General features: G+C 36.5%; 2 protein-coding genes across 4 annotated transcripts; both read right to left on the reverse strand.

Annotated features, from left to right (window-relative positions):
- Positions 1–27,061: 27,061 nt before the first annotated feature.
- LOC131151321 (phospholipase A1-Ialpha2, chloroplastic-like) lies at positions 27,062–28,435 on the reverse strand. The gene has a single exon (XM_058102571.1). The coding sequence runs from the start codon at positions 28,433–28,435 to the stop codon at positions 27,062–27,064; it is 1,374 nt and encodes a 457-aa protein (XP_057958554.1).
- Positions 28,436–41,702: 13,267 nt separating this feature from the next.
- Positions 41,703–112,748, reverse strand: LOC131152044 (fanconi-associated nuclease 1 homolog). Of its 3 annotated transcripts, none has more exons than XM_058103627.1 (15): positions 112,560–112,748; positions 112,251–112,467; positions 104,939–105,441; positions 104,734–104,838; positions 97,708–97,972; positions 97,562–97,624; positions 76,091–76,165; positions 75,885–76,003; positions 67,308–67,378; positions 67,119–67,206; positions 66,889–67,029; positions 66,586–66,812; positions 59,928–60,201; positions 59,551–59,784; positions 41,703–42,354 (listed from the first exon to the last, which is right to left on the reverse strand). In XM_058103627.1, exons 1-15 carry the CDS (start codon positions 112,650–112,652, stop codon positions 41,914–41,916), a joined length of 2,916 nt encoding a protein of 971 aa, XP_057959610.1. In that variant the 5' UTR covers positions 112,653–112,748; the 3' UTR covers positions 41,703–41,913. The 3 variants fall into 3 exon arrangements, with proteins under 3 accessions (XP_057959610.1, XP_057959612.1, XP_057959611.1); XM_058103629.1 differs by having other exon boundaries at positions 59,928–60,138; positions 112,560–112,742; XM_058103628.1 differs by having other exon boundaries at positions 59,928–60,141; positions 112,560–112,742.
- Between the last annotated feature and the right edge of the window lie 31,431 nt (positions 112,749–144,179).

A 144,179-nucleotide genomic window follows, 5' to 3' on the forward strand; every position in this document is an offset into this window, starting at 1 on the left:
TTTGGGTTAAGAAATGTTCTAATCCACTAAAATAATTTTCAGCATTACTTTTTATTCAAGAAAATATTTTTAACACGAAAATTGTGTGGCATGAGTTTATTTATACATTGCATGTTTCATGAAAATATGAGTAAAAATGAGATTTTCACGATATTATTTTAATTTCATAAATTATAATAAGATGTTTTTAAAACCCCTAATGACGAAGGAAGTTCAAAGTTACAGATGCTCGGTACTGTAGCTTAAAACTTAAACGGATAAGAGTGCACCCACACCGTTTACATAGTGATTTTATATGGTTGTGTATTTCTTCTGAGTGCACACCTGATTCCGAGTCAGGACTTAATAGGGAAAATCTCACTTAATGATGATGTACGTTGATTTAGTTTGGCTGGCTAGCCAGCTTAGTCCAATCTTCGGATCGCACGACCCTATCATAGGGGTAAACATGACTTACGGTTAACAGGCCTAAGAGAGGTTCTTACAGCATATGTATATATAATTACTTGAATCGAGCTATTGATGGTTTGAAGGAATATTTTATGTTTATGTGAATAGGGCAATTTTTGTGCCTAAATGATGATCTGAAGGAAACGTATAAGGAAAAGTATATATATATATATATATATGTATGTATGTATGTATGTATGTATTGTAACGACCTAAAATTTTTAACCATTTTTTTCCATTGTCATCGTATAAAACATAACTCTGATACCCTGTAAGTAAACTTCCATCATCATCACGGCCCGGAGTGGATACTGTGGTAACTTGTGCATTTCTTATATATCACCTACGTAGCGGGAAAACATAAATATCCAAAACATGACCTCAAAATACACAATACCAGAGTACTACAAACCCACCTATATTTATATATACAAACATATACATCAATTCCCAAAAATCCCAAAATACTGTGGGCTCTACTATCCAGCCTAAGACTCACCCTAAAACTACGACGACTCAACTGCCTTCTCTATCTCTAAGCCGGCCCTGCACGCCTCTCTGGGTTACCTGGAATATTTATAATGCTGGGGTGAGACACCTCTTAGTAAGGAGAAAAACATGTTATTACTAGTGTGTGGCATATGAGTTTGTACATAAATTATAACCTTTAATTAAAGCTGTAAATAGGATATCATGTAAAAACTACTGTAAAAATTACCCACGTCTATGTCATTTAAAATATGGAAATTTTTGAGTTATCTATTCAAACATACTTCTAGCTATAATAGGTTATCTCTATTTACTGTGTACACTGTATATGTATTATCTCTGAAAACTTCCCTAGATGGTCGTGTCATGATTTAACTCCTTATGACTGGGTTGTGCGGCCTTTAGGCGGGGCTAGACACTGGTTGGTCCTCCAATATCAGCTTAACTGTATGCATCTGTATATGCCTCTAGCACTAAAGGCCGCACTCCACCTGGTCCGGATGCCAGGGAGTCCTCTACTCTACCTATGGCACAATCGACTGTACCATACTCTATCTAAGATGTATGGTTGCACTGTCTATATTGTATAGTTACGATACCGTGCTCTGTAAACTGCTCTGTTCCATCAGGGTCTGAGACTATATAATATAATTTCTATATCAATCTAACTGTTTTACCGTGATTTTGTATTAACTGTATAACCATGATCTTGTATTTCTCTGTATTAACCATGACGTTGTAATTCTCTGTAATTTTGTATAATATGTATTTCTGTATAATCTATATTTGTGTATGTCATGTATCTATGCTCTCTACATCATGGTTCTATAAATATTGTATATTCATGGTACTGTAAAACTCTGTATAATCATGGTACTGTAAAACTCTATATAATCATGGTACTGTAAAACTTTGTATAATCATGGTTTTGTAAAATACTGTTTACTATAATACTGTATAACCACGTAAACTGTAATTCTGTAAAACTTTGTATAGTCGTAGCTCTGTATATAAGACTGTATAAGCTGTATTTCATAACTTTGTAAAAACTATATAATCATGTTTCGGTAAATCTATATAACATATTTCTGTAGAAACTATATAAACATATTTTTGTAACTCTGTATGAATATTCTATAATATCTCAGTATTTCTCATGCCACAATGAAATAAAATTCTATAAATGTACTCTGAAGAACTGTAACATTTTCTACTCTATTATATTAAAAATCACACTTTAAAAGCTCATGATCAAATACTTTACTTTACTAATAAAGTTTCTAATATAGCTGGCATAACATGTTTCCCCTCACCTAGCTATCCAGGTTCTATTTATTGTCTCCCTATCTCACGCTTGCGGCATTCGTAATTTAATACCCTGAAATTATACATACATATCCCCCAGTTAATCAACTAAATTTTACAGTATGATAATTATATTCACATTTTCTGCAAACCCATACGTTCATGTTTATCTCTAAAATATAAATCCAGACAAGCATTATTATCCATGCCCTCCAAAACTCTAACCCCTACTTGCAACATTCATATCATAACCCTGTATTTCACAAATTCCTAATTCTTCAGTTCAACCATAAAACTATATTTATATTCACATTTCTAGACCTATACATCCTGTAATTCAGATAATCAACCCATAAATACTAAAATAATACCCTTACCTCAATTTTGGGATGGTGCCCCAAAATCCCAAATCGAAATTCTGCTCCGCCTACGTTGTAGAGAATCTTCATAGGAACCCTATGGTGGTTCTTGATCGTTGAAATGAGGCTTAACAGAGCTGGAATCGAAGGTGGAAGGTTGAGGGGGTATAGGGTTTGAGAGGAGAGAGAGAGAGAGGTTTAATTTTATATTTAACAAATGACTCTTGGGCTCCTTTTATACTTTCAACACTGCAACCAAAACCGTCGACGATTTTCCTTGCTTCTCAGAAAACTGTTGCCTATTTTCTATTAACCGGCCCAAAATTCACCGTTTTACCTTTACCCAGTTGCAGTTAAAACCAAAACCGTAGCCGATTTTCTCCTTCTCTTGCCAAAATCCATTTTTTTTATTTTATTTTTATTATTTTATTTTCAGGGTCCCCACATTCTCCCTTCCTTATAAAATTTTATCCTCGAAATTTGTTGTCTATATTTTTCACCATCCTCTGAGGAAAATTCACTACTTATTTTATTAATTACTCTCACTTATGACGGAGGAATATCGTGGTTACATTCAGGGTTCTGGGAGATTACATGTAACGGTCTGCCTATTTTTACTATACACATGTATTCATATTTTTTTTTTCTACATAACAACATTCATAATAACTCTGATATCCTGTTAAACTGATATAGTCATGATCAACCCAGACCCATGGATATCACGGATGTACCTGTCATACATCTCTGATACCTAAGCAGCGAAAAACATAAATTACATACATGTCATACAACTTCGGGCACAATACTAGAGTTCTACTGAATCTATCATATATATATATATATACAAACATCCACAAAAGGACCAAAAAGTACCCTAGGGTCATAACCCAAAAACTAATCTGACTCTAACTCAACTACTTACCCTTCTGATAAGGTTGTTTGGTCAACCTCTACTGCTATGGAGCTTTATCCACCGTTCTATCTGGATTTCCCGAAATGTCTGTAATGCTGGGGTAAGACACCTCTCAGTAAGGGAGATAAACTAATATCAGTGTGTGGCAACATGGGTATTATCGTGCTTAAACATGAACTATACATAATATATATATATGATAAAACTAGCTGAATAAATTTTGAGTAAAACATGTTTCATCATATCATAATAAACAATGTACTAAATTCTGTAATCATGTAAACATCTTCTATAACAATACAATACTGAAATAATACCCAAGATGGATAGCTAGCTGATGTCATGTATTACCCCCACATGACTGGGTTGTGCGGCCTATAGGCAAGACCTAGCAATGGCTGGCTGACCACGCTAAGTCAAACATGAGTCTGTAAGTACGATGGACTTGCCCCACCTGGTCCGGACTGCCAGGGGGACACCTGCACTCGACTGTCATTTTCCACACTCTATCTGAGATGTGTGGTAGCACTAACATGAACTTGTACTTGAACTTGATTTGATAGCTATGGTACAGTGCTCTGAAATCTAAACTAAACCATCTGGGTTATGATAACATATAGTACATTTCATATTACTGATACATAGCTATTTCATATTTTAAAGTAATATTTGACATGGTAATATTTTCCTGATTTCTGATATAACATGCATAATTACGGCATCTACGCCGACTGTAAATCACGACATTTGTCCCTGCTATAAATCACAGCATCTGCGCTGGCTATATCATAACATACTGAACATGAAATTTTTGCATTGTTTAACATAATATTCTCAACCATAGTTCTTGTACTGTTTTTATGATTTTTATTAAAACTGTCATAACATGCTTGTTCTAGAAAAATCATATTATTCTGATATAGTATAATTTTCATGGAAATTTATACTTATGCCACACAACTGTGAGTAATACTCTAAACATAAAATCTGATCTGAAATCATACTTTCTTATAAAATGTATTAAATCTATTTTTCTATTAATCAGCAGTATTCTAAAACACTATACTATAACATATGTAATTTTTGAAAATAAATGTTGTACATTAATAATTAATATCATGAAAAATGCTGGCTTAATTTATCCCCTTACCTGGCTTACTCAGAAGCCCACAAATCTAACTAAACCTACTCCTGTGTGTTCCCAACTCAACATCCTGAAATTTACATTTCCTCAACAAATCAACAAACCCCAATATAACACCTTCCAACACATTCCCTTCATACTAGAAATACCTAATAATTTATACAACTTAAAATAAAAAACTTACCCAGATCTTGGGATGGTGCCCAAATGCTCCAATCAAAGTTCTGATCCAACAATGTTGTAGAGAATCTTACCAAGAGTAACGTAGCGGCTTCCGATCGTCAAACCGATGAGAATAGAAGCCGAAATTAAAGAAAGAAGGTGAGAGAAATGAATTTTAGAGAGAGAAAGGGTTTTGCATGCATTTTGCTCATTGGAAATGTGATTTGAGCATATTTATAGAGTGTTGGCCACTTGGCCTTTTCGACGAGCCACGTCACCTCGTCGACGAGTCCAAGAAGGGAGTTAGTCGACGAAGGTCACAGATTCATCAGTGAGCTTGAAAATTTTGAAATATTATTGGTATCTCTTTGTTGGCAAGACACGTGTCCTCGTTGACGTTCCTAAGAAGGCCATTCGTCAATGAATGTTCTGTGTTCGTCAACGAGATCCTTCTGTGCCCCGTAGGAAAATCCTTTTCCTTTCTTTTCCTTTATTATTTAATTGCTATAATTCTCTGGGTCTCTACGTTCTCCCCTCTTTATAAAAATTTCATCCTCAAAATTTGCTATCCATAATATACACCATCCTCTGAGGAAAAATTTTCTATTTATCTTATTAATTACCTTCACTTACGATGGTGGAATACCGTGGTTACATATATGGTTCTGGAAGATTACAATAATTGAACAAAATTCTCCCATAACCAACCAAAATAGAAACTAGTACATGTACTGATTAACCTACAAAAGAAACGTTACTTACCTGATTTTTCCTGATTACTTCTGGTCCCCACTAAAAAGGTGCGGGTATTTCTGTCGTATTTGCTCCTTGAGCTTCCATGAATTTTCTTCCACTGCGTGATTCGTCCACAGGACTTTTACTAATGCAAAGTTCTTACTGCGCAATTCTTGTTCTTTCCTATCCAAAATCTGCACTGATGTTTCCTCATATGCCAAAGTATTACTGAGTTCTATCCCTACATAGCTGATCACATGGGAGGGATCTGGGATGTATATCCTTAATATGGAAGCATGAAATACGTCGCGTATTCTGGATAAAGCCAGCGGTAAAGCTAGCCAGTAGGAAACTAACCCCACTCTCTCAAGTATCTCAAATAGGCCAATAAACCTAGGGCTTAGCTTACCTTTCCTCCCAAATCTCATAGCTCCTTTTAGTGGTGCTACTTTTAGAAACACATGATCTCCTGTATCAAACTACAATTTTCGACAGCAAGTATCAGCATAACTTTTCTATCGACTCTGAGCTGCACTGATTCTATCTTTGATAAGTCGGACTTTATCGTATGCTTGTGCACTAACTCTGGTCCCAAAACACGCCTCTCACCCATATCATCCCAGTATAGTGGATAATGGCACCTCCTACCATATAAAGCCTCATAAGGTGCCATGCCAATGCTGGTCCAATAGCTGTTATTATACGTAAACTCCACCAGCGGCATATACTGGGTCCAACTACCCCCGAAGTCCATCACGCACGCTCGTAGCATATCCTCAAGGACCTGGATCGTCCTCTCCTTCTACCCATCTATCTGAGGATGAAATGTTGTGTTGAATGATAACTGAGACCCCATAGCCTCCGGCAAACTCTTCCAAAACCGTAACGTGAACCGTGGGTTTCGATCCGATACTATAGACACTGACACACCATGTGATCGTACTATCTCTTGAATATATAATTCTGCCAGCCTGTCCATGGAGTAATTGACTTTGATAGGGATAAAGTGAGTAGTCTTCATCAGCCTATCTACAATTACCCAAATCACGTTCTGCCCATGCAACGTCGGCGGTAAACCTATAACAAAATCCATAGAGATATGGTTCCACTTCCACTTAAGGATATGAAGTGGTTGCAACTGTCCCACCATTCTTTGATGCTCAGCCTTCACCTATTGGCACGTCAAACAATGCTCCAAAAATTTGGCCATCTCCCTCTTCATGTCGCTCCACCAGAATGATTCCTAAAGATCCCGATACATTTTAGTGTTGCCAGGATGCACTGTGTATAGGGATCTGTGAGCCTCCTCTAGGATCGTCCTTCTAATATCCACATCTACAAGCATGCATAGCCTGGTACAGAACCTCAGAGTTCCGTCATCTAAAATACTAAATTACACTCCCTATCCATTCTGCACTTTCGCTATCAACTCCATTAATTCTACGTCACCCCTCTAAGCAACTTTAATTCCCTCTTATAAAGTAGGTTGTACCACCAAGTTGGTAATAAATGCCTCAGGATCACTCTCTACTAGCTCCACACCAAGCCTCTCCAAGTCCATCTGGATTGGGTGCTGAATTGCTGTTGCTGCTAATTGTGCTACTTCTCTTGATTTTCGGCTTAGAGCATCAGCCACCACATTCGCCTTCCCTGGGTGGTAACTAATGGTGTCGTCATAATCCTTAATAAGTTCTAACCATCTCCTCTGCCTCATGTTCAACTCCTTTTTTGTGAGGAAGTACTTTAAAATTTTATGGTCTGAAATATTTCATATCTCTTTCTGTACAGATAATGCCATAAAATTTTCAATGCATGAACCACTGCAGCCAATTCTAGATCATGGGTAGGATAATTCTTTTCATATTCTATCAATTTTTTGGAGGCATATGCTACAACTCTGCCCTGCTGCATCAACACACATCCGAGCCTTTTCAAAGACACGTCACTGTAGATCACAAAACCATCACCTCCATATGGAATGGTCAATACTGGTGTAGTGATGAGCCTCTGCTTCAATTCTTGGAAACTCTGCTCACAATTATCATTCCATTCAAACCTGACATTCTTCCTAGTTATTTGCGTCAAAGGCCATGACAATCCTGAGAATTCCTTTACAAAACGACAGTAATATCCCGCAAGCCCCAAGAAACTCCTAATTTCCTGAACGTTCCTTGGCCTGGCCCAATTCGCCACTGTCTCTATCTTGTTGGGATCAATTGAGATTCCATCTCTTGATATAACATGCCCCTAAAATGCAACATTCTCTAACCGGAATTCACATTTGCTAAACTTGGCATACAATTCATTTTCCCTGAGCATTTGAAGTACTAGCCATAAGTGCGTTTTATGCTCCTCAAAACTCCTCGAGTAGACTAGTATGTCATCAATGAAAACCACAACGAACTGATCTGAATACTGATGAAATACTCTATTCATCAAATTCATAAATACAGCAAGAACATTCTTCAGTCTGAATGGTATGACCAAAAATTCATAATGGCCATACCGAGTCCGGAATGCTGTCTTAGAGATGTCCTCTGCCCTAACTTTTACTTGATGGTACCTAAAGCGTAGATCAATCTTTGAATAAACCTGTGTACCCTGAAGCTGATCAAATAAATCATCTATATGGGGTAGAGGACACCAGTTCTTAATTGTTACTTTGTTTATTTTCCTGTAATCTATGCACATCCTCATAGACCCGTATTTTTTTTTTTCATAAATAAAACTGGAGCTCCTCACAACGATACACTAGGTCTGATAAACCCTTTATTCAATAAATCCTACAGCTGATCCTTTAATTCTCCCAATTCCGCTGGAGCTATTTGGTAGGGAGCTTTAGAGATTGGTGCCAATCCTGGAAGCAAATTGATAGCAAAATCTACCTCGCGGCTGGGAGGCAACCCGGGTAGCTCCTCTGGAAAAACATTTGGAAACTCCTTTACCACTGGTATACTGACAAACTTCAATTCATTTTCTTTCACCTCCTTTACATAGGTCATAAACCCCTGACATCCGTCTAGGAGTAGTCTTCTTACCTGTATGGCTGACACAAATTGAGGCGCGAAATACACCCGTGACCCCACAAATCTGAATTCTTGCTTTCCCGGAGGTCTGAAATATCACCTCTTTTAGATGACAATAGATACTAGCATAGTTAGCTGCCAACCAGTCCATACCCAGTATTACATCGAATCCATGCATGTCTAGCACAATTAGGTCAGCTGGTAATATTCTCCCCTGGATATCTACTGGATAGCCTTTGAGCACCCTACGACACCTCATCACTAACTCTATCAGTGTAGCTACTAACAATTCAACATCTAATAACTGTGTCTTATCTCCAAACATTTTAACGTATCCCGCAGACACAAAGGAATGAGTGGCACTCGAATCAAATAAAACAATAGCTTCATATGATAAAGCAATAAATGTACTGTTGACTCTATGAGTCCAATCATATTTTGATAATGAAAAATCACTTGGTATTCGATCTGTGCATTGAGATTGTGAACAAGAACAATATTTAGCATGCACGGAAGGTTAGAAAGTCATGGAAGCCATGAGGATTAAAGTATATACAACTTGACACAATCCATGGAACTGAAAGAGTAGAAGAATGAAGATGCAAGCGTCAAGTTCAAGATCGTTATGGGAATGAGAATTTAGAACTAAATGTATTTACATATTTCATATGTTTTAATCTGAAGCTCAAAATAGACCCTAAACTGACCTTAGGACTCATGCATCTCATGAAAATCTTTTAGGGGTTATTCATTGACTTAGAGACTCTATTTAAAACCTCAAAAAAATGTTTTATGAAAAAGTAAAGCAAGAAAGCAAAAATGGTTTTTGAAAAAAAATAAAATAAAAAATTGAAGTTGGACTGCCCAGACGACTAAGAATTACCTTTAGAAGTCGGAAGATGCAACTTCAGACGTCTGAAGAATTTCTTTAGAAGACTGAAGAATTAGTTCAGTCATTTGAACAATTAATTTTGAAACAAAGAATAGGTAGAACACCTTCAGACGTTGGAACCTTCAGTTTAGTCGTCTGACCCTATGTCTAGTTCAATTTTTTAAAGCTTTAAGGAACTTCAGTCATCTAAACCCGAGACCTCTGTCGTCTGAACTTGCAGAAACTTGAAAAATCTGATCTTTAACGAGAGAACATGCGAGTTATTTACTTAATCAAGTTGATCCAATGGTCAATACTTAACCTAGGGACGAGAACATTTATAAAATAAACCTCTAAACCCTAGTGCCTCACTTTTTGGATAATATTGAGACACTTGAACATATTGCAATACGATTGCTTGCACTCTAACTTATACTCATCAAGTTTAGGCAAATCATCTCAGCTTTTCGAAGGGATTTCATTCACACATCTTGATAGCAAGCTCTGGTGATTGAGATTTGGTAAATAAAGGATTGGTTTGTGTTTTCAATATATAGATATCTTGAAGATTTTTCATATCTCATACTCATACATCTATTACTCCTATTGAAAAATAAAAAACCTCGTGTTGTTACATAAAAATTTATTTGTGAAAAGATTTTCTAAACATTGAATATTTGGTGATATTAAAGTTCTTATTTTCATTCAAAGATTCAATATTTTGTTATTGCGAAATCTACTTGGTTGAAAAGTCTAAAGGATCTCAATATATATTTGTGAGAAATATTGTTGTGATAAGTAGTGTTTAAATCTTTACAATATTCAAAGTCTTTTATTTATTCAAAGATTCAACTTTACAAATTATTTGATAGCAAGAATTTAAATCTTCATAATATTCAAAACCTATTTTTTAATAAGATCACATTCAGTATTCTTGCATCTAGTAAGTTGAACTAAAACCCTAAGTTCTCCAAAGCATCTACTTATATAATTATTTTGGGAGATTTTTTCAAAGGGAAATTTTGTGAAGCATATCATTCATATAATGATTACATCGTTACATACATATTGAACTTCAAGTTTTATCATATGAATATGTGTTAGGAATTTTTATTGTACTCACTAGCTTGTGTAGACTTATTATTGAGATTTTGCAGAACAGATATATTGTAATCACAGTTCAGGTTGTGAACCGAGTGAGGAGGAAGTTGTGCCTTTTAAAAGCAGCGGATTGTAAGGGTAGCTCCATACCGATTAAAGGAGTAGGGATTTAGTGGAATCTTTAAGGTGGTTGCTTAAGGCGAGGACGTAGGTCGGGTTGGCTGAACCTCATAAAATCGTGTTTGCCTTCTCTCTTCCCTTATCTTTTTAATTTTCGCTTGCATTTCATTATCAGTGTTTGCATGTTTGTATGTTGATTTATATTATACGCACTTGATAATTAATTGGGTAAAATAAAATTTATTGAGATAATTATTTGGATTCTGCAATTAATTTGTTAAATATTGAAATATGGATTAAGTGGTAAAATAAACTTAAAGATTTTTAAAATACCCAATTCACCCCCCTCTTGGGATTACACCTGAATTAACATTTGGTATCAGAGCGGGTTTACATAGACTTAACCGTCATTTTTGTAAAAAGATCACATGACACACATCGGTGTAACTCCATTTAGTGAGGGACACTCGTCCACTAGATTACCTATTTTCTGCAGTGTAAATTACACCTACTAGAAAATAAGAATGAGTATATATCTTTTAAATGTGGATTGGAAAGTGTGGAAAATTGTTTCCAAGGGAAACCATATCCCTATGAAAGTAATTGATAAGGTAAATGTACCCAAAACTGAAGATGAGTATATTGAAGAAGATTAGAAATCTGTGCAAATAAATGCTACTACAATGAACTTGCTATTATGTGCACTTGATGTAAATGAGTTTAATAGGATGATGGCATGTAACACTGCTAAAAAGATTTGGTAAAAATTGGAAGTTACATATAAAGGTACTAAGGAAGTAAAAGATAGTAGGATATACATGCTTACTAGTGAGTAAGAGGCATTTAAAATGACTACTGATGAATCTATTCAATCCATGTACATTAGATTCACACACATCATGAATTCTTTAAATGCTCTTGGTAAATCTTACCCTACTTATGAGTTGATCAGAAAGATACTTAGGGGACTACCTCCAGTTTGGGAAGGTAAAGCTACTACAATAGTAGAAGGGAGAAATTTGAAGGAGATGTCTATTGATGAACTGATTGGATCGCTCATCACCTATGACCTTGTGAAAATGAGAGGAAGAATGAATCGGATGAAAACATGACATTTATCACTAAGAAATTTAGAGAGTTCATGAGAAAGAATAAGAAATACACCAGAAAATTCAAGGGCTCAAAAACAGAAAAGGGAGAGTCAAGCAGAAGGAAGCAAAATGATGATCCTCCCATGTGTTATAACTATAGAGAATTTGGACATGTAAAGCTAGATTGTCCCTAGCTGAAGAAAGTGTCTAAGAAGAAGAAGTAAAAGGCTCTAAAGGTGGGTTGGGACACTCATAGTACCAGTAGTTCAGAATCTGAATCTAGTGATGACGAGATTGAGAATCTATGTTTGATGACTCACGATGACCACGAGGTACAATCTTTTTGTTCAGCTTCATTTTACTATTCAAGTGATTAGAAAATGAAAATAACATGCTTTCTTATAATGAATTGCATCAAGAATATCTGTATACCCTTAAAATGCTTGAGAAAATGAATAAGAAAAATTTTGGCTTGAAATTAAAATTGAAAGAATTTTTGAAGTTAGTTGAAAGTCAAAATGAATCTCATGCATCTTTCAAGAAAGACAAGGATTTGAAAATTGTGGACTTAGAAAAGAATTTGAAAGATAAATCTAAGATTATTTGTAAATTTACAAAAGGTCAAAATATTTTTGAAAAACTCCTAGGAGCTCAAAGAAATTCCCAAGAGAATGAAGGTCTTGGTTTTAATGGGAAGGAGAATCTAAAATAGAGACATCTCTACATGGGATATTTTGTAAGAGAGTCAAAATCGTATGTTCAAACTAAAGACTATCATAGAAATATTACGTGTTTTAAATGTAAGGGGTTGGGTCACATAAAATTTGACTGTCCTTTCAAAAATAAAGATGTCAAATTTTAAAAAGTCTGAAAAGTCAAAGGAAAATCTAGTACTAACCCCCATGGACCCAAGAAAATCTGGGTACCAAAAGTAGTTATCTGATTGTGACCTGTAGATGTGCTTTGAGATTGTCCTCCTCGAAGGACAAATGGTATATGGATAGCGGATGCTTGCGACATATGACAGGAGATAAAGCTAAATTTGCGTCTATCATAGCCAAAGATGAAGGATTCGTTACATTTGGGGATAACTCTAAAGGTAAAATCATTGGAGTTCGTAAGATTGGTAAGGAACGTTTAATTGTCATTGATAACGTGTTATTAGTTGATGGATTGAAGCATAACTTATTGAGTATAAGTCAACTATGTGATAAAGGTTATAAAGTCTCAAAAATGCACTATAGAGAGCAAATCTGAAAACAAAATATTGTTTACTGCTGATCGTTATGAAAATGTCTACACCACTAGCCTTGATAATCTTGCTTCTCAACATGTTACTTGTTTTTCTGCTATAAATGAGATTAGTTGGATTTGGCATAGGAGACTAGGACACGCAAACATGGATTTAATATCTAAACGTGTTAAGGGAGAACTAGTTAAGGGATTGCCTACGACTAAATTCGTGAAAGATAAAATCTGTGATGCATGCTAACTAAGAAAACAAGCAATAACTAGTTTTAAGAAGAAGAAAGTAATCTCAACTACTAGGCCACTTCAAATGCTAAACTTAGATTTATTTGGTCCAAACCCAACTCAGAGTTTAGGAGGAAAATCATACGCATTCGTCATAATTGATGATTATTCAAGATATACATGGGTACTATGTTTAGGTCACAAAGATGAAGCATGTGAACAATTCATAAATTTGTATAAGAAAATGATATACATGGGTACTATGTTTAGGTCACAAAGATGAAGCATGTGAACAATTCATAAATTTGTATAAGAAAATTCAAAATGAAAAGGGTTATACTGTCACTAAAATCCAAAGTGATAGGGGTAGAGAATTTAAAAATCAAGGCATGGAAGACTACTGCAATTCATTAGGAATAACTCAAAATTTTTCGGCTCCTAGAACACCACATCAAAATGGTGTAGTTGAAAGAAAGAATAGGTCTATACAAGAAATGACTAAAACTATGCTTAATGAACATAAACTACCTAAGTACTTCTGGGCTGAGGCAGTAAATACCGTCTGCTATGTTCTAAATAGAGTTTTGATTAGATCATCTCTAAATAAGTCTCCTTACAAATTATGGAATGGTCATAGACCAAACATATCATATTTTTTATGTCTTTGGCTGTAAATGTTTTGTACTTAGAGACAATGAACATTTAGGAAAGTTTATTGTGAAATCAGATGAAGGTATCTTTCTAGGGTATGCCTTAGATAGTAAAGCCTACATAGTATATAATAAACGAACATTAACCGTTATAGAATCCATTCATGTAGTATGCGATGAGTCAAAACCCTTCTTTAAAAGGACCGATGAATATGAAATTGAGATAAATAAGGAATTTGAAGAATTGTCTATTGAAAATGATTCAGAAAAGAGAAATGAAATTAAGGAACCATCTGCTGAAACTAATCAAATTGAAAATGAGGTTAATAAACTACCTAGAGAATGGAAGTACATAATGAGTCATTCCATTGATCAAATAATGGGTGAACCATTACGTGGAATAGCCACACAATCCTCACTTAGGAATATGATTAGTCATTTTGCCTTTCTGTCACAAAAAGAACCTAGGAATGTGAGTGAAGAAATTGAGGATGAATCTTGGGTGATGTCCATGTAAGAAGAGTTAAACCAGTTTGAGAGAAATAAAGTAAGGACATTAGTTCCTAGACCTGAGGATAAGACAATTATTGGAACAAAATGGATATATAAGAACAAGAAAGATGAACATGGGATAGTTGTTAGAAATAAGGTAAGACTAGTAGCTCAGGGATATAACCAGGAAGAAGGAATAGATTTTGAAGAAACCTTTGCACCTGTAGCTAGAATGGAAGCCATTCGAATGCTTTTAGTCTATGCTGGTTTTAAGGATTTCAAGTTGTATCAAATGGACGTCAAAAGCGCATTTTAAATGGCTACATAAGTGAAAAAGTTTATGTAGAACAACCCCCAGGTTTTGAAAACCATAAGTATCCAAGTCATGTTTATTGACTAACTAAAGCCTTATATGGTTTAAAGTAGGCTCCTAGAGCTTGGTATGAAAGGTTAAGCGGTTTTATAATGGATAGTGGATTTATCAAAAGAAGGATAGACACAACACTTTTCATAAAGTCTAAGAAAGATGACATGCTCCTAGTTCAAGTATACGTAGATGATATCATATTTGGAGCAACAAATAAAGACTTGTGCAATGAGTTTGCAAGCACTATGAAAAATGAATTTGAGATGAACATGATGGGTGAACTAAATTTCTTTCTAGGACTTCAGATCAAACAAGCGAAACATGAAATTTTTATAAATCAATCAAAGTACATTAGAGATATGCTCAAAAAGTTTAATGTGGAAGTTGGGAAAATACTAGGGACACCTATGAGCTCTTCCTTGAAATTAAACAAAGATGAACAAGGTATACCAGTAGATATCAAGCTCCATCATGGAATGATCGGTAGCTTACTATATCTGACTGCCAGCAGACCTGACATAATGTTCAGCGTATGTTTGTGCGCAAGATTTCAAGCTGCAACAAAAGAGTCACATTTGTTAGCTGCAAATGAATACTTAGATACCTGACAGAAACTATTGAACTAGGGTTATGGTATCCTAAATATGCATCCTTTGAGATTATTAGCAATTCAAATGCTGATTTTGCCCGTTAGCAAAGTGGATAGGAAGAGCATGAGTAGCACATGTCATTTCTTAGGACATTCTTTAGTCTCTTGGTTTTCTAAGAAGCAGAATTCAGTTGCTCTTTCCACAGCTGAGGCAGAATACATAGTGGTAGGAAGTTATTGTGCTCAAACGCTATACATGAAGCAACAACTGACGGATTTTTGATTAAGCTATGACACAATTCCTATAAGATGCGACAATATGAGTGTAATAAACATCTCAAAGAATCCTATATTACATTGACGAACGAAACATATAGAAATTAGACATCATTTTCTTTGTGATTATGTGCAAAAAGGAGATGTGACACTTGAGTTTGTATGCACACATGAACAATGGGTAAGCATATTCACGAAACCACTTGCGGAGGATAGGTTTATCTAAATTAGACATGAATTAGGTCCGATGCATAGTCGAGAAGTTGCCTAGAATTATATTAGATGACATAATTCAGGGGGAGCAACATCACTTAATATTCACAATTGGTTAAAAAAAATTTTTCAAATTCGGCTCATTTGTTCCCATTTAGTATCACATTTGTTCACATTTGGTATCAAACTCATATCATGATGAGTGCATGTTAACTGACACATGTTAATCCTCAAATAACCTTTGAACTTTAGTGATTGTTTTTACTTATCCATGTCTATGAAATTTGATACACTGTGCATGTTCACATTGCAATTTAATTCAACAACACAACTTTTTGCATTAGCAAGGGGGAGAAGTAAATTGAATTAACATAGGGAGACATATTTCAAAGTACAATTTTTGAAATCTGAAGGTTGCATATTTAAAAAAAAAATTGAGATTTAATTATGTCCGGAAATTTTTGTTATTTACTTTTTTGTTGATGTCAAAAGGGGGAGAAGAATATAAGGTTATAGCAAAAATAGTTGGCAATAGTACATAAGTACATGAGTTATACATGCAAAACAATTGTCTATTTTCAATTGTGTATGAGCATATTTCATATTATTGAATACTTGATTGTGCATTATTTGAGGGGGAGTCTTGTTAGGCGTAACCTATTTTATATTTTTACTCGTGTATTTGTCATCATCAAAAAGGGGGAGATTGTTGACTCTATGAGTCAAATCCTGTTTTGATAACGACAAATCACTTGGTATTTGATTTGTGCATTGAGATTATGAACAAGAACAATATTTAGCATGCTCGAAAGGTTAGAAAGTCATGGAAGCCATGAGTATTAAAGTATATACAACGTGGCACAATCCATGGAACTAAAAGAGTAGAAGAATGAAGATGCAAGTGTCAAGTTCAAGATCGTCATAGGAATGAGTATTTAGAACTGAATGTATTTATATATTTCATTTGATTTAATTCATAGCTCAAAATTAACCCTAGACTGACCTTAGGACTTATGCATCTCATGAAAATCTTTTGAGGTTATTCATTGACTTAGAGACTCTATTTAAAACCCTGGAAAATGTTTTCCGAAGAAGCAAAGCAAGAAAGCAAAAATGGTTTTTGAAAACAAAATAAAAAAAAATTGAAGTTGGACCACCCAAACGACTGAAATTTACCCTCAGAAGTCTGAAGATGCAACTTCAGACGACTAAAGTTTTACTTCAAACGTCTGAATAATTTCCTCAGAAGACCGAAGAATTAGTTCAATTGTCTGAAGAATTAATTTTGAAACACAAAATAGGCAGAATACCTTCAGACGTTTGAACCTTCAGTTCAGTCATCTGATCTGACACTTCAAAAGACTGAACCCATAGTTCAGTCGTCTGACCCTGTATCCAGTTCAATTTTTCAAAGTTTTAAGGACTTTAGTCGTCTGAACCCGAGACCTCAGTCGTATGAACTTGCAGAAACTTGAAAAATCTTATCTTTAGCGAGAGAACACGCAAGTTATTTACTTAATCAAGTTGATCCAACAGTCAAGACTTAACCTAGGGCTGAGAACACTTATAAAATAAACCTCTAAACCATAGTGCCTCACTTTTTGGATAATATTGAGACACTTGAACATATTGCAATATGATTGCCTACACTCCAACTGATACTCATCAAGTTTAGCCAAATCATCTCAGCTTTTCAAAGGGATTTCATTTACACATCTTGATAGCAAGCTCTGGTGATTGGAGTTTTGTAAAAAAGGGATTGATTTGTGTTTTCAATATATAGATATCTTGAAAATTTTTCATATCTCATACTCATACATCGATTACTCTTATTGAAAAAGAAAAAACCTTGCGTTGTTACATAAAAATTTATTTGTGAAAGGATTTTCTAAACATTGAATATTTGGTGATCTTAAAGTTCTTATTTTCATTCAAAGATTCAATATTTTGTTATTGCAAAATCTACTTGATTGAAAAGTCTAAAGGTTCTCTATATATATTTGTGGGAAATATTGTTGTGACACGTAGTGTTTAAATCTTTTCTATATTCAAAGTCTTTTATTTATTCGAAGTTTCAACTTTACAAATTATTTGATAGCAAGAATTTAGATCTTAATAATATTCAAGACCATTTTTTAATAAGATCACATTCAGTATTCTTGCATCTAGTAAGTTGAACTAAAACCCTAAGTTCTCCAAAGCATCTACTTATATAATTATTTTGGGAGATTTGTTCAAAGGGAAATTTTGTCAAGCATATTATTCATATAACGATTACATCGTTACATACATACTGTGCTTCAAGTTTTATCATATGAATATGTGTTAGGAATTTCTATTGTACTCACCAGCTTGTGTAGAAGCATTATTGAGTTTTTATAGAACAGTTATATTGTAATCATATTTCGGGTTGTGAACCGGGTGTGGAGGAAGCTGTGCCTCTTATAAGTAGCGGATTGTAAGGGAAGTTCCATCCCGGTTAAAGGAGCAGGGATTTAGTGGAATCTTTGAGCGGGTTGCTCAAGGCGAGGATATAGGCTAGGTTGGCTGAACCTCATAAAATCGTATTTGCATTCTCTCTTCCCTTATCCTTTTAATTTATGCTTGCATTTCATTATCAGTATTTGCATCTTTGTATGTTGATTTATATTATACGCACTTGATAATTAATTGGGTAAAATAGAATTTATTGAGATAATTATTTGAATTAATTTTAAGCCCCTGCAATTAATTTGTTAAATATTGAAATAGGGATTAAGTGGTAAAATAAACTTAAAGATTTTTAAAATACCAAATTCACCCCCCCTTGGGATTACACCTGAATTAATGGGTACCTCTTATGATGTCGCCTAAAGTCTCAGCGTCTCTTGGCGTCAATGCATAAACCCTCGCTGGGGCTATATTCCTCTACTAGCCTCCACGGGGTGCCTGATAACCTCCTCGGTAAGGTCTGGGAGTAGGAGCAGTATGAGGTGGAGTAGGGCAATCTCGTTCTAAATGTCCCAGTCCTCCACAGTGAAAGCAGACGCCTCTCCCCACTCGACGATCCCCCAAGTGTCTCTTCCCACATGTCAAATAGACAGGGTAGGTCTACATACCTTGAACCTTATGGACCCTTGTCTCCTGCCTCTGACCCCTACCATAATTACCTCTTCTCCAGGGGCCCAACTAGATCCCTGCTGAAAGCCTGAAGGCGTGGACCTCTTCTTTTGTCCCTACTCCTCTGCACCCATCTGCTCACTAGCCTTTGCCACAGCTGCTCTGTCTACCAACTCACTAAAGTCCTGCACTTTCAACACCGCCACTTATTTATATATTTCTCACCTCAAACCTCTTTCAAACTGTCTCGCCTTTTTTGCCTCATCAGGAATGATATACGGGGTGAAGCGGGATAACTCTATGAACCTCGCCGCGTATTGCTGGATTGTTTATTGCCTCTGCTTCAAATTCAGGAATTCCTCTACTTTGGCCTCTCTAGTAGTGGTTGAGAAATATCTGTCGAAGAACAAATCTCTAAACATCTTCTATAACTATACAATACTGATATAATACCTAGGATGGATAGTTAGTTGATGTCATGTATTACACCCACATGACTGGGTTGTGCAGCCTGTAGGTGGGACCTAGCAATGACTAGCTGATCACGCTAAGTCAAATATGAGTATGTAAGTACGATGGGCTTGCCTCACCTAGTCCGGTCTGCCAGGGGGACAGCTGCACAACACTGCTCCAAATTAAAATTCTGATCCGACAATGTTATAGAGAATCTTCCCAAGAGTAACGTGGCGGCTTCTGATCATCAAACTGGCGAGAATCGAAGCCAGAATTGAAGAGAGAAGGTGAGAGAGACGAATTTTAGAGAGAGAAAGGGTTTTGCATGCAATTTGCTCGCTAGAAATGTGATTTGAGCGTATTTATAAAGTGTTGGCCATATGGCCTCATCGACGAGCCACGTCACCTCATCGACGAGTCCAAGAAGGGAGTTTGTTGACGAAGGACACAGATTCTTTGGCGAGCTTGAAAGTCCTGAAATCTGCTCTTGGTATCTCTTCGTCAACGAGACACGTGTTCTCGTCTACGTTCACAAGAAGGCCATTCGTCGATAAATGTTCTGCGTTCATCGACGAGATCCTGCTGAGCCCCTTTAGAAAATCCTTTTCCTCTTTTTCCTTTATTATTTAATTGCTATAATTCCCCGGGTCTCTACATTACAAGTATATAAATAAAAGAAAATTCTCACAAAACTGAAAGCACTACCTATCTTGTATTCTACTATACAACTTATACATCAATTACTCTATACAATATCAGAATAAAACTTACTCTATCTAAACTGTTGTTGTTTCTTCTTTGACTAATACTGATCCTCACTGAACAAATGTGGGTACTTTTGTCGTATTCCCTCCTTTAGCTCCCATGAGGCCTCCTCCACTGCATGATTTCTCCACAGGACTTTTACTAGTGAAATTCTCTTAGTACGCAACTCATGTTCTTTTCTATCTAAGATCTGTACTGGCGTCTCCTCATATGCTAGTGTATATTTAAGCTCTAACTCTTCATAGCTGATCACATGAGAGGGATGTGGGATGTATTTCCTCAGCATAGAAAGATGAAATATGTCGTGTATTCTGGATAGAGTTGGCGGTAAAACTAGCTTGTAGGCAATTGGATCCACTCTCTCTAGTATCTCGTATGAGCCAATAAACCTAGGGCTCAGCTTACCCTTTTTTCCAAATCTCATAGTTCCTCTCAGTGGTGCTACTTTCAAAACACCTGATCTCCCACATCGAACTCCAACTTCCAGCGGCGAGTATTTGCATCGATTTTTTGCTGACTTTGAGCTGCACTGATTCTGTCTTTAATAAATCAGACTTTATTGTACGCCTACTGTACTAATTCTAATCCCAAAACTCACCTCTCACCCATTTCATCCTAGTATAATGGAGAACGACACCTCCTATCATATAATGCCTCGTAAGGTGCCATGTCAATGCTGGCCTGATAGCTATTATTATACACAAACTCAACCAGCAGCATATATTGGGTCCAACTACCCCCAAAATCTAGCACGCACACTCATAGCATATCCTCAAGTATCTGGATCTTTCTCTCTGTCTGTCCATCAGTCTGAAGATGAAAAGTTGTGTTGAATGATAACTAAGACCCCAAAGCCTCCTGTAAGTTTCTCCAAAATCATGATGTGAAACGCGGGCCTCGGTTTGAAACTATAGATACTGGCACTCCATGTGGTCAAACTATCTCTCGAATGTATATCTTTTCCAGTCTATTCATAGGGTAGTTAACTTTAATAAGGAGAAAGTGGGCCGTCTTCGTCATCTGATCTATAATCGCCAAAATGGTGTTCTATTCGTGTAGCATTGACGGTAATCCTGTGACAAAATCTAAAGATATCATTTCCACTTTGGAATGTGGAGTGGCTCCAACTGTCCTATCAGCCTCTGGTGCTCAGCCTTTATCTGCTGGCACGTCAAACACTGCTCCAAAAACTCTACTATCTCCCTATTCATACCGCTCCACCAGAATGATTCTCGGAGATCCCGATACATCTTAGTACTGTCAGGATGAACTTTGTAAAGGGATCTGTGGGCCTCCTCTAATATAACTTCCTAATCTTACCATCTGCAAGAATGCACAGTCTGGTATGGAACCTCATGATTCCATCGTCTGAAATGGTAAACGTCTCTCCCTATCCGTTCTACACTTTATCCATCAACTCTATCAATTCTGGGTCATTCCTTTGAGCAGCTTTAATTCTTTCTAACAAAGTAGGCTATAGTACTAAATTGGAAATAAATGCCTGGTGATCATATTCTACTAACTCCACACTAAGCTTCTCTAAGTCCATCTGAATAGGATGTTGAATCTCCATTGCTGACATTGCTGCTCTTGCTGCTTTCCGGCTCAGTGCATCAACCACCACGTTTGCTTTTACTGAGTGGTAGCTAATGGTGCAATCATAATCCTTAATGAGCTCAAGCCATCTTCTTTGCCTCATATTCAATTCTTTCTAAGTGAAAAAATACTTTAAACTTTTATGGTCAGTGAAGATTTTGCATTTCCCACCATAAAGATAGTTCCTTTAGATTTTTAAAGCATACACCACTACACCTAACTCTAGATCATGCATAGGGTAGTTCTTTTCATACTTTTTAAGTTGCCGAGAAGTGTAGGTAATAACTTTCCCATGCTGCATCAACATGCACCCAAGTCCCTTCTGGGACGCATCACTGTATATAACAAACCCATCCTCTCTTGATGGTATAGATAACACTGGTGCCGTGACCAACTGTCACTTTAACTCCTAAAAACTCTACTCACAATCATCTGTCCATTCAAACTTTACATTTTTTCTTGTAAGTCGTGTCAGTGGACTTGACAATCTGGAAAAATCATCTACAAAGTGTCGGTAATACCCTGCTAGACCTAGAAAACTTTTGATCTCTTGAACATTTCCTGGTCGCACCCAATTCACCATTGCTTCTATTTTACCTAAATCAACTGATATACCATCCCCAGAAATCACATGCCTAAGGAAAGCGACTTGTCTCATCCAGAATTCACATTTCTTGAATTTGACATATAATTTCTTCTCCCTTAACACCTGCAATACTAGCCTCAGATAAACCTTGTGCTCCTAAAAATTCTTCTAGTAGACCAATATATCATCAATAAATACCACAACAAACTGGTCTAAGTACTGATGGAACGCCCGATTCATTAGGTCCATAAACACTGCCAGTGCATTAGTCAATCCGAAGGACATTACCAAAAACTCTTAGTGCCCGTACCTAGTTTGGAAAGCTATCTTCAAAATTTCCTCTACTCTAACTTTCACCTGATGGTATCCTGATCAAAGGTTAATCTTGAAGTAGACCTAGGTTCTCTAGAGCTGATAAAATAAATCGTCAATTCTGTGAAGAGGATATTTATTCTTGACCATCACTTTGTTTATTTCTCTATAATCAATACACATCCTCATAGTCCCATTTTTCTTTTTCACAAATAGGACTGGGGCTCCCTAAGGTGACACACTGGACCTGATAAACCCTTTATCCAATAATTCTTGCAACTGGTCTTTCAATTCCTTCAATTCAGCTGGGCCATTCTATAGGGTGCTTTAGATATTGGTGCTGACCTTGGTAGTAAATCTACTGCAAATTCTATCTCTTAATCTGGTGGTAATAATTCCTATGGAAAAATATCTAGAAATTCTTTGACTACTGGAATATCAGCCCGTTTCAGGACTTCCCTTGGCAACTCCTTTATATAAGCAACATACCCCTGGCAACGACCCTGAAGCAATCTCCTCACCTGAATAGCCGACACTAACTGCGGTGAGGCGCACACACGTGATCCCACAAATCTGAATTCCTACTCACCAGGGGGGCTCTGAAGATTACTTCTTTCTGATAACAATCAATGCTAGCGTAATTAGCCATCAGCCAATCCATACCCAATATCACATTAAACCCCTTCATGTCTAGTATCACGAGGTCGGCTGGTAATACTTTCTCTTGAATGCCCACTGGATAATTTTTAAGTATCTTCCTACACCTCATTACTGATTAAGTCAGCGTGGCTACTGATAGCTCAACATCTAACAGCTGTGCCTCGACCCTAAGTATTTTAGCATATCTCGACACACAAAAGAATAAGTGGCACCTGTGTCAAACAAAATAATGACTTATATGGTAAAGCAGGAAGTGTACCTGTAACAACGTCTCCGGCAGCCTCGGCATCTCCTGACATCAATATATAAACCCTTGCCAAAGCTATGTTCCTCTACTGGCCGCCACCTCTAGGTGCCTGATAATGTCTCTGGAACTATCTAGGGGCTGGTGCACTGTTTGATGGCCAATGACACTCTCGTGCTATGTGTCCGGGTCTACCACATCTGTAGTAAATATTGTTTCCCAACTAGCATGCACCCGCATGTCTCCTACCGCATATAGGGCAAATAGTGTATGCCTACTCACCTTGGTACCCATGATCTCCTCTCTCCTCTCTCTGTGCCTTGCCATATCTATCTCCTCTCCAAAGGCCTCGGCTGGACCCTGCCTGGAAACTGGGAGGCATGGGCCTCTTCCTATGGCTCGATGCTCCCATATTTTTTGCTCACTCTCTTCTACTACTGTGGCTTTATCAACAAGTTCAGAGAAATCCTGCAGTTTCAAAAGTGCTTCCTGTTTATGAATTTCTCGCCTCAAGCCCCTCTCAAACATACTCACTTTTTCACCTCATCTGGGACAATGTAGGGGACAAAGCGTGATAGCTTAACAAACTTCGCCGCATACTACTGAACTGTGAGATTTCCCTGTGTCAAATTTAGAAATTCTACTACCTTAGCCTTTCTGACGGTTGCAAGAAAATATCTGTCAAAGAACACCTCCCTGTATAGGCCTCTGCTCTTCCAATAACCTCGTAGTTGTCCACCATCTCTCAACCTCCCTGGCCAGTTTATAAGTAGAAAAAAAAACCCTTTGCTCATCCATACAGTGGAGTACTGTCATAATTTTCTCAATCTCCTACATCCAAGTTTCGGCCACTATAGGATCTCTCCTTCTAAGAACGCCGAAGGATTCATCTTAATAAACTTCTTAATAGAACAACCCTGTTTTGTCGATGGGCTTCCCTGCTCTCTAGAACTTCACGCAATCTCAGGCATAACCCGTTGAGGCACACTACGTAAGATTGCGTTTAAATCCCCACCACTTGCACCAAAGGGACTTACCCCATTATCCCCACTAGCATGAGCGCTACTAAAATCACACTTTAAAAGCTCATTATCAAATACTTTTCTTTACTAATAAAGTTTCTAATAAAACTGGCATAACATGTTTCCCCTTACCTGACTATCTAGGTTCTATTTATTGTCTCCCTATCTCACGCTTGCAGTGTTCGTAATTTCAATATCCTGAAATTATACATACATATCCCCCAGTCAATCAACTGAATTTTATAGTATGATAATTATATTCACATTTTCTACAAACCTATACATTCCTATTTATCTGTAAAATATTAATCTAGACAAGCATTATTATCCTTACCCTATTTTCTGGAAAATGCCTGCTGAAACTCTAACCCTTGCTTGCAGCATTCACACCATAACCTTGTATTTTATAAATTCCTAATTCTTCAGTTCAACCATAAAACTATATTTATATTCATATTTCTAGACCTATACATCCTGTAATTCAAATAATCAACCCATAAATACTAAAATAATACCCTTACCTCAATTTTGGGATGGTGCCCCAAAATCCCAAATTGAAATTCCGCTCTGCCTACGTTGTAGAGAATCTTCCTAGGAATCATGTGGTGGTTTCTGATCGTTGAAATGAGGCTTAATGGAGCTGGAATCGAAGATGGAAGGTTGAGGGAGTGTAGGGTTTGAGAGAGAGAGAGAGAGAGAGAGAGAGAGAGAGGTTTAATTTTATATTTAACAAATGACTCTTGGGTTTCTTTTATACTTTCAACCCTGCAACCAAAACTGTCAACGATTTTCCTGGCTTCTTAGAAAATTGTCATCGATTTTCTATTAACCGTCCCATAATTCACCGTTTTACCTTTACCCGGCCGCAGTTAAAACCAAAACCATTGCCGGTTTTCTCCTTCTCTAGCCAAAATCCATTTTTCTGATTTTATTTTTATTATTTTTTTTCCCAGGTCTCCACATGTATAGTTATAAAATTTTAGTGCTATAGTTGATGGTAAAAATTTTATGCAGTAATTTTTAAATTTACTGTTATTTTAAAAGTAATTTTGAAGTTATAGTATTAAATGTTATTTTACAAAAATATGAAAATGTGAAAACTTATTTTGGCCACACACTAATAATAATCTTATTTACTTACTGAGCGTCGTCTTACCCCAATCATATTTTACATTTTAGATAACTTTGAAGGGCATGTCGAAAATCAGACATAGAAAGTATGCAGGTGGGAATAGAAAAAGAAAATTAGACTAGAAATATTAGTATAATACCATATGATTATGTTTTTATAATTTCCTTATTTTTGAATGTTAATTTTAATATGATTGTAATACGGTTAATTATCATTTTGGTTTAATAATGATTGAATTTTATTTGCTTCCGTTATAAATAAATGGTAGAAAGTAAACATTTTAGACCCTTCTGGGTTTGGGTTATTACAAGCATGCCTTGTTTACCATGGGAACAATCATGTGAGATTGGTGGGGTTGGGCTTAATTGCTACCAAATTCAAAAACAGGCCCAAGATGGGCCCGCACTATCTTTTAGTTGCAAACAAAATGGGTCCAATTGGCATAAATGTGATCTAACATTGGAATTATTTCTCTTGTGTGTGCATGTAAATTGTGATGAAGAAAGCCCAACAACAATAGCCCAAGACATGAAGACCAAAATTTTCATTTTTGTATTTTATTAAAAATTATCCGTTACTACTTATGCATGACTAAACAAAATTTTGTACGAAAGGCCTAATTAATGAAACATTTCAGCGTAGTGAGGCCGAGGGAGAATCAAAACGAGAAAACCGCAAGTTGAAGACCTTAGCACTTAAAACCCATTGACTTAAAAGAACTAAATTAAAGAAAAAACCCAGAGTTTTGCTATGTAATGGTCAAGACAAAATGAGGCGTCTACAACAAGAACATATACACGTGAAAGGACAAGTCCATGAAATTGATCAATTTTTTTTAGATTACGAAACTATAATCAATAAATGAGTATGTAAAATCCATATGGGGCTATTGTTGATCGTGCCTTAAGAAAAGAGTGTATATTGTCACATGTAGCATTAGAATTTAGACAACAAAATATTTTGAATAATAGTTAATGTGATCTATGTTATGTAACATTATATTTTACTACTTCGATCTAGGTATATTTGTTAGAATGAAAATTACCTTCCAATGAAAGTAGAAAATTATTTTATGAGGAAAAATAAATTTTATTTGTTTGCTATGGAAGAAATTAATTTATTTCTCTCTTTGAAAAAAAAAAAAGACTTCTCTTCTCGGATTGAAAATGTTTTATCTTTATAACTATTCTCTTACGTGCAATAATTGAAAAGGAAAATAAAATATTATTTTCGAAAGAAAAAATTACCCCTCAACCCACCGGGAACGAAACGGGAGCAAAGGTTTATTTTTATTTTCCTTTTCCTCCAAACTGATACTGAAGTAAATATTCAATCAATGAAGATTTAGGGGAGATGATGCACTCTAATTTTTATTTTGTGCAAATGATGGTTGAATTGGTAGCACAATATGATTCTTAGTCCTCTGGTACTCAACTAAGTTCACCATGGCGTTTGTGAGGATCACCCGCATCGACGTGCTGAAACTTTGTGCACAGTTGAACGATTTCCTCGCCCAAGTCAAGAAATTAATGACCGTATCATCGTATACCTCTTGAACCTGCACTTGATCCTGACATCTCAGTAAACTTATATAAGCTTCAAGGTCATGAACAAACGCAGGGTTTTGCATCATGAAAAAGTTGATCGCCAGTTCAACACCCACGTGAGCGTAACACGAGCAACTCCATGGAAACTCATATCTCCCTCCTAAAATCCTAAAATTTTCGTTGAACACAACCCCAGGCATCTTGGTGATTGGGTCCCTGACATTGGCTATTCTTAGAACTTTCACACCCAGCTCCTCGCAACGTTCCTTGAGGCCGGCATTCCCGACTCTTGGGCTGGCGAATGCGAAAACTGTGATCGGGATTTTTCGGTACAATCCGCAGTTCCTATTCAATCCAAGCTCGGCAACATCGTAGGCAAACAGAACACCCAGTGAACTCCCCATGCTGTGCCCAGCCACAGTTATGCTCAATTCCTCACCTTTAAACTTGTTTATAAGCCGGGTCAATTCAGAAAGAAGCTGCTCGCGACAGCTTCCGAGCCCAAACTTGCCATTCCTTTCGTCCGAAGTATACAAGCTGAGAAACCCCGACTCAACCTTAACGTCGGACTGTGGGTTCTGAGGATCAAACCGCGGCGGAGTCAAGGAGCTCATTAGGTTGACGATCCACTCCGTAGTTGTCATTGTCCCTCGAAACGTTACCAAAATATCTCTTCTACCTATCCTCGTGATCACGTCGTCCTCGGATGACACGGCAATGAATCCGATCCAGTGGCCGCAAAATGCTGCATTTATTATTGGAGTGGTGATGTGGGGGGTGGCATAGATGTACTTGGTTACCTCATAACCAGAATTTCCCAATCCAAGTTCTCTTAACAAGCTTTTCCTCCCATGCTTGCAGTTTAAGTAGCGTTTCGAGCTCGGATCGATCTCGAATCCCTTGTAACATGCATTGACAAACTCACCATATCGGATGATCTCATCACGGAGGACAGAATGCAGGGGTTTTAGAAGATCTTTCCAATCGTTGGAACCTTGAACTTCTCTCCAAGCATGAGCTAAACTGGACGTAGTTTTAGCAATTGTTGTTGTTGCCGCTGGTGCACTTGAAATGGCAGAAACCACAAATGATCGCCCCGCAGAAGAGAGTTTATTCTTCTTGGGTGGAAAGACTTGCCTGTATAAGCAGGGCCCATGGCAAGCGTCCCATGAAAATGTAAGGAGGCTCATGGTAAACTATGGAAGCTATAGAGTTAGCACTTGGAGGTAGAGAGAAAATTTATACATGCATGTGTGCATGTCGGCGGGGATTGTTCTCAGTTGAATTTTTTACGAGCTCCAAGGTCCACTCTAGTCTTTATAGAATGAAAATTCTTCTTTTATATTCATCATTTTTCTTCCTTATAGGGGTTGAATCAACATTGGATGGATACCATTTTAAAAATAATTCAACTTTTTAAAACTTTTTTTTCATTGTACCACGTTTTCTATAAATTTAATTCTTTAAGTTAAAAATTGGGCATGCGTGTTAAAATAGATTGATATTGGTGCTATATGATCCATTATTAAATCTATTATCAAAGATCAATCATGAACCTAGCGGAGTATTCCTTTTTCCGGTATACGAAATAGGGGATTTTGTTAAGTCAATTTTTAGGAAATCTCGAGCTAAATCATTTGTCCTTATTTCAACAAATGAGCCCTTCAATAAATAAAAGTCTACATAGTAGTTCCAATGTTACACCTTGAACCACTCGGCCATCTCTCCTATATAATGATTATGCCCCTAGGGGTTTTGTAAATCACTAATTAACATCTACAAAAGGCTAGGTATTTTTTTTATGTCAATTAGCCTGGTAGAATGTCCAGGATATAATACATTCAATTTTTTGTTTTGATTTTTTCTCAAGGCAAGTCAAGTCAACATTTGATCAAAACGATTAACAAAGAATTCGATCCTAAAGTAAGCGCTTGTATTACCATATGTTTAATTTTTTATGATTAAAATTTTCTATATTAAAGTTGTCTATTTATTTATTAGCACGTACATGTTTTCTACATAGGACGGCTTGTGTAAATTAATAGACCAAAAGAAAAAGTGAGCTAATTTGCATTAACTAAGTTTCCCCTATTAAAATGTTCTAGAAGAAAATATTTCACTTTTAAAAGTTTTTTCTTTTTTTTTTTATTACATAGGAACTCCAGCCACCAACAAGCCCTTCGAATCCCCTGATGCGGCACCAAACCTACGGATCAGTGTCTTTCCCCTAGGTCTCACTAATCAGGTAAAGTCCGGAATGCAAACACGACTTCCGTGCATCAGTTGGACTTTCGACCAACCCGACCCTCGAGACACATCTCTATTATCATTCACAGTCCCCGCTGGCTCACAAAAAACTCTCACCATCCACGGTCCCCGTGGCTCACAGAGCAAACTCTTACCATCCACGATGCCCGCTGACTCACAGAGTAAATTCTCACCATCCATAGGTACCGCTAACTTCGTGAGTGTATCTACCTGAAATTGAACTCCCAATACTCTTTCTTACGTGCTGATGCCTTTCCATCGCGCTATGCCCGTGGTGGCCTTTTAAAAAGTTTTCTTTCAAGTGACTCAAGTGAACATAGGAACAATGAGAATAAAAAATAATTCAACCTTTACTTGTGCTATCACATGCCTAATTTTCTACAACTTTAACTTTTCATGGTAAACTTTTTCTATCTTTTTGCAACCAACCAAACAAATACTCTGTCACCACATTTTCTGTAAGTTTTTCTTTAACTTTTGTTGCGTCTTTCCGCTAGATATCTACTTGAATTCAACACGTTTTTTACCACCCATTCTTTCCACGGGTTAAAGTTCTTACAGGTAATTAAAAGAAAAAAAAAATAGATTTTGGGAAATACATTTTTTTGTGGTTGTTCACGGTTGAATGAAAGAAAAAAAAAAGGAAAAAGAAAAGAACAGTAGCATAAATGGTCCAAAAGTTTTCATTCTAACATTCTGAACATTAATGTCCAAGAAGGGGAATAATGCCAGTTGTGAAATAGAGGACAATTAAGGCCCTTTGAATTGTGAAAAATAGTTTTTGTTATTTAATTTTTAGGTTTTAAAGAATTATAAAATTTTTAACTTATTTTCTAATTTTTTAATATTCTTGCTGAAAAAGTTAAAAATAAAGATTTTGTTAAAATATTTTTTTTTTGGTCAAAATTTCAAAATAATCACAAAGAACACAACTCAATTTTCTAAAATTTATATAAGATACTATTTGAAATCATAGTTTTTGGGGGCTTAAATTTGAATTTATATAAATTTAGAAGAAATTATAAATATAATCCACACAAACTAAAGTCCAAGATCCTAATTCTATGCTCCCTTATACAAAATCAGAGTTACAAATCTTAAAAATTAAAAAAAAAATGAAAAGATGTTTTCTAACCTTTTTTTATAAATTTGAAAATTGAAAAATAGAGTGACATTTATTAAACTTATTTTAAAATTAGAAATAAAAATTAAACTATTTCTATAAGCAAATAATGCCAACAAATTTTATTGTTGTTCATTTATTTCATGCAAATATCGTAAAAATGAGAAATGAGTTCATTTTTTTTTTGTAATTTAAAAAAAAAAACTAAAGTGAAAAATAAGAACTATTTCAACAAAATGAACCCTAGTAGTTTGAGCAGAAATAACTTACAAGACTTAACTTTTGAAAATTTAGAAAAATAACTCCAGGTTTATGTCCAAGAGTCCAACAACCACGTGAATTTTTTCAATAATCATAGTCACAATATTCCCAAGAAGGGTTCGGAATGATAAGGGGTGATAATAGTATTAATGGTTCAATAGAGTTACCACTAACCTGTTATTTTACTAGGTGCAATTAGTTCACCTAATTACCACTCGTTGATTGATCTCTAAATTAATAGGGTCAAGAAACAAGTAGTCTCGATTTGCTTTTACCAAATCTAGGATCAAGAGTATAGTTATGTGAGGGAAGGTATTAGCACCTTCTACATATCCATTCTATGAACGATACTTAATTAACTATGAATAATTCCAAATTGAATTATGTGACCCTTAATTAACTCCTTAATAAACCAATAAACATTAAAATTTCAAAATAAAACGTAAAATCAAGCGCGATTTAGGAATGTCTAATATGAACTTCAAATGAGGGGATCTTATTAGATAAACCCCCTTTAGAACTAATATATGTGAGACTTGAAATGCCACTTTACCCTTTTTTTATCATTGAGACGCACACAAAATATGATATATATATATAGATGCGCACACACACACACACACACACACACACACACACACACAAGTACAAACCTATAAAATGATCATATAAATTGATCAAATTTAAGAAAAAAGTATCTTTAAAACATTCTCAGATTTCCATAAATATTCAAGATTTTTTGCAATTTCTGGTATTTTTAAATATTTTTCTCCATTTTTATTCTTTTTAGTATTTTTTTTTCTATTTAATTGGTTCCCCAATTCAAAAATGAATCAAAGAATTTTTATTTATTTATTTTTTTTATAATATTTCATAATTTTTTCTAATGTATTTACCATATTTCCAATTTTTTTAAAATTAAAGATGAATTAAAAAATAATTAATAAAAAAATGGGCTTTTCGAGAAGATCAGATTGGTTCAATCGGTTTGAACGGAGTCAATGGGTCAATCTGAGTTGACCTGGGTCAGTCCAAGGAAGGGGATAGAGGCAGGATGTAACGACTTGCTATTTAACTAGGGTTTTTTTTTTTTTTTTTTTTTTTTTTTTTTTTATACTATAAGATTTATAATGCTCTGATACCACACTGGATTAAACCCAATCATCAACCTAAATAGCGAGAAGCAGAATCCATATAACCATATTCAAAATATACAATACAGAGTGCTAAAATGTTCCCAAAATATACATGCACGACTGTTCTCTAAAATACCCTCAACTGGGCTAGGGTTATACATAAATATTCCATAAAATACCCACCCTATACTGACAGGGCAGTATTGAAGCCCCTCTACCTGCGAGCCTGATCCACTCGCCTACCTGGATCATCTGAAAAATGTTAAAGTAATGAGATGAGACGACACTCAGTAAGACGAAATATGCTATTGCTAGTGTGTGGCAAATGAGATACAATACTATGAAAATTTGTTACTATATAATCATGTATAACTGAATTTGTAAATACAATACAAGTAATATAAACCACCATCTTTTCCATGTTGCTTAACATATCTGTACTTTAGGTTTCTACTCAAAATACTTCTAATATATATATAAGTGTATTTTCTGTCTTTGTAAATCTGCATATATATAATAATACTGAAAACTTCCCTGTGGATAACTGTGTCTCATGATTTAACCCCTCATGAAAGGGTTGTGCGGCCTGAAGGCGAGATCTACCCTGGCTGGCCAACCAGGAATAAACCACTATACTCTATCAGTCTAATCAACCCTCCTCAACCCATATCTGATACGGAGTCTGTCTACTCGTGGGCTCTATACGATCGACTGTTATACCACGTATTATCTGAATAGGTGGTTGCAATTTATATTGTATGTAACTACGGTACCGTGCTCTGTAATCTGTAACGATCCAACAGGGTCTGATACTATATAATACATTTCTATATACAACTAGTTGTTTTACTATGATTCTGTAATAACTATATAAACCATGACGCTGTAATAAACTGTATCTGTATCAACTGTATTTTTTGAAATGAACTGTAAAACTATAAGTCATGGTAAAGTAACTATATAATCATGGTATTCTGTAATTGCTATAAAACATATCCACTATCTATATATTTGTAAAAACATATTTCTGAAAAATACTGTAAAACATGTTTCTGTACTATATTCATATTCTCAAGCCACATAATAATTTTAAAACATATTAATCATACTTGATAAACTGTATAAATCTCTGCAGTGAATAATACCCTAGTAGAATATATATATATATATATATATATATATATATATATATAATTTTATACTAGAATCATACTCAAATAACCTAGCATAACATATTTTCCTTACCTGTTTCCAACTAGGCTTTCAAGAGTATAAAGGAGCCGGTTGACTGGGCACCTTAAAAACTTGAGTTTAAGCCCTCATTTGACCTCAAAAATGCTTTAAACCATTGTGTTTGAGTATGGCATGTTATGAAAAGATTTTTCATGAAAAATCTTGGACCCTAAGGTCATTCTATGGTCTATGGTCATTTTTAGTATCTTATCACATCTTGCAAGATATACACATTACAAATTAAAACACTAGATGCATTACAAATAAAAAATTTGTCTTCACTTCTTTTGCTCTTCATTTTCCCATGGAATATGTCAGGTGTATGTGCTTTAAGTTCTTCATGACTTCCATTTTTCCTTTTCCATGTGTGTGTTCTAAATTATGAACATGTTCAAGTATTAGGCACACACATGAGATACTTGTGCTTTGTCATTGTCAAAACAGGGATCGAACTCAAAAAGTCAACAATCGGTATCATAGATTAAAGTCACACTATTTACAGAGTGGTTTTACAAAGCAGTGGATTTCTTCTGAATGCACACTTGGTTCCGAACCAAGACTTAAGAGGGAAAATCTCACTTACAGTTTATAGTTTGAATTAGTTTGGTCGGTTAGCCAGCTAAGTCCTGTCTTCGAACCACACAACCCTGTCATGGAGGTAAACATGACTTAAAGTTAATAGACCTAAGGGAGATTTTCATAGTATAAGTAAATACTATTATATATGTGTGTGTGTGTGTGTGTGTGTTTATGTGAACATGGCCATTTTTAGTAGGCCTAAACGACGACTTGAAGGAAAAGTGTGTGTATAATTTTAAAGTTAACAAGTTTAGTTAACGGTTATAGTGTATGATTATAAAATTTTACTACTACAGTTGACGGTAAAAATTTTATGTAGAAATTTAAAATTTACATTTATTTTAAATGTAGTTTTAAAGTTACAATATTAAATGTTATTTTACGAAATTATAATACTGTGAAAGTTCATCTTGGCCACACACACACTAATAATAATCTTTCTTACTTACTAAGCATTGTCTCACCCCCAATCATTGTTTTACATTACAGATAATTTTGAAGAGTTTACCAAAAATCTGGCGTAACAAGTGCATGAGCGGGAATAAAAAGAGCATATTAGAAAAAAAAATAGTATATTATCATTTGGTTTATGTTTGTGTATTTTAGAATTTTTAATAATATTAATTTTAAATATTTGAGATACATTTGTAATGAAGCTAATTAGTGTTCTGGTAATAAAAAATATTTGAGATTTATTTACTTCCGCTGAAAAATTATTTATAAGAACCTACCTGGGTTCGGGTTTTTAAACTCCCTAACCTCTGGCATCTAGAGCAAGAAATACAATATGTATGAGAATCTCTAAAGAGTGACGGCCAATACCAACCAACCGGAAGAACCTTGAGAGTAGTCTTTTTGGAACTAAAGTGCCCCCCACAAACATGATCAAAGCAAAATGAGAGAACACTTTTCTACTCTTCCTCTGGGATGCACCTCCTAATCAACTGATCAAGACAATATTTGAACAAATAGGGGTCATCCCAATAGAAATACTTTACTTAGGAAAGGAATTTGGACCTCTCTTGTTTCAACCAGTGTTGGGGCATTTGGTTTGTCACAAGGAAGTTCATAATATCAGCATACCAAGGAAACTGGGAGTCAATGAGCATGAGCTGCTCATCGGGAAATGACTCAAAGATAGGCGATGTTGATCCCGTATACTCAGTGATCATTCTAGACAAGTGGTCGGCTACTACATGTTCATCACCTTTCTTATCCCAAATCTCTATATCAAACTCTTGCAGCAAGAGAATCCATTGAATCAATCAGGGTTTAGCTTCTTTCTTAGATAGAAGGTACTTCAATGCAGCATGATAAGAATATATGATGATTTTAGATCTTAGGAGATAGGATCTAAACTTGTCTAGTGCAAAAATAACAGCCAACACTCTTTCTCTGTGGTCGAATAGTTGAGTTGGGCTTCATTCAAAGTTTTTCTTGCACAATAGATCACATGAGGTAATTTTTCTATACGCTATCATAAAACAGCTCCAATCGCATAATCAGACGTATCCTAGATATCACAAAGGGTAGCATCCAATTAGGTGGTTGGATGATAGGGGCAAAGGTCAACTCAGTTTTCAATGTATTAAAAGCATGGAGGCATTCATTATCAAACACAAATGGAGCATCCTTGGCAAGCAAATTGCACAAGGGACGAGAAATTTTACTAAAGTTTTTTTATGAATCTTCTATAGAAACCTGCATGGCCAAGAGAAGACCTAATCTCCTTCACTGTCCGTGGTGGAGTAAGATCTAAAATAACGTCTATGTTGGCTATGTCAACCTAAACCCCCTCTTGGGATACCACATGTCCCAACACAATGCCACTTTTTACCATGTGACATTTCTCCCAGTTTAGTACTAGGTTCTTCACTTTGCATCTTACGAATACCTAAGTAAGGTGGTGAAGGCATTCATCAAATGTGGAACCATAAACGGAGCAGTCATCCATAAACACCTCTAAGAACCTCTCAACCATGTCAAAAAATATGCTTACCATGGCCCTCTAGAAAGTAGCAGGGGTGTTGCACAATCCAAAGGGCATGTAGCGATAAGCGAAGGTCCCAAAAGGATAGGTGAAGATGGTTTTCTCCTGATCCTCTGGTGTTATGGGAATTTGGTTGTAAATGGAATACCCATCAAGAAAGCAATAGTAAGCATGTCCAGCTAACCTCTCTAGCATCCGATCAATGAATGGACATGCATTGCCAAAGCTAATGGAGTGGCATACCCAGTTATAGGGGCTGGAAGAGTAGCACTTTCACCCTCATTTTCACTATCAAATATTTTATTAGTTCCATCTCTTTCAAATAAATTATTATCTATAGGCCAAGCTATTGAGGAACTAAATTGTTGTGCACTAATGTATTCATGTTTCTATTTGTTCGAGCATATTATGACCAAGGAGATTATTGATCGTGGTTCTAAAAGAGGAGGTTTGTACTACATGGATTATTTCAGCTTCGGCCGAGAAAATATTGTGCGTCAAATTGGTGACAAAGAATGACATATTTGGTTATGACATTGTCGACTAGGGCATCCATAATTTTCTTAAAGTATTTCTTTCCAAGTTTTGTTTTCCAATTTACATGAGTTTGATTTTAGGTGTAAAACTTGCATTCTCGCCAAGAGTCATCGTGTATCTTATCCAATAAGTTTAAAAAATGTGAGACTCCATTTACGTTAATTCACTCTGATGTTTGGGCCTCGACTCCCATCTTAACTTCTTCAGGGGTTAGATGGTTTGTGATCTTTGTAGAAGATTGCACACGTATGACTTGGCTTTATATGATGAAAAATAAGAATGAGGTGTTTGGAATTTTTTTTTATCTTTCCATAATATGATCAAGAAACAATTTTATGCTAAACTCAAAATTCTTCGATCTGATAATGGCGGAGTGTATAACAGTAATAAGTCTTGAGAATATTTCCAAGCACATGTTCTTTATCATGAAACCACTTGTTCTCAAGCACCACAACAAAATGGTGTTGCGTAGTGAAAAAACAAGCATATCCTCGAAACAGCCCAAGCCCTTTTGACAACAGCACATGCACCTCGACGATATTAGGAAAATGCAGTTGGTACTGCAATTTACTTGTTGAATCGAATGCCATCTTGAGTCTTTGACTTTGAAACTCCACTACAAGCACTTGCTTATCATGTGTCATTGCCTTTTATCTTGATGCTTTCGCCACGCATATTTGGTTGTGTTGCTTATGTTCATCTTCATGAAACCCAACGAACAAAGCTTGATCCATGTGTTGTTCGTTGTGTTTTTTTGGTGTATGCAGCGCATAAAAAAGGCTATAGGTGCTATGAGCCCACTACCAGATGACTTTATACCACGATGGATGTCACTTTGCTCGAATTTGGAACTTTATTTCCAAAACAAGGTTTCCATTCTTCTCTTCAGGGGGAGCTGTTATGTGAAGAACAAAATGTCAATTAGGAGAACTGGCCAGGCTTTGAGGATATAAACTTGGAGGTAAATCAAATTGATAAAACTCAACTACCTCAACCAAGGTATGTTGACACTGATCTGGTTGGAACTCTCCCACTCCCAGAGGCTTCTATGGGACAAGGAGAAGAAAATGATGATGCCAACACTATAAGTTAGCAAGAGTAGCCCACTCCTCATACTTTAATACCAAACGATCACTCTCTTAAGAATACTCCTGAGGTACAATCTCTAAACTCTTCTCCCAGTAATACTATAGATGATTTTGTTGGCTACAAATTACCTTTCAGATGCAACCATGGTAAGCTACCAAATCGATACTCACCAGACCATGGAGAAAAGAAGACGGAGCATCTGATTTCCAATCATGTTTGAACCCAAAGATTATCACAAGCCCTTAAAGATTTTGTGCATAAGACATATTCTGAGCATGTTTCGAGTACAATACAAAAGGCCTTGAACGAACCCAATTGGATCCAAGCAATAACTGAAGAGATGATAGCTTTGCAGAAAAATGATACATGGAAGCTTATGCCGCTACCCAAAGGAAAGAAAATAGTAGGATGTATATGAGTGTTCTCCATTAAACACAGGGCAAATGTGTCAATAGAGAGATACAAGGCGAGACTTGTAGCGAAAGGATGTACTCAGACATATGGTATAGACTATCAGGAGACGTTTTCACTAGTAGCAAAGTTGAATATTGTCAGAGTATTGTTGTCTCTTGCTTCAAACTTAGATTGCCCACTACATCAGTTCGATGTAAAAAATGTGTTTCTTCATGGGAATCTAGTAGAAGAAGTGTACATGGACATTCCATCGGGCTTTACTACCTTATCACAAACTGGAGTGGCATGCAAACTGCAGAAGGCACTTTATGGACTAAAGCAATCACCTAGAGTGTGGTTTGGACGATTTGTCTTGGCTATGAGGAAGCATGGTTTCAAACAGAGCATACTTTGTTCTTGAAGCATCAACAAGGGATGGTAATAGCTCTAATAATTTATGTTGATGATATGATAATTACAGGAATAAGGAGGAAATCTCTAGTTTGCAGAAGCATCTGGCAACCGAGTTTGAAATGAAGAACCTTGGAGGATTAAAATACTTTTTGGGTATCGAAGTAGCTTGGTCAAATCAAGGCATATTTCTATCACAAAGGAAATACGTACTTGATTTGCTAGGTGAAATAGGAATGCTTGATTGTAAGCTGCAGACATGCCAATAGTTCAAAATCATGGATTGGTAGAACACTCGAACCAAATACCCACGAATAGAGAAAGGTACCAATGGCTTGTGGGAAAACTAATTTACTTGTACCATACACGACCAGATATTGCCTATGGTGTGAGTTTGATGAGTCAATTCATGCATAGTCCTAGTGAGGATCACATAAATGCCATGCTTTGGATTTTATGATACTTGAAGTCTACCCCAGGAAAAGGACTCGTGTTCAAGAAATATAATGATTTAAACATTGATGGTTATACAGATGTCGACTGGACTGGGAGTATTACTGACAGAAAATCTACATCAGGATATTTCACTTTTGTGGGTGGTAATCTAATTACTTGGAGAAGCAAGAAATAGAAGGTGGTTACATTGTCTAGTGCAGAAGCTGAGTTTAGAGGCATGGCTAAAGGACTTTGCGAGCTTCTTTGGCTAAATAGGCTATTGGAAGAAATTGGATATTCATTCGATTTTGCAATGAATATGTTTTGTTATAATAAAGCGGCTATAGAGATTGCAAAAGACCTAGTTCAACATGACTGAATAAAACATGTTGAAGTGAACCGAAATGTTATCAAGGAAAAGGTTGAAGTTAAGATAGTTCAATTCCCTTTTGTAAAATCAGAAGATCAGTTGGTAGATATCCTTACAAAGTTCGTCTCAAGCCAGGTGTTTTATAACTCACTAGACATGTTGGGGATTGGAGACATCCATGCACCAACTTAGGGGGGGTGTTGGTATGAGTTGTTAGCAGAGGATCTTGTGGAGAAATTATAGGGATTCTTTTTTTATTTGCTATTCGGTTTCCACTGATTATGGAATGCCAATAATTCTAGCCTAGATTTGTGTATGGTAGTAATTACCTTCTTAGAATATATTAGCATACTCTTATATTTTGGAACTAGAAAAAAATGAAGAGAATGTGACACCCTTTTTCATCAAAGCAAAGGATAGGGAAGGAATGTGGAGAAAAGGCAGGAGAAACGAGCAAGCAAACAAATGGGAACATGCACAGAGGGTGGTGTTATGTAGGACATTTCATGTTGTAATGGGAAGGGAGACAAGAAAAAAGAAGAAACAAATTAAGCTTTAAAAGAGTTTGTGGGCTTATAGATGCAATAAACCTGTTTTTTCTTAGTTGATAGGTGATTTATATTAGGCATGAGCTACGCAATTCTCATCTCCGATTCTATTTCATTTCCTACCTATTCCAAGATAATTATAGCCTAATATATTTTATTTTATTTTATAAATTGTATGTTTGGTTGCATTTTATTTTTCTTGTGTTGAATGAATTTATGTTAAGCATATTGTGAATTATTTAAGTGGAAACTAGTGTGGACTTTGTGAATTTATATATATAGTACATTCATTCAATTTAGTGGTTGGAGGAAGTAGGATGAGATAAAACTAGGAAATACATGCTAAAATTTGGATTAGATAGGAGCTCGTAGCAAATATATAAAACACACACTTGACGTCGTAGCCCACTAGTAGCAAGCAACTACTATCCTCTTTTACTATTTCCAGTAATAACTGCAATAACTATTTTAGAAACAACCTAGCAAATACTACTAGCATGGTAGAGAGAGAGAGAGAGAGAGAGAGAGTTCTTTTAAAAAAAATCATAAAAAATTAACAAAAGAGCTGGAAAAATTCATAGGAGTACCAAAATAATTTGGAAGACAGCTAATAATCAAAGTGGGTGTTGTCCTTGATATTTATTTATTCAATTATGGATTTTGGATTAAAAAAAAAAAAAAAAACTTCTAATGGAAAAATAGAAACTTGCATAAAATTGATTCCTCACAGTGAAGGATTTGTAAGTTTGTCTATTTTTCTAAATTAATGTATATGATAAAACATGTGTTCTCCTTATTTGTTTTGAATGTTTGTCTTGAAAAGGAAGATTATTATTTATTTTCTATTACACAACTTATTTGCTATTACATAACTTTGCCTATACATCTACTGAACTCCTATTGTATGAAATGGCTAGATTAGTAGTAGCATTTTGTGCCCGTGATGTGAAGTTTAAGTAGGGATTGTGATTCCCTTTGTAAAGCGCCTTAAACATCTAGAATATATTTTCAATTCGAAAATTAGAGCTTGTTTGATACTTTTGCTTTATGTGGCGATTAACCAAGATGAAAAAGTAGCGCTTACTTGACGTGACATTGTTACATTGAAATGACGTTGAATAATGCGCTACTTAAATCACGTTGAATAATGCGCTACTTAAATCGCATGTGACAACAACTCTAGATAAAGAGATTATTTAAAATAAAGAATATGTTTATGACAATAGTGTATGCACATGCATATGCAAATTACATCTTAAAGAAAAAACAAATCCTCCGATGAATAAACGCATATTAAAACCATCTACTGAGCTCGTGATTGCTCACTATATTTCTTTAAAAGTTTTAAGTTTAGCTGGATAGAGAGAAAACCAGACGAACTGAGTTTTTAAAAAGACTTTGCCACCTTTATACACATGTACATATATATGTATGTTTGTTTTCCTCCTCTTTCAAGTTTTTAGAGGAAAATGCGTTTCTTGTATGCTAGTGGATATAGCACAATGTAAATGAAAGTTTTGGAGATTCATTTTCATTGATTTAGGTAATGTGCGAATATAAATTATTAACAAGTGATAATATTTTATTTGTTGCAGTCAATGTATTATAATGTATAACCAAAAAATATATAATTGTGAAGTTATAGTCGCATTTTCAATTAGTATTTTGTAATTAATATTCATAATTAACATTATAATATTTTTCTAATGTTAATAGAGCTTTCCAGGATTGATGGATGGATGTTACCTTCCCAATGTTCCTAGCTGCTGCTTCACTTCTTGAATCCTACCGTGTCCATATGCTTTCCAGTTGGTTAATGGAAATTTGGGCTCAAACCATTGAAGAAGAGGAAATGGATTACAAACACCATCAAATTATTTATCAGGCGGGAAGAGAAGTTTGCATATGGTTCTACATTACTGGGAAGGTGAAACTCGGTTGGGTTCCTAACGTGGCCTTCTTGCAAGATCTCCTGAAAAGCATGCATATGGTTCCCTTCTTTTCAACACATAAATTTCACTGCAAATGGCTGGGATTAGCAAGAGTAATTGATCTCCATTCACAATCATCCATATATATATATATATCCATAAGTTCCTTTTATTTTTCCGTGTTCTTTGCTAGAAGATATATAATTTCATTACAATTGTCTAATTGTTAATCAAATTATTCCCAAGTCAACTCTAACCTTAGCTTACATCTGCCTCAGCCTCATTGGAAGCTATTATTCTGTGGAAATTTTCTTCCAAGCATATAAAAATAAAAATTCTCGAAGCAATGCAATATGACTTCATGTCAACACTCCAATGGGCTCACTTTGCAAACCTCTGTACTGAAACCAGAGTCCATTAGAAGCAGAAGCCATGCTTGCTGCTGTTCAGAGAGTCGATCCCGGGGGCCTTTAACTTCAACAAGCTTGGCTTCACCCCTGTAATCTCCATGGAAGCGCCAGAGCAATAAATCAGGCATTCCACTGGACCAGCTCCTGTAATCTTGAGCCAAAAGCCGGCATATTGATGACAGACAAGGGCCCCCAATGCATGTAACAGCTGCTCGGAGCTCAGACAAGGAATGGCGGTCCCAATTCACTCCCCTGCATGTGGTCCCCACATGTGATTCCCATGATATTATTAGGATCTCCTCTGCCATGCCATTCCGAATTTTTTGTAGCTGCAATTCTATGATGTCCTTTCTCACAACATAGAAGCAATCAGTCTCCAGATCCAAAGGAGCAGTCTGTGAAACAAAAGGTGATGAACCATAAACGAATTGTTAAAAAGACCTTTGCTCTAGTGACTAAAAATGAACAATGAAAGAATCGTCATCACTTGCGGTAAAGAACAGTAACTCTTTCAATTAGATTTAGTACATGCTTGGCTACATAGAGATTTACAAAGGAATTCCATGATAACATCTCTAGGATAACATCTCTGGATTTAAAACAACAATTGGCAAAGGAAAGCTATTGATAAAAGATTTCTGTGTAAATTGGAAGACCTAATTACAATGATAGGTCTCTCTATCTATTTATAATACATGCCAAGTACATAACAACAACCATAATACCCCTACTAACTCACATACTAACTCCACATCTCCACATCCTAACAAAAGAATAACACTTGGTAATAATGCTCAACTAACATAACATATAACAGTCTCCCTCAGGCTGGACCATAGATATATATATATTCCTAGCTCTTGTTACAACTAGATTTAACATGAGCATCCCAGAGTGAACAAATCAACAAGTTGGGATTAGACTTCCCATGAGTGGTTGTAATGAGCGTCTGCACAAGTTCCTCCTGAACAAAGTGACAATCAACTTCAATGTATTTTATCTGCTAATGGAAGAGTGGCTTGGAGGCAATATAAATATTAGCCTGATTATCACACTTAACTCCATTCCAACATGTTCTTTAGCCAAAAAGGCTCACATGTAGCATGGGCCATGACATGATACTTTGACTCAGCACTCAACTTGGCCACCGTACCTTCTTACTCTTCCATGATACCAAGTTACTTCCAACAAAAAACACAGTAATCAGTTGAAGATATTTCATCACAAAGTGATCCAGCCCCAATCTTCACCTATATATATATATATTCTTGAACATGAATGTGACCCCGATCTTGAAAAAAAAAAAAAGCCTCTCCCACATGCACCTCTTAAGGCATCTCAAGATTCAAGTGATTGCATCCGAAGGAGAATCAAGAAACAAGCTCATAACACTTGTTGTGAAAGACATATCTGGTTGAGTGACTGAGTTAGTTCAACTTTCGAACAAGTCTGTGGTATTGTCAAAGTTCAACCAACAAACCACCCACATTGGCGCTAATTTGCTATTAGGTTTCATGGATGTATTGACAAGTTCAAATCCCAATAGTCCAATCTCATCTAAAAGGTCTATACTTTCTTCATGACAAAACAATCCCCATATGAGATCTGGATACTTTATACCCAATAAGTATTTTAGTGGCCTAAATCTTTGGTTTGCAATTCAGTTTGTAAAAAATGCGTTAGGTTTTGAATACCTTGGTCATCACTATAATCATGATATCATCCATATAAACAGTGAGCAAAATGCTACAAGAAGCAATATGACAATAGAATACAGAGTAATCTGTTGTACATTGTTAAAGACCAAACTCAAGAACAATGGCATTGAATTGACCAAACCTTGCTCTGGAGACTACTTTAGACTACACAAGGATTTCTTGAGTTGACACGCTAATATTGACTCCTCCTGAGCAACAAATTCAAGTAATTTCTCTATATAGACCTCCTCATAGAGATCAGCATGTACAAAGCATGCAGCTAACTGATGCAGAGACCAATGGCAAGTGGTGACTAAGGAGACGAAGGCAAGTTGAGCAAATCAGAACAATGTGTCAGAAAATTCCAAACCATACACTCAACTATATCCTTTAGAAACCATCAAGTTTGACCTTCACAGACTTATGAGACTTAAGAGTAGGAAGAGGTTAAGGTTCCCAAGTCACATATCCAATGACACACACTTCTCTTCAACATTGCAATTCTCCATCTAGAATGGGGTAAGGCTTCAAAGATAAACTCAGGAAGAGCAACAATTAATAGAGTACTAACAAAACAATATATGAGGGTGAGAAAACCAGAGCCTAAAATTACAAGCTGGACAAGGCTCTCTTCCTTTTAGTTGTTGTCATGTGTGCACTTGCAAATTATGATGATCCATGAGATAGGGACTCAAATTTGGATGAAGATGCATGAAGATGAGGCAGGAATAACATGTTACGATCTGAAAAGGCTTGGTAGAGGTAGGGATTCATCAAAGTCCATAGGACTTTAGGAATTGGAACAGTACAGTGTAGTATCAAGAAGGTAACATCAGAAAAGACAGTTGATTTAAAGTAGAGCTATAACATCAAATCACTTTTGAGTACAATAGTACCTTGCAAAAATAAATTTGTTTGCATGAGGATTCAATTTATCCATTTTTCGAGTTAACTAATGGACAAAGTGACACAATCGAATATATAGGAAGGAAGTGAAAACAAAAGGAGCCTTTAGGAACATAATTAGGTATGGTATACCACTAAGGGCAGAGGATGGTATTCTATTGACGAGAGAGCAAGTAGTGAGCGTGACATCACTGTAAATAATTTCTAGTACATTCATTTAATACAATAGGGTAGGAGAACTTCAAGAATATGCATGTTTTTCCTCTTGCACTTCATTTTGTTGTGAAGTGTGGGCACAAGATGATTGATTGACTACAGAAGAGTTAGTCAATAGTGTACTGAAGGATTCCTTGCACTACCAGTCAAGTAGACTAGTACATCAAATCAAGTCCTTATTTGAGAACAAAAGGCACAAAAGAGATTACACTTAACAATTTTTCATTAAATAAAGCCAAGTCATCCTAGAGTAGTCATCAACAAATGTAACAAGATATCAAAACTCCAACTTTGATGTGATACGACTAGGACCTTGATCTTTTCAATGAACTAACATGAAAGAGATGAGCACCCGCTTATGGAATAAGGAAGCAAAGATAACACAATGGTTCTTTCCCAACTGACATGATTCACGCACAAAATTAGATACATAACTTAGAAGTAGGAACTAGTTGTTTTAACCTGCAGCAGTGCCAGCAATAGGAGGTGAGAGCGAACCAAAAAAGTCTACCAGACTCACATCCTTTGCCAATTGGCTTCCTCATCTTCAGAATCTAAATAACAATATAATGAAGAAAGAAGGTTAAAATCATCTTACTACCAAACATGAGATTGAAGAGGATTTAGGAATATACATGATGACAGAAAAAGAAGTTAAGGGAGTAGGATCTATTGTCCTATTCCTTTACATATAGGAATGGACCCATCAACAAAGTTAACTCAAGGTAAGTGTTCAAGTTATTAAATGGCAAAAAAAAAAAGTTGGTTACACCTTTCATATGCAATGGAAATTGAATCAATGACCCAAGGACAAGTGAGAGAGATACTGGATGACATGTAGGATTATCTTTCTAAGCAAAAGATGCAATGTGATGAGATGCTTCTTGGGATGCCTGATACTGTAGGAGCCTTGAATACTCCTCTTGAGATAGTTATAATGTGCTATTCACTGAACACTGATGATTGAACAAATGATTAATGAGGGACACATACTTTTGTGAATTATAGACTCCATCCCAACACATAAACTCGACCAATCACAAACACACAATAGGCAAGATACTTCTAGGATTCATGGACTCCATCTCAACACATACAACCACTGTTTCAGGCCCCAATCAACTCAGTAAACACTGAAATATAGCTTGTGGAGGCACTGCACAATCATTCCTGCAGTGCTGCCCATGAACAACTACAAGGAGAGATATTTGGACAAAAATTCATCACCCAAAACCCAATAATATCGTTTATAGAGGGATTCAAACAATATAGGATCATTTCAAGCAAAAACAATTGCTGTGTGAAGCCTTGTGTGCCGGTCCGTGGGATTGGCATTGTTCAACTTGCACATAAGGGTATGTGCAGGCAGCTCCAATAATGGGATTATAGGGGTTGGTAGATCACCAGTGTTGGTGGGTGACTGGCGTTGGCTTAGCAAGATCTAAAGGGGTTTCACTGTTCTTAAACTGGTAGTCTCGCCCAAGGAATTTTTGGCAGCTGGCTGCTAGCTGGTTTTCATGCTTAGGGTAGTGCTACCAATTGTCCTACGATGTAGAGATGCAAAGGAGTTAAGGTTTTAGGCTTGGGTTTATAGTGGTTGTGACACTTGGAGTTTAGGTTTCAGGGCCATGCCTTGATACCATCTTAAGAGTATTGACTATTGTGTAAAGTGGAAGACCTAATCATAATGATAGGTCTCCCCCTCTATTTATAATATATGCCAAGTACATGAATGACCATACTACCCTTACTAACGCGCACTGACTCATGCTTACTAAACACAGAAATAACACGTAGCAAAATACTAAATAACAAAGTAACCAGTAACAGCTATGTTCCCTTAATATCACATAAAGCAATCTACCAAAATTCCTAATTTCAAGTCTGAATGGAATTGGAATAAGGATTAGGTACATGCAAAGTTTCACGAGGCAAGCTTGTCCAAGACCTTGCATTGCCTTGCCCGTGGCCACTTGTCATGCACCCTTTTGCTTTTTATGCAAGTAGATACGAGTTCTGTTTGGAGCTATTATGTACAACTGCAATGATTTGGGGCTGTAGTTGTAGTAGGACTCATTGATATGTTTTCATGTTTACTTGTGTTTAGTTTGGTAATGGTTCAGACTTCAGAATGCTCATTAGGGCTGGGGAACTATCAACAAGTTGTAGGCCCACTATACTATGATAGTATGAATATTAGCCAACATTGCCATCCTGCTAAATATTTGTGGACTTTGAACTTTTCTTAATCAATGGGCATTGCCTTACTGTCTCATCATGTGATTAACTACTACTCTTGCTTAATCTGAGGGTGAGTATTCAAAAGTTTCAATAGCTCATTGTACCTAGGATAGTATGATTTTATTTAGCATACAAAGTAAGTTGTTTTTTTCTTATCACTTGATGCTTGTGCGTGTGTTCATGTGATAGTTGCATGAATCACTTTTGGCTAACTAGTCCAAGCTTACACACTATAACAAGTGTTACCAGGCTGCCCTTACACTAGTTCAAGTGATAGGCCCTTGAAACAAAGAAAAGTTGCTAAGTTAAGCATGCCAATTTATTAAGCATCAAGGTCAATAAATTTTGATACTGTGTTGAGTATTGATGAACACTTGGCCTCAGAGCTGTTATGAGGAGGACCAAAGAATAATGCTTAGTAAGTGTAGAAGAACAGATAATTGAATAGAACCCAGTCGTGAGTAATGTGATGAAAGTGGTACTTGCTTTGGAATTGATTCACATTCAAATCTGATTATATGCACAAGAATATGAGTTTGAATCCTAGAATATTATAGTTTTGATTTTAAATTTCAATTCAAGGAAACTATTATCTAATTATAATTTATCTACATCATTAATATTGTTTGAAGAGAATATGTTCTTTTAGTAATTAGGTTGTGTGAGTAGGGCTATTGTTGTCCTTCATGTCCTATAATCATTAATATACAAAGAGGGCAGACCGGGAGCCACACATAAGCTCCAGGGAACAGTGAGAGGGCCTTTTCTTTCTAATATCTTCTTCACTTCTTCTCTCTCCCCTCTCTAATCCTAAGTACTGTATTTTATTCATTGAAACTTCAATTTATTTCATATTTGCAGCATGGCATTGGAGCACTATACTTCACTAAACCTGATTAATCTTAGTTGCTGCCATTCTCTTCCTTTTTTTCTCTCCCTTGTCAACTTTACACTGATCTCTTTTCAGGTTTGACTGTCATTTAGGTTTCAAATCCGCCCACGATACACCTAATGTCGTAATTCTTTCCACACACAGCTGCTCTCAAGCCCAGCCAAAGGAGGGTTGCATTAGGTAGGTCATAGGTGACAGCCAATGTAAAATTTGTCACCTTTATGGAATCAATCATTATTTGCTGGGGTATCCCTATAAATCTGTTGAAATTTAACCACCAAGGTGTAGTGAAAAATGGAAATGGGTGGATAGGTTGTCGCCCTGAGATGACATGCTGTGTTGGTGTCTGATTATGGTATCAAAAATATGCAAGAGTTCCACATCATTATGGATGTGGGCATGTAAAGAAACTAGTTCAGGATTAAAAGAAAAATTAATATAATCTGCCTCCAAGAAACTAAGTAAGCAGGTGAAAAGGCTTGAGAAATTGAAAAATCAGGATCTAAATTTTGGTATAAAAACATAATAATGGAGCAGAAAATATTGTAGATAAAAGTCTAAAATATAGTGTCACAAAAGTTTAAAAAATTAGGAGACAGATATAAATCATGATTGTCTTACAAAAGAAAGGACAGAAAAGCATGGATAAGAGTAATATGAACCCTGGTGAAGAATGCTCCTTTCCACCCATTCAATCTCCTAGTGACTCTCAAAAATCGGCTCCTAGAAGGAGTCAGCACTAGAATTACCTCCTATGGGGACGCTTAAATAGGTAATAGGCCAACTCAAAAAAGCCAGAACCTACTAGTCAAGCAAAAGGATTTGTATTAATACTTAGATCTTATCATTAAACTCTGGAAAAGTCTTTCTTCAAGAACTCCCAACAATCCTGAAAATGCAATTGCACGCCCATCCATACCAGGAATTCTATCTCTATCCATCTCAAAAACCACACCTTTAATCTCCTCCCCAAAAAGTTTCTCTAAACAATATGCTTTATTTGCTTATGTAGGGCACCAGTCTAGCCCCTACTGCCCCAACCATATCCCTTCCCTCAATGTACCCTAGAAAAAGGTTCCTATAAAAACCTGCAATATAGTCTAGGTAGTAAACACACCCCTATCATCCTCCAAATCTTCAATTAAGCTCCTACACGACTCACCACCCTATGAAAAAGTCTTTAGTTACAATCCTCGTCCTTACCCAATTCATCCTAGACTTCTGCCTCCAGCTCATCTCTTCCCTAAATTTGTTCATTCATTAGACAACTGAGCTCGTCTACTAGCTATTTCTTTCAAAAGAGATCCCTTCTTAGCAAATCTATTAGTTACACCTAATATAATTCCTAAATTATACCATTTTTTTCCCTAGACCAAACATCATGAAAGACTTCTACATTCCAGTTTTTAACTTTATCCTTTAAAAACCTCAACTTTTCACAGAACAAGACCCCTCCAAACCTTCTATAATGCATTCACCCACCAAACCCTAGCAACGCTCCAAACATTAGAATATGTCAACCCCATGTTTTATCCTCCTCACCCTACAATATTGATTATGCTGCCTCCTCCAATATTACAGGTAGTCTTAATTTATTTCAGCCCTTGTGCTCTAAGGTTACTCTTGCTAATGGTTTCGTTTTTTGTGGCAATATTATTTCATTCCCTTCTATTCCTACTTCATTGATCTTATGTGTGCCGAGATTTCATTCGAGCCTATTATCTGTGTTTGTCAATTAACTAATTTCGTAATTGCTCCTTAACCTTCTTTCCTTCTTAGTGCTATTCAGGGTCTCCAAATGGAAAAGAGGATTGGTGGAGGGCTTGAAAAGGATGTACTGTATTATTTTGATGGTGGTGGTGTTGGTGGTAGTGGTAGATCCAGTTCAGGTCACACAACTAGTTCAAATTCTACTTATGGTGTTTCTCTGGGTTAGTGGCATGCTTGTTTGGGTCATCCATCCCTTCAAATTGCAACCATATTTTCCCATTTTTTCAAGTCTATCTCTCTGTTCGAGTGTTCAACATGTTAATTAGGAAATCACATTAGGACTTCTTTCCATCTAGAGTTGATTGTTGCAGTTTTCTCTTATTTATTCAGATATTTGGGGTCTATGTAGAGTTAAGAATTTGATTCACCATAAATATTTTGTGTGCTTTGTCAACAATTTTTTTGCTTATAACCTGGACCTATTTGTTAAAAGATAGCTCTGAATTTCTTGAAGTGTCCACTCAATTCTAACAAGAAACAAAAACTCAATTTGGCATTGACATTCAATTTGTTTAATCTGATAATAAACCCGAATTTGTCCAAATAAGCTTCGGCCTTTTTTTTCTTGGATGAAGGGATTATTCATCAAACATCATATGCACGTACCCCTTAGCAGAATGAAGTAGTTGAACGGAAAAATAGATATTTACTTGACATAGTATGGTCTATACTCTTTCATATGCATGTTCCTATAATCTTGTGGATTAATGCTCTCTTCATAGCCAATTTTCTGCTTGATAGGATGCCTTCAAGTGTTCTAAGGGGACAAAATTCCCTTCTTCATTGTGCACCTATAAACATCCATGACTGTTATGCTTTGTTTCTTTGAATGCACATGTTTTGTTCATGTTCTACAATCTGGTTAGGCAAAGTTCTCACCTTAACATGTCTTTATTGGGTACTCAGGAACCCATAAAGGATATAGATTTTATGATCCCTACACTTATAGGAACTATGTTAATGCAGATGTCACCTTTTTTAACAGGACAACTTATTTCTCTAGAGTCGGATCCTCCCTAGACGAATCCATTTTGAGTCCACCAATGATTTCTTGTTCCCACCCTTACCCCTCTATAGAAAACTTCCACTCCTTTTCGGATCATTGGTTATTGATCTAAAGAGAAACAATCAAGGAATGATGAGAAGTAGGTGCAAACGTCACACCAACCATGCAGCGGCCTCTTTTAATCTTCACTATCTCAACTTCTGCCTTTGGAGATTCATCCGAATGAACGTAATTAGGAGAACTTGTAGTCAAGAGTCCTTTGCAGCTTACCCTACTGCCTATTATGCTCCTATTTTTCACCATCCTATTACTATGTGTTCTTTTGCCTTGTCTATTTCGTCTATTTCGTCTATTTCTATCCCTTCCTCACATGTTGAAGTGCCCACTAACCCTGAGAGGAAGCACATAATGGATGTAGAAAGGATGCCTTGATTACTTGAGGGACATAGAACTTGGATCCTTCTCCCAGTAAGGAGCTGGTTATATGTTGTTGGGTCTACATTCTCGAATATATTCTTGGTGGCTCAAACAGTCTAAAGGTTCAATTGGTTGCCAAGGGGTACACCCAAACATATAGTATTAATTATTTTGAAGTTTTCTCTACTGCAGCTTGACTAAATTACGTTTCGTTATTTATCTCGTGTATGGGGATTTGTAGGAAGAGGTGTACATTAAGTAGCTTCTTGGGTGTGTTGCTTGCGGGGTGGGGGCAGGGGATTGCAAGGTAAGTAGGCGGCATAAGGCCATTTTATGGTCTTGAGTAGTCTTTTTGAGCCTGCTTTGACAAATTTAGTACTATGGTCTCTGGATTAGGTTTTATCTAGTGCTACTGTGATCATTTGTTCTTTGATAGCAAAAGGAGGATGTGTGTGGTATTCTAGTAGTTTATGCTGTTGATATCATAATGAAGCAAAATTGCAGATGATGAGCAGTGGCTTCAAGAAAAATTTCATTTCAAATACACTGTTACTTTCTTGGCATTGAGATTGTATAGTGTAACATAGGGTTAAACCTATGTTAATGAGCATATGCCTTGGACTTGCTAAGTGACACTGGTATGTTGGAAGCTAAACTAGTTGATACTCCTATGAATCCCAACATGAAGTTGTCTAGGGATGTCAGACTGCATTTTGAAGACAATTGTATAGATAGTTGATAGGCAAATAGATGATATACTTGACTGTTGTTAGACTTGACATATCATTTGTTGTGAAGGTGGTGAATTAATTTATGAAAAATCCCATGCTGCAACAGAATACCTCAGCATAGATTGGGCTGTCGCAGTTGGAGATTATAGGTCTTCTAGTGGATAATGTACATTTAAGGGTGCTAATCTTGTTATCTCATGTAGCAAGAAATAAACTAAGATTTGGTGTTGAAGCAGAAGACTGAGCTGGCTCATATAATTAGGGAGCTTGAGTGATTGAAGTCTCATATGTCAGAAATGGGATTCTTAGTAATGAAGCTCATAGATATGTTTGTGATAATCAAGCTGCCATTATATTACTAGTAATCCAGTGTTCCACGAGAGGAGAAAGCACATTGTGGTTGGCTGTCATTTTTCGAGGGATGTCGTACTGAAGAAGGTTGTGAGGACTTCATTTGTCAAAACTGTGGATCAGTTTGCGATGTCTTCATAAAGGCAATACTTAAATCTGCCTTGTCTAATTGTTGTAACAAGCAAGGTTTAGATGGATATTTAAACATCTCTAGCTTGAGGAGAAGTGTTAAAATCAAATATGTTATTGTAGTAATTAGGTGGTGTGAGTGAGAGCATCTTTGTCCTTCATGTCCTATTATTATTAATATAAAAAAGGGCAGACTTGGAGCTGTATGTAAGGTCCAAGGAACCACTGATGGGATCTTCTCTGGTTAGTCTCTTCTTCTCTTCTCCCTCTCAAAGCCTAAGTGCTGTATTTCTTCATTAAAACTTCAATTTATTTCAGATTCGAAACAACCATATTATAACATATATAGTGAAGAATTTATCGAAACAAAGGCATTTGAAATATGATATGCAAAGTTCAATCAGAATAACCATTAAGTTTAATTTGATTGAAATTAGATATCACAATTCGAGCTCAAACTCAAACTAGCAGATCTAAATCAGTTCCAAAGTCAGATTTTAATTGATCCAGATTTTAAAACTTGGGTTACAATCATACCTTTTGATGACCATTGTACTCACTATTCACCTCACTTATCTGAGTAAGTTTCAAGAACTAATAGGCTGTGTCAGGATCAAATGAAGTGGAAGCAATTAGCAAGTACATGTTTTTTACTAAACAAAACCATGATGCAATCTAGAGGGACCTGTGCTATCGAAAACCTGGCAACAACTTTGCTAGAGTACAGTTGTCCACTGTTGGCAATTTTTCCCCCATGGCGCTCCTTCTAGAGAAGTAACAAGCAATGAATCTAGCTTTCTATCAAGGTTGTTGGGTGGAAGTGAAGAATGACTTGATTAATGTTTTCAATGAATTCTATTGGAATGGGACTTCAAGTAAGAGAATTAACTCTACTTTTATCACTTTGTGCTGAAGAAAAGTAGGTCCATTAAAATTTTTTATTATAGACCTATTAGTCTAGTATCTAGTGTTTATAAAATAATCACTAAAGTACTAGCTAAAATGTCAAGTGCGGTGCATGATAAGACTACTTCTAAGGCCCAGTGTTCTTTTGTGTGTGTGTGTGTGTGTGGGGGGGGGGGTGGTAACAGATTGTAGGTGCCATTTTGATTGCAAATGAAATTGATAAGGACATTAGGAGGAGAAAGAAGAAGAGGCTAGTTTTTAAGTTGGATTTAAAAAGCTTACAATAGAGTGAATTGGAATTTATTGGATAATACTTTTGTAAGGGGTTTGGAGAGAAATGTCATAGGTGGATGAAAGTTTGTATGTCTAATGTGAATTATTTGGTGATAGTGAATGATGAGCCTAAATCTTGGTTTAGGGCCACGAGAGGGATTAAACAAGGGGATCCTCTTTCCTCATTTTTTATTTTTTTGTTTTAGTGGCTAATTTTTTAAGTTAAATGGTTGATAAGGCGGTGGATAGAGGATTAGTGAAAGATCTAAGAGTGCAGAGGGAGGAGATTTTGGTGTCACACCTTCATTTTGTGGATGATACTATCTTTTTCTTGGAGGATCATAGACCTTCTTTAGATATAGTAGGGCCTCTCCAAATTTTTGAACAGGTGTCAGGGCTTAGAATAATATAGGGAAGAGCATTTTGGGGCTACTAACATGCTTGCAAAGCGTGTTAGGGAATTAGCTTTGGAAGTGGGGTGCAATGAGTTGGAATGACACTATCTTATCTAGGGGCTCATTTGGAGGGTAATCCTATATCTAGTTTTTTTGGGATCAAATGATGGAGAGTGTCCAAGCGTTTAGATGGGTGGAAAGGAGCTCTTTTTCCTTTGGGAGGTAGCGTTACCTAATTCAGGCTTGTCTTCCTAGTATGTCGTTGTATTTTCTTCCCTTTCCCAAATTTTAGTGGGAGTCGCCAATAAGACTGAGAGAATTATGAGAGATTTTCTCTAGTCAAGGGTAGGGGGTTTTAGGGATCATTTAGTAAAAAGGGAGGTGGTTTATAACTAAAAGGGAGGTTGGTTTGGGTCTTGGAATGTGGTGTCTAGGAACACAATTCTTTTGGCTAAATGGCTTCGCAAGTTCCCACTACAGGATTCTTCCTTGTGGCATAAAGTTACCAAAAGCAAGTTCAGACTTGATGGGAATGGATGGGATACTAATTTGGGCTCAAGATGTTCTTCAAAAAGTCCGTGGAAAGCGCTTTCCCAGATTCACCCTCACTTTATTACCCACACTAAATTTATGTTGAGTAAGGGCTGTAATATCTGTTTTTGGAAAAACCTTTGCTTGGGAAATGTTGTTTCGTCCACCTCTTTTCTTCGCCTATTTCACTTGAGCACAGGGCACAATGATCCTATTTCTTCTTTTATTGTCAATCCAGGTGGTCCTTTACCTTCTTGGGATTTTCACTTTAGGAGATCCTTGAATGATAGAGAAACAATTGTGTTATCTTCTTTGTTGGTCATGTTGAATAATTGTCGGGTATTTTCAGAAGATGATAGTTTATCCTGGTTGTTGGATCCTTCGGGGGTTTATTCTTGCAAATCTTTATGTGAATTCTTGGTTGGCACCAATTTCTCCTTTCCACTCTACAAAATTATTTGGAAGGTTAAATCCCCCTTTAAATCAAAGCTTTTCTTTGGTGGTTGTGCTTAATAGGATAAATACTAAAGACTTGCAGCAGATTAGGAACTCCTTAAAGGCACTCTCTCTAGATATATGTGTGCTTTGTTTTGATGGCTCAGAATTTGCTCCACACATTTTCTTACATTGCAATTTTGCATGGAAGGTTTGGAACAAGCTATTCAATTATATGGAGAAAGTTGGGTTTGTCCAAGGGCAGTGGAGAAGTTTTTGGCAATATTTTTTGTTGGATTTGGCAGAAAGAAGGAAGGAATTGCATTATGGAATTGTGCTTTTTATTTGCGGTGTTTTGGGGTTTGTGGAAGGAACGTAACTTGCATATATTTTCGGGAAATTCTTATATTAGCTGTTGTTGGAAAAGGTTCATTTTCTGGCTTCTTTATGGTGTGTGGGTAATAGAAACTTCAAGGGGATGAGTTTTTCATATGTTCAGCGCCATTGCATTCTCTTCTTAGGGTGCTGATTTTCTCTTGCTGCTTTTTACACTTGGCTTTCTTTTTTTCTTTCTTTTTTCATAGGGTTCACTAATTTTGTTAAGATGTATTTTCTCCTGATTGTACACTCTCTATCTAATGAAATTCATTTTTTTTATCACAAAAAAAAAAAAAAAAAGCAATCGATTGTGATATATATATATATATATATATATATATATATATATATATATACCTATATACACATATGTATATATATCAGAAAATCAAATCCTGGTTGACCCAAAACTATCATTTTCCAGCCCAACTTTTGGGCATATTGAACAATTCTTGCAATTCCTTGTTGCTTATATATTTTTCAATTGATTCTCATTACCAATATCCATTTTCCTGCATCAAAGTATATTTTTCAAGCAGTTGTCTTCACCTTTTTAGTTTCAGCCAATGGTAAGATCTTCTCCTCTCTTGTTATTTCTTTTCTTATTACTGTTATTAAATATTTTTTTATCAATTTTTTTTTTACGTTTTTGTGTTTTCATTTGCAAGTCTTAGAATATAACAAAATTTAATTTTTAATTTTCAAAAAGTACTATTGTGTGGATTTTAGTCTAGCTTGGATGCACATTCTAAATTGTATGCTTCAAAATTTTATTCAATGCATTTTATTGTGTGAGTAGTTTCTACTAGTTGTAGGGTTTAACTTAGAAAACGATCTTCATGAAATAAGTTTGCTAAAAAAAAATGCAAATGTGTACTTCGCCTGTGTAACAAAAATTCTTTGTTCACACAGCTGGTCCCAAGCCCGGATAAAGGAGCAGCCGAGCAGGGTTGTGTTAGGTAGTTGACAGTCAACGTAAACTTTGTCATATTTTTATCATGAATTCTTACCAAAATCGCCTAGATCAAGGGAATAGACCAGGTCAATATAAAAGGGAGAGGGTTACTAAATTAGTACAAGAAACTAAGATAAGATTAGCAACTTGGAATATAGGGGCTCTTACGGGAAAAAGTATGGAAATAGTGGAATTAATGTTTAGAAAGAAAATTAATTTAGTCTACCTTAAAGAGATGAAATGGGTAGGAGCGAAAGCTAGGGAAATCAAAAGATCGGGATTTAAACTTTGGTACACTGGCAAAGAGAAACATTAAAATGGGGTGGGTATTATTGTAGATAGAGACCTAAAAGATAATGTAGTAGAAGTTAAAAGAATAGGGGATAGGATCATTACAATCAAGTTATTTTTAGGCCTAAAGATAGTGAACCTCATTAGTGCATATGCTCCTTAAATAGGCTTAGCAGAAAATATGAAAAGACAATCTTAGGAAGATATGGATAGTATTTTACAAGGGATCCCGATGTCAGAAAAGACATTCATAGGAGCTTATTTGAATGGTCACATTAGGAAGGATAATATAGGGTATGAGAAAATAGATGGAGGCCATGGATATGGATATAAAAATGAGTCTGGTGATACAATCTTAGATTTTGCCATGTCTTGTGATTTGGTTATATTTAATACTTGCTTTATAAAAAGAGAAGAACACTTAATAACTTTCAAGAGTGGGTATAATAAAATCTAAATAGATTTCTATTTAACTAAGAACACGGACCATCTATCTTGTAAGGATTGTAAAGTTATCCCAGGTGAAAGTTTGGCTACACAACATAGAGTCTTAGTATTAGATATACATATTAAAGAATAGAAGAGAAGGAATAGCATAAATCAACACAAGAGGACTAGATGGTGAGACTTAAAGGGAGATAATATAGTAAAATTCAAAGATAAAATGAACAAAGAGTGTGATTGGGCAATACGAGATCGGGTTGATGCAAATACTGTTTGGAATGAAATGGCAAATTCTATCGTGAGGATAGCAAAAGAGGTTTTAGGTGAGTCCAAAGGAAGATACTTTAGTAAATAAAGTTGGTGGTGGGATCAAGAAGTCCAAAGGCCGTTAAGACAAAAACAAATTAGTATAAGAAATGGCAAAACTGTAGAAATATATAAAATCTTGAAAAATATAAATCAAGAAAAAATGCAAAAAAAAAAAAATATCAATGAAAGTAAACATAGAGCTTATGATACTTTATATACTAAGCTAGATACAAAATAAGGAGAAAAAGACATTTATATACTTGCTAGAGCTAGAGAAAGAAAATACAAAGATTTAGGTTTTGTAATATGTATAAAGGATGAGAATGATAATGTCTTAATTAGAGAAGAAGACATAAAAAAAAGGTGGCAAAGATACTTTGACAAATTGTTTAATGAAAACCAAAATGAAAGATTGAACTTGGAAGTGACAAATGAAGAAAAGAAAAAAAAAAAAGGAAATTTAGTCTTAAATTAGAGTCCTTGAAGCTAAGATGGCATTAAAAAAAGATAAAAGTGGGAAATCTATAGAACCAGATAAAATACCAATTTAAGTTTGGAAATGTTTAGGGGATAAAGGAATTATTTGGTTAACTAATCTATTCAATAATATTATAAAAACCAAGAAAATGCTAGAGGAATGGAGGAAAAGTGTGTTAGTACCTTTGTATACAAACAAAGGCAACATTCAAAACTATAATAACTATCGTGGAATTAAGACTATGAGTCATACGATGAAATTATGGAAAAGGGTTATTGAACATAGAATAAGATTAGAAACAAAGATCTCAAAAAATTAATTTGGTTTTATGCCTAGGAGATCAACAATAGAAGTTATTCATCTTTAAGAAGTTAAATGGAAAAGTTCAGGGAAAAGAAGGACTTGCATATGGTTTTTATTGATCTAAAGAAAGCTTATGATAGAGTACCTAGTGAAGTGCTTTGGTGGGTATTAGTAAAGATTTGCAGCAGATATACGGAGGTCATTAAGGATATGCATGATAGAGTAGTGACTAGCATTAGGACCATAGGATGAGAGTCTAAAGAGTTCCCAACCTCAATAGGTGTTCATCAAGGTTCTACTTTGAGTTATTATCTCTTTACTTTAATAATTGATGAAATTACTAGAAATATCCAAGATGAGATCCCTAGGTGTATTTTGTTTGTAGTTGATATCGTATTGATTGATGATAGTAGGAGTACAGTGAAATCTAAGCTAGAACATTGGAGAGTCACATTAGCGTCTAAAGGGTTTAGGATAAGTAAGAATAAGATTGAATATATGACATGTAATTTCAGTAATATAAGGAATAGCAACAAAGAGAAGATTAAATTGGATAATCAAGAAATTAATAGCACTGATAGATTTAGATATTTTGGATCTATTGTGCAAGGTGAAGGGGAAATTGAAAAAGATGTACTTAGAATTAAGACAGGTTGGGTAAAATGGAGGAGTGCATCAGGTGTGTTGTGTGATCGTAGAATACCCTTAAAATTAAAAGGAAAATTTTATAAAACGGCTATAAGGCCAGCTATGTTTTATGGTTTAGAATGCTGGGCAACTAAGAAACAACATACACAAAGAATGAAAGTCTCCGAGATGCATATGCTAAGGTGGATGAGTAGTCTAACATTAAAAGATAAAGTAAGAAATGAACATATACGTAAAAATTTAGGCATAGCACCGGTTAAAAGCAAGATAAGGGAAAAACGACTTAGATGGTTTGGGCATTTAAAACACAGGCCTAGTTGAACACTTGTGAGAGAAGGAGTGAGTTAGTTATGAAAAGGGATAGGCCTAAAATTACTTGGAATGAGGTCGTGAGGAAGGATTTAATAGCTCTTAATCTAATAGAGGAAAATGCTCTGGATTGGGTGAATTTTAAAATACAATACGATTATTGTTTTGGAACAAACCAGACCCTTTTGTTATGCCCTTCCTCTTCTTCTTCCTCCATTTTATGTGAATCAAATCATCCATTCAAACTCGTCGAAAATGTTATTTGAAACAGCATATATCAAATTAGAAAAACAATTTTCCTTTCTTCCTCCAAATATATGTTTCACTTCTCTATGTTTGCAAAGTCAAGTGGCTCCCATGTCAAGGACACAAGGCTTACAGTTCCAGTTAGTAAAATTGTCAAATTGAAAAGAGAAGCATACCATTATTTATTGAGCACCCAAAGAAAAATGATGCAAAGGAATAAATCCCCATGATTTTTTATATGTGGCACTTCTACTAACCATCTAAATATAACAATGCCAATCATCAGCTTCAGAAAAAAACATATAGAAAAGATGATATGTTTATGGGTAGCAACCTGAAACTTGTTGCGGAAGACATCCGGCACATCAGCAAAGATAATATCCCACAAAAGGAGTGCAAAAATAGTCAACCAAATGCCACTCTCCGTGTGAACACCATGCCAGCCCCCTCCTTCACTGGCATAATACTGCAGAGCAAGCTGCTCTACTCCGCATTGTTCCCCATCTTCACCATAAAACCTGCTCTTCGTCCCCGTTTTACAGTTTAAAGGCCTCCCTTGAATGTGAACCTAACTTAGTAGCCAGAAGTCAGTCAAAGTTGTTATGCCAGACAGCTTCAATCAGTACAACTAAGAAAAAAAATTAATATCTGGATTTGAGTCTGACCAGCAGTTGGAGCCTAAAAGAATCTACAAAAGAATCAAACAATTACCTCAGTGATCTTCCTCTTGACAGACTCTGAGAAACTGGGAATTTTCCAGCGCCTTGGTGGTTTTCCCAAGCGTAGAACCCGCCTTTGTAATGCTATCTTTGAACCAGCACGAACCCATGGATCTAATAATCCATCTTCAGCAACTGAAAGACTCTCATTTAGATATCCCACATGCTCCAAATCAATTGACAGCCTCAGGGTCCAATATCCTCTTCTTCGATCACAAGTAAAATTAATTAGCAGCCTTTTCAAGAAAAAAATTGCATCATGATACCTGAGGAGGATACAAAAGTCATTCAAGGATACTAAACAAAATAACAGACTGCATGCAATGAAAAGCCAAAATATTCTATATGCTTTCAAGTTATAGTCTTAATTATCCATCCTTATTGTTTTAATTACAGTCGTATTTATCCAACTATAGTTATAGCTGATAATGATAATGATCATCATCAATACTTGCACTATGCCTACCAAAAAAAAAGCAGTATGTGTGTCAGAAATCAATAATTATATTTAAGAGGAAAACAGGCTCTAAGCAAGTTCAGTACCAGAAGATTTTAGTCCCCACACATGCTTTATGACATCTAATGGATTATGGCTCGTCACACTCATAACTAAATTGGCTAAATAAAAAGTCAATATACTCTGAATAACACTGTAGTAGATTTAGATTGAGGGCCAATGTGGACACAAACATTTCTGATTCACCATGCAGCAGAAGAACCAGAAAAACAGTTCAGAAAAAAAGGCATGGAGAAACTAAAAGAAAAACTAGGCATATTGTGGAAGTTCTTCTTTACTTATTGTTTCAATTGAAAGTTCTCTGGAGTGAAGCAGCTCTCACAGCTTGTCATCCAATCAGCCAGATTTCTTCAGTTTTTAATCCGAACTCTCCTGATCAACTTTTCATGTGCGCCTTTGTTTGTATATTTGGCTGTGTTTCTTTTAGCATTGGAAGGTGAACCCCCATTCTGCTAAGCCTACAGTGTAACTATCTGAGATATTCTCATTTTCAGAAAGAAAGGGACATCAATGTTAAGTCCTAATTTAAATTGATTCTTTACTCGTGTTGACGTCACTATCTTTGAATTTACTCAATATAACATTGTTCAATTCCTTTGCCGATGAAACTATCTCTTCCATACCTCTCATGCTGCTCCTAATTTTGATCCTGAACCATCTAGTTTTCAGGTTTACACTCAGAAATGACATCTAGTATTTTTGACCCAAACTATAGATTCTAGTGCTCTGTCAACGTTTCTTTGTCCTCTTCTGCTCATAGTAAATAAGATCCTCACATTGCTCTTCAAAAAGTATGCTTGAACTTCCTATCCGATTTTTAATTGTGTCGTATGATCATCACCTTTTATTATTTGACCATCTTCTGTTCCTGATTCTGTTTTTTGGCTAAATCTCACTCTCACCCTGCCAAGAGAGTGCTAAGAAAGACAAGATGTATGCTTTTCTATACTTGGGGATATGTGAACTTTCCGTAACTCAATAATAGGTTACCGCTATGCAAGTAATCCCAACGGCTCAATTCATAGGTTAAAGGCTTGTCTGGTTCACCAAAACTACACCCAAGTTTTTGGCATGGATCAAGATTACTCAAGACGCCTTCTGACTAGGGGCCAAAACCCAAAAATTGCCTCTGCATTTTTTTGTATCTGTCTTCACTAGCCTCTGCATAAATAAGATATAAAAATGTTTTTTGCATCAAAAGTGCAGAAGGAAGTCTGTGTGGAGCAACTGCCTAAGTTTGTTGCTTAGCAGGGAGTCGTTGGTTTGTTGTTCACAAAATTCCCTCAATGTTTTTAAAAGCCTCCTTGGGCAGGGTTGGTAGATTCAGCAAAGTGTGATTTGAGTTTGCCTTCAAAGGTGTAAGGTTGACTATTCTCTCATCTAATATCATACACTTGCAATGAAAAATATCTACTCACTGTGCACATGAATGATACTCAATCAAGTTAGGAATCCAATGGTTGAAGCTATTCTTAAAAAATAAGTTCTAAAACAAGGATTTGGGCAATTGAAGTAAATGTATTTGTTAGAAGAGAATATGTTATTGTAGTAATTAAGTCGTGTTAGTAGTGGTATTTCTGTCCTTAAGTCTTTATAATAATAATAATAATAATAATAATAATAATAATAATAAAGGAAGGCAGACATGGAGCTAGACATAGGCTCCAGGAAACTGCCGCCCAATTTTCTTCTTTTTCCCTTCTTCTCCCCTTCTCTTCTCTTTTTCTTTTCTCTCTCCATCTCTAACTTTACAAGAGTACTCATTGTGTATGTGAATGATAATCACAAGTGATGATGGTAAGGGAATCCAAGAGTTGGAGCTATTCTTTCAAAGTAAGTTCCAAAACAAGGTCTGGGCAATTGAAGTATTTCTTCGGCATTGAGGTAGCTAGGTCACACAGGACAATCTTTCCATCACAGAGAAAATATGTACTTGACTTGCTCAGTGAAATGGGGATGTTAGGTTCTAAACATACTAACATTCCCTAAAACCCTAACACAATATTAGTACCAGACGAGAGGAAACTAATGATAGACCCTGGACGATATAGGATGCAGGTTAGGAGATTGAATTTTATACAAGAATTGCCAGACCAGGCATTTCCAACTGGTATGGTCTGTTCTTGAATGCTGCATAAACAAATCATTGGAAGCAATTGAAGTATGCCAAAGGTGCACCAAGTTGAGACTTGTTATACCCACAGTGATACATCGATTCAAGGGTATATTGATAATGATTGGGAAGGATCTTCTTGGACATCTACCACTAGTTATTGTGGTTTTGTTGGTGGCAACTAAGTTTCATGGAAAAGCAAAAAAGCAAACAGTTGTTGCAAGGTTTAATCCTGAGTCTAAGTGCATATGTACTGCTTATACCACTTGTGACTAAGACAGGGTTAAAAATACATGGTTTTCAGAATTCTCAACCTGCATAGTTAAATAGTTGATAATGATATAGCCGTCCACTCTGCCTCAAAACCAGTATTTCATGAGAGGACACAGCATATTGAAGTAGACTGTCATTTTATTCAGGAAAAACGTCTGCAAAACCTAAATAAGATTACTCATATGATGATAGCAGATTAGCTGGCTGATTTGTTCACTAAATCCAAAGGTTTACCTGGCTAAATTCAAATGTAACAAGCTAGGAACACATTAAATATCTGCTCTAGTTTTAGGTAGAAGCATTAAGGTATGTATAAATAGCATCATTGTCTTTCTGTACACAAGTAGCATAAAATTTGACAGCTATGGTCATTGCTTGCTACAGTAATACAACTAGGGTATTCTTTACGATACCAAAGGCAATGTGTTTTCTTGTTCCAAGACTTCCACAAAATGGTGAATATTCAATTTGATGCCAAAAGTCAAGATTTTAAGGAGCAATAATGGCACAGAATATGTGAATGGTGCATTGGGGGTTGTTTTCATGATCATGGAAATGAGATTATTCATCAAAGAAGTTGTTCCGATACACCTGCTGGGAATGAAGTTGAATGAAAGAATCAGTCTCTTCTAGAAGTTGTAGGGTCTTTAGTGTCTACAATGAATGTTCCCAGAGCCTAATGCAGACAAGCTATTCCTATAGCAGCATATCTTATCAACCAAATACCATTGAAGGCACATAATTTGAAACTCTTCTGAAGCTTCTTTAAGGCACATGCTTTCTCATACAGTAGTCACACCTGAATATGGCATACATTGAGGTCTAGTTTGCAGAATGCCATCCTGAAATTGAATGGTCAATAAAAATAGCTTACTAAAGATGTGTGGCACCTAGCATGGAATGCAAAGCAAAAACCTTTAGGAATCCATAGCATGGAATAGATAATGAAAGATTATTTCCAAATTTCACCATGGGTATTTTCTTGATGATATTTTTTGTTGATTTCTACATTAGATAAAATTTTGTTTAAAAACAATAAACTATTTCTTTTTAACCAGCACCTCACCTTACTCGGGTGAACAGAGTGTGGCACCTAGTGCCTTAGGGAAATAGGAAGTCTTGGCACCTTAAGGGTGCCCTGAATTTTAACCGAACTGGAATTTGACGGAACAAATGAATAATGACTGGCAGACCTCTCTTGTTGCATTGAGAAAATAAGGACGGCTACAGTATTGCTCACAATCCAGTCTGACACAACAAAGCATATTGACAATGACAAACATTTTATCATGATGTGCGTACTAGAGATTCTAATAGTCCTTTCAGTCTGTTGCTTGCAAGAAAGGCATTCTCCACCTTGAATGGGAATGTTGACAAGTATATGTTGGCAGTAAGTTGCAAGTCTGTAAAATAATCAGGGAGTTGATCAGCAGTCAATTGCTGTAATGGAGTGGGAGCTTGTGAAATTTAAATTCTTCCCATCTGGTCAGGAAACAAGAAAACCTACAGCCACATTTACCCTCTTCTCTCTGTCGTTCATTCTTTTATCTTGTTTTTATTCTCAACTTTTTCCTTCTAAACTAGGCTGTTTGAAAAAAATTGCAATAATGCAAGGCTTAACATCATCACTCCACCTCTCTCTTCAAAATTGCAGGCCAACAATTGGTTTTACCATTCTTTCAATGCCATGGACCATATATTTCAACATTTTTTTATAAAAAAAGAATAATATTATAGAAAGTAGGAGTAAAACAAAGAAAAAAATAAAACAGGGAGAACAAGAAATCCTCCCATTACAAAAGGAGAACACCTAGACAAAAGGAAAATAACTACAAGAAAATTCTAAGTAATGCCAACCAATCCCCCTGTAAGTCTTCTAGGGGGACATGAAAGAAACCATTTACTGATTACCAAAGGGGTGCAAGGAACACCACTGGTCCAAAGCATGCTAATAGAAGCGGCAACACCTTTAAGAGCATTTCTCGCCCATCAGATACACCAAATGATAGCCAGAACAGTACAATGCCACAGAGCTGCTAAAGTTCCTTCGGTCTTAAGGCGTATGCTCTCATGTTGGCCTAATTCTGTGCATGAACACCCAGGAATTCGGTGCCTAATTTGGCCTATTGGATCTACCATATCGAGTTATTTTCCTTACTCAGACCCAGCTAGGTTAGTCTTTTTAATGACTCACTTGAAGTATTGCAAATTTTTAGGCCAATTATGGTAATATCCAACATGACTAACCTCAGGTTGTTTGAAGTTCAAATTGAAATCAGACTTTCTATATCTTGTACATTGGGAAGCAACTGGGACCCTTCCATTCTGGGCACTAAACAAATCCATATAGTTATGGAGCCTAACTCTGTGGGTGGGTGTCAAGTCTTTGGCCGGAAAATTATGAAGAACATTTGTGTATGAGCTTAACAAGATTCTCTGACCCGCACTGGTTCTATCCCCATCTTTGATCCTTCATACATTTGTTGACCCACAGTTTTGACAAAGTGGCGCCAGTCCTCTTTTCATCTACTTGCTCTCTTCCCTGAACCCAAGATCTCCTTCAAAATCAGCATTAGCCACTACCATCCAGGGGACTCTACTCCTGGGAAGTGAATGGATTGGTTCCATCTGTTTTCTCTGAATCCTTCCAGGTAAAAAAATGATCTCATTTGTTAGTGAGCAACTTCTTATGCATGAAGCCTCATACCAACCTCAGAGCAGATTCCCTGAGCCATTATCCAGACCGAAACAAGGCATAAATGCAGGAGCTGTTGGAGTTTTTCACCATTCAACACCAAGACAGATTTACACTTTCCAAAAAAATTCAGAGATGCAAACAGCTTTATCCAGACTATCGAAATTGAACACTTTTCTATTGGCCTGAAAAGAATGAGATTATACCTGTCTGTGTTTTCTTTGCTTTTCCTTTCGCTCTTTCAGGTTCCTAGATCAGTCAAGGATTTCTTTGTCACTAATCTCCATCCTTTACCTTCCATATATTTTAACATAATATTTGCTCTTTCTTCCTATTTCATTTTCCCTATTACTCATATATTTTCATGTACAATCACATAGCTTTTGGACATCTATTCCCCTTCTCTAGTCTCCGAAAACTTAATCTAATAGCAATAGCCTTGTTCAATCAGGTGTTCTTCTCGTGCAGCTTCAAAATCCTTACATTTGCTAGCTCTTCCAGTAATAGAGAACTCCTAATTGTGATTTTAAACTTTGTGTGACAACTCACAGCCATCCCTCCTTTGGCCTTGGGTTCCACCATGTAGAAAAGACGCCGAAGACAATGTAGGAAAATATTGTGTTAATGAGGCCCTATACATAGAAATTTCATGCTCATATTATTTGTATGTAGCAGTGGGAGGCAAAAAATATATTCAGAAATGTTAAGCTCTGAAAACAAAAATTATCTTCATACATGCTGTTGTGTATATCTAGGGTATGGAACTATGGATGTAAATGCACTAGTGTCAATGCTTTTTAGCGTTGCTTGACCTCTGATCTGCTTCTTTGAGTATCAATATATCTGTGCAAAATTTTCTACTACTCGTGTACAATCTAGTTTATATATTGCAACATCCTTGAAATATAAGACCCTTCAGAAGGAAAAAATGGTTGCTGAAATGTAATTAACGGGAAAAACATATTTGCAGAAACTAATAACGAAAAAGTCAGGCCGGGAGGAGAGTTTTATGATTGGAAATAGAACATTGCATAAAGCAGCTGATAACATACCTATGCTCATGTTCGAGAAAGGAAATTCCTAAAGAAACCACTTTTGAATAGACCCATGAAGCGGAAAAGCACAGAAAAAAAGTAGTACAGGATTTAGAAGTCGAAGACTGAGTTGCGTTGGCAGAAGAGCTGAATATACAGGAGTCAGAAATCTCAGTGCATCTCAACACCAATTCAAAATTGTCTTCATCAAGCGATTGATCCATTATTTGTGCAACTTCAATGGCCTGTTACAGTTAACAATTAAATTTGGAAAGGCAACAGAAGGTCAAATAGTAGTTCCACATGAATACAATTAGACACCTCTTCATACGCAAGCAAGTCACTTCGAGCACAAAAAATTTGCTTTGTAATTATACAATTGTAGTTTGGATACTTGATTATCCCCAAATCAACCAGCAGAAATGCTGAGAGATCTTGCTCTCCATTTAGGAAGAAAAGCCTCTGCATGAAGCACCAAAGTTCATGAATAAATTTTCAAATGTTAAACCACAGCCACAAGTTTGCTCAGTTTACTGAAGTATTTCTACAACCTGGGCACGCCAGATCAGGGACTCAGCTGTTGTAGAAATTCGAATGCAGGCTCCAGTTTTTTCTAAAACCACGCTTGGAAGGTGTGAACTGCATAATCAATAGTTCAAAAAAATGATCAGGAAATGGAAATCAATTAACAGTAAGCAGCTAACAAACTCAATGAATCACTAACAGAGAGTCCCTTATACCATAATCCATCTTGATACAAAGAAAGAAGTGAAGCAATAAAATCCCGCTTTCGTGTACCACGAGTGCATTTCTGAAGCCTCAACATAACCACAAAAATCATAAAAACAGCCAATCAGAGAAACAATCAAGAAATAAACCCACAGTTTCACTTCCCAAAGAGCAAGATATTTCTCCTGATTAAGATTAAGAGAATTTAAATTATATCTATCTACATTCTCCATAGGTAAGGGAGAATTCATTAAAAGGGAACCAAGGGTGCGTCACCCAAGTACAAGAAAACAAATTGAATGATACAAAAAAGTAAACTCAGTTGTGTGACGAGGTATTTCAAAAAATAAAGGATTGTGTAGGTGTCCAGCATGTAAAATCTCCTAAACCAGCTAGTAAGAGTTGTGAACCTTATATCCTTGAGGGTTGTGAAAGAAGCGGCTGTTCCTTTGAAGGATCTTGTCTCTCTCTCTCCACATGACCAAGGAATGTTGGTAGGGATCAAAGAAAAGGCTTTTTCCCTTTCACTATTCTTGAGGATTGTGAGAGAAGTAGCTGTTCCTCCGATGGCTCCCTTGTGTTTTTCTCTCTCCACATGAACCAAAGAATTCTGATAGGAATAAAAAGAATGACTTTTCTCTTTCACTACTCTTAGGAATACCCTTTCAGGCCCAGATATCCTTTTCCACTGTCTCAGCTGTAGCCCAGTGCTGTCAGGCCAGAGCAGTAGCCGAGTTCTGCAGGTTTATCGTCCAGGGACAGTGCAGCAAAATGCAGTTCACATATTCAGCATCATCTTTACAAAAAAAGCATATGTTAACCAAAGTTATCCCCTTTCTATGAAATTTATTTACAGAGGGTATCTTTCCCAAACTTGCTTCCCAAGCGAAAAAAAAAAGAAGTTAACTTTCGCTGGGAGTGGAGCTTTCCAGGCGGTGTCCAAGGGTGTTAGAATACCACTTTACCAAAAAGATTAAGCTATTAGGTTGTGGACCAACAATGTATATTAAGCCTTAACACTTCCCCACACAGGCAGCCCCACAGCATGTGGAGAGATAAACAAACAATGAACAACACCCATTATAGGGAATCAGATAATTCTAAACAAACAAACAATAAATGTGTGCAACAAGACTACAACCCAGGACCTCCTGGCAATCATGTTTCTGATACCATGTTAGAGTACCACTTTACCCATAAGCTTAAGCTATTAGGCTGTGGGCTAATAATGAAAATTAAGCCTTAACAAAGGGGAAGCTGATCCAAGCCTCAGGTAGGCTGTCCAGCTTCTCATACAAGAAACTAACCAAGCAACAGCCACTTTTGTTAAGCCAGCGCCTAGGCACATTGATATTCTTGGACACGGGAGTAAAGGCTATTCAAGAAACTACTGGGAGCCCCTTTTCTTGCATAAAGAGTAAGGGCAACTCTAACTGCTCCAAAATGAATGTGGCCCTGAGCTAACCAATGCTGCTGAAAAGCATCTGGGAAGGAGAGCGAGAAGCAGGTCTCTTTGTCAGAAGCAGGATTTTGGAAGTGGTCCATCATTGAGGCTTGTACATATTCTCTGATTTTCTTTAGGGTAGATGGAGCAATGAGTTTTTGACTGTCTGGGAAGAAGTGGAAGATGAGCCTCTTGCAAAGAAACTGTAGGGATTTATTATGGGAAACTGGATAACTGGAATTTTGCTATTTTCTGGAACACGGTATACTTCAAATAGAAAATCTGACTTATTCCAAAAATATCTGGGAAGACAAATGGAAGAGGATGATGTAGAGTCTAGAAGGAACTAAAGCGATATTTTTGAAGGATATGATATGTCTGAAAGTCTCTCTGGTGCAGTCTCTTTTCTTTCTGATCAGATGACTCAATCATCTTTACCCAATATCCCAATCATGGGCATTTCTTACAGCAGGCTCCCAAGTTCCATTTTCAGAGTGATAAGCATGCATAATCACCAAAGCATCGGTAGTGCAGGCTGAATCAAAGATGGCAGGGAATTGAGTCAAGTGGAGGGGAACCAAACTAGATGTCCTGCCAAAAGAGTATAACGTCACCCTTTCAAACATCATATAGGATGGAACTGAGAAATCCTCCCAACCATTGCTGATCCATTTCCCGTCTCCCATATGATTTACTTATCATTTATTATGTCTACCCACTGCAGTCAAGGTCATGCTTCGAAGCAATAACCTTTCTCCAGAAAAACTCTCTCACTAATGAATCTCCAATGCAATTTTCCAACAAATGCCTTCTTGAAAAATGTGGCAGCTTTAAGACTCAAGCCACTTTTTGAATAGGCTGTCGAACATTTCCCCATCTGGGTAAGATTTGAAAACTTCTCACGTATTTCCATAAAGGAATCTTTTTTGGATGCCCTCCAGTGTTTGGCCAAAGAGCAAGGGATTGGGAATAGGGACATATGATATGCCAGGAGATAAAGAGAGCATTCTTGATGAGGGTAAGTCTTCAGCCCTTAAGGAGACAATATTGTTTCCAATGAGCCAACTTTATCTCAAGCCTTTCAACAATAGAGTCCCATACCCTTTTTCCCTTGAATTTTGCGTGAAGAGAAAATCCTTAGTTCAAAGGAAAGGTTCCCAGCTTGCAGCCCATGTTCCAGCCAAGACGACACCATCATCTACATTCCAAAAGGAAAAAGCTTGCTCTTCTCTAAATTAACTTTCAAAGAAGGATGGACCTTAGGTTAAGGATTTGATGAGCCTTGGCTTGACAAACTTGTGTGTTTTGCAGCAGGAGACAGAGAACCTCCACTGCAATGATGAAAAGCAATGCAGATGGCGACCCTCCTTGCCAAAAACATCTGGAAGAAAGGGGGGGGGGGGGAACTGAGGGGCAGCCTGTCAGGTCCCTGTTTTTGGCACGTGACCAGCCGTGACTCCATCTAAAGTTCAATGGAGGCACTAGGCCAAGGCAAGAATTTACTTTGCTAAACCGTCCTTTGAAAAGAAGTTAGAGACCAATTAAGAATGAATATTTGTTAAAAACAAAAGATACATACATATATTTCGTAAACAACTAAAAACATTTTACTTTCAGTAACAAGCTCTTTGGGTTGTACTTACATACAATATTTTTCACACTTCCTAGTCTACATACATATCCGCCAACCAAATACATGCATAGTATCCCTAGTGTCTTCCAGCCAACCTATAACACATGTCAAAATGGCAGTCTCCTGGAGAACTTAACAAGTGGCGCTCTCCTTCAGTTTGAACCTGAAACTATCAAGGAATACGGTGCGCAACCACAAGCTCAATAGACATTCTTAATTCCCCCTTATTCAAATAAGGATTACAATACTTAACACATGATTTCTTACATGCATGTGGAATCATATGGTGCATTAACACGCTCTTTATTCAAAGCAATATGCAGGACACACTCTTTATTCCAAGTAGTCTGTTCATCTAAAGTTACCATCACAAAACATCCAAATAGCATGCATATATACATTTTTTCAACACAGCAGCACTGTCCAAACTAAGTGCAAAGTTTATCACAAACAAGTTCCCAATTCCAGCTTGGCCAACCACCGCCTAATGTGGAAATACCCTCCAGAGGTTTAGGGCCTTTCACCCAAGGGAGACACAATCCCTACTTGTTCAAATTCCACAATATCACAGCCACAACACATGGTGCCATCTACAACAACAACAACAAAACCAAGCCTTAGTCCCACTAAGTGGGGTCAGCTATAAGAATCTTTTTCCGCCAATTTATGCGATCATGGACCATTTCCTTTGATAGATTCAAGGATATTAAATCCTTACTCACTATCTCCTCCCAAGTTATTTTAAGTCTACCCCTGCCCCTTCTACTGCCCCCCACAGTAACCAAGTCACTCTACCTCACAGGTGCACTATGTGGCCTACGTTGCAAGTGTCCAAACCATCTAAATTGTCCCTCCCTCATTTTATCTTCTATAGGAGCCACACCTAATTTACCACAAATATGTTCATTCCTTAATTTATCTTTCAATGTTATATCACTCATCCATCTAAGCATTCTCATCTCGGCAACTTTTACTTTTTGGATATTATGTTTTTTCGTCACCCAACATTCCGATCCATATAGCATAGCTGGTCTTATAGCTGTCCTATAAAACTTCCCTTTCAATTTTAAGGGTATTCTACGATCACATAGCACACTTGAAGCATTTCTCCATTTTACCCAACCTACTTTAACTCTATGCATTACATCATCTTCAATTTCTCCTTCAGCTTGCATAATAGATCCAAGGTATCGAAATCTACAAGTGCTACTTATTTCTTCATCATCAAGTTTAATTTTGTCTCCAATATTCCTCCTATCATTACTAAAATTACAGTTCATATATTATGTTTTATTTCTACTTATCCTAAAGCCTCTAGATTCCAAAGCTTCTCTCCATAATTCTAACTCAGCCTCAACTTTGTCCCTAGTTTCGTCAATTAATACAATATCATCTGCAAACAACATACACCATGGAACCTCCTTTTGAACACTCTTAGTCAATTGGTCCATCACTAACACAAAAAGATAAGGACTCAAAGCAAATCCTTGATGTACACCTATGGTGATTGGAAATTATCTAGTTTCTCCATCTATAGTCCTTACACTAGTCATTACTCTATCGTACATATCCTTAATGACATCGGTATACCTACAGCATACACCTTTTTTTTCTAAAACCCACCATAGAACTTCCCCAGGTATCCTATCATATGCTTTATCAAGGTCAATAAATATCATATGCAAGTCCCTCTTCTTTTCCCTAAACTTTTCCATTAATCTTCTTAAAAAATAAATAGCCTCTGTGGTAGATCTCCCAGGCATAAAATCAAATTGATTTTTTGAGATCTTCGTTTCTAACCTTAATCTTTGTTCAACTACCCTTTCTCATAGTTTCATCGTATGACTCATAAGTTTAATTCCACGATAGTTATTACAATTTTGAATATCTCCTTTATTTTTGTATATAGGTATTAAAGTGTTTTTCCTCCATTCATCTGGCATTTTCTTAGTTTTTACAATTGTATTAAATAAATTAGTTAACCATATAATTTCGTTATCACCCAAGCATTTCCAAACTTCAATTGGGATGCTATCTGATCTTATAGTTTTCCCATTTTTCATCTTTTTTAGTGCAAACTTAACTTCGTTAACTCTAATTTTGCGAATAAATCTTATATTTTAAGTCTTTTCCTTATTTGACAATTCTAAGTTTAAGCCTTCTATTTGGTTTTCGTTAAACAACTTACTAAAGTAACTTCGCCATTTTTCTTTAATATCTTCGTCCTTAACCAAGACAATATCATCCTCACTTTTTATACATTTTATATTTCATAAGTCCTTACTCTTCCTTTCTCTAGCTTTAGCAAGTTTAAATATATCTCTTTCCTTTCTTTTGTACCTAATCTATCATACAAACTATTAAATGATCTATATTTAGCTTCACTAACGGCCTTTTTTGCATCTTTTCTTGCCTCCTTATATTTTTCAAAGTTATCTCTATTTCTACATTTTTGCCACGTTTTATACCAAATTCTTTTTGTCTTTAAGATTTTTTTGTACATCTTTATCCCACCACCAACTCTCTTTGCTATTCAAGAATCTTCCCCTTGATTCACCTAAAATCCCTTTTGCTATCCTTTTAATAGAACTAGCTAATATATTCCAAAGAGTATTTGTATCTATCCCATCCTCTATGGTTCAATCCCCATCTTTGATCATTTTATCTTTAAATTTTATTATATTTTCTCCTTTTAGGTTCCACCATCTAGTTCTCTTACACTGGTTTATTTTATCTTTTTTCTTCCATTTTTTAATACATATATCTAACACTAAGACTCTATGTTGTGTGATTAGGCTTTCACCTGGAATAACTTTACAATCCTTGCATGATAAACGATCTACCCCCCTAGTTAAAAAAAAATCTATTTGACTTCTATTTTGTCCACTTTTAAAGGTTATTAAGTGTTCTTCTGTCTTCTTAAAGCAAGTATTCATTATACTAAAATTATATGATATAACAAAGTCTAAGATCATCTCCCCAAACTCATTTCTGTCTCCATATCCATATTCTCTATGTATCCTCTCATAATTTTTATTATCTCTTCCAATGTGTCCATTCAGATCTCCTCCTATAAATATTTTCTCAGTCCCAAGTATGCCTTGTATAATATTATCCATATCTTCCCAAAATTGTCTCTTAAGATTTTCTACTAAGCCAACTTGAGGAGCATAAGTACTAATGATATTTATTATCTTTTGTCCTAATACCATCTTGATTTTTATAATTCTATCCCTTACTCTAGTTACATCCACAACGCTATCTTTTAAATTTTTGTCTATAATAATGGCTACTCCATTCTTATGTTTTCATTTTCCAGTGTACTAAAGTTTAAATCCTGATTTATCGATTTCTTTAGCTTTCTCCCCCACCCACTTAGTTTCTTGAAGGCAAATTATATTAATTCTTCTTCTAATCATTGTATCCACAATTTCCATGCTTTTACCCGTAAGTGTCCCTATATTCCAAGTTGCTAATCTAATCCTAGTTTCCTGAACTAACGTCTTTACCTACCCACGTCCAGAATGATGCAAGAACCCTCGCATATTTAACACCGTACCCGGACACCGACACGGCGCGTCGCTTCGGGGTAACAACCTAGCCCACCCTCGCCCACTTTTCGCCACACCCGGGTGGTTCAAGTGCAACGCGTCGCTCGTAGGGGATGCTCCAGTAAATATTCGGTAAGGATTCATATCATAGTGATCTAACAAATTTTATGCTAGCTGTCAGCTACCTAACGCAACCCTCCTCCTTTACCCGAGCTTGGGATCGGCTGTGTGTGAAAAAATTAGGACATTAAGTGCATCACATGCGGAGTTAACACATGGTACCATCTATTTCACACAAAAACAATTCAACATGCATATACAAGCTTTCAAGCAGAGTGATCTTCCTTGCATCCCTTTGGTTCTTGGCAAATGGATTTTTTGTCATGTTTCTTTAGAAGACATGGAGCATAATTAGTTGGTGTTACTTTATTAGAGTTGCCTTGAATTTACTTTCTTTTTGTTTAGCTGATCTCCTTTTGTAATGAACAATATCTTGTTCTCCCTGGTTTTTTTCTTCTTTCCATCAAAATCCTTCATCATGGCAGGAATCTTTGATGCTGAAGCAGAAGATAAAGAATTTGCATCCTTTGGTAGAGCGATCCATTGTGTCACTGTTGCCAGAGCAGATTTATGTGGGCATCTTCACAGACCCACACACTTGCTGGAGAGAAACTGTACATTGTCGCAAAAGTATGCCACAGCATCATCGTTGAAAGTGCAGAGCTGTTCCCCACATATTATCATTAAGTTTTTGCCGCCCATTGCCAATGCCGCTCACTGCAAGTTGAAACCCGAGGCTCCATTCACCCAAATCCTATTTCGGCTTGCAAAAGATGACAGGTACAGCCTACCTCTTTCGTTGGAAGAAGACAAGAGCTCACGCCTCATTTCTTGCTTGAAGAAGAAACCCTTCCTTACGAAGCAAAAGGGTTCAAAAAAAGTTCAGACCAGCCGGTTCACTGCTATTAAACTGAACTGGTTCAGGCAAGCCACCAGATCGAACTAATCAGACAGCAGATAAAAACAACACGCGCGCACAGACATCACAAACACAAAATGGCAGTTACCTTTACCTCCACATTGGACAAGATTGATGCTAGGACGAGCAAGCTCGATTCTATGCTTCACACCCCAATATCATTCTTTGATAAAAATTATTGTAAATCTTCCTTTGAGGTTATGAGAGAAGGGGTAGCAGAAATAGTTGTGGAAGCAATTGAAATTGTAGAAACAGTGCATTGAGAGCCTGAGCCTCAACTTGTTGAGGTAGTTGAGGAATCTACTATTGAGATTGAAGGGTCACTGGAAGAAATAACAGATGCTTCAAATTTTAGTTTGATCCTCAACCTGTTCATTTCATCACCCTGTATAAATTTGCCAGCTGTACAATTACATGGCCTCTTCACTCATAAGATCCTATTTCAATTTGAAGGCGGCACATTACAATTGCCTCCTCAAGCATGGTCACAATCTGGGTCCTCTGTCCTTCAGATTTTTAAATTCGAGGTTGAATTCTTTCTAATTGGGGAAGAATGATGCAGCATGCAAACACAAGCTACTTTACTTTCCAAGTTTTTTTGCTATATTTTCATTTGTTTCAAGGGTTTTTTCTTAGGGTCATAAGATCCCAGGATATTATAATTTAGGAAGCAAGATTTTAGGGCATTATTACTTAAGGAACTAGTATTTTAATTTATTTAATTTTCCTAGTAATTTTATCTTCTCAAATTAGTTTGCTTTTCTTCCAAGCATTGTAAGCCTATAATAGGCCCTTATGTGTTAGTTTTAGGAGACTGGAATTGAAACTAAAATTGTTGGACCTTGGTCCTGCATCATAGATATTCGAACAAACTTGCATGCTGGTGTTCTTCCCACTAAAAACAACACGCATACATACACATTCATACATGGTAAAACTAAAAATAATGTAAAATTGATGGAGACAGAAAGAAATGCAAACCTTCTTAAGCGTATATGTAATCTCCTGTAGCTCAGAAACAGTAAGCACATTCAAAACCTCATTTATGTCATCATAATGCAGCTCATTAGTGGATTCAAAGGAAGATATATAACCCGCAGCTGTATTATGACAAAATCAAAAAAGAAAAAGGTCAGAACATTAACTTGAAAAATCAGTGTGAAAATGTACGCAGTAAACTGAATTACCTAAGAGCTCCTTGATTGCTTTCTGAGAATCCAAAATTTCTTGATATGAAATATTAGAGATCCGAAACCATGGACCTGAGATGTAAAAAACAACACGTTAAGATTACTCAGTCCTATGGATGTAAAAGAAATCTCAAATAGCATTAGCTTATGCTGGTAATAAATACCTCAACACCATTTTTATGGCTCCACAACAGTAAAGTTACATAGAGGATTTAAAACCAATCTGAACCAACAACCTCTTCTGATGTATAATTTTACCAGTAGTCACGTTCTATAACTTTCAACATTCCCTTAAATCTGCTCCTACTTTTACTAAATTCATATATATAACTTTTTTCTCCCATCCAACCCTAAAATCTTCAATTATGTAACCCTCCCGTGTTCAGACTTGGAAGCAATCCCAATTCTAGTGCGTAAATATGCACCATAAAACCTCTCCTCAATATGCCCAACAAGTTCATTGGCCCATTAATGCAAAAGATACACTCAACATGACCTTAAAATTATCCCAGAAAATTTGCATTATTCTTCCTCCTCACCTAACTTACCTAATTTATGATACAAATTCTCCCACATCTTAAAATTAGCAGAATTATTTACAGCTCCTGGCCAACTTCAAGTTCAGTCCACCATGTTTCTTTGTGCTGCAACCTACGTAACACTATAAAATTTTCTCCCCTACAGTTGCATTTAATTAATCCATCCATATAACATGCAAGCCAAATAGTGCACCAGGGAGGAGGAGTGAGCTAGTAACTATAAGCAGCAGTAGAAAGGGGTAGGGGTAAACCTAAAGTAATTTGGAATGAGATAGTGAGGATTTAATAGCCCTTAAATTATTAGAGGAAAATGTATACATTCGTGCAAATTGGTGGAAAAGGATTCATGTAGTCGACCCTACCTAGTGGGACTTAAGGCTTGGTTTGTTGTTGTAGACTTGTAGTACATATTCTCAACACAAAATTAAATCCATTCATCTAATACAACTTACGGAGCATGCTCTTCTATTACTTGCTTTACACAGGTTACATATTTCATACTTTTTATCCAGGAAAATCTCTATGACAATCTTATTTATGTCTTCAATAACACTAAAGTTGCACCTTGTATTTCCCTAATTTTATCTCCCAATTAAGTCATAAAAAATCTATATTAACTTTTCTTTTAATCATCATGTCTATCAGCTACATCCATAAAACTATGTCATAAATTTCAATTACCAGAGCAAAGCCTACACATGTAAATAAACTTCACTGGCACTTACCCACAATGTGAGAGCCCTTATCACAATTTCAATCAATAACAAGGGCGATCAATATCATTGAATCCCCTAATTAACCGTACTCATTTGTAAAATAATTCTAGGGCCCATATAGCACATCATTTTTAAGGTTGTCTTTAATTAAGTCAAATGGGGCAGGAATCCAAAAGCAATAGAAATAATTATAACAAGTGGAACATTCCTTTGTTTGATAGTCAACATAAGGATTGTCCTAAAAGTGGAAAGACTATCCCGTTCCAATGTATGCATTACATGTCATATCTTAGAATGGAACTGATTTTGAGATGAATTTCTCAAAGAACCACCTGTGCATGGTGGTGATAGGAGCTAAGCACGGATGTGGTGACACTAACATAATGTGATGTTGATAGCCATTGACCCTACTTTACTACAATTAAGATTATAGATAATACATCACCACCAAAAACCATTATTAATAACTACTACTTACGTATTATGTACAATAGCTAGCATTTTGTGTACCATGTATTATGTACATTGTTGTGATAATTTGACTACGGAAGATTGGATTGGATGCTAATATTGGCACTAAAATTATCCGTGGGAGTCCTTGGAAACCCATTTCACAAAATTTTCCTTGTTCTTTTCCTTTGTCAAATACAAAGTGGGAGAGGGGCCTCGAGTCTTGTTGGATATTTTTTGGTTGGGGGATCCTTCTTTTTGCGCTACTTCCTTGCATATGTTGTTTTTCTACTCTTCATAATGCTCCTAATTCTCATTTCTTCACCGTTGAAGGGAATTTGGTTTCTTAGAATTTCATTTTCATAGAATCTTAATGATAAAAGAGGTTTTCTTGATTAATTTTCATTTTCATTTCGAATTGGGGGAGATATGTCGTGGAGGACAAAGAGCTGGTTATCTAGGATTAAAGGGTCTAATAAGAGTGGGGTGCCATGGTTTCGATTTTATTGTAATTAATCATACCCATTTGTAACATAACAAGGATGATCATCATGATTAATATCATTGAATCCCCCAACTAATCAATGGTTGGGCTTGTTTTGTCTGACTAAGTCTGTTAATGAGAAATCTAAAAGGACAGCCAATTTGTGGGTTAAGAAGGGGATAATAAGCCTAGCAGATGGGAATAAGAGGTTTTCACACTAGAGAGTTGACATTTCAAAGTTGAAGTTTGTGGAATGCTCGGATACCACTTGTCGGCCCGGGAGTATATAGAGTCAAAGTGGGGGTAAATGGACTCTTTCGCGTATTTTGGGCTTTCTCTACAAGATAAAATTCTTGGCAAGATTCAAGCAATTATATCACAATATAAGCAAAGTAAATCAAGCACAAGACAAATAATAAAGAGTAGGGTAGGGAAGCTTGACACCGGTATTTTAATGTGGTTCGGCACCAAGCCTACGTCCACGCCTTGAGACCAACTCAAGGATTCCACAATCCACTAAGAAACTCCTTAACCGGCAGAGAAGCCTTTCAACTCGGGAACAAATCCCTACCACTCACTAAGAGCCTTCACTCGAGAACAAATCCCTACCACTCACCAAGAAGCCTTGCAAATACGGTTCACAAAGAACCTTCACCAATTGGTTCACAAAGAACCTTTTACAACAAGATGTGTATACAAAGAAATGTTCCTCAAATGAGCTAATATCAAATACAATACAATCCTCACACTATTCTCTCAAGGAATGATTCAAGCAAGATTAGAGAGCAAAGATTGAGCACTTGTGATGATAAACAAAGATGCAAAGTGCCTAGGTTTTGTATTCAAAGATGTTTTTCACTATAAACTTGTAAAATCACCAAAACCATTCCTAAACAAGTCTAAGAACTCGTATTTATAGTCAAAAACCCAAGCTAGCCGTAATGTAGCCATTGGGAGTGAATCCCAAAAGAAACTAGCCGTTGTTGTTCAGTTCACAATCTTAATCGTCGACGAGTCTACCCCAATCGTCGACGAGTCACCCTCAGTCATTGAAAAATCATGTCGTTTTGTCGACGAGTCATCTAGGCTGAAAACTCATTTTGGCTACTGGAAAAATTCGTCAACGACTCAAAACCATTCGTCGACGAGTCATGCTCATTCATCGACAATTCGACCCTATTCGTCGACGATTGACCTGGGCAGAAACTCAATCAGGCTTACTGGTTTAATTAGTCAACGACTACATCCCATTAGTCAACGAATGCCCTATTTTTTCATACCAAAAAGCCTTTTTATGACTTAGAACATTCTTAGACAAAAGTATATCAAAGATATTAAGTCAAATGAAGATTAATACTTGTCCAAATAAGTTTCTCCCTGAATATAAGATATCTTGTTTATGAAAACACATTTGAAAGCTCATTTAGATATCTTATATGCTTTTATGTCCTTTATAAAAATATTCTTTTGACTTTCTTGAGGCTTTAGGACAAAAAGCTTGTTTAACAAAACCGGGACTAAGTATGCAAATGTTCATAATACCAAGATGTTTAAAAACTTTTCCCTAATAAAAACATATTTTGAGTATAGGATGATTTTGACAAACTCTTTGATTTATCTTTGAAAACTATGAAAGTTGAGTTTGTGACTTTAGTGAAAATTTTATACACTCATGTGTCCTAGTATGCACGTGCATTTTGCTCAACTCTTGCTCAAAAATTGTGCGAGAAACAAAACCACAAGAGTTACAGAATAAACTACCTCAAACACACCCCATTACATATAATTATACAATAAGCTTCCTTTTGTTGTGCTTGAGTTCTTCCGAATGAGTGTCCATCTGATCTTTCCTTATTCGAACATCTACTTGGTCCGATCTTTGCCTTTGATTCAATACTTCATGAATTTCTCACTTGTAGATGTACTAAACATGATCTGCAAAGATAGAAAACACTAGGAACAACATATAGGTTAATATCACCAAAACAGATTAAACATGATTATGTAGCCACCACGGCTAACAATCTCTCCCTTTTTTATGATGTCTAACCTATTAAGAATTTACTTAATCTTTACATTTGAGTTTGACTTACCACAGCTTATTATGCAAAGATAAGTTTACCTACAACCACTAATGGGATGTTATCATCAAAATAAGACAATTAAGCTCATGTAGCCACCAAGGCTAACACAAAGCCAAAGCAAAGAGATGAGAAAAAGACAGAAAGGCTTTTGACTGGAGATATTAATTTAAATTTCAATCTTTTGCCGGAAAAAGTCAGATTGTGGGTGTTTGATGAGGATGAACTTGCTAAAACGCTGGCCTTAGCCATAAATTGAAAACTGTGGGACACATTGCTGCAAAAAAAACCTGCGATTGATATAGGGAACAATGGGAAGAATCCAAATGTTACAGAAGCTGGTAATGAAGATTACGAGTTTGAGAGTACAAGTGAGTTGAATAGGGACTAATTATTGAACAAATATTGATGGAGAATGGGTCAAATGACGAAGACAGTTAAACTGATGATGTCATAAAAAACGCTGCATCATGTTTGAGCTTAGTAAGTTTAGGGAAGTGCTTCCTTTTTGAGCAACAAGAGAAAAGAATGATGGACCCAGGAGGACCTCTGAGAATGTTCAGATTGGTGTTCATCATTCAAAGGGAATTATTGACCAGTAGGAGGCTATAGTTGAGAAAGGAACTTTGGCTGCATCCCATATAATGACGTCCTCTTGTCTGCTTCAAATTTTGATGGGTTTCATAATAAAAACGTAGGGTGCTACACAGTGGCACCTCATAAGCAGGGAAGTTCAAAGTTCAATAAATGTGTCCTTCCAATTCCAAGAACTTTCTCAAACTTATCTTAACATACTTTGTGCCAGAGGGGAGGTTACTAACGAAGTAAGGGTCATTTCTATTAGCCTTTTTGGGGGTCAAAGAGATGAGCAAAATCCTCAAGATCTCTTGGAGGGAATGGGTTTGAAGTTAGTTAGTCCTGTAGGGCAGGAAATTTAAGTTGCTGTGTCTCCTTAGTAGTGTGTGTGACTAGTTTCAGCAGTTAATTAGTGTTACTGCTGTGTCTCATTGCTGTGTTACTAAGCATGATTTTGTGCATGAGTAAGGTTAATATGGCCATTGTCATGTTCTTGGCATATATTCTAAATAGGGGAGAGACCTATCATTGTGATTGGGTCTTCCAATTTACCCAAACTTCAAGATGAACCGTGGTTGCCAGGAGGTCCTGGGTTATAGTCTTGTTGCCATGTTTATTGTTTGTTAAAAATTAAACTATTCCCCAAACTGGGTGCTATTTATCATTTGTTTATCTCTCCACAACCAATCGGGCTGCACGTGTGAGGGAGTGCTAAGGCTTGATATACATTGTTGAACCACAACCTAACAACTTAAGTGTTTAGGTAAAGTGATAAGTGCTGATTTATTCAATAAAGCCTTGAAAGATGAGCAGGTTAAATTCCTTTGTAACTAGCTGAAGAGCATATGATATCTATGCTCCAGCTTGAGGGCGAGTGTTGCTAGTTACTGTAGTTATTTAGAGTGATTGATGTGTGTTATTGCTGTGCTGGTAATTGTGAGCTAGTAAGCATAATATGGTCATCATTATGTACTTGGCATATATTATAAATGGAGGGAGAGACTTATCATTATGATTAGGTCTTCCAATTTACCCAGAACTTCAGAAGTATGAGAGGGGAAAAAACAGAGCTCAGAAAGAGTTAAAAAAATTTGAGACATCTATCAATAAAGGGGAGGGGAAAGGCAGAGGCGAAGGGGAGAAACTGGTCTTTCAAAAGCTCTCCTGTTTCTTTCATTCCAACTGCCCAAAAATAGCAAGGGAGATGAGGGAAAGATCCTTTTCTTCTATCCTTATTGGAGCAGATCCCTTTCTAAGCCCTGTAACTCTCCCTCCACAGTTCCTGCAGTGACCCACTTCTGCTTGATCATGGAAATGGCCAAGCTCAGAAATTTCTAGTCCAAAAGCAGTGCAAAAGAATGTGCTCTGCAGTTTATAGCTTGCTCCTGACATAAGAAGCATCTATTAAGGAGGTAAGCCCTTTTCTGGACGTTGTTAATGGTAAGAATCTTCCTGAGAGTTGCCTCCCATGTGAAAAAACCAACCTTTGTGGGGGCTGCAGTTTTCCAAGTGAGTTTCCGAGGGAAATTGCTGCTGTTTTATGACGGAGATATAAGATGTATGGATCTGAACGTAAAGTTCCCATCCTTGTCCAGGTGTACTTGGGTTCATTGGTTGTTGTCTGGTGCTGGATTTTATAGAGACTGCTGTAGAATTCTGTCAGATTATCAATCTCCCAGACAAAGGCATCCTAACTGTTAAAGCTTGATATATTGTCGGCCCACAACCTTAACAGCATTAGCTTTTAGGTGAAGTGGTAATCTAACATAGTATCGAAGCTGGTTACCTGGAGGTCCCGAATTCTGGTCTCATTGCCCGCATTTATTGCATAGCGTTTAAAAAAATTATTGTATTTGCTGTAATGAGTGCTATTTATTATGTGTTTTATCTCTCCATGTGCTATTGGGCTGCATGTGCAGTGGAGTGTTAAAAGCTTAATACGCATTGTTAGCCCACAACCTCAACAGCTTAAGCTTTTAGGTAAAGTGGTAATCTAACACTAATGAAAGGAATATTCTGGAACATGTCCTGATTAGGGAGCTCAAAGTGCTGACTAACAAGGGCATCTTTTTCACAAGCCAGCCTGAAGATAAGAACGGTATTTAGTGCTGACCTGGGACTTGTCAGACCAGATACAATGCCAAAAGAACACTTCCTCCCCATTCCGCACTTGAAAATAAGAGAGAAAAGAATTTATCCCATCCTCTCCTTATGGATCTCCAAACACCTGTACCGTGGGCTCCATTAAACTCTTTTGAGGCCCAGCCATTATGGTGGAGATTGTATTTGGCATAAATGAATTCCCTCCAGAAATGACTTCCCTCCAGGAACAGAGGTCTTATTAAGGGCCTTAATTGTTTGGGAATCCAGGGTACAAAAGGCAGACCGCTAATGGAGAACTTTAGATCCTTGTATTGTAGCTGAATCTTTAGAAATTAGGAATTTTATTTTAGTTGGAAAACTTCTGATTATTTAAGAAAATTAGTTAATTTAGGATTATTTTGTATATTTTATAGTTAATTTAGGGTTATTTGTATTGGACAGTTACTATTTGAATTCAGAACAGGTTCTCTCTCTTGTGCAGCCCTTTCCCTCTTCACTTCTTCTTCATCCTCCTTTCCTCTTCTTCCTTTTCCTTCTTCCCTTCTCCTCTCTCTGTTTCTCTCTCTGTTCTATTTCCATTTCCTGTTCTGTCCCGAAACATATCCTCCTCTTCTCTCTTCTTTCTTTTTCTCTTTTTCCCTGTTTCTCTCCCCTGATTCACTCTCTCTGTTTCTATTTCTTACTGTCCTACATTAGTAAGTTTGTAGAGTCGATTTTTAAAGCGACTTTTTTCCTCTATCTGTGCTAGATGAAGTTTGAGGGAGGTGTCAATGGTGGTTTTCTTCTATGGACCTACTAGACCCAATATTCATACTTTTCAGAGTTATAAGCTGTTTTTGGGTTTTGTTAACCTAGTGGATTGTTGTGGGGGATTTCAATATTGCTAGATTTCTTAGTGAGAAAAGAGGGGATGCCCAGTTTTCCTCTAGTATGAAGAAGTTCAATTGTTTCATTAGGGACTGTGGGTTAAGAGGCATTCCATTGGAGAGTGCTATGTTTTCCTGGTCTATTGGAGAAAAGAGGGCAGAACTTTCTATGAACAGGTTGGTTCGAGATTTTTAGACAAAATTGTCATAAGAGGTCTGGTGAGACATGGTATTCTTGGATGAGAGACTTTGTCCAATGCACCTTTTTTGGTGATCATTAATGGGGAGGCAATCCTAGTTTAGGTCCTTGAGGGGGGTGAGGCAAGGAGATCCACTATCTCCTTTCTTCTTTGTCCTAGTGGTGGATGCATTGAGTATATTAGATAGAGTCATGAATAGGGGATTCTTGAGATGTATCCATGTGGGGATGGAGTGGTGTGGTGTCCCATTTCCAATTTGACCACGACACTATTGTCTTCTTAGATGATATTACAGTCTTAACATTCTCACTATTTTCAAGATCATTTAGAGGATATCTAGTCTTAGGATAAATTTAGGGAAGAGTGGAGATCGAGCTAGTAACCTGAGTCATAATAAGATGTTGCAGCTTACTTCTTTAGAAGATTGTCGTTTATTAGATTGACCTTTTGTTTGCCTTGGCGCCCCTCTAGGGGATAATTTATGTTCTTTAGCTTTTGGGGATCAAGTGGTGGCAAAGGTAGCCAAGCGTTTAAATGGGTGGAAGGGTTCACTTGTCACTATAGGTGGGCGCATCATCCTAATTCGCACTTTTTTTTTCTTTTGTTCTTTTTTTTTGGTAAAAGAGGGCGGCACCTCCTAACTTTATCCTAATTCGCACTTGTCTATCTTTTATCCCTGTGTATTTTTTCGTCTAACAAGATTAAGAAGGTTTTTTTGACTCAAAAATGTCTCTCTTGCTTGCTCTTTCCTCTTCCTTTTCTGTGGTTCTGATCAAAGGTATAGATACTGAGTAGATTCTCCTGAAGTCTGTGTGAATCAAAAGCCTGCATTTAGAACATGTTGGGGAAGGAGGTTTTGCTCATTTAGAGGAGAGATCCTGAGTTAGATTACTGGCTGCAAATGGTTGCAGGATTTGTCTTTGATTTTCTACTTGAGCATTTCACTCATTACAAAAGATTTAGAAAAACTCATTTTGGGTGGTGATTGGAATGCAGTGCAAAGTTTTAACAGCAAGAGGTGCTCTATCTTCATTTCAATAAGTTTGAAAGGGGAGAGATGGCTTAGTTTTTGTGCAGCTTTGGAGTTGATGGGAGGTATGAAGAAAGTTCCGAACCTCAAGAGTGAGGTTGGGAATAAGACTTTACAACAGAGATGGAAGAATGTGGTGATAGGGGGTTCATTGCCAAAGTTCCAGCAGAGTGGGTGGCAGTGCGGCACCTGTGGGTGTGTGGCGCAATCGCTAGTGGATGTGGGGCGGCTGCTAGTGCTTTGATACAATTATGGTTTGTAACATGGAGAGGGCTAAAGTTTAAGAGTCCAAGCACGAGGGAGGGGTGTCACAGGCCAAACACTTCACACATAGTGAAGGGTTGTGCGGCACATAGCACACTGCTTGCTAGATAGCCGAAAGTAACCGTGGTTTCACCACGTAAACAAATTCACAACCATGAATACTAATGCGAACTCCAATCGACAAGCGTTGAGACCCAACAATCAATATTGGAATACTTACCAAATGATGCGAATTCCAATCGACATGCGTTGAGACCCAACAATCAATATTGGAATACTTGCCAAATGATGCGAAGCTCAACCGACATGCATTGAAACCCAACAATCAATATTGGAATAGTTGTCCAATGATGCAAACCTCAACCGACACGCATTGAAACCCAACGATCAATATTAGAATACTTGCCCAAGAGAGCTAAAATTCATATTATGGATAGAAAACCCCGACCCAAAGTTTATAAATGAAACACGAACCGAAGGTATAAAGTAACAAACCTTGACCCAATGATTATAATTAAATCACAAACCGAAGGTATAAAGTAACAAACCTCGACCCAATGATTACAATTAAATCACGAACCAAAGGTATAAAATTTTGAACGCCACAAGGAAGAATCCTTGATAAGTTCACAAGTTCTCTGAAGAACCAATAGAAGAAACAAAACCTCACATTTGTTTTCAATGTTCTTTTTTTTAGAATGTGGCTACAAGTCTATTTATAAACCCCTCCAATTAAATTCAAATTCAAATTCAAATTCAAATTACGGAACTCTAAACACCTATAACTAATACACATAAAATATGCCCACATGCCTATACTTATTGAAATAAAAAGTCTACACTCACCTATAACTAATACACATTAAATAGGCCCACATGCCTATACTTATTGAAATAAAAAGTTTACACTAAACACTAGGCTATAACGTCCCCCGCTGTAGTGGATTGCACCAATCCTTGCATTGTTTACTTGATCTTCTTAGCTCTTGATCTTGTGATTGGCACATCTGGAACTTGCAATGGATCCTTTAATGGTGCTTGTCGATTCTCATCAAATACAAAATAAGCAAAAGTAGTAAACAAGCATGTATGTAAACACAAATTATGCAGTAAACCGCAAATCAATGTAATTCATTATTCACACATTTGTAGGCAACATGTGTTTAACAAGGGAGGAAAGTAGGCTAAACATGTTTATGATAACAAGTAAGTTTTACAATAATCAATGAACACTCACCCTTCCCTAAAGAGCTTTCTATGAGATTCTAACTCCGCACTAAGAAACATCAATGTGATTAAGGAGTCGTACTCACTATTTTCATTAAGGTGATATCTTACTCAAAAGAATAAAATCTACACTAGTATTTACATAATGATTACGCATCCTATGTGCACAAGACAAACGGTCACAGGCAAGCATAGTGCCCTAAACAAGCTTGGCTCATGATGTTCTCCCCTACTTGCATGGTCAACATCCTTATAGACTTAAACACAAGGCACTCTTCAACTTTGTCCACAACTAGTTCCATGTTTTCCGCTGATATTAGCAGACTTTTTATCTCTAAGGCCCTTCCACTCTCTAAGAACTCGTGCCACTTCTTCCTTGATGATGTGAACTCTCTATCTGCAAGGAGAACTTCAACTTCTAGTTTATCAAATTGCAAGGTCTAGTAGATCGACTTTGGGTTGGATCTTCAGTGTCGATGATGAATGACTTAAGGAGAACACTGGATACACCTTTATCCAAGCTATAGGATCGACCTTGCAAAAGGCTTCCCGACTTTGGTGAAGATGGGGACTTCATATTTGCAAAGTAGTCTCCTATCATGACCTTGTGAAGACTTCATATATTTTGGATGGAACTTAGCAAGCACGAAGTCACCCACATTTAACTACAACAGTCTTCACCCTTGATATACCTACTTCTTTATCTGCTTTTTGAAGCTTTCTCTAGGCAGACTTGGGCAATCTCCCAACTTTGTCTCCATTTTTTGGTGAAGATGTATGCTTCCGAGCTCTTTTCTCAATACGATTTGTCCATTATGTGAGGTAAGAGTGGCTGCCTATTATAAGCTCAAAAGGACTCTTATTCGTTATTGATCTCTTTTGAGCATTGAAACAAAATCAAGACAAGTCGAGTAGTGACACCCAATTCTCCTAGTTGGTGGTGATGAAATGGTGCATGTACTCCTCTAGTTGCCTAACTCACTACGTGTGTCCAACAATCTCTGGGTGGTAGGACGAAAAGATATCAAGTTTTGTTCCGAGAATTCTCAAAAGTTTTGCTAGAAGTTTTATGTGAATCTAGTGTCTCCATGACTGAAAATGTATTCGGGAAGACACCCAAATACTTCACAATATGCTAGAAGAAGTTTGTGTTGAAGCGAGCGATGTAGTTCAATCTCCTTAGGAACCCTCACACATGCTTCAGCGTGATGGGGTAGTCCTTTGCCAAGTAATACTCTAGTGCTGGTATGAAAATACAATACTTGGAACAACTATCTATAACCAAAATATAGACCCTATATCCGAACTCCAAGCAAGCTGGTGAAGAAGTCAAGTGACACACTTCTTTGGCCTCACTGGTACTTGAAGAGGTTCCAGTAGCCTTGTAGTCTTCTTTTGCTCGACCTTGTTTAGTTAGAAGGTAAGACAAGTCAAGGAATACTCAACCACCCCATCACACGTGTGGCTAGTAGTACCTTTCCATCAATAATGCCAAAGTCTGATGTGATCCTGGGTGGCCTACCTACATGTTTTCTTGACACTCTCGTAACAATGTATTCTTCAAGTCACTAGCTCGAGGCACAAAGAGTTGTGACTGCAATCCATCTTCTAACCAAAATTGGAGCTTTTGGTACTCTTCCACCAACTTGATAAGGTTTTAGGCAACTTGATCCTTACAAAGGTTCTCTTTAATCCATTCCCACATTGTCATGGTAACCTTATTTACTGATAATTGTGTTACCTTTTCGTAAGGCCGCAAGCTCAGCCTTCTTGCTCATTGCATATGCAACTTGATTCATTTTCCCCACATTGCACTTGCATGAAAATCAAACTCTAAAAGGAATTCTTGCTAACAGGCTTTCTTAGGGATAACCTAGCCTATGTAAATAAATAAATGAAAGAAGAGTTATCCGTTTCTCCATGAACTTAAACCCAAGTAGCAATGCTACCACATGTGTAGATAATGAATCATTGCTAGCATCTACCTCCCTTGAGCTATGTACTTCCATGCTTAGCTTAACTAAGCTTACGACTCTTGTACACAACTAGAAGCCTATCCTGTAAAAAGACCCCACCAAGGACATAGTGTGATACATCTATATGTACCTAGAAGGGTTTCATAATGTCTGGAAGAGCAAGTACCTAATCCAGGATCATGCCTTCCTTCAAGTCTTCAAGGCTCCATAATGCTCCACCTTGTTCCACCTATGACCATTCTTCAGCAATTTGGTGAACGAGGTAGTCCTCCTCCAATACCCCGATATGAACTTGCCATAGTAATTAGTGAGTCCAAGAAAGGTACGTAGTTGCTTGAATGTTGTTGGGATATTCCAATCTGGGATAGCTCCCACCTTTTCTATATCCATCTGAATACGATTTTGTTCAACCACATAACAACAACAACAAGCCTTAAGTCCCACTAGGTGAAGTTGACTACATGAATTCTTTTTCTCCAATTCACCCAATCAAGAGCATTTGTTCAACCACATGACCAAAGGAATTTAATACTCCTTTGAGCAAAGAGTGCTTCTCTTTCTTCACATAAAGAAAATGGCAAGTATCACCTTAGTCTCCCTTAAGAATTCCATTCCAAGTATCACTACGAAATCATCTATTGGAATGGTTGTGAAATTCACATGTCCTCCCCATTGTCTAAGATTCGTAGTCACTTGTTTGGCTACTCCTAAAGTATGTTAAGGTACAGAGTTAGCCACTTTCATGCATCCTTGAGTCCTCCAATTTTTTAAGTTGGGTCTCTGTGCTTCCTTCAATGAGACAAAGTTATGAGTAGCCTTGACATCCACCATAGTATGGGTGCTCTTCCTATTGATCTGGAGATCCACCCCTCATCCTCATCCAATTTTTTATCCCCTCTAAGATAAAAGCTTGCGGGGTATTGAGCAATGACTTGTAAATGCAATCAACAACTTTGCGAGGGCCTCATGTGAGAACCACGCCAACTTGCCTTTATCACGGGATGTGTTAAAGACTAAGACGACAAAGCTTCCCTTGAAGTTGAAGCCTTGGTGTCAACTCCCCTACTTATGGGTTTGCCCTCTAGAAAGACTTTCCGTTGTTTCCACCCAATGAGCCACTCTCCTCAAGTGTGGTGGAACTCCCTCTAGTATAATTAGCAAACATTTAGTAGTAGCCTGTGCAATAGACAAGTTCTGAACTCTATTGATATAGTTCAGCTCTTGCCTACAATTTCAAACCTTTAAGGAAATAAAACATCTTATCTTTCTCTGACATGTCCCAAATATCCAACATCAAATTTAAAAATTGTTTGACATATTGGCTAAAGATCTCGCATTTCTATTGAGCATTGTACTCTACATTATCATGCAAATGGGCTATAAGCTCTCTTTTCACAAGTATCAATTACACACCATCCGTTCAAAATCCCATCATACTTGGTGCACCACCTCAGCTAGTGTCACCACTCAAGTATATAGTCACTATGGATACTTTCACCTCTACTAAGTCTACTCTCACCATACAAAAGTATTGGTTGATGTCAAATAAGTACTTCTCCAAATCCTTACCATAACGGAGACCCCTATAGGCTCAAGCTTATAGCAACCTTGTTCTTCCATACTCTACCCTCATCTAGTGTTGTAAACCTTTTACCGTACTATGAAAATCTTCTATCAACTCCTCAATGAAACCGTGCTATTTTTTTGGAATCCCACCAATAAACCAACACATTTAGAAAGTTGGGTCATCTCTATGGCCACAATTTTGGCTGAGACAGCCTGTGCCTCTGGTCCATTAATTCTCTCAATATTAGTGTGCAGCATAGTTCTTTCGTTGATGCTTCAAACAATTTTACAATCAAAAGGCAACTGAATCATGAAGCATTAACCAAACTTTTATACAAATTACAAACTGTCACAGGTGGAACACTTTACACCTTGTGAAGGGCCAGGCAACACTAGTTGTAGCACACTAGCTTAACTAGTCAACAGAAAGTAAACCATGTCTTCACCACACAAACAAATTCACAACCAATTAATAAAAAGCATGTATGTAAACACAAGTCACACGATAAATCGTAAAGTAAGCATAATTCATTATTCACACCTCCATAGGCCATGTGTGTTTAGCGAGGGAGACAAGTAAGCTAAACACGTCCATAAAAGCTGGTGAGCTATACAATGATTAATTAACACTCACCCTCCCCTAAAGACTTTCTATGCAATTCTCATTCTGTCACTAGGAAACATCAATGCAACCAAGGAGTCATACTCACTATTTTTGCTATTTAATCATCCTACTCAAAGAATAAAACCTACACTAGAATTTGCATTATGGTTGCCCATCCTATATGCACAAGACAAGCGGTCACAAACAAGCATAGCTCGTGACAAGTGGGCTCGGAGTTGGGTGGACTGCGTATTATTCACATTACTTTGCACATGTGTCAGATGTTGGGTGCTAATGATCTAGATCCAAATAAGTTTAATGAGCAGCCCATGGTTTCAATCAAATTACCTTCTCCGAAGTAGGCCCAATATCCATCTTAGGCTTTGAAAGATATTCCCATTAGCAATCTGGCCCAAAGCTCAATCAATTATTTTAATGGGCAGCCTATATATTCAGTCAAGGTTTCTTCTCCAAAGAAGGCCTATATTTTTCATCTCCAGCTTGGCAATATGTTGGGGCCAAATGTAGTTTTTTTTTTTTTTTTTTTTTCACAATAGAATAAAGTAGGCTACTTCCTTTTCACAAGGAAATATATCTATTCTGCAAATCCATATCAGCAAATGGTAAAAGCCAAGCATGATTCAAACAACTCAGGAAATATGGTTGATGTTTTTGTACCTTTAGTGAGAAAGGAAATCAGTAAAGAGGAGAGAACAACAAGTGAGTTGTTGAAAGGGATTCTGTAAAAGGACCAAGAAGCTTTTGTGCACGAGATTGAGGGTAAAATTGATATTTGGGGGGACGATCTATTGGTAAGGGAATCAACTTTGATAATAGGGGCCAGAAAGTTTATGCTCGTTGAAAGGCAGTAGAGATGGGTGTTGAAACGAGGAGAAGATATAAAGAGAGATTATTCTAGTGGAGATGTTGCTACTAAAAATTTCAAGGTGTCTCTAGCCACTAGAATGATTTCGAATGCTTTCTTTTCTCCATACCTCATACCCTCTAAACTTCCGTGTTAACCACATAAAAACAACATAAATTTTAAGGAGAGATACAGAAGGAAATTTATGTATTGTGGAAGATCCAAATATTCAAAAGGGTGCTATAAGTAAGAGCATTAGCAAAGGTAAGGAGAAGAAATGGGGAGATGTGTCGACAATAACAGTGAAGTTGTTAGCAAGTTTGATAGTGATTGGGACTTTCTCTCGGATGAGATTACAGTATGGATATGTTTTTGACTCATCTGATTTTACTTTGGGATATATCACATGTGCCACTATCTTCAATGGAAGGATTGGAGGGGATTTCTATTTTTGAGAATGACAAAATAGATAAAAAGAAACTATGTGAGGATGGAATTCTGCTCACCACAGAGGAAGAGATTACTAGGAAGGATTTAGAATCTTAGCAATTGATTGATAAGATGGGCTTTGAGGCTATTTGATTCTATAGGGAATAAAGTTCACCTCAATGGTGGTAAAAATAAGGTGAAGAATTCTTTTCTCCTTTCTTTTGGTGTTTATAAATTAACCAAAGATGAAAATGCTACTAGGAATGCAGTGGATGCATACCACAATCCTAATGTGAGAACCTATTTTTACTTGGATGCATAAACATTAAGATCTTTGGCTATTGAGAATGCCATTGCACACGGTCATGTGTTACTAATGCAGTAGTTCATGAAACATGGGGACTCACGTATGTCAATATTATCAGCTTTTCCACAATAATTTTTCATCTTTCCAAATGAACAAAATGTCTTGCTCTGTCAATCTCTCGTCTCTCCCTCTCGCAAAACCAAACTTCTCCCCCTCTAGTGTATATGGTGCGATGAAGCCTTCTGGTGTAGGTTATGATGAACCGAGTGATATAGATCAAGGAAAATCCTTTGATCTGCATTTGGACAAGGCAAAGGTGATCACATCTTTGCTCGTGATCGAGAACAATGCCATTCGCAACAAGTGGGTAAGGTTATTAGAAGAAGCTCTAACATGGTTTGCTAATGGGTTGTTGGTTTTGATCAGATGGAGAGGGGTTTTCGAAGTATTCACAAGGGGATTAGGCAATACTAGTTGTCGATTAGGTGGACGAAGGTGGGAAAGTTCCTGGAGTTAGGGTTGGGATGGAAAGAGAAGAGATTTTGTGTGTTCAATCCTGGCAGTGCAAAGGGCGACAAATGGCAAAGCTTCACGAGTGTGGTCTACAAGCTAGTTAAGGAGGTACAGAAAGATTGTGGTGGTGTAGTTGCAGATGGCCCCCCTCACCTCAAATCTTCGAGCCAGGTAGTGTTTGAAGGCAATATAGGTGAAGACAAGAACACAACTGCTCAGTTCATTCTGGAAATCGAGGAATGGTGGCCAAAAGGGAAGAGGTGTTGTTGTTGTGGTGGTGCGGTTCTGACGTAGATCCCTGAGCTTTCAAAGACAGCAGTCTTGCAAACCAACTGGAATTTTATGAGAAGGAAGCTAGGGTTCCGATGGAGGGTGCGCTCTTCTCAGAGATAACTAGGGCTGCATTCAGCATGGAAGCTGTGGAGAGGAATGGGCCGGGAGGAATGTTTCTAGTTTTGGACCTAGCCCAATTGAAAAGGAAAGTATCTCTTTTTTATCTAAACTGGGGCATTTATTTGAGCAAGGCCAAGGTTTAGGTAAATCTGAGTTGGGCTCTAGTGAAGAGTCCAAGGGAGGACCTCATTCTATGGGCTCCATACAGAAGGGTAATGGTGCGAGTCAGGATATTGGATGGGGAAATGGAGAACCAAATCAGTCCTTGCTGGATCTCAATAATGGGAAGGCCCATATTACAGTCCCTAGAGCGCAGGAAACAAGCAGTGGAAAGGAGGATGCTAGAATTGTTGATAATGAAATTCATTCCCAGTCTCCTGCACTCCAAATTTCAAGTCGAGCTGAACGAACTTGGGAACATGCCTAGAATATTAACAGTTCAGAGTCAAAACTAGACCATGGTGTTAAAAAAGCAAAGGATGGTTCAAAATGTGGGGTGGTAAGAAATAAAAAACCAGGAGCTGTTTTGAGGGAGATTGATGATGTCTTGTGTCAGAATACTGACAGATTTGAAGGAAGTAAGGTGTATGCTCATCGAAAGGCAGCTTATATGAGTGCTGAGATGAGAAGGGTGTTTGAAGAGAGGAGAGAAAATTCTGGTGTGACAGGGGCAAAGTTTTTAAGGATAGATTCTAAAGGGGAACTTAGTATAGTGGAAGATTCTCTTACAAAGAAGAAGGTTGGGTATAGCAATAGGGAAAACAAAGAGGACGAGGTAAAGAAATGGAAGGATTTTTCAGATTCAGAAAGTGATGATTTTAGTGAATTTGACTGTGGGGGGTTGTTGGATGAGATTCGAAAACAATATGGGTACATTTTTTATTCTTGCGACAAAGTAGGGGATTTATCTTATGTTCATCATCCCCGGTTGGAAGGTTTGGAGAGTCTATTTTTGATAATGATGGTTTAGTCAACAATTTCAGCATAGGGATGGAATCTTGCCGATTCCTGTGGAGGAAATTTTGAAGGACTTAGAAGCTCAAGATCTTTTGGATAAAATGGATTTGAAGTTGAGTTGAAGTTGAGTGAATTTGGAGGAGATGAAATATGCTTGGATGGTGGCAAAATTCAAGTTCGAAGGGTAAAAGGGGATTAACGAATTTGAAGTGCAGTTAATTATGATGGAGAGAGTGTGAAAAAGGGTTTCCTTGCGTAATTTTTTCTAGGTTCATGTTGTGATCTTCAGTTTTTTGTTTTTTTTTGTTTTTTCTGTTCTTTGGTGGACTCCTTGATCCCCCATGTTGCACCTTCTTTTTTCCTATCGAATATTCTTTCTTTTATTATAAAATAAAAAGGTGAAGGGCCAGAGGGAACTAGAAAATTTGAAGTTCTAAGGAAACCATGATAGAAAAGTTTTAAAGAGGGGTTCTCTTCATTAATTCTTGTTAGATTTTTATTTTTCTTCCTTTTTTATTTTTTATTTTTAAATTTTGAGGATTGTTAGTCTTCAGCTGCGTAGTAATCTCTCTTCTTTTTTTCTTAATACATCTTCTTTTCTTATCGAATAAATTAATTAATTAAATTAAATAAAAACATAAAATCAAGATTGAGAAAGCTATGAGACATTTCCTTTGGTCAAGAGTATGAGAGATGAAGGATCATTTGGTACGTTGGGAGGTTTTGTGTAGGTCTAAGGAGGAGGGGAGCTTGGGGGTTGGTAGCAGTGGCTTAGAGGAAACTCCTAATGGCACAAAGTTATTAAAAGTAAATTTGGCTTACATGTGAATGTTTGGGACACTAATATGGATCTTAGGTGTTCTATTGAAAGTTTGTGGAGATTTACATTGCAAGTTTACCCACTTTCTATTCTTTTAACTACGTTTAAGCTGGGTTATAATTCTCATAGACGTTTTTGGGAGGATGTTTTGGTTGGAAGTTCGGCACTGCAGAATATTTCCTACATCTCTATCATCTTCCACCAGTTCCTAATAACTATATTTCTTCTTTTTCTTTTATGCATTATGGTTCTCGTATTTCTAGGGTCTTTTATTTTAGAAGAGGTCTAAATTATAGGGAGTTGGAGGAATTTGCATCCTTGCTGTGCCTGTTAGCATGCAGTCAGGTTTCTAATAGGAGGGGATGGTAGCGAGTAGGTTATGGATTCTTCAAGTGAATTCTCTTGCAAGTCCTTTTTTGGCTATCTTATCATGTCTAATGTGCCAATCTTTCATTGTTGTATTTGAGAGTCAGGTGTTCCTTCCAAGATTAAAGCTTTTTGTTGGTTTTCTATGCTTAATAGAGTTAACACCCACAATCTGTTGCAGAGTAGGAGGCCCTTTAAGTTGTCGTTAGTTTGTCACCGGATGTGTGTATCTTGTGTTCTAGCTTTTAACAGTTCACAGTACCTCATCTATTTCTGTGCTATCCATTTTCCTGGGGCATGTGGAGTAGATAGTTTAGTTTATTTGAACATGGTTTAGGGCGCACAAAGAGGTGCATGAATTTTTAATTGTTTCTTTCATTGGTTTTGGGAAGAGGAAGGCTGCGATAACATTGTGTTAGTGCATGCTCTTTGCAGTTACGCGGGGATCTGCTTGGAATGAATTCAACGATTTTCAATGGAAAGATCAAAGAATCTGGCCACAAATTTTCTTTGGGATAGAGATATGGTATTTGGCATCTTTTTGGGCTTTTAATGATTGCCATCAGCCATCGCAGTTCCTTTGGGATAGAATAAGTTTTCTTGCTTCTCTGGGTCTTTTCATCCAGTTGTTTTAAAGTTCTCCTTATTGACATTCAGCAAGAATGATCATTCTTGGTGCTGTTAGCTTAATATTTTAGACATTTCTTTTTTTTTCTTTTTTTTAATCTCTTTCTTTTCTTCTATGTTCTTATAGGAAGATGCCTCATCCTCCTTTTTATATATATCTTCTTGTTTCAATAAAATTTCTATTTTCTATATAAAAATGAATAACAGCATAATCTTAATTTCCGTTTTGTGATTGGCAGCATAAACCAAAAATCTAGGTTGAGTGAAGAATTGGCAAATGAGCAAATTAACTCAATAAAATGCAAAAAATAAAATTACAGGCATAAAGGGAAGTCTTTCTTTTCTTCTATGTTCTTATAGGAAGATGCCTCATTCACCTTTTTATATATATCTTCTTGTATAAATAAAATTTATTTTTTTCTGTATAAAAAAGAATACCAGCATAATCTTGTTTCAATTTTGTGCTTCACAGTATAAACCAATAATCTAGGGTAAGTAAAAAATTGCAAATGAGCAAATTAACTCAATAAAAAAAAAATACAGGTATGAAGGAAAGCAATAAAAATAATTACCACAGTGAGTTATGTCAGCTTGCTTTGGAAAATTTGAAAGTTTGAGATTAAGATGAAATTGAAGGACAACAAATATACATCAACAATGTGCATGCAAGCCTCTAACAACATGTGAGCTTCTAACATGTCTTGTAACTAAGTAATGTTAGGGGAAGATATGCATGATACCTATATGCCAAACTTCAATAACCAAGACTCATCTATGACAATTTCCAAAACTAATACAATGTAAGTAAACACAAAGGGAACACCCTACCTCCCCCAGCCCTCCCTCCCAAGCCCAAAAATGATTTAATCAAAGTACCCTAACGTTAGACTCTCAGGCCCAAATCTTGGGATGGGATCAGAAGAATTAGAGCAAGGGGATGGGCACTTGCCTGTTGTATAGCCTAGGCTCGATGGAGCAAAATAATATGGAAATAAGCTATCACAAGTAGTTTTGTAGCTAAGTGGAAATTACAAGCATGCATACAGACACACATACACGCACTCCTTAAAATTTCAAATACATTACCCTAGTTCATATCTTAAAAATAGAAATTCGATCTATCTAAATGTTTACTAGAAGATACAAGCTAACTTGTTCTCTTTCTAGTTTTCATTTTTATTTGGATTGATACCTCATCTTTTCTCGCTGTATTTACTTCTATTACATCATTTTAAGTTTCTATTTCCTATTCAAAAGATATGTTCAATCCTACAGTATATTCCATCCAAGAAAACAGAAAAAGGGGGGGGGGGGGCGCGGAGAACTGCAACAGAAGTTGAAAATACAAAAGACTAAAAACAACTATATTCAATGCCCCATTAGCCATTTTATTCTCCTTATACTACAGAAATAAACATTGGCAATGCTAAACTCATGTATAGAGATAATGGATAGAATTCAAATTTCAAAACAGCTTGGAGAAAGAATGAAAGGAAAAGAAATGAAGACCTTTTCGCATATAAAGTCGAACAAAAAGCCTCTGACTATCATCTGAGAGCGTAGTGAAAGATTCTGTAAACAGAACCAAAACCATGTCAAACATGGGAGAGAGACTAGCAAAAGGATAAATCTTGACAAAAGATCAAAACCAGTACCCAGGAAGATTTTTTCATCATCTGTTAAAATATGTGAGTTACTCGCTAAAACCTCTTGTACTAGCAGAAAAAAGTTCTTTTGATATTTGGCCATGTTGGATGGGTAAGTCTTTGCAGATTCAACAACACGAAGAAGATTTTTCCATAAGGACTCAAAAACCTGAACATTATCATATTCATTTTTCTCAGAAGATAATGATTTTTGACACACAAGCTGAATAGGGACCACATCAAGAGAATCTTCAGGAACAGAAGTTATGCATCCCTGCGAGACAGATCAACAATATAAAAAACTAAAAAAACTAAAACTTAGTAGTCTTTAAATTCTTGAATCTATACAGTGTTGTTTCCAAATCTTGACTAGAGTAATATCCAGGAAAATTTTGCTGTTGCAATATCAACCTCATGGTGCATATATAGGTGTATGTGTGCGTGTATAGAGAGATAAAGAAGATAAGAAAATTGACCTGATTGCCTTGTGCCCTCACAGAAAACAATAAATGATAAAAAAAAAAAGGGCAGCCCGGTGCACAAAGCTCCCGCGTATGCGGGGTCCAGGGAAGGGGTGGACCACAATGGGTCTATAGTATGCAGCCTTAACAAGAACGCAACAAGATTTTAAATGGTTTCATAGTCTGCCTAAATCACAGAGCTCCAAGAAAAAATCTCCACTATTTCTCAAAGAATACAGTCTGCTCTGGGGTTCTCAAACCCTAGCTACAAAAAAATAAATAGATCCCACATGAAAAACCCCAGAATGCTCCATACACAAACAGTGCAGAAACTCTGACCTGGACACAACAATAGCATATCATACCATGGGAGCTTCAGTCCTGCACCCTCAACCCAACCAAATGCTGGGCCTTAGTTTAGCCAGGATGGTTTCATTTTGTGGGCAGGTAACTGATAATCAAAGATGATTACACGTAAGTGAAGAAGGTATGGTTTGCAAATATCACAATGTAATTTCAGGAAGGGCAGCCATGTTTCAGAAACTTTGTGGAAGGCCTGAGTAACTTATCCTTCCATATGTTACTGAAATAGTAAAATTAGATTATGCTGATAAACGAAAAGAAAAAGAGAAAATATTATGATACCATCAAAGATAATTGGATAAACATGTATATATCCTGCCAGTAAAATATGGGGAAAAACAATGACAAGTAGAAAAATCATGGATACCAAAACCAAAACATGCACTGCAGAAAAGTATAAATGTACCACAATAAATTGTGCAAGCATAATCATAAATAATTCCCGAAGTTAATATTTATTTCACGTTTATTCAAAAATATTGTAAATTATATATTATAAGCTACAATTTTTCAGTAAAAGTTATATCCCAGGTGTAGCTTCAAGCTTGTATTTGGGATAAGAGTTAAAAACACTCTGAAACTCTCACAGATACGGAGCTAATATTTATCAAATTTCAGTACATGGACCTTTGAGGCAATCAAAGAAATCGGAAGTTAATAATTGAAAAAGAAAAATAAATTAAAAAGAGAAAATTCAAATTCCTATTTTTATGCTGTTAGAAGTTATATATGTCTTTTAGTATTATTATTATTGAGTGTGTTAGTATGTTAATTAGTGAGAGTTAGTACAGGTAATATTATCATTAGAATGTATTTAAATTTGTATTATAAATAGAGGGAGAGACCTATCTTCAAGTTTGGTCATTCATTTTCAATCAAATCTTAGCACGGTATCAGAGCATGATCCTATCTAAACCCTATTTCCCGCAGACTGCAGCTGTCGCTGGAAAACACCATTCCCGCAGCTGTTCTTCCCTAATCCACCTCCATCCCATACCAAATCACAAAACCAACCATATACCCATAATCGGATCCCCCCCCGACTACCCACCCCACAAAACCCATCGCCAGAGGGCCCCCCACGCGCCAGCCAAATGCCAGCAGGGCCGACCCCGCGCACTGGCACGTGAGAGCAGTCCTGGCCACCTTTTTCTTTTTTTTTCTTCCGCCATGCTCCAATTCCTTCTTTAGACTATATTATCAAGCTGTTAGGCCAGTTTTTTGCTCAAAAATTCAACCTTTTTTTACCATGCACCCACGGTATTCCGTTAATTTCTGTTCAAGGTTTGTGAAGGCTTTCTTATGAGTTTTTTGGAGCCATGGCAACCTTTGTATGTTCAGTTGTGAGGGGCAGCACTATATCTGTCAGTGAGTTGTTCACCTTGTCCGTGGTTGTATCGGTGCTTCACATGGTTTTTTACTGTTCCGATTATTGATTGTTCTTCTTGCTTTTGGTGTGATTGCTGTTTGTGAGTGCAGTGGCAACGCTATATCCATAGTATGTGATTTTCCTGATTAATTTTGATTGTTTTACTTGTTTTTGGTGTGATTGCTGATTTGTGAGTGTTGGGACGGAATCTATGAATCTCCAAATTTTGTTTCCTACATCACTGCCGCAAATAACGATTCAAAAGTTGGATGGAAAGAACTACAATCAATGGTCTAAAGCTGTTTGAATTTATTTAGCAGGATTAGAGAAATCTGACCGCTTGCTCCAATCTAAATCTTCTGATGAGAAGAGAAAATACATGTGGGTTCAGGAAGATGCCTTGATTGTTTCCCTCCTATGGAATTCAATGGAGCCACAGATTGCACGGATGTGTATACATTTAGATACGTGCAAGGAGATTTAGGATTATGTCAAACTTCTTTACTCCAGTAACATTACACGTATGTATGATTTATCCCAGGAGTACTTTCAGTTACAACAAGAAGATAGGAGCATTGCAGATTATTTTGGAGAGAAGAAGCGTATTCATGAGGAGATTAACGGCGTGCAACCTATAACTGCCGACGTTCATGAGATGTAGAAGCAGAGGGAGCAGATTATAGTTCTTCGTGTTCTAGCAGGCTTGAGACCTGAGTTTGAGGCAGTTCGGTCCCAGACACTCAGCAATGCCAAGCTGCCATCATTTGTTGATGTTTATTCCCGTGTCCTTTGTGCTTCCTTTAGCATGCATTCTCCTGTTCTTGCATCTAGCTCTAAGCGGACAGCCTTTGCTATACAGAGTGATTCTAGTTCTCTACCAAACAACCGCAAAAGTTATCGTGGTAGTTTGAGTAGTCGTAGCAGTACAAACAACGAGGTAGAGGTACTCCTTGCAAGTGAATCATTGTGGATGGAATAATCATAGTATTCAGCAGTGTTGGGATCTTCACAGCAGACTCTCACATGTTGCCAATGTAGCCACCACTGACTTCGCACCTTTGGGGGCAGCAAATGCAGCCACCACCAACTCCTCGCTTTTGGGGTCGAGTAGAGGGCAACATACTGTCTCTATGTTAGACGAAGAGTATTCCAAGTTCCACCAATATCAAGCGTCACAACAAGCTTCTCTTCTGATTGTATCTCTTGCCCAATCAGGGAAACACACAGTATGCCTATCATCCTGTACTTCTCATCCTAGTCCTTGGGTCATAGATTCCACTGCCACTGATCATATCACAGGTATACCTAACTTTTTCTCCACTCTTCAGTATCCTACAAATTTACCTTGTGTTACTCGTACTGATGGATCCACAATTGCAATCATTGGGATTGGGACTATAAAACCACTTCATCTATTTCTTTTCCTTTAGTTTAATATATTCCCAAATTTCCTTTCAATCTTATGTCCGTTAGCAAAATTACTAAATCCATGAATTGTCCAATGACATTCTTCCCTGATTCTATGGTTATTCAATATTTGAAGATGAGGAAGAAAATTGGCGGAGGGCGTGAAGCTAGTGGACTATCACTTTAAGCGCTATCTCCTTCTACCATCTGCATTACTGCTGCCACACCTTTCCAAATTCATTGTCGCTTGGGTCATCCTTCATTACAAAAGTTAAAAAGTCTTGTTCCTAGTTTGAGTTCTGTGTCTAGTCTTGAATGTGCGTCTTGTCAGCTGGGAAAGCACAATCGTGTTTTTTTTGCTTCCCAAGTCAATAAACAGGCTGCAAGCGCTTTTATGTTAATTCATTCAGATGTATAAGGTCCTAGTAGGGTTGTGTCCAAGTTGGGTTTCCGATACTTTGTAACCTTTGTGGATGATCATTCAAGAATGACTTGGTTATATTTAATAAAATATTGTTCTAAGTTATTTCATGCATTTTGTGCCTTTTGTTCTAAAATAAAAAAGACCCAATTTAGTTTGCCAGTTTGAATACTTCGAAGTGATAATGCTAAAGAGTTTTTCAGTGCACAACTCACTACTTATATGACTCAATTTGGTATTCTTCATCAATCATCCTATGCCCACACTCCTCAACAAAATGGGGATGCAAAGCGAAAAAATAGACATCTTCTTAAAATCACTCACACTTTACTTTATCAAATGCATGTACCTAAAGTGTTTTGGAGGGATGATGTACTTACTGCTTGTTATCTGATCAACAAAATGCCATCCTCCGTTCTTAGTGGTAAAATTCCCTACTCCATTTTCTTTCCTAATTCACCTTTATTTTTTATTCCTCCTCATATATTTGGGTGTGTCCTTTGTTCATCAACTAACTCCTGGGGTGGATAAGTTGGATCCTCGTGCTCTAAAATGTGTCTTTCTAGGCTTCTCGTATACTCAAAAGAGATATTGTTGTTATAGTCATGTGTTGCATCGCTACTTTGTTTCTGCCAATGCTACCTTCTTTGAGTCTACACCTTACTACACCAAGTCACTGAGCGCTTCTGAGCTCAATGAGTCTCTTCCTTTGCCTAATCTTCCAAATTCTACGTTGTTGTCATTGCCCAACCAACCATCTAAGTCTCCATGTAGTTTGAGTCCTTCTCATCACCTTGATCATCCTAATTTGCAAGTGTATTCACAACAGTGGCTCCAAGGAAGAGAGTCCCCTCTAGCCTCTACTACTACACCTTTGGTTTCCTCGTCTGATGATCATACTTCCCATGATGTTGATCCTCTTATTGTTGTTCGAAAAGAAACACCAGATTTCCAACATGTTTCTTATGACTCTTTATCATCCTCCTATTATTGTTCTGTCACTGCTTTGTCATTTACTACCCTTCCTAAATCTGTTGCTGAAGCCTTAGCCCATTCAAGGCGGAGGGATGCTATGGTTGAAGAGATGAATGCTTTACATGGCAATGGTTCTAGGGACTTTGTACCTCTTCATCCTGACAAGTTTGTGGTTTGTTGTCGTTGGGTTTACACTTTGAAAGTCAACCTTGATAGTTATGTGGTTTGTCTAAAGGCTAGTCTTGTCGCTAAAGGATACGCTCAGATATATGGTTTGGATTATTCTGATACTTCTTCTCCGGTTGCCAAACGTACATCAGTACGTCTGTTCATCTCCTTGGCTACTACTTGTCATTGGCCTTTGCGCCACTTAGATGTAAAAAACGTCTTCTTGCATGGCGACCTTGAGAAGGAGGTTTATATAAAGTAACCACCTTGGTTTGTTGCTCAGGGAGGATCAAGCTTAGTGTGTCGACTCAATAAGGCTTTATATAATTTAAAACAGTCTCCCAAAGCATGGTTTGGTCGTTTCACTGTTGTAGTACTTGAGTTTGATCTTTGACAGTGTGTTGTGGATCATTCCATGTTTTATCGTCATACTTCATCGAGTAGGATCCTTCTTGTTATTTATGTGGATGATATTGTTATTACAGGCGATGATGATAAAGGCATTCAAAGTCTCTAACTTTTTCAGACTAAGTTCTGGACCAAAGATTTGAAACTGTTAAAAGGAAGTACATTCTAGATCTATTAGATGAATCTGGCTTGTTGGGATCTAAACCGATTGATACACCCATGGATCCTCACAGCAAGTTAATGACGGATATGGATGATTTGCTACCCAATCTTGGACAATATCAAAGACTTGTTGGAAAGTTGAATTATCTCACAATTACTCAGGCCGAATATATCTTTTGCAAAAAGTGTTGTGAATCAATTTCTAGATTCTCCGAGGATAAGTCAATGGAACGCAGTAATTCACATCTTGAGATATCTCAAAGGTGCACCTGGGAGAGGTCTTTTATATCATGATCAAGGTCACACTTATATCCATAGATATACATATGCAAATTGGGTTGGATCGCCACCCGATAGGAGATCCACCACCGAATATTATATCTTGGTTGGTGGTAATTTGGTTTCTTGAAAAGTAAGAAACAAATTGTGGGGGCAAGGTCAAGTGCTAAATCAAAATATAGAGCTATGACTCACACTACTTGTGAACTTGTCCGGTTGAAGAACATGTTGGAAGAATTGGGTTTTTTGCATTCTCAGCCTATAAAGTTGATGTGTGATAATCAAGCTGCTCTTCATATTGCCTCCAACCCGGTCTTTCATGAGTGGACGAAGCATATTAAAGTTGATTGCCACTTTGTTTGGGAGAAACTTGTGCAGCAGCTCATTACAACCACTTATGTGAAGTCGGACATGCAGCTTGCTGATTTGTTTACCAAAGCGTTGGAGGGTGCTCGTGTTGGATTCATTTGTAACAAGCTAGGAGCTTATGACATTTATGCTCCAGCTTGAGGGGGAGTGTTAGAGGTTATATATGTCTTTAGTATTATTATTATTGAGTGTGTTAGTATGTTAATTAGTCAATAGAATGTATTTAAATTTGTATTATAAATAATGGGAGAGACCTATCTTCGAGTTTGGTCATTCATTTTTAATCAAATCTTAACATATGCCAACAAATATTTTCTACTAAGTTATAAGCAAGGAGTAAGTTTTTTTTTTTTCATCTTGATGTCGCTCAAGAAAATGTACTCAAATATTTCTAGCACTCCCTTCATGATGCCAATATTAAAGTGGTACAGACTGTTCTAATCTTAATTACCTTTATGCATATGACATACACACATTAAAAGTAGGAAGAAAAACAAGTACAAGCATGTGCGTGCAAGAGAAACAAAAACATGAGTGCATGCGTCCACAGAGATAAAGATGGGGAGAAAAAGAGTAAAAGCAAAATAAGCCAACAAATCAAAACTCATAGTAATTTAGTTACCAAAATTTTTTCACCTAAAGAGCTACAATACCTCAAAGCTCAGGCCATACTCATGAATTAAGGGGGAAAGATACTGAGCCAACTCTCGCGGGAGAAAACCAAGCATTTTACAGCATCCAGAATTAATCGAAAGAACCTGGCACAAAAGGACAATGCAATGCATTCAAAACAAATACACCCAAAAATAAATAATAAATAAATAAATAACATGAAGTAGGATAGGAAAAGAAGAGAACCTTGATAGCATTGGAATCCTTAACATTATTAGGGTCTCTCAGAAGGGAAACACTTGCCCCAAGGTTAACTTCCCCTTCTTCACTAAATCTACGACCAACTATGAAAGTATGGAGGACAGCCCTAGATATATTGCCCATTGTAACAGCCGTGTCAAATATTGGCTTCCCATTTTCTGATTGGAGTAAAGGCGTGTCAAGCTTGTAATTGTTGCAATCACTAGACGAGTCCCTGGTGGAACTATCATCATGAGTGTGCCTACTTGTCTCCAAGTTTGAGCATAAGCTATGACCATAGTCGTAATTTTCTTCAGCATCATTAATGTTGGACAGCATAGAAACAGTATTTGGTGCAACACTGCTCTCAGTCTCCCTCCATGCCTCGTTGGTCACTGAATTATTCGACTCACAACACTGTAATGCATCTTTTGATCTTGAACAGAAATTTAACTGAAGGAGGGTCAGCTGGGTCATTTTACGCTTGGTTCCTCTAGTTAGGCATGCATCTGTAGACCATCAATTGAAACCATAAGCATAAGGTGTACTACAAGAACACAACAGTAAGCATAACTAATTTAAGAGACTGAGAATATGGCAATCGAAATTCGGAAGAGAATCACACGATGAAAGGACATTCTTAGATCAATAAAGCAAGGCAGTGTCTCTCTAAGCATTCAATTTTTTTAAAAAATTTTCATGTCCTACCATGTTGAATACCATCCCCATAGGCCCATTAGTTCCCACCTTGTCGGAGTTGTTTTGATACACTGCCACCAATAGACTCACATCCTGATCTGCTATCAGCACAAATACCATAACCAGAGGCCCCTCGCTGGCAGTGCATGCACCCCACATGCTGGCCATGTGCATGTGAAGAACATCCAGAATCTCCTGCAGCTTCCAGGTTTTATAATTTCTGAGATTTGAATTTTGAAAGTCATCCAAAAATAAATAAATTCCTCACCAACCAATGTCCTCTTCTTTTTCTTTCTTTTACTTCTACTTCTGAAGGTTTCTCTTCTTTTTCTTTTCTTTCATTTTCTTTCATTCTATTCTCTCTTTTTGGTTTGTTTCTCACCAACCAAACAAATTCCCTCTCTGAACTTCCTTTCTTTCGTTTCTTTTCCTTTATTTTATCCTAAACACCCAAACAAATCCAAGGATTCTTGTTTTTTCAGCCAAAAAATCATGAAGAAGCAATAAAGATTTTATGGGTTAAGGAATCTTGTTTCTTCAATATTCTTGGATTTGAATCTTAAATTAAGATTTGAAGAATTCTTGCAGTCCCTCATTGCTTAACCCATTAGCAACATCAAATTTCTTACATCAAAGGTACTCGCGATAGTATTTTTCAAGTAGTAGTCATTGCCTTTTTAGTTTCAGTCACCAGTGAGATCTTCTCCCCACTTATCATTTCTTTTCTTATTACTATTATTAATAATTTTTCCAATAGTTGATTAGTAGTGGAGATTTTGTGTTTATCATTGATAGGCTTCGTATATGCATTTTTGTGTTTTTGTGTTTTTCATTTGCAAGTTTTAGAATATACAAAAATTTTCAAAAAGTACCATTGCATGGTTTTTTTTTAAATAAAAAAAAAAAAAAATTAGTCTAGCTTGGATTCACACCCAAAATTGTATGCTTTAAAATGAAATTTTAATGAATTGTATTGTGTGTGTGGTTTTTACTAGTTGCGGAGTGTGATTTAGAAAATTGTCTATGTGAAATAAGTCTGCCAAAAAAAAGAAAAAAAATGCAAACGTGTACTTCTCCTGTTAATACAAATTCTTTGTACACACACTCAATTCCAAACCCAGATAAAGGAGCAGGGTTGTGTTAGGTAGCTGACAGCCAGCACAAAACTTTGTGAGATCTTATTATCATGAATTCTTGCCAAATTCACCTAGGTCAAGGAAATAGACCGAATCAGTATAGGAAGAGGGTTACTAAGTTAGCACAACAAACTAAGATAAGATTAGCAACTTGGAATAGAAGGACTTTTACGGGAAAAAGTATGGAAGTAGTGGAAATAATGTTTTGAAGGAAAATTAACTTAATCTACCTTCAAAAGACAAACGGGTAGGAGAGAAAGCTAGATAAGTTGAAAAATCGAGATTTAAACTTTGGTACACTGGTAAAGAGAAACATAAAAACGGGATGGGTATTATTGTAGATAAAGACCTAAAAGATAATGTAATAGATGTTAAAAGAATAGGGGATAGGATCATTAAAATCAGGATAGCTTTAGGCCTGGAGATAGTGAATGTCATTAGTGCATATGCTCCCATATAGGCTTAGCAGAAAATCTAAAAAGACAATTTTGGGAAGATATAGATAGTATTTTACAAGAGATACCAATGACTGAAGAGACATTCATAAGAGCTTATTTGAATGGTCACACTGGCAAGGATAGTATAGGATATGAGAGGATACATGGAGGCATAGATATGGAGATAAAAAAATGAGGCCGGTAATATAATCTTAGATTTTTCCATGTCTTACGATTTGGTTATATTGAATACTTGCTTTATAGAAAGAGACGTACACTTAATAAGTTTCAAGAGTGGGTATAATAAAAGCCAAATAGATTTCTTCTTAACTAAGAACAGGGATCATCTATCTTGTAAGGATTGTAAATTTATTCCAAGTGAAAATTTGGCTACACAACATAGTCTTAGTATTAGATATACATATTAACAAATGGAAGAGAAGGAGTAGCATAAATCAGCACAAAAGAACTAGATGGTGGAGCTTGAAGGGAGATAATATAGTCAAATTCAAAGATAAAATGAACAAAGAGTGTCATTGGACAATAGGGAATAAGATTAATGCAAATACTGTTTGGAATAAAATGGCAAATTCAATCGCAAGGATAGCAAAATAGGTTTTAGGTGAGTCCAAAGGAAGATACTCAAGTGGTAAAGAAAGTTGGTAATAAGATCAAGAAGTCCAAAAAGTCGTTAAGACAAAAAGAAATTGGTATAAAATATGACAAAATTGAAGAAATATAGAAAATCTTAAAAAATATAAAGAAACAAGAAAAAAGATGCAAAAAAGACTATCAATGAAGCTAAACATAGAGCTTATGATATTTAATATACTAAACCGGATACAAGAGAAGGAGAAAAATACATCTATAAACTTGTTAGAGCTAGAGAAAGAAAATGCAAAGATATAGGTGATGTAAAATGTATAAAGGACAAGAATCATATTGTCTTAATTAGAGATGAAGACATAAAAGAAAGGTGAGGGAGATACTTTGATAAGTTGTTTAATGAAAACCAAAATGAAATATTGAACTTAGAAGTGGCAAATTAGGAGAAGACTAAAAATAGGAGATTTATTAGCAAAATTAGAGTCCTTGAAGTTAAGATGGCATTAAAAAAATGAAAAGTAGGAAATCTATAGGACCAAATAAAATACCAATTAGGGATAAAGGAATTATTTGATTACTAATACTCTTATAAAACCAAGAAAATGCGAAGAATGGCGAAAAAGTATGTTAGTACCTTTGTACAAAAACAAAGGCGATATTCAAAATAGTAATAACTATCATGGAGTTAAGAATATAAATCATATGATGAAATTACGAGAAAGGGTAATTGAACATAGAAGAAGATCAGAAATGAAGATTTCAAAAAATCAATTTGGTTTTACGCCTAGGAGATCAATAACAGAAGCTATTTATCTTTCAAGAAGTTTAATGAAAAAGTTTAGGAAAAAGAAGGACTTGTATATGGTTTTTATTGACCTAGAGAAAGCTTATCATAGAGTACCTAGGGAAGTTTTGTGGTGGGTATTAGAAAATAAGGGAGTTTGCAGTAGATATACGGAGGTAATAAGGATATGTATGATAGAGTAGTTACTAGTGTTAGGGTTGTAGAAGGAAATTCTAGGGATTTTCCAACCACAATAGGTGTACATCAAGGTTCTACTTTGAGCCCTTATATTTTTACTTTAGTAATTAATGAACTAACTAGGAATATCCAAAATGAGATCCATCGACATATGTTGTTTGCCGATGATATCATGTTGATTGATGATAGTAGAAACAGAGTGGAATCTAAGCTAGAACTTTAGAGAACCACGTTAGAGTCTAAAGGGTTTAGAATAAGCAAGAATAAGACAGAATATATGAAATATAATTTCAGTAATGTAAGGAGTAGCAACAGAGAGAAGATTAAACTGGATAATCAAGAGATTAATAGCACCAATAAATTTAGATATCTTGAATCTATTATGCAAGCTGAAGGAGATATTGAAGAAAATGTAGCACATAGAATTAAGCTAGGGTGGGTAAAATATAAGAGTGCATCAAGTGTGTTATGTGACCATAGAATACCCTTAAAATTAAAATGTAAGTTTTATAAGACGGTTATAAGGCTAGCTATGCTTTATGGTTCAGAATGTTGGGCAACTAAGAAACAACATATACAAAAAATGGAAGTTACTAAGATGCATATGTTAAGGTGGATGAGTGGTTTAACGTTAAAAGATTAAGTAAGAAATGAGCATATATGCAATAATTTAGGCATAGCACCGATTGAAAACAACATAAGGGAGGGGCAGCTTAGATGCTTTGAGCATTTGAAACGTAGGCCTAGTAGAGCACCTATGAGAAGGAGTGAGTTTGTTATTATTTCTAGCAAGAAAAGGGGTAGAGATAAGCCTAAAATAACTTGGAATGAGGTAGTGAGGAACGATTAATAGTCCTTAATCTAATAGAGGAAAACGCTCTGGAATCTGGATCAGGTGAATTGGTGGAAAAGGATTCACGTAGCCAACCCCACCTAGTGAGACTTAAGGCTTGTTGTTGTTGTTGATGCCTACCATGTTGAATATGGACTGTAGAGAGAAAAGAAGGGAGAGAGAGAAGAAGAAGAAGAAGAAGAAGAGAGACTGGGCAAATGCAAGGAGAATCAGATTTAAGGGGAAGATGAGGCAAACACAAGGAAATTTAGATTTAATCAATAACTAACTCCAAAATACATCTACCAAATGTATGTATACCCCACATTTAGCTGTTAACTAGAAGTCCAAAACACATAATTAAAAATGAATCCATAGACAATAGGAAAAATAAACAAGTCTAATATATGTAACCTAATTCCCTAAATCTATGCCTAAAATATTTACACCAGAAGGCAGTCTAAATGGTGATGGTGGTCCATACCCATGCTCCTCAACAAAATAGGGTTGTTGAGAGGGAAAATAGACATATCCTTGAAGTCACTTGCACCTTACTTTATCAAATGCATGTTCCTAAAGTGTTTTGGAGTGATGTTGCACTCATTGCCTACTATCTTATCAACAAGATGTCATCCTCTCTTCTTGGTGATAAAATTCCCCACTCCCTTCTCTTTCTTAATTCTCCTATGTTCTCTTCACCTCCCCATATATTCAGGTGTGTGTCCTTCGTTCATTAGCTAACCCTTGGGGTGGATAAGTTGGACTCTCATGCTATAAAATGTATCTTTTAAGGCAACTCGTGCACTTAAAAGCGATTTTGTTGTTACAGTCCTAATCTAAATCAATTTTTGGTTTTTGTCAATGTTATCTTCATGGAGTCTACACCATATTACTCTCTGTCTCTAAATGCTTCCAACCTCAATTAGTCTCCTCTTCTACCTAATCTTCCAAATTCTAGTTTGTTTCCCTTACCTAGTTGTCGATAGTCATTTTTTGACCAAAAATCTTAACCCAAATGAAGATATCAAATATCAAAAATCAAAAAAATAAATAAATAAAGAGAAAGCAAAGTCTTTCACTAAGACAGTCGATCGGCCCTTTTGGGCAGTCGACTAGCTTTCCCTCCATCTCTATTGTTTGGCGCCACCCATATGCATTAGACTAGCTCTTTTAGGCAATCAAACCAACCCCAGCAAAAAATCGAATTTTTGAGTTGTCATCTTATGATTGATTGGGGAATTTGGACTTGCCACATGCCCCCAATGATACCATATGTCAAGTAACAACGTTGGCATTTAACATGCATGTGTTAATGGTTGTTTTGGTCATTTAGCATCATTAGTATGCTCCAACTTAAGGGGGAGTGTTAATGGTTATTTTGGTCATTTAGCATTATTAGCATGTACTAGTGTTATGTTGATAAGTGTGAGTTAGTAAGGATATGGTGCACTCGTTATCTTATAACTATGAGAGATTTCTTGAAAGAATTTGATGCACCAATGATCCACAAAATTCAAATGTAGCTTAGCTCTTTCCAATGTCCAAATGATGAGGAGATATCCCCATTTATAAGGAACCCCTTCACTCATTTTAATATTATGACGTGTGCCACAATTGTAACCCTTAATTCCTTTAGTGGGTCTTTGAGTTGGGCTCCAGTTGTTGGGATCAGTGATTTGAACTATATCCAAGAATTAAGTTACACCATAGTGAATTTGGGTTTGACCTAAGTAGGTTGGTTGCACTTGAATGAGCACTTTGGGCTGTGTGCAAGTAGGCTCAATTCCAAGGGGCCACAGTCTAGTTTTGACTTTGACCAATATATGCTAGAACTTTATTTTTGACTTTTAACTTTGTCAACTTCTTAAATTAATAAAATTTTGATGTGATTAATCAATAAACAATTAAACAGTTAAGAGTTGGATTCCAAGCACAGATTCTGCATTTTGACAGCAATAATTATCCTGCAGCTCAATTGTTCTTCATGGTGAAAGAAAGAAAAAAAAATTCTCTGCTCTATTTGCTAAAAAATCAATTTTGAGGGGTCTACACTTTCTGAAGAATCAGAAAAATAAATAAAGTGGGAAGGGATAAAAAAGCAGAAGCTGCAGAACCACCACATCCATATCTTCAGCTCACATACAGTGTAAATGATAATTCCATAATATAAATTTAGGAGACGACCAAAAATGCACATTTACATATGGTCCGTTTGGCTAGTAAGAAAAAAGAGGAAATAGACGAGAAATCCAAATTCTGAAAATATGGATGTGTTGGAGAGAATGGTTTTCATGTCCTTGAATTTGAATATGTGGAGATTCAGATAAAACTCAATAAATATTATACAGCATTTTATCTAAATGTATACAAATAGTCAAATGCAAATTCAAGATCCGAACGTCAAGCTCCCAAGCACAAGCACAAGATAGGAGTCATTGACCTCGCCCAATAGATCCTACTGCAAAATTTTTAAGCTGAATTTTGCAAAGCTAGCTACCAAATCTCAGTTTCATTTATTTTCTTTTTTTCCCAGTTTCAAAGCAGCCAAACAACGGGTTAAACCATATCTCGCAGTTCGACAGCTAAATCAAAAGGGAGTAAATCAAACAGCAGTAGAAAAGCATACCCAGATGAGAATTTATTGTGCATTCCTCGCCGCGAACAGCATTTCCGCAGACGGGGCAAGTCACCCAATCAGAAGTCGACACCCCAACAGCACATTCTTTGTTTCCCAAATTTCCGGACACGTCGGCGACGTCGCTTCCTTGCTCTGACGCTGACCCTTCCGCACCCCTCGTCGAGGCAATTCCGCCATTTTCATCTTTGCACTGTGTTAACGAAGTCTGCAAAACACAGACATAAAATGAAGGGTTCAAGATGACGATAAGTAAACAAACCAATAATAGAGAGAGAGAGAGAGAGAGAGAGAGAGAGCCTGAAGTGGGGTTGAAAGAAGAGCTTGACGACTGGGGAGGAATCGCCGGCGCTTGCCGACCAACCGGATTAAGCTCTCCCGGCCAGTGAGCATGAGGACGGGCTCGCCCCACTGCGGCGTCCGCGCGCAATCGCGGTCTGCACATTATAAAAAATAAATATTAAAAAAAAACCCCATGAAAATTGTCTCATCCCGCCAATTGGGGAAATAGGAAATTGTATAGAAATTTCGCGCGTTGAAAATTTCATGACAGGGCTGGGGTGAAGAATATTGATAACTTAAACTCTGGATGTTTAAAGTGTGCACACAAATTACTATGCAATACATATACAAGTAAATTACTATCTTACATAGGCCACGACTAATTAAGATAGGTCTATAAGGTATTGATGCTTATTTGGCAAAATGAATACTTTTATGGTGAAGAAGTTGGAAAGGAAATTTAAAATGAATACGAAAGGAAAGTTGATTCTTATAAAGTAAAATGGAGTGATGTATATAATTCTTTTAGAAAAATGAAGGATTGGGATAAAAATTATTGTGTAGATGAAATACTACTACTCTAATTAAACTATTTTGATATATATGAATCAAAATAGCTTTTATGAATGATATAGATTCGTTAGGTGATACACAAATATAAGCCAAAAAAATATCTCACACTAATATCAAATGTCCTCTTATTAAATGTAAAGTTGGGGATGAAAAATTCGTCTTTGGATGCTATGGAATAGGTTCAACGTAAATTGGGACTACTAAAGTTGGATGAACTTAGTAACTTGAATCAAATAGTTTGCTAAGAAGAAGCTGTGGGAATATTAATAATTTGAGAGAAATATTTTGTCTCGGCCCCGGACAAAATCAAATGACAAGATTTACTTGAGCCTTTAACTCGACTTTGAAACATTTAAGAAATAAAACCCCATCAGCATTTTAGTAGAAATTCATTTGGATGAAAAAAGCAATTCCAAAGCATGCTTTTCTAAGTTGGTAAGGTGTCAAAATTTAGAATAAAATTAGAGAAACTAAATCATGAATAAGAATAAAAAATGAGAAACAGCAACTAAAAATTAGAAACTAGCAACCTTCTTGGTTAACATTTATAAAAGTAATGCAAATTAAAAACTTTAATTTAAAAAAAATGCTCATTTTCATATTTAAATCAAATATTGTAAAAATATAATTAAAATAATAGACTTACAAATAATAGACATAAAAATTTTATATAATGAGAATAAAATTTATTATAATTATTTTACTTAATTGTTCTATTTTCAAAATTTACTTTACACTAAATACGTTATTGGATGTGTTGAAAAATAGTAAAATTATTTTTATAATTGGCTTTATTACTATTTTTTGAAATTTATGTATATTTTTATTTTAATTATATTTAAATTTATATGATCATTAAATTTTGATTTTAATTTAAAAGTGTATAAAATGAATAATTTAATCCAAAAAACTATTTATGGGTATTAACATTTTTGGCAACAGGTTACCAAAACAACTGAAAATCATAAATTTTGATTTTTCGATTTTTTAAAAAACAGTTGAAAGTCGGCAACAGAAATAAAAAAATTAACAACAAAAACAAACGCATTTTTAAATTCTCTTTTTTCATTGTGAAGAAAATGTTGTTCGTCGGCAGATGCGCAGTAGAAGCACACAATCACTCAATGAATTAATCAAAAAACAACCAATGCAATCACTTGATAATGAAATATACTCAATCAACTAACATTCGGTAATGAGAATAATGAAAACACAACTAAAAGACACAAGATTTACATGCTTTGGCAATTTGCCTGTGTCCACGGGAGCAGCAACTTCGTTTTCACTATAAACAATATCAAAGCTTACATTAGGGTTACAAATCAATGATTACATGTGAATCCTAAACGTACAGGAACCTTAAATCTTATCTAAACGATCTTTGTAACAATTTTCGGAGGAAATCCCTCTTATTAGCCCAATCTACTGGCCTTCCGATTTGAGTTACGTAACTTGCACCAACTAAAACCATCGATAGTTTGAAACCGAGAGTAGAACCCTACATTATGCTTGAAACCATCGACTATTAGGGCACAAACCGTCGACGGTTTAACTGTCTTCCTCCTGTAGCCTCCTCTTAAGCTCTTTACTCCTCGCTTCACTTAGCTTTTTTGGTACATGCTCTTCCACTCAAAATATAAGTCACATCCCAGATAGAAACACACACAAAAAATAAAAAATAACAATTATTACGGGATAAAAATGGCGATGACCTGCAAGACTGCTCTCCGACTTCTAATGACCTAAAAATGATGAAAACAAAGTAGACTTGGAGGACCCAGGGTGTACTTCAAGGGGTCACTCTGATGCCTAAGTAAGGAAATGCTTCAAATAGGTTGAATGCAATAGTAAGATTGGGTTAAGAGTAAGTTACCTTGGCTTATTTGCATCACCCTTCTTTGGAGTGGCGAGGTTTGACCTTAGAAGTGATCCGTCATTATGACGCGGGTGCATGGATCGCTCCGGAGGTTTAAAGCGCCAGCGTGGATCACTATAGGCGTTTAAGGCGCCAATGTGGATCTCTCCCTTCATTATTGGATTAGAGCTAATTGCTCTTACCACAGGATTTGACTTGGGTAGTGATTGCTGAGTTTTGACTTCTTTTTATAAGCTGATATATTTAGGGCACATCAACAATGATACCAAAAGAATATTGAATGGAAATAAGTAAGCAGCTTTAGATGTGAGTCATTTAATTGGTATTGTGAAAAGTTTTTATTGGCTTTTTGAGTCCGATCTCTGTTTTGATGCTGACAAACCACCAGTATCTTATGTGTGCATTTAGTGTTTGAATAGGTTGTCATTTCAATACGAGCATGAGATATCGTGAAATGGAAGCCAAGACAAATCTTCAAGCCTACATACAACTTGGCGCATTCCATGAAGAGAAAAGTAAAAGAAGAAGACATTTATTTTTTCTTGTATTGCATTTAATTTTTATATATTTGGTCTATAATAATGCATGCATCTGTATGATATGTTTTGAATGCTTAGAAAAGGTCATAGACTGACCATAGGGACCGAACGTATCTTAAGGTACCCTTCGGTCGACCGAAGGTCGATCGATGCTAGATTTTTTGGGACTATCCCAAAATGGCCCTTGAAAAGACCTTAGTGAGACTTTAGGTCCCAACACTCATGCACACATATCATATATATAGGAGTGTTAAATATGTGCTTAAATTGAATAAAATAGGAAAAATTGGGAGAGCTCAGGCGACCTAACCCCAGGTGTTCAAAACACCTTGGGTGCCCGAACTACTGGAAAGTCAGCAGTTTGGCCAGTCTTCGGGTAACCAAACCGAAAATGACCATATCTCCCTAGGGTGACCGAACACTTAGAAGGTTACTTTTCACCTTCCCCGGGCGCCTGAACTTCACGTTGAAAATGGCCTCGGACGACCGAACTTTGCACCGGGCACTCGAAACGTGTGCAAATGTTTCTGAATTTGGATAAGCCAACTAAACCTAGACTCGGGCAACCGAACTCTTTAAAATACATTTTTTAGCTGAGTCTGTTCGGGCAACCGAACCTTAGGTCGGGCACCCGAATCGCGCGAATTAATTTATTTTTACCAAGGTTATTTTTAATTAAAAATCATTAATATTTTTCTAAAATAACCTCCGTGTCCCCAACGGTCATAATTTTCAGAAAACCTATAAATACCCCCTTATTTGCTTTGATTAGCAACTTTGATTAACATAAATTTTCTCTCTAATCCTTGGTTAATCAAAGTTTTCCCAAAATGTCTTTTATTGTTTAAATCACTCTTTTGGGGCAAAATATTTTTATACCAATCTCTCCATCTCTCTTTGATGCATTTATTTCAAAATCGTTTTATTGAGGAGAGTAATTTATTTAAGGCATTCTAATTGTTTTTACTCTCACATACCTTTCATCTTTGAAATATATTTTTGAGAGTATTGCTTAGGGTTTCTCCTCAGTTATTTCTTTGGTAAATATATTTTAGGAGAAAATCATTTATTGCACAAATGTTTTCTTGAGCCTAACTCCTAAATTCTCCAAGTAGTTTTTCATTTGCATAAATCCTTTTTGGAGAACATATTACTCATGTTTCACACACATATATTATTTGTGCAAAAATCATTGAAAGAGCAAAACCTCAGGTTCTCCTATATTGTTATTGAAATATCTTTTTGGAGAAAATATTTTATTAGGGTTTAAATATAGTTAAACACCATTACTCCCCTAAGCATTATTGCATATCATATTAGAGTGCATTTATTTGAGCTTAAATGTGTACATCTTTGCTTGTATTTCAGAAGCAATTTTTATGTACAAAATGGTTTTTATTGTAGCGGTTGGGTTCAGCCTGTGAATTGAACTGGTGAGGCTCAGCCCCATAAGTGAGACTAGTTTAGCTCAGCCTAACAATTGAGTTGGGGTTTCCGCACCCCGTAAGGAGAGGATGTGAAAGGCTTCTGCTCCGCCCGGTTAAGTGAGCAGGTTTAGTGGAATCCTTAGGGGGTATGCCCAAGGTGGGGATGTAAGCTGGTTTGGTCAAACCTCGATAACAGATCTGGTGTCACTCTCTCCTTATCTCATTTAAATTGTTGCACTTTAATTTCTGCATGTGTATGCTTTCATTTATCATTATTATCTGCATGCTCACCTCTATTTCAAATGAGATATGTTTCACGTGTATGATTGCTTTTATTGTTTTATTAATTTACTTACACACGTGAAAATGGGATATGATATGTGGTGAATCGGCATAAATATTTAAATTAGCAGAAAAGTTTTAAAAACCCAATTCACCCCCCTCTTGGGATCACACCAATTCCAACTGTTTAAATCGAAGAAAAGTTTCTATAAAAGTTTACAGTCTTACTTTCCCCATTGGTAAAAAAATAATGCTATCTTTTACCAAACTAGAAAAAAAAACTTTATAGTTGTTCACTTAAAATTTTATAATTTTGTTTTGTTTGTGTAAACTATTTGCGCTACAACTAAAAAAATTAAATAAATAAATATTTTTTTATCCTTAAATCAATAATAATTAAAAATATAAATAAAGATTAAAATACAAAGGAATAATTATAAAAATATTATAATAAAAATAAAATTTATCATAATTATTTAACTAATTATTATATTTTCAAGGCTCACTTTTTTATTGTTACCATTTGCAAGAACAATCATATGATACATAGACAACGGAAAATAATTAGAATATTTTTTGAATGAATTTAATTCTTTTAAAATTTAAAGTTTATTATTTTTATTTTAATTAAATTTTAAATTCAAATAATCATTTTATTAATTTTTTAATTAAAAATTATGTACAAAATAAATTATTTAATTCATAAAATAAGAGTTAAATGTTGTAGATATTAAAGAACTATATGTACATAGGTGACTTCCGAGTTAATTGAATGTTTTTCTCATGCATTTCAAATGTGATCTCACATATTTTTCTGAAAAAAGCATGTGCTGTCTTTTTATAGGAGACTTAAAAGTTCAAAGTGCTTTAGTGACTTAAAAATTTAAAGTATTTAGTGCTTATCTTTATTTCCATATTTGATTATTAAAAAATATATAAAAAAATATATCAAATTCATAAACAAAATTTAAATTTTATACATCATTATTATTTAATTTTTCTTAATTTATATTCATATAAAAAAGCATCCATTTTGATAAAATTTAATATAAAAAATTATATTTCTCCCTTATTTTCATTCAAATCTTTGATGTAAACTAAAGATTCCCTCTACTCATATAAGTTGAATTTCAAGATTCCCTCTGTTTATATAAGTTAATTTCAATTTGTTATGAATTTTTCTACTTTATATGTACATTGGATGACATAAAAATAAACACATTCAATGTTTATCTAACTTTTGGATGATATGATTCTTGCTTGTATGCTATACACACACACACACACTAGTGGTTGAGTTTAATATAGTCAACTCCTAATTGAAATTTTACGGAGAAACTAGAATTCAAGTTATGGAAATTTCAACTCCTCTTTTAAAATAATATCTTAGTATTTAAATTTAAGTAATGTACTTTTTCCTGTAGTTTCAATGTTTTTTACTAGCAACTTTAAACTCTCTTGTTGCCAGTTTTTTACTACTGGCCATCTGGTCTAGCACAAACAATTTGAAATTTGCAGCTTTTAAAATAACATCATAGTTTTTAAATTCGAGTCATGTACTTTTAAAATAACAGCTAATGGTCAAGGCTATGGTTTTGTTACAATGCTTTACACAAATAAATAGTGGCAATACTGTAACTGCGATCAAGAGAGCTGCACCAACGGCTTTCGCAATGGTTGGTAAAAATTTTACCTGCGGTTTTATCTTGCCTCTTTGGCAACCAACTGTGATGTGATTGGATCCCATTGTGTTGAATCAAGTGTAATCCCAAGAGGGAGGGTGAGTTGGGTATTTAAAAATTATTTGACACTAATTTACCTCTTGAACCCTTCTTATAAATTTACCTATAACTTCATGCTTCTTAATTATGTATGTGTATGGCTATTTAACCTATACATGCAATATGCCCAAATTTGAATGCAATGCTGAAAATAAATAGTAAAGGGAAGAGAGAAGACAAACACAGTTTTACGAGGTTCAGCCGACTTGGCCTACATCCTCGCCTTGAGCAACCACTTAAGGATTCACTAAAACCCGCTCCTTAAAGTGGAACGGAGCTTCCCTTACAATCCACTGCTTACAAGAGACGCAACTTCCTCCTACTCTGCTGCTTACAAGAGATACAACTCTCTCCTCACACACCGAACCGTGTATACAATAAGATCTGAAAAACAACACTCAAACCAATGCTTCTAATAAAAGCTTGTGAGTACAATTCATTTTCCTAATATATTAACATATGATATAACTTGAAGCTTATGAATGTATGAAAAACGATACAGTCGTTTTATGTATGATATGCTTCAAACACATAATTCCCTATTTAACCAAAAACTAGGTTTTTCAATAATAAGCTCTTTGAAAAATATATGTACATATATATACTCTTGAATCAAACTTCAATCAACCAAGTTAAATATACTTTCTCAAGTAATGATCTCTTCAAAAATTAATTTTTATACGAATAAGCACACTCAAGATCAAAACTTTTCTAATGCTAGCCAAGAAAGCGTAATGAGATGAGATGAGATGTTCTTAAGAATAATAACTTGAAAGATCAAACCTCAATACTAGATTGAAGTACAGTTGAGTAAACAAGTTCCCTTTGAGAATCTGAGTTGATTTGCCAAAGCTTGAAAATTAGAGATTGAAGTGTAGACAATTTTATATCACTCGGAACAAAATTGACAATCTTCTTTCAACAAGGTGTGTTCTTCTTTCTTGTGTGTCTAACATGTGTTCTAGGGTTTAGATATTTAGAATATATAGTATATTACCCTTATGATTGATCTCAGCCATTGGATCAATAAGATAGCTCGCGAGTCCTTTTAATAAAAATCTAACTTTTTTAGTTTCCTACAAGTTCAGGCAACCGAAGTAGGGTTCAGGCTCCTGAAGTGATAACTCCAGGCGCCTGAGGTTCTAGGGTCAGTCGACCGAAATACCTCTGCCAGGTTTTGTCTTTTCCATTTAATTCTTCAGGCTACTGAACTTAATCTTCAGGCTACCGAAGAAATTCTTCAGGCGCCTGAGGTTGAGTTCAGGCTACCGAAGTCCCCTTTTTCACACTTATTCATTTTCAGTTTAAAATTATGCTTTGCTTCTTTGCTTGGGTCTTTTATAAAACAAGTTTTCCATGATTTTAAAAACTTTTCTAAGCCCATATAAGTTCCTTAATGATGTACATGAAATGCATGAATCCTAAAATTATTCTAAGTTATGTTGAACCTCAAATTAAATCATACAGAAATGTAAGTACATGAGTTCTAAATACCCATTCCCAAGATATTCTTGAACTTTGCCGCTTGCATCTTGATTCTCATACTCTTTGAGTTCCATGGTGCTTTTCAAGATTTGTAAGCTTTACTTGAAGGCTTCCACAACTCGTTATCTTTCCGTACATGCTTAATATAATTCATGTTCACAAACTCAATGCACAGATCAAGTAACAAGGATTTGTCATTATCAAAACAGGATTGGACTCGTAGAGTCAACACATTGCGCCCCACGAGCATAAATATTAATTCATAAACAAATTACTTGAGACCATGTGTAGAGGACAATGTGGAGTTGAATAACAATCAAGAAAACAAACTAGTAGCCATCAATTGGAGGAAAATCACGAGGAGATCAACAAACCAGTAGTTGTCAACTGGAGGATATTCAAGAGGAGACCAAGCTATCAACTGTAGGAAAATCAAGAGGCAACAGACCACTAGCTGTCAACTAGAGGAAAATCAAAAGGAGATCAAGCTGTCAACTGTAGGAAAATCAAAAGGAGATCAAGGAAGACAAACGATCTGAGTTCTGCTGTTATTTAAATTTTGAAATCACTACAATTTAGCTATTTTGTTGTACTTGAACTTTATAAGAATCACCCATATATCATGTTGAAATATATCCATCCAAAAATTGAATATTCTTATCCTCTATTTTCTTTATTCCTATCACTTTGATATTTTTACATGGTATCGTTTCGTGCCACAAAAAGACAAGCATATCATCATGCGTTCCTCTCCTTCCTTCTTTTTCTATCACTGCAATCACTCTCATTTCAAATATTGTTTCCATCAAGATAACTACCGATAATTATCTCCTCTGGAAGGCACAAGTAGTGCCCTATTTCCGTGGCTAGGATCTGTATGGGTACCTCCATGGTATGTCCGAAATCCCTCCCCAATCTATTAATACTCTGCATCCTGATACGGGGGCAACCACTCAAATTCCAAATTTTGTGCATTCTTAGTGGGCGTGACACGACAATCTCATTATGAACATTCTTATGTCTTCCATGACTGAGGGTGTCTAAGCTTATGCAGCCTCTCATGAGGTTTGGCGAGCACTTGAAATGAATTTTTATTTAAAATCTAGGGCTCGTACAATCCAGGTTCAAACTCAGCTTGCCAGTGCAAAGAAAGGCAGTCAATCTGCCAATGCGTATTTTCTATCGATCAAAAAATTAGCTGATGAACTTGGTATGGCTGACCAACCTCTCCAGTGTGACGACCTCATTATTCATGTTCTTGTTGGATTAGGACATGAATATGACAACTTCGTGTCCTCCATCTATGCTCGCAATGATCAAGTCACGCTTTAGGAGGTATACTCTATGTTGATTATAAAAGAATCTTGTCTAAGCTACCATTATCTTTCAGCTCTTACATCACTTGTTGTGGCGAATGTTTTTGTTAGTTTTGGTGCAACCCCAAGAGGGGGGGGGTGAATTGGGTATTTAAAATTTATCGCCTAGGTCTAATGGTTTTAACAACAGTATAACACAGCCTAGGGTCAATCTATGCAATTTAGAAATAAACATACACGTGCAGAAAAAGTAAGGTGCGGAAAAGTAAACAATACACGTGATATATTATCGGGGTTCGGCCAATATTGCCCACGTCCCCGTCTTGGCCACACCAGCACAAGGATTCCACTACTGCTCACTTAACGGGTGGAGCGGCACCAATTACAACCAGATTAATTCAAGGGGCTGACCTCAACCAACACGCCTTATCAGGATAACGCATCTAACTTTCCTAACCAGGTCTAAGCCAGTCTGGGACTATTCCATAGGGTTAGTCTCCCTCCACGCCTGGAATACTACAAATGATATGAAATTTTTTGTACATGGAAATAGGCTTTTTCACAAACAAATATGTACACCAGTATAGTTCAAGCAAAATTATAAGCACGAATGATATGTAAATATGCTCAGTGCTCTAATGTGTGCTAAACACTCAAATAAGTATAGATTATCTATAACACCCCGAACCCTTAAAACTGGGTCCAGTGCGTTATACCTGATAAAATCCTGATAATCCATAATCCATAATAGACGCAATGGAAAACATCACCATAATCTCCATATAATATAATATAATACTAGAGTTTACTAATTCTAACTATAACCCATAATAAATCATTCATTACCTGTATTTCCATAAATCTACATAATTCCTAAAACATTTCAGTATTTTCACAATCATTCCTTACTAAACAGCCTTAAAACATAAAGACATAAAACATAAATATTTACATTCCTTGTATATCATGCATCTCATACATATAACATATTTCCATACAGCATTCCTATTTACTCATGCCACACAATTTAGCAGTAAAATTCATACATTGCCTGAAAATAAGTCAACCCACATTTAACATTCATATACTAGAAATACATTTCATTTCTTACATAATTATCTTGAAAATATTTTTCACTTTCATCAATTCATTTTCGCATATACGCATCTAATAAGCAGCCCTAAACTCGGAAAAACATAATTTAAATGGTTGGCATTTTAAACCCATACCGAAGCATATACACGTATATATAACACAATTCATTTTCTATTAAATTCATAAAAATTTTGATTTAATATATTTTTTTTTCCTTACCTGGTTTCTTAAACTACGCCAATAGGGATTCCGAAAAACACCTGCGGCGCTCAGCCGGACCTTGAAATTAAAAATTCAAGTTCCATGTAATTAATCATAAATAAAATATTATTTTAATATTTCCTAAACCTATAAATTCTAAATAGATAAATACACCCTTAAATATAACTAAATTACCAAATTTCTCAAATCTCACTCTCACTTTGGAGTGGGGTCTAGAAAGCCTCAATTGGAAATTTACTCATGTCAAAATGACGACAATTGCGATTGGGATCCCATGGTGGTGCCTGATCGTCGATTTAATGACAGATTTAACAAGAAATTGAGAAATTGGGAAAAAGTTGCTTTACCCCAAGAATGGTACCTATGCCACTCCCACAACAAATTTGCTCCAGCAGAAATGTCGGTGGCGAAGTTACGAATCCAACGACACCTTCTGTTTCTCGATCGGTGCTCGTTAAACCAACGAAATTGAGGAGAGAGAGAGAGAGACGGACAGACGGAGACGGCGGAGAGACAGAGAGAAAACAGAGAGAACTGGCGCAGGACTGCAATCCGCTGGAAGCCTCTGCTTCCTTATCCTTTGTTTTTGTTTTTTTTTTCTTTTACTTACTTTATATATAACATAATAATATTATATTTTATATATATACATATATATATATACTTTAACCATTATATATATATGCGTATATCATATTGTTTATTTAATAATACTTAATTAATTCATTCATTCATAATAATAATTTTTAAAATTTTATTTATTTATTTATCTATTTATTTAATTTAATAATGTTTAATTAATTAATTAATAATTACTCTTAATTAGTTTTTTTTCCATACTATTTCTTTTTATTTGTTTATTTAATACGTTAATTTAATAATGCCTAACTATTTAATTGATTAATAATTTTAATTAATTTTTTTTTCTCGGGTTATTACATTCTTCCCTCTTTTAGAAAATTTCATTCTCGAAATTTCTTTACTAGCTAATCCATCATTTTATTAACCTCTGAAATCAACCAACCTAACCATCGAGTTCAAATCCCAAGTTCAAATTTCGCTACTCAGAAACATCACCATCGATGGATTTGCCATGATTTTCTGAAGCTAGTTATTTCTTCAGAAAAACACAGAAGACCATCAAGGGATTTCTGTCCCCAAGTTTACGAAACATAACTCAGAATTCTTAACGGTATCTTAATCTACCCATTACTATCTTTTTCGCAACTCAATCCTATACTCTGGTATAAATCATTCTTAACCTAATACTCTATTATTTCCACATCCAGGTGATGTGAAATTAATCACACTTCTGACTGGACATTGCTTTAATACCATAATGTAACGCCCCGAACCCTTAAACCTGGGTCCGGTGCGTTATACCTGATAAAATCCTGATAATCCATAATCCATAATATACGTAGCGGAAAACATCACCATAATCTCCATATAATATAACATAATACCAGAGTTTACTAATTCTAACTATAATCCATAATAAATCATCCATCACCTACATTTCCATAAATCTATATAACTCCTAAAACATTTCAGTATTTTCACAATCATTCCTTACTAAACAACCTTAAAACATAAAGACATAAAACATAAATATTTACATTCATTGTATATCATGCATCTCATACATATAACATATTTCCATACAGCATTCCTATTTACTCATGCCACATAATTTAGCAGTAAAATTCATACATTGCCTGAAAATAAGTCAACCCACATTTAATATTCATATACTAGAAATACATTTCATTTCTTACATAATTATCCTGAAAATATTTTCCACTTTCATCAGTTCATTTTCGCATATACATATCTCATAAGCAGCCCTAAACTCAGAAAAACATAATTTAAATGGTTAGCATTTTAAACTCATACCAAAATATATACACGTGTATATAACACAATTCATTTTCCATTAAATTCATAAAAATTATGATTTAATATATATTTTTCCTCTTACCTGGTTTCTTGAACTATGCCAACAGGGACTCCGAAAAATACCTGCGACGCTCACCCGGACCCTGAAATTAAAATTTTTAGGTCCATGTAATAAATCATGAATAAAATATTATTTTAATATTTCCTAAACCCATAAATTCTAAATAAATAAATGCACCCTTAAATATAGTCAAATCCCACTCTTGCTTTGGAGTTGGAGTGGGGCCTAGAAAGCCCTAATTAAAAATTTACTCATGTCAAAATGACTACGATCACGACTAGGACCCCGTGGTGGTGTCTGATCGTCGATTTAATGGCAAACTTAATAAGAAATTGAGAAATTAGGAAAAAATTGTCTTACCCTAGGAATGGTACCTACGCCACTCCCACGACAAATTCGCTCCAGTAGAAATGTCGGTAGTGGAGTTACGAATCCAACGACACATTATGTTTCTCGATCGGCGCTCATTAAGCCGATGAAATTGAGGAGAAAAAGAGAGGCAGAGACGGAGACGACGAAGAGACAGAGAGAGAACTGGCGCAGGACTGCAATCCGCTGGAAGCCCCTGCTTCCTTATCCTTTGTTTCTTTTTCTTTTTTTTCTCATTTACTTACTTTATATATAACATAATAATATTATATATATATATATATATATATATACATACATATATACTTTAACCATTATATATATATATATATATATGTATATCATATTATTTATTTAATACATCTGATTTAATAATACTTAATTAATTAATTAATTCATAAAAATAATTTTTTAAACTTTTTTTTATTTATCTATTTATTTAATTTAACAATGTTTAATTAATTAATAATTACTCTTAATTAAATTTTTTTCATACTATTTCTTTTTATTTGTTTATTTAATACGTTAATTTAATAATGCTTAACTATTTAATTGATTAATAATTTTTATTAATTAAATTTTTTTTTCTCGGGTTATTACGTTATCAATCCATATCTAGAGTGTATATCAAAACAGGATTTGAAACACAGTATGTGAATATCACAAAATCAGATCAAGGTTTCAAATATGCTAGCAAGTTGATTCAAACAAACTCGGTAAGATATTCTCAATGTACTAAGCATAAGGAGTGTTTGAATGCAAGTTTTGAAAATGATTTTGCACACAAAAAATATAGGCTTAGGTAACTTGCAATGACAATGCAAGAACCACAACCCACTAAGTCTTCCCACACAAGATTTATCAAATAAAATTGATGGGGGAACTTAAGCTTTACACTCGATGTTAAAATCAATCAACAATCAAGCAAATGAGAGTATTTAATCAAATAGGGAATGAAGCACAAGTGTTAACCCTATGGGTCATACCCTGTTTTGATTATGATAAATACTTTAGTATTTAATGGTTTGATGAGTTTGTGTGCAGGACCAATCGAACGTATCATATGGTGCACGCACATTGATTTGTAGAAGACGAAGACAAGACAAAGACTCAAAATATGTATTCATTGTAATTTATATTTATCATATTGAGTCTGTAATAGTAAATAGGAAATGATCTGTAATAATTAATGCCTTACCTGCATGGTAGGATCGATAAGCTCATGACCATAGATGGACCTTAGGGTTGGTCGACCGACACCGGATTTTTTTGGTGTCCTCGAACTAAAAAGGACTTAAAAATGACCCCAGCACACTCACATATGCATATATATATATGGATTGTCATTTGAATAGAGTGTTTGCATGCTTAAATAGGACCAAAATGCTCGAAATAGGCACATTCGGTCGACCGTACTTCACAGTGCATATACTCCCTGTCGATCGAACCCGGACCAGGTCAACAGTTTGACCATAGTCCGATCGACCGGACTCATATAGTTCATTTATACTTGGTTGACCGAACTCCCTTTAAGTCAATACTTTGACCTCCTAGTCGACTGAGGGTCCTCGGGAGATGCCCCAATGGTCTGTTCGACTGAACTATCTAGTTCATTTCTTCCCGATCGACCGAACCGCACTGTTTGGAAAAATCGCCCCTCCCGGTTGACCGACCCTGTAGTTCAAATTTGGCCCGGTCGACCGAACCATTTGAACTTCGGTCAACCGAAAATGTTTTTGGTCGACCGGACCTCTCGGGTTGCCCCTAATTTTTTACTGTGGTTAACTTTTTTAAATGAGGTTAAAATAATTAAATTGTATTAAAACTTTTCTAATAATTTAAAGTGTGTCCTAAACGGTTATATTTTGGGGGAAGTCTATATATACCCCCTATTTTGGAATAATTAGACAGAGATTAGCAAAAACAATTAGCAAATATCCTTTGATTCTCAAAAGCTCTATTTCTCACATCCAAGCTTCATTTTTCCATTCTTACTAATCCTTATTACAAATCTTGCTAAGTAAGAGTGCTATTATAAGTATCTAGTTTGGCTTACTCTCTCGTTTGTTCTAGTTGATTGATATGTATATTTTTATCCGAGAGTAAGCTTGAAGTTTTTCTTGGAGACTTCATTAATAAGTCTTCCATAGGAAAACTTCGTAGAGCTTGTGAGTTTTGCATCATCATTGCAATACTCAAGAGTTCGTATTGCTTTTTGTTTGTGAAATAAATTTTTGCAAATTGATTTCAAATATCTCGTGTGATTTACTTTGATAAATATTTTGTTGAGATATTTGTGCATACGCAAAAAGATCTTTGTTGAAGTATCCTTTAATTGATTTTATCTTCTTGAACACAAAGATCAAATTATTTTATAAATTAAATCTGAATATCTCTTGAGCCTTATATATTGAGAAATATCATTTGAGATATTTGAAGTATTGCTATCATCTTTGCTTGAGCATTGTGATTGAAAATATAGTGTGATACAAAGATAGCATTATTTGCACTTTCACGCACTGATTGAAATATTTGCATAATTATTTGAGAGTAGACACTTAGACTATACTGAGCTTATCAGATCCTATTTCTTGGTAGTGTATTAATTACATTGTGCTTAGTGGTACATAATCAGCTTAGTGTAAGAAGCATTTCCTTGTACGCAAAATTATATACATATCTGTTGTATTTCTAGGCATGGGCCTGAAAAAGGAGACTAGCCCTGGAATAGTCTCAGACTGGCTTAGACCCGGTTAGCAAAGTTAGGTGCGTCATCCTGGTAAGGTATGTAGGTTGAGGTCAGCTGCACTAATTGACCTGGTTAAGGTTGAGGTCAGCCCTGTGGTAATTGACCTGGTTGTAATCGGTGCCGCTCCACCCTTTAAGTGAGCATTAGTGAAATCCTTGTGCTTGTTAGCCAAGGCGGGGATGTAGGCAGTTTGCCGAACCTCGATAACATTTCTGGGTGTCGTCTCCTTTACTGTTTTATTATGCATGCTTGGTTAATCGTTTATTGCAGTTTAAATTCCATTGTATATTTACATTAATTCATTTTACATGCACTAGATTGACCTTAGACTTGTGTAATACTGTTGTAAGAGCATTGACCTAAGAGATAAAATTGTTAAATACCAATTCACCCCCCCTTTTGGGATTGCATCAAAGTTAACAACAAGCACTCTAAATACACTCACAACTCTTGGATAATCAAGGAAAAAGAAGCTTTTAAGTGTATGGGAGTAGTATAGGCTAAAATAAGAATTTGAAATTTTGAGAGAATTTGACCTTAATGATTTTGCTAATCCTTACTAATTATTACAAATAAGCATGTATTTATAGGCAAGGAGGATTTTTTTACCTTTAGGGACTAAATGGGAATAATTATAAAAATTTAAAATAGGTTTACAAAAATTAATCCCATTTACCCCTTTAAAATGATGAGTAAAAATGTTTTAACCCGAGAGGTTTGGGTGCCCGAACAGACTTAGTCACAAAACCATTATTTAATGGTTCAGGTGCCTGAATTGAGGACTGCTTGGCTGAACCAGAGTTAGTAGTTAAATGTCCGAGGTTCGGGTGCCCGGTTCCAAGTTTGGTTAACCGAACCAGCCAATTCGATTACCCGAGGCCATAATGAACGTGAAGGTTTGGGTGCCCAGGTAGTTGAAAAGCATTTTAACACACGTTCAGGTGCCATAGGAAGATACGTTCAAAAAGGTTCGGGTGCCCGAACAAAATTCAACAAGTTTGACTTGTCTAGGGTTCGGTTGCCCGAATCGTTTTAAACGCAGTGGTTCGGTCGCCCGAGCTCTCTCAAGATTTTCAATTAAAGTCCAATTTTGCCTTATTTAGTTCCCCTAATTATGTAAATGATATGGGGACTGTTTATGCATTTGTTTAGGGATCTAAGGACTTTTTATCCCATTGGAAAAATCCCGCTCCGGTCGACCGCATCCCTAAGGTCTTTCTATGGTTTGTGTTGGTACTTAAGTCCAACTAGGGTCAATATGAGCATACCTACCTATCATGCATGATGCAAAATATTACATGCCATAGGGTGTACAGTCCATAATAAATATTACATCCCAGAATGAAGAAAATGAAAGGTAAATACAAATATAACATAGAAAACTTCATTCCTTGGTATGAACACCGCACGCCATCGTGGTATGTCTTTCAGTCCAAATACACGTGCACAGTGAACCTACATGCAAGCCTTAGTACAACCATCAGTACCAAGAGTATTTGTTATGATCAAAACTGGGCGTGACTTATCAGGTCAACAGTTTTCCATATACAAACACTATTATCCAACAATAGGGGGCAGGGTGGCTTTCACGGTATAGGTCGTCATAATAATTCTTGAGGGGGGGGGGGCGCTTCCTCTTACACTCGTAGTGACACACATACTTCTTCAACAATCGTGTGTCAAGTTTGCGGGAAACTTGGCCACTCAGCTCACAAGTGCCACCACATCTTCAACCACACCTATCAAGATCCTCGTCATCCTCACAATAAACAAGCCTGGGTTGTAGGTAATAATGACGGCCGGAAGAATGAATGGCCTACAAACACAGGTGCCACTCACCATATCACACATGATATGGCCAATCTGAACCTACAAGGTGATGATTATAATGATACAAACTAACTTCAGGTTAGCAATGGTCAAGGTTTGCGTATCTCTAAAATTGGCATTACCACTCTTAATACATCATATCATTATTTTGTATTAAATAAAGTACTCTTGGTCCCTCAAATTCAGAAAAAATTACTTTCCTTTCAAAAAATTTTGTCTTGATAATAATTTTTATTTTGAGTTTCATGACAAATATTTTATTATGAAATATTACACAGCGAACGTCCTTCGTTGAGGCCAAGATAGTAATGGTTTATACCATTTTTCCAAAACCAACATTCATCCTCGAGCCCTTTCAAGTGTTCGTGTTTCTTTTCATCAGTGGCATTGTCGACTTGGACATGCTTCTCCTCAGGTTGTCCAACGTATTCTATCCTTCAATAAGCTCCCAGTTGATAAAATAAAGAGGCACTTTGTGTGCCTCGATTGCCAATAAGCCAAGAGCCATGCTTTATCTTTTAGCAATTCCAATTATGTTTATGACACTCCATTAGACTTAATTTTCATAGATGTATGGGGTCTGACATCTGTTGCCTCAACTATAAGTGGTCAGTACTATGTTAGCTTTCTGGATAATTATTCAAATTTTTTATGGTTATTTCCAATTAATTTAAAGTTTGATGTTGAGCGTGTTTTCCTTCAATTTCAATGTTATGTGGAAAAATATTTTGAACGTAAAATAAAGGCCATACAATTTGATTGGTGTGGTGATTATTGTAGGCTACATAATTATTCCTGTAACATCTTGAACCCGAAAACTCGGTCTAGTGCGTTATACCTGAATAAACCATACTTTGTGGCGCCCCGAACCTGCCTGGTGGGACCTGGATGCCACGTCATCCATTCATTTACCTGATACTTCACATTCTATTACCATTTACGCAGCGGAAAACATAAATATAATCCTCCAACAATATAATACCAGAGTTTCTAACTATAACAACCGAAATAATCCATCCATCAACCTGCATCTACATATATATATATATTTCTCCAAACATCCAGTATTCACAACCATCTATAACTTAGAAAACTTAAAACATAAAACATAAAAACTTAATACAGCTCAAAAATATCATCAAACTTATACCCCTTCTTTCTAACCCAAAAATACTTTAACAGCCTCGAGCTCTCTAAGCTCGATCACGTGGAGGTCCTAAAAAAAATGAATTTGTATTCGGGTGGGACACATCTTAGTAAAGGAAGAAACAATATATTAAATCAGCGCATGGCCAACATGAAATTATAATCAACATAATATTCAACATTTGCAAATCTTAACATAATTTCTGAAATCATTTTCTGAGCCTAAACAATCACATTGAAGATATTTTACCCACAAGAAAAACCTAAGGATAGGGGTGATTACCCGCCCATACAAGTAGCACCCCTCTGCTATGATACTTTAGGCAACCTGAAGGTCACAAATGAAGCATACCAGGGCACTCACCTTACTCAGTAAGCCCTCAAGAAATGAAATAATCTCGTACTTAAATAGTTCATCCAAAAGTTTACCAGCGAAGGCTCCTGAGAATAGGGAAATCGACTCGCCCATACAAGTAGTTTCCCTCTGCCACAGTACGTTATGTAGCCTACTGCTACACTCTATACTAACTAGGGCTGCAACGACCTGTTTATCTTAATATAAAATGAAACATAATAAATAAAATGGTCAGCTCGAATCCGTGGGTATCAGAGACACCTATCAAACACAGCGGAAACCTAAGTAGTAGAAAGTATAAAATTACAACCATCCAACCATAAAACATAATTCCAGAGTCTACTTAGACCAAGATAACATATATATATATATATATATATTTACAATCTCCCATAACATTCGAAATACAACTAGGATCTCACAACAAAAAATCATGATCCTAGTACAAAATCTTACCCTCATAGTTGGGTAACTTAACAAACTAAACAGCGGCCACGACCCGCCAGTCTCTCAGGGTCTCTTGAAAAATTAATTAAGTTCGGGGGTGAGACACTTCTCAGTAAGGGAAAATAAACTAAATACAACTATGTGACAACATGAACATTTAATGCAATTATACATATAAAATATATTTCATATATCTGTAAACATTCATCATATCGTACTGAATAATTATATACTTTCATATTTGCTAATAAATCATATCGTTCATAAAACATCTGTTATAGTTGATAATACTGAAAACATACCCAGGATGAATAGCTAGCTGATGTCATGTATTACCCCCTATGACGGGTTTTGTAGCTTGAAGGCGGGAGTTAACAATGGCTAGCTGACCACTGCCGAGTCAAAAATGTCTATAAGTATGATGGGCCCGCCACAGCCTGGTCTGGGCTGCCAGGTGGACGTCTACACTCTACACTGAAAGCCACATCGACTATCCATCTCCCACCCCCTCGTGGGGTGGTTAGCACCAATATGATCTATAAGCTACGGTACCGTGCTCCTGAAACTGAACTAAACTAACATCCGGGTTCCGATAACATATAATACATGATATTATAACATTTTTCATAATTTCATAAATACGGCCTTGCGCTGAAATCATTTCATAAATACGGCCTCGCGCCGAAATCATTTCATATATACGGCCTCGCGCCGAACATTTCATATGTAACGACCCAAAAAATAATGGTATTTAAATAATGAAGAGAGAGAGAAATGGAATCAGTAACAGAATAAGGCAGTACACTTCGTCAATGAATGTCTTCAGGATCTCGTCGATGAGGTCCCGTTTCGTCGATGAGAAAATACCGAGAGACAGATTTGGCTACTCTGAATTTTGTCAACAAAGGGTAGGGTTCATCGACGAATTTACTGAAGGACTATTCGTCGACGAGGTGACGTGTCTCGTCCATGAATCTGGCCCTATAAGTAGTGAAAAATCAGATTTTTATCACATTTTCAGGCTTCTCTCTCTTTCTCTCCTTTCTCTCTCCTACGGACTCTCTCCCTTCTCTCTTCGATTTCGGCCCCGCCAGTCGCCAGATCGACGTTCCGAAGCCACCACGATGCTCCCAGAAAAGTTCTCTACAAGTCTGCTGGAGTGGATCGTTGGTGATACAAAGTTGGAATTCATTCCAAATCCAGGGTAAGGTCTTTTATTCAGTTTTTGGCTTCCTAGCAGTTGTAGGAAATGATGTAGGCTAAGAAATATTGATGTTTTGTTATGAGATTTATGGTTTTCAGGGTGTTGAGTGGAGAACCTTGTGGGTTTTGGACCCATTATAATAGGGGATTTTTAGCAGGAAACAGGTAAGGGAAATATGCTATGTTAGGTTATATGAATATGTTTTCAGTATGAAATTATAAATGTTCCACCAAAGTATTGTTTACGGTAGAGATTTATACAGTTTATCAAATGTGATTAATATGTTTTAAAATTATTGTGTGGCTTGAGAATATAGATATAGTATAGAAACATGCTTTACAGTATTTTCAGAGATGTGTTCTACAGAATATATAGATAGTGAATGTATTTTACAGCAATTACAGAATACCATGATTATACGGTTGATATAGATACAGTTTACAATACCATGACATACAGTTTTATAGTTTATTACAGAAACACAGTTGATCTAGATACAGTTTTCTACAACGTCATGGTTTATATAGTTATTACAGAATCATGGTAAAACATATAGTTGTGTATATAGAGATGTATTATATAGTATCAGACCCTGTCAAACCATACAGTGTACTCAGCACGATACCGTAGCTACATACAGTTTATAGAGTGCAACCACCTTTTCAGATAATACGTGGTATAAAGGTCGATCGCATAGAGCCCACGAGTGGACATGCTCCCAATTAGATATGGGTTGAGGAGGGCAGATCAGACTATGGAGTATAGTGATTTATTCCTGGTTGGCCAGCCAGGGTAAATCCTACCTACGGGCCGCACAACCCTGTCATGAGGAGTTAAATCATGACACACAGTTATCCACAGGGAGTTTACAGTTATTATTATGTTTGTACAACCTTATAGAAACAAAAAACATATACATATATTAGCAGTATTTTGAATAGAAACCTAAAGTACAGAAATGTTAAGCAACAGGTAAAAGATGAAAATTATATTTCTAGTATTGTGCTTTACAGATCCAGTGATACATAACTATATAGTAATAGATTTTCTCAGTATTGTAGCTCAATTGCCATACACTAGTCATAGCATATTTTGTCTTACTGATCTTTGACTCATCCTAGTGTTGAATCATTTTTTTGGTGATCTAGGTAGGTGAGAAGACCAGGCTCATAGATAAAGGGGCTTTAGTACTGCCTTGCCAGAGAGAGAGTGAGTATATTTTGGGGGAACAGTGATATGTGTATATTTTGGGAAACATGTTAGCACTCTGGTATTGTATTGTATATAATTATATATGGATATGTTTATTTGATTTCTGCTTCTTGCTGCTTAGGTTAATGATTAAGTTTTCCCCAGTATGGTATCAGAGCATGTAGAATGTGATTGCAATAAATAAAAAAAAACCCTGTTAAATAGCAGGTCGTTACATCATATATACGACCTCGCGCCGAAATCGTTTCATACATATTGTTAGACCAAATTGTTAAGGGTCTTTCATTCCTACCGTGTTTTGATGACAACAACCCATTAGCAGTTCTTAAGGCTACTAACGTTTCTCTCTAAGTCATGTTTCAGCTATATAAAATGACATTTGAACCAACAAACAGTCAAATCAACTCATACCATGACCAAAAGCACAAGCCTCTCAACGCATTCATGGATGATACACAATATACAAAGTCATCTGAAGGATGAATATGAGAATGAGAGAGAAACCATCTTGTAAATATCTTGTATATAGAGTAAAACTCAAAACTAAGAGCAAGAAAGGGGCGTATCACACACACACAACAAAATACAAGTAAAGTTATTTAAAAGTGTGTAAAGAAACCCCCCAAACGGACAAGGACCTTCTTTGTACTTAAAAGAACAAATCGTAAGAAGAAGGAACTCGTCGACGAACACAGGGCTTCATCGACGAGTGTAACACAAACTTCGTCGATGAACAAAGGGTTCTCGTCGACAAAAATATCTGAGAGCCATTTGAATTCAGAGACACAGATTGTTGACAAACACAGGGCGTCATCGACAAGTGTAATGAAGAACTCATCGACGAACACAGGGTTCTCGTTGACAAAAATATACCGAGAGGTACCTGAATTCAGAACCAGCAACTCATCGACGAACACAGGGCTTCATCGACGAATTGGCTGAAGATCTCATCGACATATTTTAGGCTTTGTCAACGAATGTCGAGCAGCAGGGAACATTAAATGCTGCAGAATGGCTAGTTTGACCCTTGTCTTACATTCATAAATGCCCAACGGCTCTCTAGCATTGCCCTCGACCGGTTAGTGTTTAAATAGGAGTAAATAGCATTGATTTCCTACCAAGAAAAGTTTATATTGTAAGAATATCATTCATTTGTGTTGTTATTTCTAGGGTTTGGTCATACACTCACTTGCCCTGTTCTTGCTGCTCTTAGTCTTGCTTCTACTCTATTAACAAGAGGACATTGAGTAAGGATTTTATTGTTGTAATCAGCTCAAAGGAGTATTCAAGTTTAATTTATTTCTCATCTACTTCTTGTAAAGAAAGGCTCTTTGTGAGCTATCTTTGGGTGTCTCTAAGTGAGCACCTTGTTGAAGCTCTTTGTGAGCTGTTGTGTATTGGTTTCTCTGCCTGAAGGAGGATTATAGTGGATTTTGGGAATCCTTGAGTTGGTCTCAAGGCGTGGATGTAGGCAGGGTGCCGAACCACGTAAATATCTTTGTGTTCAAATTTTCTTCTCTCATATCTCATTTATATTATTATTGTGATTTCACTTGCTCTTGGTAAGATTTTTGTGGTTGTAGAAAGATAGCACATCTGTGTACGGACCAGGTCTGGCAGATCCATCAGACTTATAGATTGTACTTTTGACTTGGTAGTGGTTGGCCAACCATTATCAGGTCCCGCCTTCAGGCCACACAACACAGTCATGTGGGGGTAATACATGACAACAGCCAGCTAACCTACTAAGAATGTTATTGTATTATATTTTATGAGATGAAATATGATTATGAAAATGCAGTATGTTCTGCCATGTTATGATGATATATATGATTTTCCAGATATGACATAACAGTTGTTAAATATGTTTCTATACTATATATGTATAACACGGGATACTCATGTTGCCACACACTAGTATTAGTTTATTTCCCTTACTGAGAGGTGTCTCACCCCCTAAATTTTATAAACGTTTCAAGAGCCCCTGATAGGAGAGCGGGTAAAGCCCCGCTGATCTAGTACGGTAGATCTACCCTTCCAGAAAGGTATGTATTATGATAGGGTCGGATGTATTTTGTGGAGATGACCCTCAGAGATCTTTTTGGGTTGAGTGTTGTGTATATATATATGCAGTGATTGTAGTAACTCTGGTACTGTGATGTATAGTATAATAAGATATTTATGATTGTATGTTTCCTGCTGCCTAGGCTTCTGCTATATGTTTTGATATATCCCTGTTACCCACGGGTGCAGGTGGACTATGATTTGTCGAGCTTTGAAATATTATATTTATTATAAAAAAAATGTATGGAAATTAAGCAGGTCATCACATTCTCAATAATATTCAAATATCATGTATGCTTCCCTGAAAATTAATTTGCTAATCAATAATAATAATACGCATGGAAAATAACTGCTTTAGTTTATTCTCTTACCTGGAAACTAAGAAGCTCCTATGTATTCCTGGACTCACACCTGTAGGATTTCCTAATCAATACCCTGAAAATGAAAACTCTCAGTACTAAACTTTAGTATTTTCACGTGAATAACATTTCCTATAACTACAATAAAACCAAATTTGGCATAAAAAGCCCTACCTCAACTCAGGGATGAATTTCAACTTGCTTCCACCAACGATCCGCTCCGGCAGATTTGGAGAGAACTTCCCTAGGAGGGTCGTGGTGGCCTCAGATCGTCGATCCGACGAATGACGGAGCCGAAATTGAAGAAAGAGGAGAGAGAAACCGTAGGGAGAGAGAGAGAAACAGAGTGAGTGATTTCTATTTTTCTGCATTAAAAATCTGATTTTCAGCTATTTATAGGGCTAGATTCGTCGACGAGACACGTCACCTCGTCGATAAGTCCTGTAGAAAGTTCATTGACCAACCTACACCTTTGTCAATGAATTTCAGACTTCCAAAAATCCTCTCTCGGTATCTTCTCGTCGACGAAACTTGGCTTCGTCGACGAGGCCCTCTTATATTCTCGTCGACGAATCCCCTGTGTTCGTCGACGAGGACCTGGTTAATTTTCTTGGTTATTTGTCCCAAAATGCAATGTCGTCCTTCTGTTTCTATTTCCATTTCTCTTCCTCTCTATTTAAATACTATTTTTATTATTCAGGACATTACATTCTACCCTCCTTATAAAATTTCATCCTTGAAATTTACTATTCATACCACTCATCATCCCTTGAAGACAAAATGGTCTACTTATTTTATTACTTACCCTTACTTAAGGCGGAGGAATACCGTGGTTACATTTTAAGTCCTAAGAGATTACATAGACCAAAATAAAATTTCCCCCAAAACTAAAATACCACTTACTACTAGAGTATTACATGTACCTGCAAAAGAAACATTACATATTTACTTATATTTTCCAATTACGTCTAAACCTATTGGAACAATTGTGGGTACTTCTATCTGATCTGTTCCTTAAGCTCCTAAGAAGCCTCTTCTATTGCATGATTCCTCCATAGACCTTTACTAGAGGAATCTTCTTATTACTTACCTCCTATTCCTTTCTGTCCAGAATCTACACTAGTACCTCATCATATATTAGCGAATCACTAAGCTCTAACTTGCCATAACTGATAATATGGGAAGGATTTGTGACGTATTTTCTCAACATAGATACATGGAATACGTCGTGTATCCTGGATAGTGTAGGTGGCAAAGCTAGACTGTAGGCCACCGACCCCACTTTCTCTAAAATCTCAAACGAACCGATAAACCTAAGGCTAAGTTTACCCTTCCTATCAAATCTCATAACCTCTTTTAACGTAGCTATCTTCAAAAATACATGATCACCCACATCAAACTCCAAATTCTTGCGGCGATTGTCGACATAACTCTTCTGTCGGCTCTGAGCTGCACTGATTCTATTATTGATGAGCCAAACTTTATCGTACGCTTGCTGTACCAGCTTTGGTCCCATAACTCACCACTCACCCATCTCGTCCCAATATAAAGGAGATCGACATATCCTACAGTACAGTGCCTCAAACTGTGCTATACCAATGCTGGCCTGAAAACTGTTATTATACGTGAATTCCACCAGCGGCATGAACTGAGTCCAACTACCCCCAAAATCTAATATACATGCTCGGAGCACATCTTCTAGTATTTGTATCATCCTCTCACTCTATCCGTCTGACTGAGGATGGAATTTGGTGCAAAATGATAGGATCACTGAGTTGCAATGGTTATTTTTCAGGATGGATCCATTAGGAAATAGTGCCTATGCGAGTGGTAGTGATGGAGCAGGACCATTAGGTGCAACTGGGACCGACTCTGACGCGGTATTATGTAGCATGGCTTAGTAGGTTATAACTGAGATTGCTAGGAGCTCAAGGGAGCAGAGTGGTCCATCTGCAGGCCATGGGTCAATATCGAGAAGTTTACGAAGATGAATCCTCTAGCATTCTCAGGTGGAGTCGATCCTGCAGCCGCTAAGAACTAAATGCTAGAGACCGAGAAAGTTTTGGCTGTGTTACAGTGTACCGAGGAACAGAGGGTCCTCTTTGCCACTTATAAATTGACAGGAGAGGCCGAGAGGTGGTGGACTACGGTGAGACTGCTGGAGTAGCAAAAGGCGACTCCTATTGCCATGACATGGGACCGATTAAGGAGTTGTTCTTTGATAGATATTTTCCAGCTACTGTCAGGGAGGCTAAAGTAGAAGAGTTCTTGAGTCTTAAGTAGGGACAGCTATCCATCTAGCAATATGCGGTGCGTTTCATCGAACTCTCTCGTTTCGCCGCGTACATTGTTCCTGATGAAGTGAAGAAGACGAGGCAGTTTGAGAGAGGCTTGAGGTGGTGTATATTCAAGCAGGTGGTGGTGTTGCGGATCCAAGACTTTGTTGAGTTAGTCGACAGGGCAGCCTTGGCAGAGATTGGTGAGCATCTCGATGTAGAAGAACAGGGACAGAGGAAGAGATATGCATTTACGGGTTACCAGCAGAGTCATAGACCGGGTGAGTGGAGGAGAGGAAATCATGGTAAAGGGTGGAGGAAGGAGATGGGAGAACGCGAGGTGCAGACAATGTTGGGTCCTCCAGCCTGTCAAACTTGGGGTAGAAGGCACTAGGGAGAGTGTCGAGCTAGTGGTGTGGTGTGCTATCGCTGCGGTAGATCGGGGCACATGGTAGGAGACTGCCCTACCCCACCAAATGCAGTTCCAGCTCCCAAACCATACCGGGCAGGTTATCAGGTGCCACGTGGGGGCCAGCAAAGAAATACGGCTCCAACCAGGGTGTTTACTCTGACGCCGGGTGAGGCTGAGACGGCCGGCGATGTGGTGACAGGTATGGTTATTTTTCTTTCTTTTAAAGTTATTACGTGTTTAATTCATGTGCTACACACTCGTTCGTGTCCTTGGAGTGTGTTAAATTATGTGGGGCTGAACACAACCATTAGATGTTGAATTGTTGGTATCTACACCGACTGAGTCAGCAGTGAGGTGTAGTAGGGTGCTCTGAGGTTGTCTAGTTGATATCCAGGGAAAAACTTTGTCTGCTGATCTGATAGTGCTAGACATGCACGAGCTTGATGTTATATTTGGCTTGGATTGGCTAGCAGCTAATTTTTCCAACATAGACTGCTGAGCACGAGAAGTGATATTCAGACCTCTAGGGGAAGTAGAATTTAGGTTTGTAGGATCGCAGGTGCGATCCCCGCCTCAGCTAGTTTCAGTTATTCAAGATAGAAGATTACTGCTGAGTGGTTGTCAGGGGTTTGTGGCTGTTGTGAAGCAAATGTCAAAGAATGAATTGAAACTTGCTAGCACGCATGTGGTAAAGGAATTTACAGATGTTTTCCCAGACGAGTTACTAGGCTTGCTACTCGATCGTGAGGTAGATTTCCCTATTGATCTACCTTCTGGTATAGCGCCGATTTCTAAAGTACCTTACCGGAAGGCGCCAGCAGAATTGGTAGAATTGAAGAATCAGTTGCAAGATCTACTTAATAAGGGCTTCATACGACCTAGTGTATCTTTGTGAGGAGCTCCAGTTTTATTTGTGTAGAAGAAAGACGGGACTATGAGGATGTGTATAGACTATAGGGAGATTAATAAAGTGACAATCAAGAACAAGTATCCTCTATCCCGTATCGACGATTTGTTTGACCAGCTCTAAGGTACACGAGTGTATTCAAAGATTGACCTCAGATCCGGCTACCATCAAGTGAAAGTGAAAGCAGAAGACGTCTCGAAGACGACCTTCAGGACCAGGTACAAGCATTATGAGTTTCTTATCATGCCGTTTGGTTTGACAAATGCTCCTGCGGTATTTATGGACTTGATGAATAGAGTCTTCCACCAATACCTAGACCAGTTTATTGTTGTCTTTATTGATGATGTACTGGTCTATTCGAAGAGCTATGAGGAGCATGAGACGCACTTGAGGCAGGTTTTGCAGACACTTCGGGAAAATAAGTTGTACGCCAAGTTCAGTAAATATGAATTCTAGCTTGAGAAGGTTGTGTTCTTGGGGCATGTTGTATCTGGAGACGGTATTTTTGTGGATCCTCGCAAGATTGAGGCAGTAGTGAATTAGGCTAGACCGAGAAATGTCCAGGAGATTAGGAGTTTCTTGGGCCTAACTAGCTATTATCGTCGTTTCGTTGAGGGATTCTCAGCTTTGTCAGGAACTTTGACACGACTGACGAGGAATAATGTCATATTTGAGTAGGACGACAGCTATGAGTAGAGTTTCCAAAAACTGAAGCAAAGATTAGTCACAAAACCAGCATTGGTTATCGCATCAGGGGGTGAAGGGGTATGTTATTTACAGTGATGCGTCCTTGAAGGGACTTGGTTGTGTATTGATGCATCATGGCAGGGTAGTGGCATATGCTTCCAGACAGTTGAAGGAATATGAAAAGAACTACCCTACACATGATCTTGAATTGGCTGCAGTGGTACATGCATTGAAAATTTGGAGGCATTACCTGTACGGCGAGTAGTGTGAGATCTTCTCCAACCATAAAAGTTTAAAATACTTTTTCACACAGAAGGAGCTGAATGTGAGGCAGAGAAGGTGATTTGTAGTGACCTAAAAAATAATAGTATTTAAATAATAAGAGAGAGAGAAATAGAAACAGGAACAGAAGGAGGCCGTAGACTTCGTCGACGAACGTGGACATTGCATTTTGAGGGAAATAAAAATTTCAGAAATTTGTAGGGCTTCGTCGACAAATACAGGGTTTCGTCAACGAAGGTATAAAGGATTTCGTCGATGAATAAAGGGCTTCGTCGATGAGAAAATATCGAGAGATGGTTCGGGCTGCTCTGAATTTCATCGACGAATACAGGGTCTTGTCGACAAATTTAATGAAGGATTCGTCGACGAGGTGACGTGTCTCATCGACGAACCTGACCCTATAAATAGTGGAAACCCGGGATTTTTATCGTTTTCACCGCGCCTCTCTCTCTCTCTCCTCTCTCTCTCTCTCTCTACGTCTCCCTCTCCCTTCTCTCTTCGATTCCGGCCCCACCAGTCATCAGATCGACGATCCGAAGCTACCATGAGACTCCTGGCGAAGTTTTCTGCAAATCTACCGGAGCAGATCGTCGTGAAAATAGAGTTGGATTTCATCCCAAATTTAGGGTAAGGTCTTTTAGTCCATTTTTGACCTTATGACAGTTATAGAAAATAATGTAGGCGGAGAAATAATGATATTATGTTCTGGCATATGTTGGTTTCAGGGTGTTGTGTAGGAAGTTTTACGGGTGTTAGCCTAGTTTATTATAGGGGCTTTTCAAAGTTAAGGTAAGAGAAATATTCTATGCTAGGCATTTCTTAAAATATGATACAATTTATTTAATTATGAAAATTATGTATTTAGTATGGTGTGGCTTATGAATATGTATATGGTAAGGGGATATGTTTTATGAATTTAGTTTCATGATTTTACGAACTTCAGTATTATGATTATGCGAATTTCAGTACCATGATTATACAGATCTCAGTACCATGATTACACGAATATCAGTATTATGATTATGTAGTTTCAGTGTTATGAATATTCAGTTCTCAATATTACGACATATGAATTACAGTACAGTTTATGCAGCATTATGGTTATTACAATTATTTCAGAATCATGGTAAATCAGATATATATATATATATATATAGAAATATATTATATTATATCAGACCCTGTTGGACTTGCAGCTCCAGAGCTCGGTACCGTTGCTACAGATACTATGTTACTTTATGAGTGCAACCACCTATTTAAATAATACGTGGTAAGGTTGATCACCTAGGCCCTTGAAGTGGTTAGGCTCCCCATCCAGATATGGGTTATGGTGGGCAGATCGACTGACGGAGTTCAGTGATTTATTCCTAGTTGGCCAGCCAGGGTAAATCCAGCCTATGGGCCGCACAACCTTGTTATGAGGGGGCAAGTCATGACACACAGATAGCCACATGGAACAGTTTCAGTTACTATTACATACGTACGGATTTACAGAAACAGGGACCATGCTTATGTACACTAGAAGTACTTTGAATTATAACCATAATACTGTTATGTTAAGCAATAGGGAAAAGGGGTGGTGTATTTTATTATTTATACGGTACTTTCGTATTCATTTAATCATGTTTATATAAAAACAGATTTCATCATATATAGTAGCTCATTTGCCACACACTAGTAATAGCATTTTTCGTCTTACTGAGCGTTAGCTCATTCCAGTGTTGAAATATTTTTCAGGTGATCCAAGTAGGCGAGCCGATTAGGCTCGCCGATAGAGGGGCTTCAGTAGTGCCCTGTCAGAGAGTGAGTATCATTTTTGGGAGTATTTTTGTATAGCCCTCACCAGTTGAGGTTATTTTAGGAACAGTGATATATGTATATTTTGAGATTACATACTAGCACTTTGGTATTATACATAAACGTATGTGGATATGTTTATATGATTTCTGCTTGTCGCTGCTTAGGTTAATGATGTGGTATCAGAGTATGTTAATTGTTACAGTATAAAAAAAAAATACCCAGTTAATTAAGTAGGTCGTTACATGATTAGAGTTAATTAAGGATTTTGATTGTACCATCAGTTATCACCTAGGAAAAGCAAATGTGGTAGCTGATGCGTTAAGCAGGAAGTCCAGGGAATCAACATTGGCGACTATAGAGATCCAATATCCGATGATAATGGATCTGGAGAGATTCAGCATTGAATTAGTTGAGAGTGGTTCTCAGGCTTCCATTGCCAGTTTAGTGGTGCAGCCTATTCTGAAGGAGAGAATTAAAGGTGCTCAAAAGGAAGACCCAAAATTATAAGAGGTGATGGATAGAGTGCAGAGTGGTTAAGGGGAGGAATTCTACATTGCAGATGACGGAACTTTGCGGTTCCATTCTGGATTATGCGTTCCTACCGATACAGAGATCGAAAAGACTATTTTAGAGGAGGCTCACAGATCTTTGTATACAATTCATCCCAATAGTATGAAGATGTACAGAGATCTACGAGAGTTGTACTGGTGGAGTGGTATGAGGAGAAAAATCCCTGAGTATGTAGTCCAGTGTTTGACGTGCCAGCAGGTAAAGGCTAAACACCAGAGGCCGGCAGGGCAGTTGCAGCCGTTATTTATCCCACAATGGAAGTGGGATCATATATCTATGGACTTTGTGTCAAGACTATGTTAGCCCTGTCAGCTACACTATCTTGGTTTATATGTTTTGATGATATTAAACCTATTAGTTATTTCTAGTATTTTCCATCCTTGCAGATCTTATCTAGTATAGGTACAAAGTGT

The sequence above is a fragment of the Malania oleifera genome, chromosome 3 (assembly GCF_029873635.1).
Source record: "Malania oleifera isolate guangnan ecotype guangnan chromosome 3, ASM2987363v1, whole genome shotgun sequence".
In the NCBI taxonomy this organism is placed as follows: Eukaryota; Viridiplantae; Streptophyta; class Magnoliopsida; order Santalales; family Ximeniaceae; genus Malania; species Malania oleifera.

Bases quoted from the DNA above. Each gene is read 5' to 3' on its own strand.
- LOC131151321 (XM_058102571.1), bottom strand. From the start codon at position 28,435: ATGAGCCTCCTTACATTTTCATGGGACGCTTGCCATGGGCCCTGCTTA.
- LOC131152044 (XM_058103627.1), bottom strand. From the start codon at position 112,652: ATGCTCACTGGCCGGGAGAGCTTAATCCGGTTGGTCGGCAAGCGCCGG. The intron at 112,468-112,559 runs GCTCTCTCTCTC...TGTGTTTTGCAG, and splicing joins TTCTTTCAACCCCACTTCAG to ACTTCGTTAACACAGTGCAA. The intron at 97,973-104,733 runs GTATTGTAGCTC...TCTGTCTCGCAG, and splicing joins AGTATGGCCTGAGCTTTGAG to GGATGCATAACTTCTGTTCC.